At 45.8% G+C, this 144,179-nt stretch overlaps 2 protein-coding genes across 6 annotated transcripts in view; both read left to right on the top strand.

Moving 5' to 3' along the window:
* LOC140718563 (putative beta-lactamase-like 1) overlaps window positions 1-706 on the top strand; it is a 16,703-nt gene extending 15,997 nt beyond the window's left edge. For all 4 annotated transcript variants that reach the window (XM_073032529.1, XM_073032530.1, XM_073032528.1 and 1 more), the window contains one exon: window positions 1-706. This exon is cut by the window's left edge and continues 718 nt beyond it. In XM_073032529.1, the coding sequence (XP_072888630.1) occupies window positions 1-255 (255 nt within the window). In that variant the 3' untranslated portion in view covers window positions 256-706.
* A 15,612-nt stretch (window positions 707-16,318) lies between these two features.
* Window positions 16,319-95,111, top strand: c1qtnf12 (C1q and TNF related 12). Of its 2 annotated transcripts, XM_073031917.1 has the most exons (10): window positions 16,319-16,335; window positions 17,468-17,766; window positions 41,894-42,031; window positions 51,498-51,614; window positions 55,082-55,193; window positions 58,594-58,763; window positions 69,611-69,719; window positions 72,679-72,769; window positions 77,964-78,042; window positions 92,799-95,111. In XM_073031917.1, exons 2-10 carry the CDS (start codon window positions 17,626-17,628, stop codon window positions 92,895-92,897), a joined length of 1,056 nt encoding a protein of 351 aa, XP_072888018.1. In that variant the 5' UTR covers window positions 16,319-16,335; window positions 17,468-17,625; the 3' UTR covers window positions 92,898-95,111. The 2 variants fall into 2 exon arrangements, with proteins under 2 accessions (XP_072888018.1, XP_072888019.1); XM_073031918.1 differs by lacking the exons at window positions 16,319-16,335; window positions 41,894-42,031 and having other exon boundaries at window positions 17,256-17,766.
* The last annotated feature ends 49,068 nt before the right edge of the window (window positions 95,112-144,179 follow it).

A 144,179-nucleotide genomic window follows, 5' to 3' on the forward strand; every position in this document is an offset into this window, starting at 1 on the left:
ATTGAAACCTTGATACCCGAGAAGTATAGGACTATCAAGCTTTGTTACCTAGAAGAAAGGGTTTTTCAAATCGTATTTGAGAAAGCATACCCGTGCGTCCTGAAGTTCAACAAGGCCTCCGTGTCCCTCGAAGCTCAAGACGGGCAGCTCTTTAACTTTTTCCCCTTCAACAGTAGAGGCCTATCTACTGGTTTTGACGCTCCGGGCCTGAACACGTACAACATCGTCAGAATAAGTCGCAAACCAAGATTTTGAGAACGTTTGACAGGTTATAATCGTTTTTTAGGTGCTTTTTTGAAAAGTCGTCTCATTTATAGAATTAGCAGCATGGAATCTGAGTAAGAAAAGGTATGTCGAACCTTCTCTATTGATTCACGATGGCTGCCACATCTGTTGTGCCCTGATTTTTAACTGCTAGGAATTTGCTGCGAGATGCTTTCTGACGTGATCTCCAGTGACTTTTAGTGGCGAAGCAGAGGGAATCGGTGTGTTTGTTTTCTCTCAAAAGAATCGGATAGAGCCATGTAAATCTTTATAATACTCAAAAACCTTTCTCAACAGTCAGATCAATCTGGCTTCATATCCATGTCGGTACTAATTGGTCCTGAAGACTTTGTAACTTTTCCAGAGAGCCTCAGCTTTCTTTTCGTGCTTTTAGTGTCATCTTGTGATAAAATGTTATGCCATAATACACAGTAAGATTTTATTTGCTGCTGCTTGTGTTGTATCTTTGGTTAGGTAACTATCAGATCCATTCCCTTTGTATGGATAGCCTGATTCCTAATTTCTGTTTGGAATTTGCTTGTTTTTAAAACTTTCCACAGATTTTTCTTCAACCTATGAGCAACCCCCTATGCTTTCCTCTGTCTTCCCACTGCAAAATGACTTCTTCCCACCATTGTTAAATTAGTAGACTAGAAGCAGTAATTCTGGATTATTAATTGCAGAATCATAGATTCAAAGACATGAGTTCAAACCACACAGGAGCAGTTGAGGAATTTCAATAATATAAAATAAATAAAACTGGAATGGGGAAAAGAAACTAGCCTCTCTAACAGTAGCACTAGATTGTTTTTTTAAAAAACAATCCTACCTAGAGCATCAAGTCCTTTAGAGAAGGAAATCTGTCACCCTAAACTATTCTGGTCTTCATGTGACTTCAAGAAGAGTGGGTGTGGAAAGGATGTTTCCTATGGTGGGAGGGCACGGAGTCAGAATTGAGAGGTGTCCTTTTAAATGAGAATGAGAAAATTAGCCAGAGAGTGGTGAATCTGTGGAATTCATTGCCACAGGTGGCTGTGGAGGCCAAGTCTTTACACGTATTTAAGGCCAAGGTTGATAGATTCATGATTGGTTGGGGCATGAAGGAATACGGGGAGAAGGCAGGAGATTGGGGCTGAGAGGAAAAACGGACCAGCCGTGATGAAGTGGCGGAGCAGACTCGATGGGCCAATTCTGCTCCTATATATTACCGTCTTATGGTCAGACTAATGTAAATGAGTCCTACCGACCTCCATTACTCCGAAGCAAATGGGGAGCACAGTAGACGTTGGCACATTGGTGAATTGCCAAAGAAAATCGATGTTCTCTTAAATTGATGTTTTTGTAAATTATCTTGGTATGTTTAACTTAATTTGTGTTTTCCAATCCTTAAAATTTCTATCCCAAATACATTGTCTATGACTCCTAATACTTTATCTCTAAAAAGATGAAGTCCTCACCATGACTTGTTGCCTCCCTTTGCAACGAAGTACAGTGGCTGTGCAGGCAGTCTTCTAATAAACCAGTGAGTGTCACAATGACCAAATGTAATCATTGTGTTTCCTGTGGTGCGGAGATAAAATCTTCTGATTTAAATCTAGTTCTGGTGCACAGGCATCAATAACAAGGTCAATAATATTTTATTGTTCACACCCAATAATGACTTTAATAAGAAATTCCAGCCTGGCCTGGTAAGATACTGCCAGTCCATTGAAATATTTTATTTACTAAACTGCTTGTGAAGACTGAACTAGAAATGACAAATCAGTTAAATGAAAGAATTTATTTATGATGTATCTTTTGGATCCCTGGGACCTTCTAAAGTACCGCACAACACAACTCCAGCAACCGGTTCAATCTGACTTTTGGTGTTGAGTGTGTCTGCTCTCCTTGTGACCGCATGGATTTTTTCTGGGATCCTCTAGTTTCCTCCCACATCCCAAGATAAGCAAGTTGGTAGGTTCATTGGTCTCTGTAAGTGCTCCCAACTGTAAGTGGTCGGTTTAATCTGGGGGAAGGCGATGGGAATGTGGATAAGATTAGTGGGGGATTGGGATTGTTCTCTGAGTTTGCATAAACTGATGGGCTGAATGGTCTCCATGTTAAAAGTAAATAAGGAAAGTTGCACTGAGTAATTATGTCTTTTCAAAACTACTTGCATAAAATTTATAAACAACAGCAACTCCAACATGAATCCATTTGATAATCCAGTTACATAATCTGATGGTTGCCCACTCTGCTCTCCAGCTTCCTTAATCTTACCTAATACTTTACTGGTGAACGTGGGCTTGTTTGTCATCGGTTTTGTGGAGTGCTCCATAATAATTGCAGGTAAAGAAGCTAAGAAACATTGAAAGGACCAGCTAGACCAGACATGAAGAGGATGTTTTCTATGGTGAGGGAGACTAGGGCCAGAGAGCACAGCCTCAGAATAGAAGAGCAAACACGAGGAAATCTGCAGATGCTGGAAATTCAAACAACACACACACAAAAATGCTGGTGGAACGCAGCAGGCCAGGCAGCATCTATAGGGAGAAGCGATGTTGAAGTTTCGGGCCGAGACCGAAACGTCAACATCGCTTCTCCCTATAAATGCTGCCTAGCCTGCTGTGTTCTACCAGCATTTTGTGTGTGTTGTTCTCAGAATAGAAGGATGTCCCTTTAGAACAGAGATGAGGAGGAATTCCGTTAACCAGAGGGTGGTGAATCTGTGGAATTCATTGCTGCAGGCATCTGTGATGGCCAAGTCATTGAGTATATTAAAAGCGGAAGTTAATTATTGTCCTTAACCCCATTCTCCCATAATCCATTGCGGTGGTGGGGGTTCACGGCTGGCAGCTTTTCACTATACCAAGGACGCGGCCTAGATGACGAGCGCGCCTTCAGGGTTCCGAGGTTTCGTGGCCCTGTGCGTGGGTCGATTCTAAGCTGGTGCAACCGACTGAAGTGCCGCAGGAAAGAACGGAACAGCGGATCAGCTGCCGGAGGCTCTGCAGTCAGCAAGCCGTGCTCTGTCTCCGTCCCCCTCTCTCTCTCGTTGGTGGGTGAGAGGTTGTTGCCAATTCTCAGGTCACCATACTCGGGGGTTAAAAAAACAGTGCTACAGTCTTTTAGCATCGTAAATCAGCGAGTTGTTTTGTTATGCCTCCCCCTTTGCCATGAAAGAGGACACCTCTTTTTTTCCTTTACTAGGGAGGGAGAGAGCCTGTGGTATGTCGAATTGTCAGGTGAACGATTAGTTTTTGTTGTTCTGCAGATCATGGCCTTTATTGGGGGCTTTGTTAATACTTGCTGGGTGGGTGGAGGGTGCTGACACTTTTTTGCGGAAGGGTCTCGGCCCGAAACGTCGACAGTGCTTCTCCTATAGATGCTGCCTGGCCTGCTGTGTTGCACCAGCATTTTGTGTGGTGTTGTTTGAATTTCCAGCATCTGCAGATTTCCTCGTGTTTACTTTTTTGCGGAAGTGGGTTGGGGTGGGGGAGGGTCGTTGCTTTACTGCTGTCTGCGCTTGGGAGGGGCTTCAGGGCTGTAAGGTTTTAACTGTCATTCACTCTTCTGTTTTCATGGATGTCTGCGAAGAAAAAGGATGTATATTACATACATTTCTCTGACATTAAATGGAGCTATTGAAATTTTGACGCCCTTACTCATCAAGGAAGGGTGTCAAAAGTTACAGGGAGAAGGCAGGAGAATTGGGGTCGAGAGGGAAAATAAACCAGCCATGATGGAATGGCACAGTAGATGCAATGGGCTGAATGGCCTAATTCTGCACCAATATCTTATGGTCTCCAAAGTAACACCCGAGAGAATGAAATACGACTGAATCCACCTCTTCCAGCAATTCCAAATAATTAGGTGTCGTCGTTTTTCTGAGAGTTAAGTTTCTTCTGGAAATCGTCGTGTTTTCCTCGCAAGATAAAAGATTATGCTGAATAATAAGTGCTTAAAGACTAATCAGAGAAATCTGAAAAAAAAATTGAATTTCACAGTTGGCATTGCCCAGAATGGTCTATAATTATAACTGACTAGCCAAAGTGTGAAGGCCCTTGATGCAGGCCCAGAGTTGATTTCATGCAGTCTCGATGAGGACATAAATTGTTTGAGACACGGGCATTTACCGTTAATGCTTTGGTTGGTGTTTGCAGAGCTGTGCAGAGTTATCAGTGAACGAAATTGATTAAACAATGCGATCAATTGGAAGCAACTGTCAAAAGTGAGGGCTGTCTTTGTGAATCACTGCTACAGTGTAAATGTTTTGAGCAAGCGTCGGTGATAATGGCCCACAGAACATATGGCCCTCTGATCTCAGCAATTACGTTGAAAATTTGCCTGGTAATGATCTAACCGGTCAGGAGGTGTTCGTCTAATTGTTATGTTCTTGGCAAGTACTGTACTGTATCATTAAGGGCCTCTTCCTTCCCCGGAGGCATGTGCTCCCTTGTAAGGGGACTGATAGAGGAACACACTAGAACGAAGAAGAAGCCAAGCATTTGTTCTTTGAAGCTCCAGGCTGCTGGATCTCTGTGGAGCTGCTATATCTGTCCTGTGTCCATCAAGGCTCAGGCAGTAAAAGCCCAGCGCAAGACTACCCTGGCGTGAGCCAAACCCCTTCAGACAGTCTTAGCTGTGCCTAGGGTGGACACAGAGACTTGCTGAGTTAATTCTGAGATTATTATATTGGGAGCTGGTCCCAGCCCAACTGGTGACCCCTATTCTCCCAATAGGCTACAAGCCTGAAGGCTACACCCCAGAATATCAAGGGAAACGTTTTTTGGACCTACTAAACCTCCGGTCTCCAGCACATGAAAGGATAAGGTGCATTGTTGTACTGTCGCCATGTTTCCTTCCTAGACACTCAAACCTATCCTTGATTACAGGAAAATTCCAATCATCCATTCTCTGACTCTCTGGAATTCCCAATGTTTTTTGGCATATCGCCTTATTTTTCACCAGCATCAGTTCTTTTGAACTTCCCCCTCCCTATGCACTCGCCAGCCCCTAGTTCCTGTACTCCCTTCCCGCTCCCTGGGACCTTGCACTGGTCCTCCCTCTTCCCTACCTGGAGCCTTAGCTCCTGTGCTCTCTAAACCCACCTAGTTCACTGGAAAAATATTAAAATACTGTGTAATATCTTTTTAAAAAAAACAAGTGAATTAAATCTGTGTTGGGGTATAATTAAAGAAAATCCAACCATTCAACACCGCCAATGTCCCCTGTATTCCAGAATATTGGAGTTTTACTGTGTGTTGTTGTCCCTTCATCACTGTTGGGTCCAAATGCCGGAACTCACTGTGCAAACAAACTGCACCCATTCAGGATGAGAAATTGGAGATGGGCAATAAATACTGCTCTTCCTAACAATCCCATGTTTACTAATTATTTATTTAGAAGTGGGAGTGTCACTTAAGGTAATATATACTGAAGTGGAACAGCTATTTGTGAAAAGGAGTACGATGAACTCATCAAACTCCTTAGTGGTGAAGTGTTGGAGTGTATTTGGAGAGCCTTGCTGTCTGGTATGGAGGGTGGTGGTGGGGGGCGGGGGGGGGGGGAGAGGGACACCGCACAAGATCAAAATAAGCTGTGAAAGTTGTAAAATTAGCTCCATCATGGGCACTAACCACCCCCCTCCCCCGCCCCCAGTATCCAGGACATCTTCAAGGATCGGTGCCTCAAAAAGGCGGCTTCTATCATTAAGGACCCCCCCCCCCCTCTTCCTGTCACCATCCAGAACATGCCCTCTTCTGATTGCTGCCAACAAGAAGGTACAGGAGCCTAAAGACACACACTCAACCATTCAAGAACAGCTTAAGATCATAAGACATAGAAGGAGAATTGATGGAGTCTGTGCCACCATTTCATCAGGGCTGATTTTCCCCCTCAGCCACAATCTCCTATCTTCCTGTACCCTTTCATGCCCTGACCAATCAAGAATCTGTCAAAAGATGCATATAGACTTGGTCTCCACAGCTGCCTGTGACAATGAATTCCACAGATTCACCACTCTCCGGATGAAGAAATTCCTCCTCATCTCCATTCTAAAAGGACACCCCTCTATTCTGAGGCTGTGTCCTCTGGTCCTGGACCCTCTCACCATAGAGAACATCATCTCCACATCCACTCTCTCAAGGCCTTTCACTTCTTAGCTTCTTCCCCTCTGCCATCAGAATTCCGAATGGACATTGAACAGTACCTCACTACTTTTTTTCGCACTATTTATTTAATTTAACTTCTAAATATAGATATACCTACTGTAATTCACAGTTTATACTATGTATTGTAATATTTGACCCCTAACAACAAATTTCACAACGCATGCCGGTGATGTTAAACCTGATTCTGATTCTGAAACAAATTATTGATAAGCTCAGACAAATTCTAGTCAGGGTCAACTAGCACTGATTTATAAAGAGCTAGTTATGCAGACCAAACGAATCACAAGATATGCTTACAAAAAGTATCTAGTAAAAGCGTTGTGCTTGATTTTTCAAGCTATTGCACAAGGCAGCACGGAGAAAATTGCCAAACATCAAGGGCCATGAAATTCCTGGCAGAAAAAAACAATCTTCTTGCAACCAGAAAGTGTGTGGGTCACGAAAGGAGAATAAAGGGATACAGTTCACGGGCGTTGGAGGTTCCTTGAGGAATATCATTGTGAAATTCTCCATACACGGGCATTGAAGTCTGGAATAATATTCCAGGTGGAGTAGAGCAAGCACCATGTCTAGAAGCAATTAAGAAACAACTGAAAGCTGTAAATGTGGGGCTCAGAACCGGGGCAAGGTCAGGGTTTGAACTATGGAAAAGGGAGATTGGGGCCATAATAATGGAATATTTATTCAGTCTTCCTCTCGGTTTTTCATCTACAATAGAACCACATTGGTGTGCCAAATTCTCTTAGCGTTGACCCACTGCAGAGAGCCCCCCGTGCTGAGCTCCACATTTGGCCACAAGATCGGAATGCAGATACCGGTATGACTGGCTGGTTGGTTTTTCTTGAAGAATTCTCCCACCCTCACCATTTGTCAGGGAAGGGAACTGATGTTAGAGCCATTGGGCCAGACATCAGTGCTCCACGTTCGCTGGGGCCAATGGCCCAGACATCAGTGCTCCCTGACTGTATGCACCCCTGACACAAAGGGAGGGGAGCACTGATGTATGTAACTCTGGTTCCAGGGGAAGGGCTGATGTCTGTCCCCCCCAGTGCCGGGGAGAGAGTCAATGGTGTCTCCACCCCTGGTACCAGAGGAGAGGGATCTCTGATGCCTTGGCCACTGGGACCTGGGTAGGGAAGCACAGATGTCTGTAACTCTGGCACCAGGGGAGGGGTGGAGCACTGTTGCCTGGGCCTTAGGCACCAGGGGAGGGGAACACTGATGTCTGGGCGATAGGCACCAGGGGAGGGGAACACTGTTGTCTGGGCCATAGGCACAGGGGAGGGGAGCACTGTTGTCTGGGCCATAGGCACCAGGGGAGGGGGGGACACTGTTGTCTGGGCCATAGGCACCAGGGGAGGGGGGACACTGATGTCTGGGCCATAGGCACAGGGGAGGGGAGCACTGTTGTCTGGGCCATAGGCACCAGGGGAGGGGGGACACTGTTGTCTGGGCCATGGGCACCAGGGGAGGGGGGGAGCACTGATGTCTGGGCCATAGGCACCAGGGGAGGGGGGACACTGATGTCTGGGCCATAGGCACCAGGGGAGGGGGGAGCACTGTTGTCTGGGCCATTGGCACCAGGGGAGGGGGGAGCACTGATGTCTGGGCCATGGGCACCAGGGGAGGGGGGACACTGATGTCTGGGCCATAGGCACAGGGGAGGGGGGACACTGTTGTCTGGGCCATAGGCACAGGGGAGGGGAACACTGTTGTCTGGGCCATAGGCACAGGGGAGGGGAGCACTGATGTCTGGGCCATAGGCACAGGGGAGGGGAGCACTGATGTCTGGGCCATAGGCACCAGGGGAGGGGGGAGCACTGATGTCTGGGCCATAGGCACAGGGGAGGGGGGAACACTGATGTCTGGGCCATAGGCACAGGGGAGGGGGGAGCACTGATGTCTGGGCCATAGGCACGAGGGGAGGGGGGGAGCACTGTTGTCTGGGCCATAGGCACCAGGGGAGGGGGGAGCACTGATGTCTGGGCCATAGGCACCAGGGGAGGGGGGACACTGTTGTCTGGGCCATAGGCACCAGGGGAGGGGGGACACTGATGTCTGGGCCATAGGCACAGGGGAGGGGGGACACTGTTGTCTGGGCCATAGGCACAGGGGAGGGGAACACTGTTGTCTGGGCCATAGGCACAGGGGAGGGGGGGACACTGTTGTCTGGGCCATAGGCACAGGGGAGGGGGGGGACACTGTTGTCTGGGCCATAGGCACCAGGGGAGGGGTGGAGCACTGCTGTCTGGGCCATAGGCACCAGGGGAGGGGGGACATTGTTGTCTGGGCCATTGGCACCAGGGGAGGGAGGAGCACTGTTGTCTGGGCCATAGGCACAGGGGAGGGGGGGAGCACTGTTGTCTGGGCCATAGGCACAGGGGAGGGGGGAGCACTGATGTCTGGGCCATAGGCACAGGGGAGGGGAGCACTGATGTCTGGGCCATAGGCACCAGGGGAGGGGAGCACTGTTGTCTGGGCCATAGGCACAGGGGAGGGGGGAGCACTGATGTCTGGGCCATAGGCACCAGGGGAGGGGGGAGCACTGTTGTCTGGGCCATAGGCACAGGGGAGGGGGGGACACTGTTGTCTGGGCCATAGGCACCAGGGGAGGGGGGACATTGTTGTCTGGGCCATAGGCACCAGGGGAGGGGGGACATTGTTGTCTGGGCCATTGGCACCAGGGGAGGGAGGAGCACTGTTGTCTGGGCCATAGGCACCAGGGGAGGGGGGGACACTGTTGTCTGGGCCATAGGCACAGGGGAGGGGGGGGAACACTGTTGTCTGGGCCATGGGCACCAGGGGAGGGGGGAGCACTGATGTCTGGGCCATAGGCACCAGGGGAGGGGGGAGCACTGATGTCTGGGCCATGGGCACCAGGGGAGGGGGGGGGGGGACACTGATGTCTGGGCCATAGGCACCAGGGGAGGGGGGGAGCACTGATGTCTGGGCCATGGGCACCAGGGGAGGGGGGAGCACTGATGTCTGGGCCATAGGCACAGGGGAGGGGGGAGCACTGTTGTCTGGGCCATAGGCACCAGGGGAGGGGGGAGCACTGATGTCTGGGCCATAGGCACCAGGGGAGGGGGGAGCACTGATGTCTGGGCCATAGGCACAGGGGAGGGGGGGAACACTGATGTCTGGGCCATAGGCACAGGGGAGGGGGGAGCACTGATGTCTGGGCCATAGGCACGAGGGGAGGGGGGGAGCACTGTTGTCTGGGCCATAGGCACCAGGGGAGGGGGGAGCACTGATGTCTGGGCCATAGGCACCAGGGGAGGGGGGAGCACTGATGTCTGGGCCATAGGCACAGGGGAGGGGGGAGCACTGATGTCTGGGCCATAGGCACGAGGGGAGGGGGGAGCACTGTTGTCTGGGCCATAGGCACAGGGGAGGGGGGAGCACTGATGTCTGGGCCATAGGCACGAGGGGAGGGGGGAGCACTGTTGTCTGGGCCATAGGCACGAGGGGAGGGGGGAGCACTGTTGTCTGGGCCATAGGCACAGGGGAGGGGGGAGCACTGTTGTCTGGGCCATAGGCACGAGGGGAGGGGGGAGCACTGTTGTCTGGGCCATAGGCACAGGGGAGGGGGGAGCACTGTTGTCTGGGCCATAGGCACCAGGGGAGGGGGGACACTGTTGTCTGGGCCATAGGCACAGGGGAGGGGGGAGCACTGATGTCTGGGCCATAGGCACAGGGGAGGGGGGACACTGTTGTCTGGGCCATAGGCACAGGGGAGGGGGGACACTGTTGTCTGGGCCATAGGCACAGGGGAGGGGGGAGCACTGTTGTCTGGGCCATAGGCACAGGGGAGGGGGGAGCACTGATGTCTGGGCCATGGGCACCAGGGGAGGGGGGGGGGGACACTGTTGTCTGGGCCATAGGCACTAGGGGAGGGGGGGGGGACACTGTTGTCTGGGCCATAGGCACAGGGGAGGGGGGACACTGTTGTCTGGGCCATAGGCACCAGGGGAGGGGGGAGCACTGATGTCTGGGCCATAGGCACCAGGGGAGGGGGGACACTGTTGTCTGGGCCATAAGCACCAGGGGAGGGGGGGACACTGATGTCTGGGCCATAGGCACCAGGGGAGGGGGACACTGTTGTCTGGGCCATAGGCACTAGGGGAGGGGGGACACTGTTGTCTGGGCCATAGGCACAGGGGAGGGGGGAGCACTGTTGTCTGGGCCATAAGCACCAGGGGAGGGGGGACACTGATGTCTGGGCCATAGGCACCAGGGGAGGGGGACACTGATGTCTGGGCCATAGGCACCCGGGGAGGGGGGAACACTGATGTCTGGGCCATGGGCACCAGGGGAGGGGAGGGGGGACACTGTTGTCTGGGCCATAGGCACAGGGGAGGGGGGAGCACTGATGTCTGGGCCATGGGCACCAGGGGAGGGGGGAGCACTGATGTCTGGGCCATAGGCACAGGGGAGGGGGGAGCACTGTTGTCTGGGCCATAGGCACCAGGGGAGGGGGGAGCACTGTTGTCTGGGCCATAGGCACAGGGGAGGGGGGACACTGATGTCTGGGCCATAGGCACCAGGGGAGGGGGACACTGTTGTCTGGGCCATAGGCACAGGGGAGGGGGGAGCACTGTTGTCTGGGCGATAGGCACCAGGGGAGGGGGGAACACTGATGTCTGGGCCATAGGCACAGGGGAGGGGGAGCACTGTTGTCTGGGCCATTGGCACCAGGGGAGGGGGGAGCACTGATGTCTGGGCCATAGGCACAGGGGAGGGGGGAGCACTGTTGTCTGGGCCATAGGCACCAGGGGAGGGGGGAACACTGATGTCTGGGCCATAGGCACAGGGGAGGGGAGCACTGTTGTCTGGGCCATTGGCACCAGGGGAGGGGGGAGCACTGATGTCTGGGCCATAGGCACAGGGGAGGGGGGACACTGTTGTCTGGGCGATAGGCACCAGGGGAGGGGGGAACACTGATGTCTGGGCCATAGGCACAGGGGAGGGGGGAGCACTGTTGTCTGGGCCATAGGCACCAGGGGAGGGGGGGAGCACTGTTGTCTGGGCCATAGGCACAGGGGAGGGGAGCACTGTTGTCTGGGCCATTGGCACCAGGGGAGGGGGGAGCACTGATGTCTGGGCCATAGGCACAGGGGAGGGGGGAGCACTGTTGTCTGGGCCATAGGCACCAGGGGAGGGGGGAGCACTGATGTCTGGGCCATAGGCACCAGGGGAGGGGGGAGCACTGATGTCTGGGCCATAGGCACCAGGGGAGGGGGGAGCACTGATGTCTGGGCCATAGGCACCAGGGGAGGGGGGACACTGTTGTCTGGGCCATAGGCACAGGGGAGGGGGGAGCACTGTTGTCTGGGCCATAGGCACCAGGGGAGGGGGGAGCACTGTTGTCTGGGCCATAGGCACAGGGGAGGGGGGACACTGTTGTCTGGGCCATAGGCACCAGGGGAGGGGGGACACTGTTGTCTGGGCCATAGGCACCAGGGGAGGGGGACACTGATGTCTGGGCCATAGGCACCAGGGGAGGGGGGGAACACTGATGTCTGGGCCATAGGCACCAGGGGAGGGGGGAGCACTGTTGTCTGGGCCATAGGCACCAGGGGAGGGGGGACACTGATGTCTGGGCCATAGGCACCAGGGGAGGGGGGAGCACTGATGTCTGGGCCATAGGCACCAGGGGAGGGGGGGAGCACTGATGCGGCTCTCAGGGTTGCACTCTGTCTCTGCTAATGCACCAACAACGACTGACATTGCGGCACAATCAGGTACTGTTGGTGCTGGGTTAGCGTCAAGGACAGATTTTTCCACAGCAGTGGATTAATGTAGTGATTGAAAAAGGATTCCGCACAGTGATCTGCTGCACTCATAATTCCACACTACAGGAGACTGTCCCCATTTTTTAAATCCCTGAATAAAAGCAAAGTCCTTTTTAAAAAAAAATGAAGACTACACCCGCTTCCACTGCTGAGTTAGACAGCCTGTTTCAGATTATTATCGTTAAGTAGAAGACATTCTTCTATTCCCTCCCCTTGTTCTTTTGCACTTTAACCATATCTGTCCGCAGGAGATTTAGTAACCAAATTCTGAAATGTTTTTTTTCTGTTTTCCTTGAATTTCAAGGTCTGATAAATAATTAGTTTCAGTGACTTGGGTTGCAATGTGAATAATTTAGGCCTGCGTGATTAAATGTGTGCACCTTACACGTTTCAGCCAGCAGATGGCACTGTTTGTTTAAAAAAAAATCCCTTTTCCACCTCATGCCTGTCCATGGAAACTACCGTGAACAGCACAACTCAGTCACGGATTCACACAGCCAACAGTGCCTGTGTACGTGCACATTACCGGGGCAAGCTGCAAGCTGGTACAAAACCAAAACGATTATGCAAATCTGAAGCGAAAGGGCTGGAATCGCACAGCAGGTCAAGTGACAATTGTAGGGGGAAAAAAGAAATCGTCAATATTTTTGCTAAGTATTGACCCAGTTTCTCCCTCCACGGATGTCTGTGCTGCTATTTATTGTCAGTATTTTCAGCTTTTATTCCAAGTTATTAATAACTTTTTCTTGGAAGTCTACACAAGCCTGGGCATTGCCCTAAATACCCTGAAGGCAAAGGTCCTCTGTCAGCCTGTATCTACCACACCACCCTGTCTGACACTCTTATCCACCGGAATACCTTGGAAAAAGTGGATGATTTCCCCTGTCGCTTAAAGTACAGATACCCCTAGATGATCAAAAGACCCATGTTCCCTCTCAGGTTAACACAAAGTACACTGCAGATGCTGGGGTCAAAGCAACACGTACAAACAAGCTGGAGGAACTCAGCAGGTCGGGCAGCATCCGTGGAAACGAGCAGTCAACGTTTCGGGCCGAGACCCTTCGTCAGGACTGAAGAGGGAAGGGGCAGGGGCCCTATAAAGAAGGTGGGGGGAGGGTGGGAAGGAGAAGGCTTGGTAGGTGCCTGGTGAAAAACCAGTAAGGGGAAAGATGAAGGGGTGGGGGAAGGGTGGATAGGCAGGAAAGGTGAAGGAGGAATGTAAGGGTAGTAGAAGGAGGCGGAACCATGAGGGAGGTGATAGGCAGCTGGAGGAGGAGGCAGAGTGAAACTGGCATAGGGGTAGGGAATTACCGGAAGTTGGAGAATTCAATGCTCATACCAAGGGGCTGGAGGCTACCCAGATGGTAGATGAGGTGTTGCTCCTCCAACCTGAGTTTGGCCTCATCATGGCAGTAGAGGAGGCCATGTATGGACATATCCGAATGGGAATGTGAAGCAGAGTTGAAGTGGGTGGCAACTGGGAGATCCTCCAAGGTGTGCGCGTGCACGCATCTTTTGCTACGGGCGCACAAAAGGTTGTCACCCTCTATCTCGTTGACGTGCTGTTGGCATATTTCACGATCGTACACAACCAGTTGCTGATGCGGACGGTGGAGTTGGCCATGATTTGTCTGCAGAAAGTGGCTTATACTGTTTTCATTGAAGAAATTATTCAGTGCGTATGTGTTGTTGTCCCCGAGCAAACAGGAAATGGCACAGCACATTTTTGCGCACACTGGCCATTACAAGTTAGAGGGAACATTGCGGAAGCCACAGTCCCAGAGTACAAGAAGGCCCCTTTAGACCAGAGGTGGGTTGGAATTTCTTCAGGCAGAGAGTAGAGAATCTTTGGAATTCATTGCCACAGATGGCTGTGGAAGCCAAGTCATTGGGTATACTGTATTCAAAGGTTATAGTAAGAAAGCCGGAGAATGGGACTGAGAGGGAAAATAGATTGGCCACGATCAAGGCAGACTCGATGGGCCAAATGGCCTAATTCTATTCCTATGTCTTACGGTCCACCCAAAATATACCACCGCATCCTTTGGCTGTTTGAGGAAGACGATGTTCACCAGGGCCAGCGCCTAATACACTTCAGAGATTTCCACCTTCCTGTGTGAGAAACGTGCTAATAGTCATCTCAAGACACCAAAGCCAACATTTTATCCTCAAAATGGTCTCAATCCCATTGGCAGGAACAGGCTAACAACGGCAGCGTCATCTTGGAGACCAACGGTACCCGCAAAACCACCAAGCCGAACGCCCTCACACTATCCGCACAATTGACCCCAGACTCCCAAAACAAATTCTGCACGTTGTAATGCCAACGCATTTCTAGGAGGAGAGATGCTTCAAAGATCCTTTTTCAAGTCTTCTTGGAAAAATATAGTGAGCCTATAGACTTTTTGGCCATGTATTCAAAATAAAGCCAAAGCACCGAAGCAGGCAGGGGCCAGGGATAAGCAGGCACAACTCAACTCATACAAACGATCCAAATGTTTGTCAGCGGTTACCACCTCAAACTCCGTGGACGCAAATCAGCCCCGACCGGGCGAGACCCTGCGGGGTTTTGTTTCTGGGGGAGGCATGCGTGTGTTTTCCTGCGTTCCCCAGTACAATCACTTTCCTTAGCTACCACAAAGCTCAGATTTAATTCCACAAATTTACCATTACCTTCAACCGCCCAGTAATGAAAACAATCAGAATCTTTCCAAATCTAGTAATGTTTAAACGCTGAAAACATTTAAATTGTTGCTGTTTAGAACGACGCTGATTTCCCTGCTGTCCGGACGGGAAAACGCGCAATAATTCCACATCACAGAACAAGCTTTTACGATTTGCTTTATTAATACGGTGAGGCAATCTCTCGGCAATCGCCATCCATTTCAAACATACACAAATCAACCCCGTGAATTTCAGTTAATCCATCTTTTCACTGCCTATAAACCTGAGCGTTGGATTCTACTGGGATTCCTAAAACGCCTAGTAAAAATTCTTCGAGGAATGGGGTGGGGGGGGGGGGGCGGCCTGGGGGAAGCGAAGTAATATATTACAAAATTCTCTCTCTCCTGGAACCATGCACCAGTTTGCCATTACGGTAGCGAACGTGTGTCTATTCCATGAGAACAGGCCGTGCGGATTTCCTGTTAATCTGATATGAGTATTCCCAGCAAGCAGTTTGACAAATACAGGCATCTCGCTATTCCCAGGTATGTGTACCTGTGGAGTTTCTGTCCTGATAACGCCCGCGCCGACGTAACAGTATATATTGTGTTTTTATCAAGGCGCGGGTGTAGTAAACATCCTACAGGCTGTTGTCTGACTTAACGAGGATTTAGTAAAATTACTTTTGTTTTTTCCCACCCAAGGTGATGAAGTGGGAAGCAACAATCGCTCCTCCCTCCCTTTGCCAACCAAGTCTGAAAGCTTCAATTGCAGAGATGGATTCAAACCTCACCAAAAGAAATTCTGACAGGATTTTTGCCTATTAGTGTACTTATGACGGGAATCGTGGCGGCTGGGTATTTTGAAATAGAGGAATTAAAGACGAGATTAGTACGAATCCAACACAGATAGCAAATACTTCTGGATTGCTCGGCACAATGACAGTCTAGAGGGCGTCTGTAGTATATAATCCGAGCATTTAGTTTAATTGCGTAACATACCAACTTCTGTATCTTCAGATTTTCTGTACCTCGACATAATTTATCATACACTTGCTGCGAGCTCTAATTGGGATTGCATTCCCAAAAGACTGCATTTCGTGCGGCCGGCGTGTCCGGTTGCGTACATGCTGTGCACGTGGTTCATTTTCCCGGTACTGTACTCATAACGTCCTGCTGCCGTAACTCTGGGCTGGTTTGCCACGGTCCGTGGGACTGATTCCCGTCGCTTGTAGGACGGTGTCATTTCTGGTAATACTCCACATTCCCATAAATACATCAGGTTCCCTCGCATTGTTGGGACTTGGATGAAAAGCAGCGCCCAGATTCCCACAAACTGCGCTGAGGGGTTTTTTTTTCCATATTTCTATATAGAATGTAATATGAATGCACTGTTTTTAAATAGGTTCCACATTTATGAAACTCCACGAAAAATCCAAATGGATATCTGCATAACCAAAAGTAATTTGTATTTTTTAAAGTATCAAATAATTTAAAAACAGATTAATTGTCCTAATTCTGCACCTAATTATAATTGTATTGCATGTTATATTTGAACCATTTATTGACAAAAATATTAAGCAACTTGTTACATTATGCAACGTATTGAACCGAGGTTTTACATTTTAAAATATATTAATTGAGCTTGTATTCTTCACGATAAACCCACTCTCCAAGTGAGGTACTGACTTTGTAATAGTTTGCAAAACTTTTCTATTCTCTGGCGTCTTTTTGCGTGTGTTATGTTTTTTTTAAAAAAAAGTTGTAGAAACATGATAATATTTATCCGGCAAGGTAACACTACGAATGATTTGGCGCATCACTGATGGTCAAGCAAGATAACACAACCTCACGCTATAAAACAGAACAATGCCCCCGGGAAGGCGATGAAAAGTAGAGACGGTGAGGGACTGACACAAGCCCTCGGCTCGGGCTTCACAGCCTCTCATCTCTTTCCCGCGGCGTTCTGTTAAAAGAGTCACTCTCGGAGGGAGCGCGTCGCCGCCTCTGCTGCTGATAATGGATTAAACAGACTGCACACAGGCTCGGTGGGAGCTGTTTCACCGCTCTCCACCTCCTCCACAAACAAGGAGCGAGCGATCGGAGGCATGTGAGAAATTCCTAACCACCACCACCTCCCCCCCGCCCACCAGGAGCTGTGCACTCCTGTCGTGCGGATGGTCAAGTTATTGGGATCCAATCCTTGACATCTGATGGTCAATTTCCTTTGAGAGGAGGATTAATGTTCGCAGGCAGATTATTACTTTAAACAGACCCCCCCCCCACACCTTCCTCCTCTTTAACAAGGATCGGAAAGTGCACAGGATTAAAGGCACCGACCCCGGGCTCGGGAGAGGTGCGGGGGGGGGGGGTGGAATGTTTCCCGAGGGGTGTCTGCAGTCTGCCAGAGCGGGGACATCCGCACTCTGCTGGCGGCACTAACTGGCGGGAGCGGGAGCAGCCGCTCTGCAAAACGGCAGTGTAGACGATAACTGACCCGGGTTTTGCCATCCGGGATTAATCCGGCACCCCATCCCATCTACGATATATATATATATATTTGTTTTTTAAAGCTCCGACATTTCCCTCAAAGCAGCGTTTATTTTTGACGTTGGCCGCCGTGAGCCGGTGTTTTCCTGGCGGACCCATCCGATGCCTCTGATTCACCCGCGTGTGAGCACGGCACATCTCCCAACAGCTTGGCGTTGAAGTGCAGCCGCTTCTGCACCCCCGACCTGCTCGGCGCTGACAATGAGAGGCTGGAGAGCGGCGATCTTGACCACCATCGTGTGGCATCAGCTCGCCGTGTACAGGCAGGCGACTGCCAGGCGATCGCCGAGGTTAAACCAGCACACCGAGCCCTTCAACACCACACTGAGCAACAGCGAGGAGGTGAGTAAAGGACTGAACTCGTTCTGTCTCGCGGCGCTTACTCGCCCCTAAAGGGTGTCTGTCCGGCTCACGATCTGCACACTGTCAGTTAACAATGCCAGACAAAAGTCGCTTGCACGGTACCGAGCGTCTGGTGACATTCGTAGCCCTTTCCCCCGGGACAGGAGGTGTTGCAGTGTGGAGTAGAGATGCGGCGGAATGAGTTATGAAGAGCCGTGTCCCCTCTAGCTTGGGCGCTGTTGGGATGGGGAGTGGGATCAGAGCGGCCCCCTCTTGGGGTGGAAGATCTCAGTTTAAAGTATTGATCCGCGAAAGGGCGATTCGATTCTTTTGGGGACCAGCTATTGAAAAGTGAGTGGGTTCCCGCTGGTGACGATGGATGGCGAATTGGGTATTTGTGGGTATAGAAGAGCAAGCGGGCGGGACGTGGAACGCCAGCTGCCGAGAGCGGTCTAAACTCAGGGAAGGCAGGAGTGGGAGTCGGCTCCTGCGTTGTAGGTTGGAGGCGTGACCTAGGTTGCGGGGCTCCGGAGGATTTGCACTTCCGCGTCTCTGTGACAGCACGGGGAAAGCAGAGCTGCTCTTGTCTCTTTGGGCAAGTGGCCTCGGATCTCTCCCTGAGTCTGCCAGTGCTGAAAGCCGAATCCGGCCGGAGTCGGGCAAACGGCAAACGGCAGGCTGTGCTCTCTCTCTTTCACGCTTCCCGGTTAGGCGGAGGCGCCACGGGGAGGATTGATTATTCGCAGCAAAACAGACACTGCGAACAAAACCAGCTGAATGAGCGCAAGGGACAGGGCAACTTCTCCCAATGAACGTGGGACCATTTTCTCCAGAAAACGGCACTGAGTGGAGAGTAGTTGCGTGTAAATCACGGGCGTGAAGTTCAGAAGCAGCATTTTGATCCCTTTTGATTGGAGGTAGAAATTACCCACTGATTCCAGTCCGGTGTTGTCCTAAAAGCGCAGCCTTCTCAGTTTCCACAATATCTTGGGAAGCCCCTTCCAAAATCGGTTTTCTTCCAGCTCACACACTAAACGATCGCATTTTGATTTTAGAATGTTGTCCTGTGAGAAAACTGATCAATATTAAACGGCGCAGTGACTAATGATTAAATATTGCTTTTTAAATCATGCAGAACATTAGATACTTATTAAATTCTACTTTTATTGATAATCTAGGCAGTTTCTAGAGTAGGTCACATGGTCGGCACAACATTGTGGGCCGAAGGGCCTATAATGTGCTGTAGATTCCTGTGTTCTATATTCTAAACCCATTTTCAAAAGCATTAATAAAACTGACCCTTGGTACATATGGCTACATCCAAGGGGAGTTTCACATGGAAAGAAGAATGATCTTTTATTCTTCCTAACAATGCTATTTAATAGAAGATATTGATTTTAGTTCATTGAAGAGTTGGGGATTTGTGACAAGTAAATTAACTCTAATGGAAACCTGAAGGATAATCTATTCAAGCACATCATGAGCACAGTAGCATAACGGCTAGCACAATGCTTTACAGTACCAGCGACCAGGGTTCAATTCCCGCTGCTGCCCGTGAGGAGATTGTACATTCTCCCGGTGACCGTGTGGGTTTCCTCCGGGTGCTCCGGTTCCCTCCCACAGTCCAAGGATGCAGTGGTTGGTGGGTTAATTGGTCATTGTAAGTTGCCCTGTGATTAGGCAAGGGTTAAATTGGGGGTTGCGGGGGTGTGCAGCTCGAAGGTCCTTTTCAGCGCTGTGTCTCAATAAAATGTTATGATCTCCCGAAAGTGGGAACTTGAACAGATTTTTGACTGTGGGAGTGGTCATCTAAACTGTCAGAGAAGCACTGTATGTGGTTGATTCACGTGCAGGAGGACATCCAGGGGCTTGCAGACCTGTGACTGACCAATCAGTTCAGGGACAGCAAGAGCAGGAACATAGTAAAAGCAGAACAGAGTTGGTTGCATTGTCTGACAATTAAAGAGCAAAAGAAGAAGATAGTCTTTCATGGATAAGAACTGCTTTAGCTGTTACCATATTTAATAGAGAGGTTTGTCTCACTGATGAGATACAAACTAACAGATATGGAAGCAGCAAGAATTAAACAACAACACACACAAAATGCTGGTGGAATGCAGCAGGCCAGGCAGCATCTATAGGGAGAAGCACTGTCGACGTTTCGGGCCGAGACCCTTCGTCCTGACGTCTGAAACGTCGACAGTGCTTCTCCTTATAGATGCTGCCTGGCCTGCTGTGTTCCACCAGCATTTCGTGTGTGTTGTTGTTTGAATTTCCAGCATCTGCAGATTTCCTCGTGTTAGCAAGAATTAAATGCAATTTTAGGCCACATATGTTACCAAATGTAAAAAGTTTCCCTTCTGTAAAGCAGAGGAGGTCTGGGAAAGCAACACACACAAAATGCTGGAGGAACTCAGCAGGTCAGGCAGCATCTGTGGAGGGGAATGAACGGTCGACATTTCAGACCAGGACTCTTCACCAGTGCTGATGAAGGGTTTTGGCCAGAAACATCAACTGTTCATTTCCCCAGCACGGATGCTGCCTGATCTGCTGGGTTCCTCCAGCATGCTGTGTGTGTGTTGCTCAAGATTTCTGGCGTCTGCAGAATCTCCTGTGTCTCTGATCTGGCAAAGTATCTGGTTTGACAACCCCCAGGATGAGCAACTGAGTATCCGTTTCAGCTGCTCTTGAATGACCACAGTTCCAATAGCTGTCCATCTAGTAAACTCCTCATTCCTGGGATAAAGAGAATTACCTCAAACTAATGATACTGCACACCTCCCCCAAGTTTGATTGCATATTATAATAGCACCTCATGAATGTCAGAGACCAATGTAGTAAGCCAGACATCTGGGAGATGAAGCTATTTATATAACCCACTAATGTAAATACTGCAGATTTATTCCCCAAATCAGGCAAAGTCAAAGGGTCTGATTTTTCTGTTCATTGCCTGAGAGGAATGTTCATTACTTCACTTTGAGCCTCAGGATAAAGCAACACGGACAATAGTTTTCCATGAATCCAGAAGACACCGACTTCAATCTAGGTTTAATCCAAATAGGCTTCTGGCTGGCAATTTCCAAAATGGGTCGAATGGTCTCCTTCTGTGGTATGAAGCCCTATGATTTTTATAGTCGTGTAAGGCGTCAAACTCACTTCCAGTATACAATCCAGGGTCATCAGCTGTTGGGGAGCTTGGTCTCAGAGTGAATCGTCTGATTTCAATAAACTCAACAAAATTCTGCAGTGTTTTTAAAGGCTGGCTGCTCGTTTCTTGAGGCCCTCTGGTTTTGCTCGACAGGAGCTCCTGCACCTTCATAACCACTACACCTCTTGGCTTTGGTTCCCAGTGCAAGACCCTTGCAGTCAAATCCGCAGAGCGAAGAGGCCACGCAGGTCATAAGAGATGGATAAAGCAGGGCATTTACATGTTATAGTTGTTTCTGTATCCAGACAAAGAATTGCAAAGACCATAGACAATAAGATATAAGAGAATTAGCCCATTTGATCCATTAAGCCTGCTTGGGCATTCAATCATTGCTGTTTTATTTTCAAGCCTATTCTCCTTCCTTTTCCCTGTAACCCTTAACCCCTTTACCCATCAAAAACCTTTGAATCTCTGCCTTAAGTACACTCAATGACTTGACCTTTGCAGCCCACTCTGATAACAGATTCCAGATTCACCATCCCCTGCAGAAATTCCTCCTCATCTCAGTTCTAAAGGTATGCCCCTTTATTCCTAGGCTGTGCCCTCAATTCATAGACTCTCCTACCAATGGACAAGTCTCCTCACCCTCTCTGCCAGGTTGTTCAGTGTTTGGTAGATTTCAATGAAATCCTCCCTCGTCCTTCTAAATTCCAACAAGTACAGATCCAGAGCTACCGAACATTTCTCATACATTAAACCAAGGAAAATTGGCATTCTGGAATAAAGCAAATCAAATTAATATGGGTTGATAAGAAAACTGAAACTTATGCAGTTTAATCGAACTCTCACCACCCTTTCTCCACAGTTAGACTGGTCTCTTGGAATTTCAGCAATCTCTTGGCAATGGTTAGTTGGCAAGGATGATATAGAACTGCCAATTGGCACTGTGAATGTTAATAGATTCATTTTCCCACGTCCTTCAGTGACAAAATTTAGTCTCAAGCTGCATCATTAAGTAAGGAGTTTACATGAAGTAATCCCTTTTTGCTCTAATGATGCTCATTGACCAACAGAAACTGAGGGATCTTTAGTGAGCTCTTTTCTACATATGTTTGCTTTTTACGCAAGGAAGCTGACATTCCAAATGTGTGCTAATTCAAAAAAAAAGAAACTAACTAATGCTTATAGCTCGAGTATCACCCTGAGCAGCATTCATAAGTACTGACTATTTTCAATATGCTGTCACAACTGAACCTGCCCACCGCTTGAAGGGGTGGTCAAAGCGTGAATAAACACATTACCACTCTGTCCGAGTCTTATTCTGGGTCTATTGTGTCTATCTCTCATGAATTTCCCTTCCGCCATTAAGCTTATCCATCCCGTTTTGTCTTGCGAATAATTCTGTGGCCGTGTTCAGTGGAATTCTGGGCCCACTGGTTGACTAGTTTTATGGCTCGACGTGAAATGTCAATTGTGGTTTGACCTAGGTCACTCAGTGGGTGGAAGAGGCACCACAGAAACCACCCATTCCACACGAGCTTCCCACGTTTTCCTAGCTAAGGTTACTCATTCATCTCCTTATTGTTCTCTTGTCTAGTTTAGTAGTTGAATGTGGGCTAACTAGTAAACCCTTCATACTGACATATCGATCTCATCCAGACACATGGATGTTTTGCAATGTCTTTCTTCAATACTCCTGCTTCTGTCATTTTGATGGTGTACTTATGCACCATACTGATCTGGGAGCCCTTGTTCAGAATGCCCTCTTGACCTGCCCAGAGTTACAGTGCCACTGCAACATGCTCCTGAACGTCCCACCAATTACCCTATGTACAATGTCCTGTGTATGTTACTCAAAATGGCTTCTTTGGTTTGTTAAGAGTAGGAATGCTTCTTTGTCTGATAAGTGTTTCTCTCGCAGTTGTTTAGCTTTAGACTTGCTGATATGGGGATTGTATTCGTTTGTTAACCAATGGGGAATGTTATTTTGTCTTGTGAGGCTGGGAACTTGGGGGGGGGGGGGGGTTCGCGGTCTTTTGAGGAGAGTCAAGAGGAAGACGCCGAGGAAGGTGGACGTGCGCTGCAGTGCTTGGTTGACCACCGGGGGTGGTCCCAGGTGTGAAGACGTGGAGGTCAGAGGCAAGCGACGAGGGGTCGAATGGTTCGATGGTTGAGCTCCAACGATGTGCACTAAACTGACTGAACTTTGATAAGTTGGCGCCTTTTGTTTTTTTTCTTTCCTTTCATATATATTGTATTGCCTAGTACTCTTTTAGTTTTAGTAAACTCTTTAAAGTGTATTTCATAACGGTATCTGGTGTGAATTTGATACTGTGTGCGGGCGCGAGGCTTAAACTTGATTCTCACAGCACCTGCGTGTACGGGAGGTGGGGTTGGTGTGTGGCTGGATCTCCTTTTCCCCTAGACATATACCAGCCTGTTGGTTAGGTGTTACACCTACATGCTGCTGTATCTGCACTTTTGTCGATGTTCTTTAGTTCTGGAGATGAAGGACTTATTTTAGAGTTGTACAATACTGCTGCACCTACCACCCTTCAATGAATGACTCACGTTTGGAAAGGAAGAGCTTCAACAGGTAAATGAGAAAAATAACTACTTCCACCAGATGCTAAGTCTGCAAGTATTAGCTTAAGTCACAGTTCTTCCCAACCTGGGGTCTATGGACCCCTTGCCTAATGGTATTGGTCCGTGGCATATTAAAGGTTGGGAAGACGTCAGCAAAATATTTATAATTTGTCAAGTATGGAGCCACTTGATGCAAACTTCCTGAAATCTCTGTTGAAGTCACTATAAAAAAAGGACAGAACACTTAACTTTGAATGTTCTACTTACAAAGCCCATGCATATGAGAAGCCTACTTATTAATATGGCTCTGAGAATAAGACTGAGACAATCACTTTGATTGTATATCGTTGAACACGTTCTTTAAGCTTGTTTGCTATGAAAGTTGCCTTGAGCCAGAGTCAAGAGTCAAACAGCGCAGTATGAGTCTGGCCCAGTGGTTTCACATCAGCCGAAGTTCCCATCAGAGCTAGCCGCAATTGGCCCCATTTCCACTAGACCTTTCCTATCCATGTACTTGTCAGAGCGCCTTTCAATTTGGCAAGCGTACCTGCCCCAGTCACTTCCTCAGGCAGTTCAGTCTGTGCACAGACCAAGCTCGGGGTAAAAAAGTTGCCTTTCAGGTTCACCTTAAATCTCTTCCCTCTCACTTATATATACTCCCTTGTTTTTTTCGACATCCCAATCCTGGGAAATAGACTAGGTGCATTCCCTCGATCTACGTCGCTCAGAATTTTATACGCCTCCTTACAATCACTCCTCATTCTGATGCATGGTTTGAGGAACTACAGTCATTCAATTTCTTTGCTTTAAGATTGCGATTTTGATTGAATCTTCCCAACGCTCATGTTCCGATCTTTGTGTCTTTTTGCCACGGAAGCCGATACACAGAGCACATCATTAAAGATTCTGTAGCACATTTCTGGCACAACACCTACTATTCAAACTGTGGCAAGTTTCTTATCGCAGCTGAATGATCCAATCACAAGTTAGGGATGCTTTGTGACATGCGTTGTTTTTAAAATTGAATTGAGGACCAGGTGAAAGACCGACTATTCTTTTTGTGTAATCTGCCATGTCTGTTTAATTTTATCTTGATATTGGTCCTTCCTACTGATTATGTACCAGCTTGGCTGTACGCCATCATTCCTCGCTCTGCTGTTACCAGATATCTTAGGAATCTCAACCCATTCGTTTCTGTGGATGAAAATGGTGGGCGGATTGTCCTTAACGCCCAACAAAGCATTCTCTGCGACTGCCGGATCACAGAACACACCTTTGAGTTCCTTACACTGAACACAAGAAGCAAAAATTTTAAAAATAACATTTAGCTTTACTTGTCACATGTACATCAAGACACGCAGGTCAACATGTTGTTTGCACCACATCAAGTCAGCAAGGATTGGGATGGGCAGCCTACAAGCGTCACCTGGCTTCCAGCACCAACATGCAATGTCCACAACTCACTCAACCGTACACACACTTCAGCAACTGACACACCCATCTCACACTGACACTTCTGTCCCATCCTGACACACCCATCTCACACTGACACATCCATTTCATAATGACACATCTGTCTCACACTGATACACCCACACACCGACATACCCATCTCACACTGGCACGTCTGTCTCATACTGACACACCCATCTCACTCTGACACGTCTGTCTCACACTGACACACCCATCTCACACTGACACACCCATCTCACACTGGCACATCTGTCTCATACTGACACACCCATCTCACACTGACACGTCTGTCTCATACTTACACACCCATCTCACACTGACACGTCTGTCTCACACTGACACACCCATCTCATACTGACACACCCATCTCACACTGGCACATCTGTCTCATACTGACACACCCATCTCACACTGACACGTCTGTCTCACACTGACACACCCATCTCACACTGACACACCCATCTCATACTGACACACCCATCTCACACTGGCACATCTGTCTCATACTGACACACCCATCTCACACTGACACGTCTGTCTCACACTGACATATCCATCTCACACTGACACATCTGTCTCACACTGACACACCCATCTCGTACGGATACATCCTTCTTGGGTATAGAATGTGGTTTGGATGGGACCTTCAGTGTCCATTACCAAGAGAGACATGGTGGCAGCTGGCTGACTCCCGAAGGACCTTCTTCCCAGATAAGGTCTTTGGCAAATGAGGAATGAACCTGGAAGTCAGTAAGCAGAAGCTGTGGCAGAAAAGCCTGAGGTTGATGACTTCATCAGAACCTAAAGCTTCAGACATGAAGCACGAACTGTCTTCCCCTTTACGCAGAGAGTGGTGAGTGTGTGGAAACCACCGAGCTTTGATGTCAGTGACTCAAACAGAGCCAAGTGCCCTGGGGCTCAGTATTTACCAGCAACAGTAGCTGGGACAGTCCTGTTGTAGACAGGAGCAGGCCAGGGACTTGGTGTCTTGTGGTGAGTGACTCACCTCCTGAAACATCTCCACAAGTCTTGAGCACGATGGAATTATTTGCCTGATGTTAGGAGCTCAGAAGCCTCGCAAGAAGTTTGGCAGCATCCGGAATGGAGCAGGACTGGCGTGATTCCTGAGGAGTAAAGAGAAACAAAGTTCTGAGCACAGTAGGGAGCAAAAGCCAGAATGGAGCAGGAATGGGATTGGTCTGAGCCGATGGAGAGAAGTGCGTCACTTGAAAGCAATGTCATGTGGACCTCATTACATTTTTCAAAGTCAACTTCCCTGGCCCATTTAAAGTCAGCCTTTTATGAGATTTTCAACTGGGGTTCAATTATTATTCATCTTCAGTTTGTCGACACCGCCCGCGGGCAGCACAGTATCATTCCCGAAGCCCACTTCTTGGGCAGTGGGCAGCAACAGGGACGCTGGCATTTCTCGCTCTTCCCCGGTCTCTCTTGAGAAGGTTGTAGTGAGCGGTCATTGAAGTCCGTGCAACACCCTGGTGGGGAGCTCCAGTCAGGATTTAGACCCAGAGACATTGAAGAAACGCTGACATGTGACCTTTAGGGGATCTTGGGGCTGCTGATGTCCATAAACACCAGATGATGTTTCCTTCAAACGTGCAGAATTCACTCATCTCCAGTGATGGAAGAGGGAATGCACAAGGTCTCCACGCACCTCCGTCCTTCAAAGTAAATTTATTATCAAAGTACGTATATGTCACCGTATACAACCCTGAGATTCATTTTCTTGCGGGCATTCACAGTAGGAAGAGAACCAATGAAAAACTGCACAGAAACACTGACAAACAACCAGTGTGCAAAAGACAAACTGTGCAAGTGCAAAACTAATAATAATAATGATTAATAAATGAAACTGAGAATCTGAGTTGTAGGGCCCTTGAAAGTGAGTCTGTGGGCTGTGGAATCAGCTCAGAGTTGAGCTGAGTGACGTTACCCTCGCTGGTTCAGCAGCCTGATGGTTGAAAGGTAATGACTGCTCCTGAACCTGGTGGTGTGGGATCCAAGGCTTCTCTGTCTCCTTCCCAACGGCGGCAATGAGAAGAGAGCGCGGCCTGGATGGTGGGGCCCCGATGATGGATGCTGCTTTCTTGCGGCCACGCTCCATGTAGACGGGCTTTCTGATGGAGAGGGCTTTTCATGTGATGGACTGGGCTGTGTCCACTACTTCTTGTAGGCTTTTCCGTTCTTGGGCGTTGGTGTCAATATCATACATATACCATGTGTGTGTGTGTGTGTGTGTGTGTGTGTCTCATGCGTGTGCACATGCTTGTGTGCATTTATATACATGTATGCATGTGCACACACGTGTGTGCTCGTATGTTGGAATTGCACATTTGCACACGCATGTGTTTAGGGTAGGGCTAAAAATCGAAATTAGCCGCAAGAGAGTTGTAAAATTGGTCAGCTCCATCCACAGTATCCAGATATCTTCAAGGAATGAGGCCCCGAAAAGGTGGCATCCATTATTAAGGACCCCCATCACCCAGGACATGCCCTCTTCTCATTGTTACCATCAAGAAGCAGGTATGAAGCCTGAAGGCACACACTCAGTGATTCAGAACAGCTTCTTCCCTGTGTCATCCGATTTATGAATGGACATTGAACCCCTGGGCCCTATCTCACGTGCTTTATTTCTATTTTTGCACTACTTATTTACCAATTTAATATCTATATACATACTGTAACTCACAGTTTTTGCTCTCTATATATTGCATTGTATTGCATTGTACTGCTGCCGCAAAGTCAATAAATTTCACAACATATGCTGATGATCCCGATTCAAAATCCGGTTGCGTTAATACAAAATAAGATGGCTGACTGTTTCGGAGAAGGGCTACAGTTGTCTGCAGTGGGACATGGGAGTGATGTCTGCAGATGGGGCAAACAAATACCAGATGAAATTTAACGTGAAGAAATGATAGATGACACATTTTTGAGGATGAATGAGGAGAGAGTTAATGCAACATGTGGAAACGCTTTAAGAGGAGCAGAGAGGATGGTAGGCTGTGGTGCATAGACCTTTACAACTGGTAAGAAAGAGGATTGCAACTCTGATATCTAAGCTGAGGTAAAAAAGTTAGGGCATAAGCACTAGGCGATGATTGAGGCAAAGGGACAAGGGTACTCAGAACTATTTTACTGAGGAGAAGCAGCTCCACCTGCTCCTGTGGAAGGAGGTTGTGTGTCGAACATGGCTGCATTCCAGTATCACATTAACTAAAGGCTGTTCTGCTTTTATCGAAAGCCATTTGGGAGCGAACCAGCCCTGGGTTTGATAAATTGAGTGGGTGTGATGGTTTTTCAATCGGAGAGCTTCATCTGGCCAAGGTCTGGGTTAATTCGGAGGCCACAGCATTCAGGGACATAAAATGTTGGAAAGGACCCTTCCATCCTACTGTGTGAGGGCAACGGGCTCTCAAATGACCTTCTGGCTTTTGAAGACCTGGTATAAATCCCTAAACAAAATAATAACCTGACCTCAAGTGGTATGGGTGAAGTTGCCGTGTCCAAACAGACAATGTCTTCTTGAGTGTGTTACCTGTGGTGCTGGCTTTAACCAGGCCACCACCGTGCCAGACAACATGACCATCCATTTCCAAAGAGGTCTGTGTGAACTCCCTGTTAACACTTGGATGGCAGCTTATTTACTATTCAAGATTCAAGATGCCTTATCGTCGCTCTTCAGCACAAGTGTAAAGGAGAAGGAAATGATTCTTACTTCGGATCTGACACAGCATTAAAAACACTGAGCATAAAGAACACATAAAATATAATATATATAAATATAAAAGCAATCCTATAAAGGACAATGTACACATTGGCTATTATACACATAGGCTGACTGTATGTACATAAGGTGAGGCTTGGTGATGCGTACGTAGTGGTGATGGGATGAGTTAATCGATGGAGGGGTTGATCAGCCTTACAGGTTGGGGGGGGGATTAACTGTTTCTGAGTCTGGTGGTCCTGCTGTGGACGCTAAGCAGCCTTTTCCCTGATGGGAGTGGGGCAAACAGTCCATGAGCAGGGTGGGTGGGATCCTTCATGTTGTTGGGATAACGGAGACATGGCTGCAGGGAGATCAGACCTGGGAAATGAATGTACAAGGGTATACGTGCTATCGTAGGGACAGAAATGTGGGCAGAGGGGGTGGGGTGGCCCTGTTGGTGAGGAATGAGATTCAGTCCTTTGCAAGGGGGGACATAGGGTCAGGAGAAGTAGAGTCTGTGTGGATAGAACTGAGGACCAGTAAGGGCAAAAGGACCCAAATGGGTGTTGTCTACAGGCCACCAAACAGTAGCTTGGATATTGGGTGCAAGTTGAATAGGGAGTTAACATTGGCATGTGGCAAAGGTAATGTCGCAGTAGTTATGGGGGATTTCAACATGCAGGTGAACTTGGAGAATCAGGTTGGTGCTGGACCACAGGATAGGGAGTTTGTAGAGTGCCTACGGGACGCATTCTTGGAACAGCTTGTACGAGAGCCGACCAGGGACAAGACTTTTCTGGATTTAGTGTTATGTAATGAACAGGATTTGATAAGCGATCTTGCAGTAAAGGAGCCATTAGGAGGTAGTGATCATAATATGATAAGTTTTTATCTGCAATTTGAGAAGGATAAGGGCAGCTCGGAGGTGTCAGTGTTGCAGTTGAACAGGGGAAACTATGGAGCCATGAGGGAGGAGCTGGCCAAAGTTAACTGAACGGATATCCTTGCAGAAAAGACAGTGGAACAGCAATGGCAGGTATCCTTGGGAATAATGCACAAGGTGCAAAATCAGTTCATCCCCCAGAGAAGGAAGGATTCAAAGGGGGGAAAGGGGCCACAGTGGTTGACAAAGGAAGTCAGAGATTGCATAGCATTAAAAAAAAGGAAGTATGACAGAGCTAAGGTGAGTGGGAGGACAGATGATTGGGAAGTTTTTAAGGAACAACAGAACTTAACTAAAAAGGCAATACGGGGAGAAAAAATGAGGTACGAACGCAAGCTAGCCAGGAATATAAAGGAAGATAGCAAAAGCTTTTTTAGGTATGTGAAGAGAAAGAAGATAGTTAAGAACAATGTTGGGCCCTTGAAGAATGAATTGGGTGAAATTGTTATGGGAAACAGAGAAATGGCAGAAGAATTTAATGAGTACTTTAGATCTGTTTTCACTAAGGAAGACACAAGCAATCTCCCAGATGTATGGATGGGCCAAGGACATAGGGTAACAGAGGAAATGAAACAGATTGACATTAGGAAGGAAACGGTGATGAGTAGACTGATGGGACTGAAGGCTGACAAATCCCAGGTCCAGATGGTCTGCATCCTAGGGTACTAAAGGAGGTGGCCCTGGAAATTGCGGATGCATTGGTAATCATTTTCCAATGTTCCTTAGATTCAGGATCAGTTCCTGAGGATTGGAGAATGGCTAATGTTATCCCACTTTTTAAGAAAGGAGGGAGGGAGAAAACAGAGAACTATCGACCTGTCAGCCTGACACCGGTGGTGGGGAAGATGCTAGAGTCCATTATTAAGGATGAAATAGTGGCATATCTAGATAGCAGTGATAAGATTGGGCCGAGCCAGCATGGATTTACCAAGGGTAAATCATGCTTGACTAATCTATTGGAGTTTTTCGAGGATGTAACCAGGAGGTTAGACAAGGGAGATCCAGTGGATGTAGTGTACCTCGATTTTCAGAAGGCATTTGATAAGGTCCCACATAGGAGATTGGTGGGTAAAATCAAAGCTCAGGGCATCGGGGGGAAGACATTGACATGGATAGAAAACTGGTTGGCAGATAGAAAGTAAAGAGTAGCGGTGAATGGGTGTTTCTCGGAATGGCAGGTGGTGACTAGTGGGGTGCCACAGGGTTTGGTATTGGGACCACAGCTGCTTACAATTTACATCAACAATTTAGATGAAGGCATTGAGAATAACATCAGCAAATTTGCTGATGATACTAAGCTGGGTGGCACTGTGACATGTGATGAGGATGTTAGGAGAATTCAGGGTGACTTGGATAGGCTGGGTGAGTGGGCAGATACTTGGCAGATGACGTTTAATGTGAATAAGTGTGAGGTTATCCACTTTGGGAGTAAGAACAGGAAGGCAGATTATTATCTGGACGGTGTAGAGTTAGGTAAGGGAGAAATACAAAGAGATCTAGGAGTCCTTGTTCATCAGTCACTGAAGGTGAATGAGCAAGTGCAGCAGGCAGTGAAGAAGGCTAATGGAATGTTGGCCTTTATTACAAAGGGAATTGAGTACAAGAGCAAGGAAATCCTCTTGCATTTGTACAGAGCCCTGGTGAGACCACACCTGGAGTATTGTGTACAGTTTTGGTCTCCAGGGTTAAGGAAGGACATCCTGGCTGTAGAGGAAGTGCAGCGTAGATTCACGAGGTTAATTCCTGGGATGTCTGGACTGTCTTACGCAGAGAGGTTAGAGAGACTGGGCTTGTACACGCTGGAATTAAGGAGATTGAGAGGGGATCTGATTGAAACATATAAGATTATTAAGGGATTGGACAAGATAGAGGCAGGAAATATGTTCCAGATGCTGGGAGAGTCCAGTACCAGAGGGCATGGTTTGAGAATAAGGGGTAGGTCATTTAGGACAGAGTTAAGGAAAAACTTCTTCTCCCAGAGAGTTGTGGGGGTCTGGAATGCACTGCCTCGGAAGGTAGTGGAGGCCAATTCTCTGGATGCTTTCAAGAAGGAGCTAGATAGGTATCTTATAGATAGGGGAATCAAGGGATATGGGGACAAGGCAGGAACCGGGTATTGATAGTAGATGATCAGCCATGATCTCAGAATGGCGGTGCAGGCTCGAAGGGCCAAATGGTCTACTTCTGCACCTATTGTCTATTGTCTATTGTCTATTACTGGCCTGGCCTTTTTATCGGGCCCCTTTCTGTATATACCGTACGTCCTCGATGGGGGTAGACTGGTACTGGGGATGCACGGGAGGTGAGGCAGGGAGTTTTAACTATGATATGGTACAATGTTTGGCCATTCTGCCAGTTATTCAGCGAGGCGACTGTCTAACAGCATCCCATTCATTAACGTAACTACTCTACTGAAAGTAGAAATGAGGATGCTGTAGTCGTCCTTACGCTGCCCTCTCTGTTTCTATGTTATGTGTTTACATCTTCCGTTTCTCTGCAAACTAATGCTAATTGGCACCCGCTGTCGAGAGTTTGCTCACAGACTCTTTTCCAATGTCGACATCTGCCCATGCCGCGATGAATTAGCAGCCCATTTAATTCTGGTCTCATGGAATGGCACTTTCAAATGCGGACAAACTGAACAATATTGGAATAAGTCTTTCAGCAATGAGTGGACTGCCCCAAGCACGATACTTCAGTTTCTGTGGTGACAGACTCCAAACGACAACACCAGCATAATTGGAATGCTTGTAGATCCTGCGCTGAACAGGAAGGAACTTGTATTATGAGTTTCACACCTTGCTGTTTGCCTGCTTACAGTGCAGCATCGATTGCTTACATTATCAGCTGTAATAAGGGGGATTATGGCAAAAATGTCCGCATGTGGCATGTGTTTTCCACTTAGCTGTGAAGGCTGCGAAGGCCCACGTAGCGCCTGGGCTCACAGAGAAAGCTCTGTGTGTGACCTTGTCTTGTGGACTGATTGTCCTCCTGATAGAGGAATTAGAGAGGGAGGAGTCAACACTGACAGAAAAAAAGGCAGCCATAGTTGGTGCTTTAATGAGTTTCCAGCCAGTTTATTCACACACACTGTCCTGCAGATGCCAAAGTTCTGAAATAATATTCTCAGCATTCTGATAAAAGGTCATCGGCAAGCTCCATCTCGTTGTCACTACAGTGCATTTTCTATAAGTGTTGGTGTCCTCCATCTATGTGACCACTTATAAAGCAAATTGCTCGGACTAATTTTGTATTAGCTGTATATTACTGCAAGATGAGAAATGGGATTATAAAGATTGTAGCAGAAATGAGCACTCAGGGCTATATGATCTTAAAGTTCAGGGATTCATGAACAAAGCTGGGCTTTCATTCAGAGTATACGTACCCGGACTGGCATCTGTCAGCAAGCACAGTGAGGTTATTCCGTAGCAGATTGGAAAGGTCCGGGTGTTGGGACCAGAGGCGAGGAACAGGCCAGTTCTGCTCACTGCTTCAGCTCTGCTCTGAACTGAGGCTGCGGTCTGCTCCGGCTGCCGTGCTGCCTGGCTTTGTGTCCGAGGGCTCACTTCCACTCTGCATGCTATTTGCTTACTTTTATTGTTTGCACGATTTGTTTTTCTCCCCCTCTTGCTGCACACTGGGTGTTTGGCTTTTTTTTTAAACGGGTACTTCTGGGTTTCCTGTTCTCTGGCTGCCTGTAGAAGTCAAATCTCAAGGTTATCTAATGTATACATACTCTAGTAATAAATGTACTTTGATATGTGCCACAGGTATTCTGGATTTTTCAAGGAGAGTTTTCTTTCACACTGATCCCTGTTTCGTTATGTGGAAGAACCCCACTGCGCAATTAAGTACAAACATTCTGAAGCCACCTACCTATTAGTTTGATGGAAGTAAGGCCTGGATAGAGACAGATGGGGTTGCCACTGTTAGCACCAGCTGTAGTTTCAGAGTTTACACTGCATCACCCTCTGTAAAAGAGTTTGCACGTTCTCCCTGTGACTGTGTGGGTTTCCTCCCGGTGCTCAGGTTTCCTCCCACTTTCCAGAAACGTACGGCTAGCGTTAGTGAGGTTTGGACATGCGATGTTGGCGTCGGAAGTATGGAAATTTTTGTGGTCTGCCCGGTACAATCCTCACTGATTTGTTTTGACACAAACACCACGTTTCACTGTATGTGACAAATAAAGCTAATCTTTGAGGGAGCTGCAACACAAAATGCTGGAGGAACTCAGCAGGCCAGGAAAAATGTACAGGCGGCGAGTGTGCTGATACCTTTGTGTTATGGAACCATCGGGTGGCAGGTTGTCTATCACTTCTGCTGAACTTTTAATTTCTTTCTTTTTTTTTCCGCCATCTTGAGCCACAAAACATGTTGATGCCGACTCGCCAATAGCTATACTTCGTTAGGAGCTTGAGGAGATTTGGTATGTCGCCAGCACCTAGCAAGTTTCTACAGTTATACCGTGGAGAGCATTCTGACTGGGTGAATATACCGTCTGGTCTACGGGCTCCAATGCACAGGATCAGGATAAAAACGCAGAGTCTTATAGACCCAGCCTGCTCCATGACAGGCACTAGCCACCCCGTTGTCAAAGACATCTTCAAAAAGTTGTGCCAACATTAAGGATCCTCGCCATCCAGGACGTACACTCTTCTCATCAGGGAGGAGGACCAGGAGCCTGAAGATACACACTCAAAGTTTTAGGAACAGCTTCTTTCCCTCCGCCTTCAGATTTCTGAATGGCCCCACAAACACTGCCCCCTCGCTATTTTTGCTCCCTTTTCCAACTATTTATCGGTTTTTAATGTATTTCTTATTGTGACCTAAAGTTTATGTATTTGCACTGTACTACAGCAAAACAACAGATTTAATAACTTAGGTCAGTGGTAACAAACCTGATTCTGTTTCTAATTCTGATTCGCTGTTGCAACCAGGAAAGCACTCTGAATCACAGTTCAAAGCAAAGTTTATTATCAGAGTGCATACACGTCACCACATTCAGGCCTGAGATTCCTTCTCCTGTTCACTGCTTAAGATCCTGCCTGGTCCTTCGGCCAGGAGAAAGGGAATCCCATAAGGGAAAGCCAAGGCCAGTAGGAAGATGCCGGACTGCCCGTGAGTTCAAATCCAGCAGCCCCACTTGGTTGTCCAGTGCCAGATGTGGATGGTTGTCCAGTTGACATCCTGGGCCACGGGTGGAAATAACAGTGTAACCGTAGAATGGAACAATGAGAATCAGGTTTATTATCACCGGCAAAATTTGTTAACTTAGCAGCGGCAGTACAATGCAATACATGATAATATAGAAAGAAAAAAACAATTAAATCTATTACAGTATAATATATAGTTTAGAACTAGAGCAAAAACAAAAATAATACTTATTTTTTAAGAAGTAAGGTAGTGTTCTTACTTGCAGGAACATTACCCTGATTTTGTTACTCACTAGCTGCAATTTACTGGTGCACTATGTCACTATACTTCACTATTTCTCACAACTAAAACTTTCTCGGTGCAATTTCCACACTTGCAGACCTGTGAGCTTGTGGAAGGGCTCAGGAGGACATGTTTGCATCATAGTGCAGGAGTAGATGCGTCAGTGCACCAGGGCCTGCGGGAGACACCAACCCGGCCATGAATCCCCATTTCTCTCCACATTCCCATCACCTCCCTCCAGGTCACAACACTTCCCTGCCCACAAGGAGCAACTTCCAGTGGGCAATTGACCTACGGATTTACACCTCATTTGGGTGTGGGATGAAATGGCAATGCCTGATGTGAGCATACGACAGTTTGCTGACACCACACTGACAGCATCAGAGGTCAGAATTAAAATTCTGTTTCTGGGACTGCAAGGGAGCAGCTCTACAAGCTACTCGTGAGAACTTCTTTCTCAAAGTCACCTCCACTCCTTTGGTAAGGCCTTGGGCAGTTCTGGACTTTCCAGTGGGAATTCCCTCCCAAGTACTCAGACAGCTAGTGAAGCTGTCCCCGGGCTAAACCAGCTGTCGAAGGATCTAAATGTCTCTGACATCCACAAACATTCAGAAAGTATTGAAAACAACTTTTTTTTAGAAAATAAACAAAACTATAGACAGTTATATCAACAGAAAAACAATTAAAATCAATTCAATTAAACAAAGAAATTGTAAGTGACCCGAAACTGCAATCTCTCACTTGCAGCTGCGCCTCTGCATTAAAGTGAATGGAGCTGTTGAATTCGTGCCAGATGTAAACTGGCACGGGTTCAGCGGGCAGATTACACAGTGTAGCTGCTGGGAAACGGCAGGCAGCTCGCATCCACCTCTGGGCTCCTCAATCTGACTACAGTAAACGTGAAGGCAGTGATCAGCCGTGGAACTCTGGGGCTTCTGCATGTGTACGCACATGTTTGCCGAGGCCTGCGTCAGCATGAAAATCACTGGCAATCCCGTGTGAGAACTCTCAGTTCTCTTGCAGACATTTTCACTGCATGTTGCCTTCGCAGATCTAAAAATCAGAATCAGGTTTATTATCGATCACCGGCGTATTTTAATTTACTTCAGAGACTCAGCACGGTAATGGGCCCTACTGGCCCACACTGTGAACAAATTAACCCACTGACCCATACAGGGTCTTCGAGTTGAGGGAGGAAACCGGAGCACCCAGAGGAAATCCGCACAGTCCTGGGGAGAACGTACGGACTCCTTACAGACAGCGGCGGAGTTGAACCCCGGTCGCTGCTACTGTAATAGTATAACACTAACCGCTGTGCGACCGTGTCACCCTGCATGTCATGCCATTTGTTGTTACAGGGCAAGGCATGAGAGTTACTATTAGTTACAAAAATAAATAACAGTGCAAAAGAGGAATAGTGAAATTTCTACAGATGTACGGTGGGGAGAATTCTAACTGGGTGTTTCACCCTCTGGTATAAGACCATAAGACATAGGAGCAGAATTAGGCCATTCAGCCCATTGAGTCTGCTCTACCATTCCATCATGGCTGATTCCAGATCTCACTCAACCTCATACACCATATCCTTTGATGCCCTGACCAATCAGGAAATAATCAACTTCTGCCTTAACTATACCCACGGACTTGGCCTCCACCACAGTCTGTGGCAGAGCATTCAGGCTAAAAAAAATTCCTCCTTACTTCTGTTCTAAAAGGTTGCCCCTCAACTTTGAGGCTTTGTTCTCTAGTTCTGGATACCCCCACCATAGAAAACACCCTCTCCACATCCAGCCCATCTAGTCCTTTCAACATTTGGTAGGTTTCAATGAGATCCCCATGCATTCTTCTAAATTCCAGTGACTACAGGCCCAAAGCTGCCAAACACTCATCACATGTTAACCCCTTAATTCCTGGAATCATCCTCGTGAACTTCCTCTGGACTCTCTCCAATGGCAATACATTCTTTCTGAGATATGGGGCCTGATATGAGGTGGGGGGGGCCTACTGCACGGGTTCAAAATAAGCTGCAGGGAGTAGTAAACCTAGTCAGCTCCATCATGGGCACTAGTCTCCATAGTATCCAGGACATTTTCAAGGGGCAATCCCTCAAAAAGGCGGCGTCCATCACCCAGGTCGTGCCCTGTTCTCATTGCCACCATCAGGAAGGTGGTACAGAAGCCTAAAGGCACACTCTCAACACAGGAGGTTTAACACCTCAGGTCAAGACCCAGCTGTATATCTACACCTAAAGGACAATGTGCACTTTGATAACAATGTGCACATTTTGGACAGGGAGGACAGGTGGTTTGAAAGAGGGGTTGAAGAAGCCATCTTTGTCAAAGTGGAAAACCCATCCCTGAACAGAGGGGCTGAGGTAGGACACTACTTACAATCAGCTACTTACAATACATCCTAACATCTCCACCCCGGCATCTCCACACCTCCATTCATGCAAAGGTAAAACTAATTACTCCCTCATTACCTCTACAACACTTAACCACCCTCATGTGATTGCTATACCTTTAAACAACTCAGAGTTTATAAGCCTGAAAGCTACCCACTCTGGATCAGAACTGAAGAAGCCTCTCGGATGAGTGGTGAAACATCTTGTAGACAACAGAACAAATCCAGTTGCCTTGATTTACTATTGCTTGACATAACAATGACCTGGATGACTGAGAACCTTCATGGGCAGATTCAGGAACAGCCTCTTCCCCTCTGCCACCAAACTTCTGAATGGACGTTGAACCCGTGAACACAACCTCACAACTTTTTTAATTTCTATTTTTGCAATACTTATTTAACATATGTACTTACTGTAATTTGGTTCTTTTCTATTATTTATTGCATTGAACTGCTACCACAAAGACAACACACTTCACGGCACACACAAAATGCTGGTGGAACGCAGCAGGCTAGGCAGCATCTATAGGGAGAAGCACTGTCGATGTTTCGGGCCGAGACCCTTCACAGGGTCTTCACGATGCCTGTTGGTGATATTAAACCCAGTTCTGATTCTGATTCTGAATTGGTGCTCATGAGTTCACGGGCTGCTCAGAAATCTGATAGCGGAGGGGGAAAAGTGATTGAGTTTGGGTTTTCAGGCTCCTGCACTTCCTCCCTGATGGTAATAGTGAGAAGGGGGCTTCTTCTTCTTATTGTGTCCACGGACGGTCTATACATGGCCCAGCCAGAACTGGACACATTTTTGCACCCTGTTGTTGAATTCGCCCAACGTCTGCAACAGTACAGGGTTCCTCTAGCGATGGGCATTGCAGGAGACGTTGCATAGTTTGTTGCTCAGTTCCACATTCACAAGTTGTCGTGCTGGTTGTATATCCCCATTTGCTTAGTGACACCTTTGAACGACCTACACCAGTCCTCAGTCTGTTCGGGCAATTCCAGGTCGCCCAGTTGCCATTAGCTCCTGGGGGAAGGCTTTCATCCGGTGGGATTCCCATCGTTTGGGGTTGTTTGAGACTGGTGAGCCGGTCTTTCCACAAGGCGATGAGGACTTCAGATGGGGTTGATTGTAATGGAACAACGCTGTTCACGAAGCTCTTCCTTGCTTTTAGGCGGCGGCTGGGTGTGGGTGTATGACCATGTAGAGGGTGCCTTTCATCTGATGTTTGACGGAATCGTTCTTTCTTGATGGCTACCATCGGGGGAGCGATACCCGCCAGGAAAGATAGGCTGTTGGTGTTTGTTGGTTTTAAACAACCTGCGATAAGTCGGCAGCTTGCATTCAGAACGGCATCCATCTTCTTAGCATGAGTAGATCTTTCCCATGCAGGGCAGGCGTATCCGGCAGTGGAACAGCAAAGAGCGAGTGCACTGGCTCGCAATGTTTTCCAGCTTGCTCCCCGTTTTGTGTTAGTGAGCTTATTCAGGATGTTGTTTCGTGCGCTCACTTATGCCTTTGTCTTATTGATGTGGTTCTTGAAAGTGAGGCATCTGTCAGGGGTGACTCCTAAGCAGTTAGGGTGCTCGCAAAGCGTCACTGTGGCTCCACACCGGGTTCCTTTAAGCTGTCGTTTGGCTTCACGGTTCCTGAGGTGGGATGCACAACTTGCGTCTTTGATGGGTTTGCGCGGAGGTAGGATGTTAGTCCCTCCAAGGCCTCAGAAAGCATTTTCTCCACGGTGTTAAAGTCAGTGATTTGGGCAGCGGGCCAAGGTAGAAGTGTTCACGTCGTGGCCCTGGTTCAACCAATTCTACCACCACCACGCGCAGCAAATAGAGAAGGGGGCAAGTTAATGATAAGTGCTGTTTTCCTGAGGCACTGCCCCTTGAAGACATCTTCGATGGTGGGGGGGATGGGGATTGTGGCTGTGATGGAGCCATTTGAGTCCATAACTCTCTGAAGCCATCCACATTAGGGAATGTCCTCTCTCCTCTGGGTTACCTCCAAACCATGGCCTATCTTTTATGAAAGGACAGCTTTTCACAGGTGAGGGAAGTGTCCCCTCCAACCCTGCTCCGACTGGACGGTAACAGCCATCCCGGCACTGCAGAGAGGCGGGAGGCTGCGATGCAGAGGATCAATGAGTTTGGAGTCAATAAGGAGGGTCATGGAGCTTACAGAGCAAACCCATCATGAAGGCGAGCTCCAGTTCATTCGCTTTGCTGCTGATGGGTGGCAAAGCAGGCATTTCCTTTACAGATGGCATCCGAGGGTACTTGTGTTAAAAAGCAAATGAGTTGGCTCTGTTGTCAAAGATGGGCATGTTGGCAAGCGGAGTTTAAGCATATTTATGTAGGAAGAAGAGGAACATTTAGTCTTTTGATCAGGCGAAGTCTTTCCTTTCAATTCCTTAAGCCTTCTTCTGAGTTTCGCTAGCAGTTTGAGATATAAAGAAGGAAATGCATGTATGCAAATATCTTTCTCAGCTCAGATTGTCCCAGAACGTATTATAGCCAAGAGGAAAAGATACTTTCTAATCTCACCTCACAGATCAACAAACGATATCTCCACAGTGGTTAATCAGAATACATTAATGCCTGTTCTCAACTAACAAAAAAACTAAAGTTATTGTGCTTTTGTACATTAATAGTTTAACAATAAATGTTAAACTATTCATTTAATATAATAATAACAATATTATCAGACGAAAACAAATAAAGGAATGGTTTATTTATTTTATGGATGTTTATCTTTTAAATATTTTAATACTTTACACTGAGTTCAAAAGTCAGAAATTATGCTGCAGCCTTATGTTCCAGGCTAGGCTGTGCCTGGAGTATTACATTCATTTCTGGCTGCCCCATTATAGAAAGGATGTCAAGGCTTCAGAGAAGGTTTAGAAAATGCTGCCTAGATTGGAGGGTGTCAGCTATGAGAGGTTGGGCAACACACACAAAATGCTGGAGGAACTCAGCAGCCTTTATGGAGTAGAATACAGTCCTGCCAAAGGGTTTCAGCCTGGAACATCGACCATACCCTTTTGGCATGTCCTGCTGAGTTTCTCCAGCATTTTGTGTGTGTTGCTTGGACAAACTTGGGTTGTTTTCTCCGGAGTGGCAGAGGCTGAGAGGAGATCTGATAGAGCTTTATAAGACTACGAGAGGCGTAGATAGAGTACACAGAGAGTATCTTCTTCCTCCCCCAGGGATGAAATGTCAAATACCAGTGGGCATGCATTTAAGGTGAGGGGATAATTTGAAAGGGGATGTGAGGGGTAAGATTTTTTACTCAGAGAGAGGTGGATGCCTGGAATGTGCTGCCTGGTGTGGTGGTAGAGGCAAATACGTTAGAGGCTTTTAAGAGATGTTTAGATAGGCACATGGATGTGAGGAAGATGGAAGGATATGGACATTGTGTAAGTGGGAGGGATTAGTTTAGCTGCCATTTGATTACAAATTTAACTGATTCGGCACGACATTGTATGCTCAAGGACCTATTCCTGTACAGTACTGTTCTAAGTTCTATTAATATTCCAAGCATTTAATGTCCCCCCCCCCCACGCTAACTTCAATGCAAACTCAGACTGTTAAAAAGCAAAATTAAAAGTAAACATGGATTTTAACCATCGTATTGATTAAAAATGCATAGATTGAAAACAGCCAAGGACATTCACTGCAAGTCAAATACGCTTAAAATACTATCGAGACTATTTTATTTTTGTTTGTTTCTGCGGATTATCCCCGGGGTCTGTCTCCTTCACATCGTGAGAGGTTAATAATCGAGAGATACCCCCGGGACGGCCCACAACAAGCCACTTGTTAAAAGCTACCATTCAAAGCACCTTTAATCCGCGGGAGTTTACATTGTAACTTAACACATCGCAGTGTGGGAAGTTAAGACAGTAAATCAACAGTGGGTCACTCCATGTGGTCACCTCACACATGAGCTGGCTTTAGTGATATTTTGTTTGTAAATTTATAGCTTAGCCCTTTCAAAACCCGTTTCCTTGCCCTCAAGGATGAGCTTTGAGCCTGCTTTGCAATGGAATGGGGGTAATTTGTACTAAACGGTGCAGATCCGACATTTCATGTACATCAGGGTAGCAGCAGGCCTGGCTGGCCTCTGAAACACAAGAGCAGAGACCCAGCACTGAAAGAGCCAGTCCCTTTTTTATAATCCAACACACTGTCCAATTAAAGGAATTTGTCCCTCTCTTGACCTGTGCACAGTTCCCTAAGCAAGGCTCGCATTAGGACTAAAAAGGTAGTCTTTTTAAAATTTCAAATATAAATTAAAAGAAAGCTGACTTATTCCCTATATACTGGCATTTGATTTCTTTGAAAAAAAAACTAAAAAGTCAACTTATTCCTTATTTTATTTATTATTCTCCCTTTTTCCCCCCATCTCAAGGGTTTTACCCTCCAGACCCCCTCTCCCAGGCCGGAGGGTGGAAGAACAGGGCGTGGAGAGCTTCCTGACTTCCGACGCCAGTGCCAGTCCTTGGCCAGCCAACAGGTGGCACCCTCGTTGCAGGGTGAGACGACCCATGTGAGTTTCTCCTCTTCACCGGGTGCACGATGATGACCACACAGTTTGCCTCTTAAAGTGGCAGCGAAGCAGGCAGTGTACTTGGGCTCCAAGGTCCTATACAGATCGGGCTTTGGCTTCCGTACCTCAACCGCGGCTTGAAGTTTTCTTCCCTTGCTCTAGCTGCTCTTTCCAAACTCGGAAAGGATCCAGATTCCGCAGGATTTTTTTGGCGATATCTTTAAAAATCATCGCTCGTTTCAAATGTGTTGCAGTATTTCGTGCAATTGCTTTGCGAAAGGTTTCTTCAGACCTTGGAAAGGAACTCAAGAGCTTGAAAGAAATTAGTTCCTTAAAAAAATTACAGAAAGAAACTACAAAAATAGTAGGCTAATTTTTATTTATTTAATTTGACATTCTGAAGCTGCATGTATTCCTGCCTATAACATCTTCTACTTTATTATATTTTTTCAATGATAAATCCCTATATGTCCTTGTTAAATATCTGTTTTGACCAAAGGAAAAAATGGCTGAAGTTGCTCAGCACTATAGTGCAAGGGTGTTTATTAGGTGTGTCAAAAATCAAACTTACAAAAATTAGCAAAAATAGTGAAAAGTACCAATATTTGCAAAAAGATATCTACCAGAAAACCAAGTTATAGCTCTCTATTTTTGTCCAGTGTGAACTGCTAGCAGCCTGTATTTCTGTCTCTGTCCTACTGAAGGTGAAGAGCCCTGTTTTATTAGGCACCAGGAGGTACCATATTTAATTACCCACAAAGCTAACTTAAGCCTACACGAGTCAGAATACGATGCATGTGTAATGTGGTTACAATCACTTTAAAAAAAATAAACTGAAGTATCTACATTAAGTACAGGTGTCCCCCGCTTTACAAATGTTTGCTTTATGCCATTTTGATTTTACAAAAGACCTACATTAGTAACCCGTTTTCGCATTACAAAGAGGATTTTTGCTATTACGAAAAATTTTCCCATATAAATTAATGGTTCTTCGCTTTATGCCATTTCAGCTTAAGAAATGTTTCATAAGAACGCTCTACCTTTGTAAAGGGGGGGGGGGGGAGAACACCTGTACAGTATACAAACAACATCTACACACTTACCCACCCTATTACTAATGAAATGGATTATTCACCGTGTATGGTGGGAAAGGCACCATAAAGACAATCCAAGAGCAACAGCTCGGTTTAGGACCCGTTAGGAGAATATCCCAGGGAAGACATTGATATGTGTGTACACCCAGCACAACGCCTGCAGAATGACAAGAAGAGTGTGAGTGTGAGTGAGTGAGTGAGTGAGTGAATGAGTGAGTGAGTGAGTGAGTGAGTGAGTGAGTGAGTGAGTGAGTGAGTGAGTGAGTGAGTGTGTGTGTGTGTGTGTGTGTGTGTGTGTGTGTGTGTGTGTGTGTGTGTGTGTGTGTGTGTGTGTGTGTGTGTGTGTGTGTGTGTGAGAGAGAGAGAGAAAGAGAGATTGATTCTTGGTCTTGTTATCGAACCGTTGAACTTATAGATCAGATTGTTGGAACTTTAAGCAGATGACCAAGCCCATGACTTCTCTGAGACTCAAGACTTATTTAAAGGTATCCAAGGCCACTGCACCCATCAGCATTTGGATCTGGGGCTGCTGTTCAATCTTGAGATTGAACTAATTGCTAACAAGGTGTGGTTTTAAAAGTTTTCACCCTGAGCTGCTGAACTAGAGGAATCATCCATCAGCCAGTTGCTTGTTCAACATTTGAGGACAGTCCTTCTGCCCCTGCAAAGGGAAGTTGTGGGTTTCGGCCTCAGGCGGGAGAACTGAAGATTATATATCTTGGCTGTTGCACCGTTGAGTGACCACGTCAGGAAATGCTGACAACTTATGCAGAGAGAGTCAGAGTTGACCTGAAGTGTTAACTCTGCCTCTTTCTCTTCAGAGATGCTGCCTGACCCACAGAGGTTTTCCAGCATTCCCTGTTTTTATTTCCGATCTGCGGCTTTTGTGGTAGTTTGCTTCAGCAGTGCTTAGGAAGGATGTCACTGCAATGTGTGCTTTTATAGGACCTGTCCAATGGTTCAATGGTTCGATTTCATGTCAGTGAGTGTATACAGTAAACAACCTGAAATTCTTACTCTTCACAGTTGTCCGCAAAACAGAAAAGGGCCCCAAAGAATGACTGACAGAAAATGTTAGAACCCCAAAGCATCCTCTCCTCCCCCATGCACAAGCAGCAGCAAAGGCTTCCTCCTCCCCCCCACTTGCTCCAGTAAGAGGATCAACCCCCCCCCACCCACCATGCAAGCAAAAGTGAGCAAAGAGACCGTGATCTAGAGCCCATCAAAATCACTACCGTCCATCCCAACGCTTCGACGTCTCAGCATGGTCTCTCTCTCTCACAACCTAGGGGGAGAGAGAGAGATATCACTCCTGCAATGAGAGGGGAGACCAGCAGCTCACAGTTTCGATGTTACGATATGTCCTGTTGCTGAGAGGAATAATGGATCAGCCACGATGAAATGGCAGAGCAGACTCTATGGGCCAATGGCCTAATTCTGCTCTTATGGTCTCGTCCGAGTTCCCCAGCTCGAGGACCAGAAGGCTCTCACTCACCATCGAGAGCGAGAGAGATCGCCTGAGTGCAGGGGCCTTCTTTTGAGAGGAGCATGCACCGCCTGCCGTCTCGATCTTTCCATCTCCCGGGACGCTTCCGTTGGTGGCAGTGGCAAGGAACCGGGTTGTCCACAGGAACACACCCTGAAGACGCACGTCCGCCAGGCCGTATCAGGCAATATCGAAACGCCAGGTCGCTCGGCAAGTCCAAAAGTGAGAACCCACTGCCCGTGAAGAATGGTAGTTTGAGCTGCAGCTGTAGATCACGGACTCCAACAGGACCCCGGCCACCTTGAAAAGGAAAAAGAGACACGAGAAGAGAAGAATGAGCTGTTTTGCGGACAAACTGGAAGAAGTCGCCTGGGTCTGTAAAAACCTCTGGCACCATTCTATCCAAGTGACTGTAGTAACTATGGTAAATTTGAGGAGGAGCAGGTGCTTGGTGCTCTGGCCTGTCTTTATCCATTATTAAAACCAGATTATCTGCTCCTTATCACGCCACCTTAGCTGCTGAGCTGATGAATTCATTCTTTGGCCAGCTGGTCGTTCAACGTATTAGGACGTCCCTGCCTCCACAAAGGAAGTTTGCGGGTGTCCGCCTGGGGCTTGAGAAGAGAAGTCTTGGCTGCTGCTACGGTGCAGCGATGAGTAACCAACTCTGAAAATACCGGAGGCCTGTGGGGCACGTTGACTCCTGGATGACTGACCTCACGACAGCAGCTGGCAGTTCAGAGTGCTTCAGTAGCAGCAAGAGACTCGGAATTGCCCGCAGTTCCTCCCTTCACCACGATAATTCAGCAGGGGTATGGTCTGTCCATAATAACTGAAGGACATCCCGGTCCATGTGCAGATTGCCGCAGATCGCAATGAATGCGTATTGGCTTCTGCTTCAGAAATTTGGCTCCATTCACTCCAATGTCGGGAGTGGAATCCCGTGTACAACCACAACTGTATCATTCATTCAGGATTTAACACCAGGGACTACATTTCAAGTTCGGGTCTATTGTCATTCAACCCTACACTTGTCTACAGCTAAACGAAGCGATATTCCTCTGGGGCCGAGTTGAAAACACAGCAGATATATCAGATACAGCACATAAAATAATAGCATCACAATGATATTAACAAAGGAACAAATATTCTGTAGATGGCATAAAATGCATAAGGTTTCAATAGCTACATGTAATGTCAGAGAAATCTGTACAATATACATCCTCAAATTCTTTTTCTTCACAAACATCCACAAAAAGCAGAGGAGTTCCCCAAAGAATGAGTGGCAGTTAAATGTTAGAACCCTAAAGCCCCCCCCCTCCCATGCACAAGCAGCAACAAAGCAAAGACTCCCCCCACCAGCAAAAAAAGCATCAGCACCCTCCACCGAGCACTCAAGTGTGCAACAAAGCATCAATAAAGACACAGACCCCCAAGACTACTCATTCACCCGGTAATTCGACATACCACAGGCTCCCTCTCTCGCTCTCTCTCTCTCTCTCTCTAATAAGGGAAAAAGAGGTGTCTCCGTCATGACAAATAGTGAAATATTCAACAGTATTACTGTTACTGGTGCTGTCATAACTAATGAATACCAGATGTTCAGAAGTTTCACAGGCTGTTACCCAGCCTAACAGTCCTCGTTCATATACTGTGGTACCTTCTACCTGGTGGCAGGAGGTCGGAAAGATTGTAGAACAGGTGGGAGGGGTCCTTGGCAATTTCTACTCCCCTTATATCTGTGCTCTCTACCTGCCCAGAACACCCTTTTCTTCTTATCACTTGCAGAGGTGGTGGTAGAGGCAGATACATTAGGGGCATTCAAGAAACTCTTGGATAAGCACATGGATGTTAGAAAAATGGAGGGATATAGAGGAGAGGAGGATTTATCTTGACAGAGTAGGTTATAAGGTTGGGACATCATTGTGGGCCAAAGGGACTGTAGTGTGCTGTAGTGTTCCATGTTCTATGTTCTCTATTCACAGTGACACTGCTTCACTCCACATCCTATCTCCAAGATTTGTCTCTTTGTGATCCAGTAGGGCACAAAACTACTGCAATTCCCAATCTGTCCTGTGAAATTTGGTGTCTGTGCATCGACGTTACTTCGGTTTTGTGACGGTATAATGGTAAATTGTACTGCTTTGGAAAGGGATTTAATCTGGAGGTTTTTGACTTACTATGCACTTCCAGTGCACAAGGATTTTTAGCAGCAATAGAGAGCATTACAAAAGATGTGAAACTTTCCTGAAAAAAAACCCCAGAATAATATTTCTCAATGCCGAGGCCCGTCATTACTTGCGGATTGAGATGCAGAGTTCCAAAGGCCATGGAGATCAGTCTTCGTTGGGTAGACCAAGCGTCTCTGTTGTTGGCCCCGGTCCTCGGAACTTCCTGTCCTTGCTGCCATCCCTGCTGGGGAATGCATCTGTGTGAGCATTGGGGGAGGACAGTGATGACTTTGTGGTCAGTGGCCTGCTGACCTTGGCTGTTTAGTTTTGTAAGTTAAGAATGAGCTTCTGAACGTGGAGTTGTTTCCAGTGATCTCCCTATTCAGATCATTGACAGGCACTGTGAATTGTCATGGCCTCCCCACCATTCCTTGTGGCAGCCACAGTTTGTTTCTACTATCTGTTAATCCACTTATTCCTTCTGTCCATTAGCCAAACTTCTATCTGTGCCAGCATGATTACCTCCAGTTCTGCCTGTTCTCATTTTCTTTAATAATCTCCTTTAATAAAGTCCAAATTTGTCACATCTACTGGTGCATCCTTCTCTACTCTGCTGGATGCAACTCAGCATATCCCTTCTGCAGAGAGTGGTGCGGACAGCCCAGCGCATCTGTAGATGTGAACTTCCCACTATTCAAGGCATTTACAAAGACAGGTGTGTAAAAAGGATCATTGGAGACCTGAGTCACCCCAACCACAAACTGTTCCAGCTGCTACCATCCGGGAAACAGTACCACAGCATAAAAGCCAGGACCAACAGGTTCCGGGACAGTTTCTTCTACCAGGCCATCAGACTGATTAATTCACGTTGACACAATTGTGTTTCTATGCTACATTGACTGTCCTGTTGTACATACTATTTATTAGAAATTACTATAAATTGCACATTTAGATGTAGACATAACGTAAAGATTTTTACTCATGTATATGAAAGATGTAAGTGATAAAGTCAATTCAATATCCCAACTGACTTGTAAAACAGGATTTCCTGTTAATGACATTGACACAAGCCCTTTATAATTTTCCATGTTTGCCAAAACCGCTTCCTTAGTTCCAGCTCATTCCCCACTTTAACCTGGTCTGAAGTCCTCAGTTTCCTCTTTCTTCTTTCCTAGTACTGGGGTTACATTTGCTATCTTCCAGTCTTGGGAAAAATTCTGCAATCCTGGGACGATGACAATCAGTGTACCTGCACCTTCTACAAAATCCACTGCGGGACACTTCACCTGGTTTTCTTTTGCCTGCTTAGATGTATATTACTTGTAAACATTTATTAACTGCTTAGAAGGTATTTACTGTCATACCCGATAATGTAGTTTCCTAATCCATGTCTCACGTCTCCATAGTTTGCTTCATTGGGACCTTAGTTTCCGACAGAACTCTAAACACAAGAGATTCTGCAGATGCTGGAAACCTTGAGGGATACACACAGAATTCTGGAGGAACTCAGCAGGTCAGGCAGCATCCGTAGGAATAAACAGTCGACATTCCAGGCTGAGACCCTTTATCAGTATTGGAAAGGAAAATGGTTCAACCCCACCGTCTTATTCTGGCTTCTGCCCCCCTCCTTTCCAGCCCTGATAAGGGGTCTCAGCCCGAAACATCGACCGCTTATTGCCCTCTGTGATGTTGCCTGTCTTGCTGATTTCCTGTCAGTTTCAATCTCTACCTAACATTCTCTTATATAATGATCACGCTCCCCCCCCCACTCCTTTAATCACCAGGTTATCAATTGACCTTTCTTATTACATAATGACTAATTATCTGGGATAACCTATCCTCTCAATCATTCCTCAACACAATGATCTGGAAAACTATTCCTTATATATTCCATTAATTTAACCTAATACCACTAATTTTGCTTATCTATCCCATATGTAGATTAAAATGCACATTGATTTTTGTATTAGCCTTGTTACACATTCCTGATTGACACATTACCCTTACAGCATGGGAGCTCGAAGATACAATAACTCCCACTGATGGTTTCTGCCCCTTGCTGTTTCGTGGCTCTCCACTCAAGCTGACAAATTTCTTGATGTTCCATCCTCTTGACAATCCTTACCCTGTTCTTCTCTATCCCATCTCAATTTCCATTCTTTCTCTCCCTTCCAGACATTCTGAGAGGGAATGGGAAAGGAGGTGGGCCAGCCGATGAGGGAAGTATGACCTTACGGAATTCACAAATCAGTACCAAATCATCTGAGCTGTGGAACAAAAATCCACTCTTGTAAAATTTATGTGAAGAAAGTAAATAAATAAACACATTTTTTCTAACTAACGCATATGCAGGTAATGTAGCGTTGTATTACAGAAAATCATGATCTGTAAACCAGAGGGGACTGGGGTTGCCAATATTTAGTTTCCAACGTTGGAACATCTCTGTGCATACTGTTAGATATTATCCATTTCTTTCCACGGCTGTGATTAATTCACCCACCTTTTCATTGATGCTGCATATGGAGAGATAAAGATGGTTCAGATCTGTCTTTGTGTCATTTACTCTCTTCTCATTCTACAGGAGGAATATCCTTCTGCTTGGATACCGGTTCCAATTCTTATTACTCACCCTTCTATCCTGCAGTAGTGACTTTTATACTTGTTTGAACTATATGAATTCTCCATCACCAGATCTATATCCTCGGATTTACTTTAGGTTTTACTATTTCCACACTTGGGATTTTGGTGGTGGACTATTGGATGTTATAGTTATTAATTCATCAGCCTGCTCTGGATTCATAGCGACACAGCTATTGAGTTTCATGGGAGGTTGGGAACCTGCTCTCTTTTGAATGTAAAGGAGAGCGCAGGAAGCTTGGTTCCAGTGGGTTTAAAGGGAGCAGGAGCCGCAGCACTGGGAATTTGGGAATTCTGGACCATCAGGAATTAGCAGGTTATCGCGTTTCTATCTGTGCTCAGTTTAAAGTCCCGGCTATTCAACTTGCTGGTCGCGTTCCAATTCAAGAGAAGCCAGTCGCAAAAGAAGAATTCCTTTTCCTCCAATCCAGTGCCACAGTACGTTAGTTGGCACCCGTTTCTCCAACAGTGGCCTTTGCAGCAAGCTTTCCGTTCTCTGGTCTTTTTTACTCTGCCAATTTGGTGGACTCAGGTAATAACTCAAAGACTCTGCTGTTTATTTTGGGCCTCAGTTACAATATTTCTTTAGCGAAACCTGCTCCTTTATCCTACAGAAGTCAATGGCATCCTCATGGACCTTGACCACCAGATCTCTCCCCTCCTGCTGGAAGATCCCCTCCAGCTCTGAGGTGATGTCATTAAGTGTCACCAGTCAGGCAACAAGGAGAAGTATCTGTTCTCCAACTAAACTGTCTTCTGTTGTTGCTATATTCCCTATCACTCACCCAAATTCATTGGCTCCTGTACCTCAGTGGCCAGTTTACATGCTTATTGCTCCTGTCTGCAAGGGCAGCAAGAACTCTCTACCTGTTGGACAACTGCAAGGTTTCCAATGCCAGCTTCTGGATTGCCGTACCCTCCTCACTCTTCGACCTGGCCTTTTTTACCAACCAGATCGGCGTTATCCAAACCAAGCAATACACCCAGCTCCCGGAACAAAGGGGCCTGGTGGTTTTCCCCTTCCCTGTTACATCCCTGTGAAGCTCAGACTCCAGATTATCAACTCAGAACTGTCACTTACTGTAGAGATGGTCACCGTGTTTGCCGTTGACTTCCACCAAATACTACAGCTGCAATTCCTCACCCACCTTGTGCACACCTTAAAATAGTTTCTTAATTTCATTTCATTTAGTTAATTTATTTCACCTTTAGCTGCAGATTTCTATTCTGAAGTAACATCGTGAGTCACATGATTTCAACTAACTAGTTTTAGCAGTTTCTAAATTTAACGTACTCCAGAATTGAGAAGAATGGTTGGTGGTGACCTCATTGAGATTCTGAGGGGGGCTTCATCAGGAAGACCCGGAGAAGTGGTTTCTCCTCATCTGTAATTAGCCGCGTGGTTTCAAAAATAAGACTCACTCACGTCAGGTGGATGTAAGGAGGGTTTCTCCCCTCTTGGTGTTGTGAAATGTGCTATTTAGAACTATGCAGGTGAGGAAATTTAATGGCAGTTCTAAATTAAACCAGTAAGACTTTTTAAAAACAAAAATAGAACCAGATCCCTTTTCTCCCTAATGGACCAACCTTCAATATATTCAGTGATTCATCCTTTGATATTCTCTGGAGTAGTAAATTCCAAAGATTCACAACCCTCCTTTTATCTTCTGACATGAGTGAGTCTTATTTCTGAAACCACGTGGCTAATTACAGATGAGGAGAAACCACTTCTCCGGGTCTTCCTGATGAAGCCCCCCTCAGAATCTCAATGAGGTCACCACCAACCATTCTTCCCAATTCTGGAGGGCATTGGCCCGGACTATTTCACCATTCTTTAGAAGCCTGGTGTGAAGGCAAGGAATTCCTTAGATAATTCATGACCATAAATGTACGTAAAGGCCCACAGAGATATACACCAGGTTTGTGAACATTGTCTTGCAGGGTTGAAATGGCATAGTGGGCATGTAAAGTTCAAATGTGTGTATTTTCCAGTATTGGTTCCCCTGATATGTGAAGGGGATCTGGAGATAATGTAAGAGAAGAATGCCTGGAGGAGTAATCAGTTTGTTTGTTCCTAGCTCCCAGAAAATCGAGAGCATCGTCCGGTGGACCCACATTCATCCTGGATTAAATTTGTACAACGAGATGGAGCCAAGAAAAACAAGAAATGCAGACCCAACCGGAAAAGAGTATTGGTATTCCAGTTTATTTTTTTTCCGCTCTCTTCCTCCTGTCCAGATCCTGACTCATTCCTGGGATATGGTTCATCGGGCAGCCAAGTAGCCACAAACCGTGACTGTGACCGTTGGCACAATCACAGAGCTTAACTCAGTCCTGCCCACGTCCAGACTCAAGGCCCAAAGATACAGCAGCAACGGCTGCACAACACTTGAAAGACGTTCCCTTACTGATCTTCACTACCCAGCCCAGCTGCCCCTCGGCCAGTTGTAAGCCCTTAACCAATGATAAGTGAGCAAACCCAGCACAGAACATAGAACAATACAGGCCCTTCGGCCCTTCAGCCCATGATGTTGTGCCAACCCATTCCACAATCAATCTAACCCTTTCCTCCTACACGTTCCATAACCCTCCATTTTTCTTACATCCGTTTCCTAAGAATCTCTTAAATTTTCCTATTGTATCCACCATCCCTGACAGTGCATTTCAGACACCTGCCAAGTTCTGTGTTAACTATCCTACCTCTGACATCTCTAAGCTTTCCTCCATAAATGTGTGGCCTGGGGAAAAGCCTCTGGGTGTCTACTTTATTAATGGCTCTCATAATCTTATAAACCTCTCTCAAGCTGCCTCTGATGCCCCTTCAGCCTAAAGAGAAAAGTCCTATCTTGCCTAACTTTTCATCATAAGACACATTATTCTCTCATCCAGGCAGAAACCTGATAGGTCTTCTCTGCACCCTCTCTAAAGCTTCCACATCCTTCCTATAATGAGGTGATCACACATGTAACCAGAGCTTTATAGAGTTGCAACATTACCTCGTGGCTCAGGGCCCACCTTCTTACCGACCCCCGATAAAGTTGAGTGGCAAATTTGAAGGATCTATGGACTTAGACCCCGAGTTCACCCTGTTTCTCCACGCCGCTAAAAATCCTGCCATTAACCTGTGCATCATCTTCAAGTTTGATCTTGCAAAAGTACATCACTTTTCTGGATTGAAATTCATCAAGTACTTTTCTGTGGATTTTCACATCCTGTTTATATCCCATTGTAACCTACAAAAACCTTCCACACTATTCACACCACCAACCTTGCAAACCTACTAACCCACGCTTCCAGTACCTCATCCAAGTTGCTTATAAAAATCACCAAGAGCGGAGGTCCCAGAACATCACAGGCTGCCGACCTCCAGGCAGAATGCACTCCATCTACCAACACCATCTGCCTTCTGTGCCAAACCATTTCTGAATCCATGCAGACATTTCCATGGATCCCATGCCTCGTGACTTTCTGGATGACCTTTCCAAGGCAAATCTTATCAGCAACAATCAATCTGAAGCAATGCAAAATACTCAACAGGCTGAACACCTTCGCTCCTCCTGTTGTACCAGGCGGGATCTCCTAATGGCCAGCCATTTTAGTTTCACTCAATGTCTATCCATGGCTTCCTCTTCTGCCATGTTGAGGCAAGACTCAAATTGGAGGAGCAACACCTAATTTTCCACTTTTATAGTGCCTAACCATGATGGCATGAACATTGATTTCTCTAATTTCCAATAACAACTTCCCCCTTTTATTTCTTTATCTCACCTGCCTCCTTCACCTCCACTCCCATGTCCATCTGCCCGTCACACACACATTCTTCCCTTTGGTTCCCCTGCGACTTCCTTCCATTTATTCCATGGTCCAGTCTCCATTTCTATCAGATTCTGTCGTCTTCGGCCCCTTGTCATTTACACCTATCACCTCCCAGCTTCTTACATCATTCTCACTCTCCCCCTCCCTCAAACTGCCTATCACCTCCCCTCCCCCCCCACCTTCACTCCTAACCTGGATTCACCTCTCACCCACTAGCTCTAGCTCCACTCCCCACCCCCCTCTTTTCATACCGGCTTTCTCACCTCTTTCTTTCCAGTCCTGATGCGAGGGCTCAATCCCAGACCTAGACTTGTTCGTCAGACTTGCCTGAGCTGCTGAGTTCCTCCAGCATCTCGTGTGTGGCTCCAGGTTTCCAGCATCTCCCTTGTGCTTCCTGCCACGATCAATTTGATCTCTTATACGCTGCCTCTATCAAGGGGTCACTGCTCCGTTAGCAGATACCACTCTCAGACATAGTTTCCTACGATTGTGGAGATCGGCCCAGTAAATTTGAAAATATGAAGGTGAATATTGTCAATTTAGATTGGTATAGGGACTTCTTTAAACCTAATCTGTCTGTTGGAAAACTACTGGAATTGAGTGTGATGCCAGATTTATACACTCCTGATTTAACTTAGACCATAAGACGTAGGAGCAGAATTAGGCCATTCAGCCCATCGAGTCTGCTCCACCATTCCATCATGGCTGATCCTGGATCCCACTCAACTGCATACACCTGCCTTCTCGCCATATCCTTTGATGCCCTGACCAATCAACTTCCACCTTAAATATATGCACAGACTTGGCCTCCACTGCAGTCGGCGTCAGAGCATTCCACAGATTTACTACTCTCTGGCTTAAAAAAAATTCTCCTTACCTCTGTTCTAAAGGGTCACCCCTCAATTTTGAGGTTGTGCCCTCTAGTTCTGGATACCCCTGATGCACCATCAATAATTCTCTGAGACGTGAGGCGAGATATTGGCTTTTATTGACTGGAAGAAAGAACAAGCAGCAATTGACCACTATGCTACATCCTGGAGACTGAGGGCAGGGCTCAGGCCTCAATCACCTTTATACCGGGGTCTGTGGGAGGAGCCACAGTCAGTGGGAGGAGCCACAGGAGCAGTCAGCAGGGGGGCGTGTCCAGACAGGTATATGTAGTTCACCACAACCCCCACCATAAGAAACATCCTCTCCACATCCACCCTCTCCAGTCCTTTCAACATTCGGTAGGTTTCAATGAGATCCCCCCGTGTTCTTCTAAATTCCAGTGAGTACAGGCCCAAGGCTGCCAAACGCTGCTCATATGTTAACCCCTTCATTCCCGGAATCATCCTTGTGAACCTCCTCTGGACTCTCTCCAATGACAACGCATCCTTTCTGCAATATGGTGCCCAGAACTGTTGACAATACTCCAAGTGCAGCCTGACTTGTGTCTTATAAAGGCTCTGCATTATCTCCTTGCTTTTATATTCTATTCCCCTTGAAATAAATGGCAACGTTGCATTTGCCTTCTTTACCACAGACTCAACCTGTAGATTAATCTTCTGGGAGTCTTACACGAGGACTCCTAAGTCACTCTGTACCTCTGATGTCTGAACCTTCTCTCCATTTAGATAATAGTCCGCACTATTGTTCCTTTTGCTAAGATGCATTATCATTTAACTTAACCGTGCTCTGCAGTTATTAGCCAGGGTATCAGTCCAGCCTTTCACCTGATCCCAAGGGGTCTCTTGCTCAGGGATAAAGTCAGAAGCCCTCAGACACAGATATAGCCAACATTGTTCTTGCTCCCAGAACCAGTGCCGTCCTGCAACAACATTTCTCTTTGTTCCCCCCCCCCAAGCCAAGCCTCTCCGGCCCCCCCGGACCTCCAGGACCACCGGGACCCCCCGGGCCAGCAGGGGCTGCCATCACTCAGGAGATACTGATGCGTGAATTCAAAGCAATGGTACGAGGTAAGCTGCGAATGTGGGGGAGGGGGGGGAGGCAGGGGCTTGGGGCAGAGTGACCGGTGATAGAGTGAAGGGGGAGAGGGCAGTGAATTTGGCTTGGCGATTCAGCTCTGGAACAGGAAATGCTTAGAAACACTCAGCAGGTCAGGCAGCATCTGTGGAGAGAAGAAACAGGGTTCAAGTCTACGCTGATTGTGCACAAGTATAGGTACAAAAAACCTGCTTTGGCTGTCTCATGGGCTTTTAGGTACGGACTGCACAAAGTACATAAACTGTGCGTAAATTCGACAATGGGTGGCCTGTCATTAGAACCATCGACCTGAAACCTTCTCTCCCTCCACCACCGTGACCCGACCTGCTGAATATTTATAGAACATAGAACAATACAGCACAGTACAGGCCCTTCGGCCCACAATGTTGTGCCGACCCTTAAACCCTGCCTCCCATATAACCCTCCACCTTAAATTCCTCCATATACCGGTCTAGTAGTCTCTTAAATTTTACTAGTGTATCTGCCTCCACCACTGACTCAGGCAGTGCATTCCATGCACCAACCACTCTCTGAGTAAAAAACCTTCCTCTAATATCCCCCTTGAACTTCCCACCCCTTACCTTAAAGCCATGTCCTCTTGTACTGAGCAGTGGTGCTCTGGGGAAGAGGCGCTGGCTGTCCACTCGATCTATTCCTCTTAATATCTTGTACACCTCTATCACGTCTTCTCTCATCCTCCTTCTCTTCAGAGAGTAAAGCCCTAGCTCCCTTAATCTCTGATCATAATGCATACTCTCTAAACCAGGCAGCATCCTGGTAAATCTCCTCTGTACCCTTTCCAATGCTTCCACATCCTTCCTATAGTGAGGCTATCCTGTACTTCCCATCTTTACTTCAGATTTCAGGAATCTGCGACGTTTTGCTGTTTGAACTGAATTCCAGGCTGCAGGTGGGGTGAAGGTTCAATATGTCAGTGCGTTTTCGACCCCTGCTTTGACCCACACAGGATGGGGTTAAGAACCTGTCAAAGGTTCTCGGCCCGAAATGTCGGCTGTACTTTTTTCCATAGATGTTGCCTGTGGAGGACTGTGGTCCCAGTGCAGGCCGATGGGACCAGCAGGGTAAATGGTTTCAACATTGACTAGGTGGGCCAAACTTCTCTATGACTCGAAAATAACAGGTTAACGCTGGCAGGGAAGACTGGTATTGGTTTTGGTTAATTATTGTCACACATACCAAGATGCTGTGAAAAGCTTACCTTGATTAATTCGTTCCACAATGCGTTCAGCTAGAATAAGGTAAAGCAGTAACATGCAGGGATCTCGTCCTGAAACATTTGATGGTTTACTCCCCTCCATTGATGCTGCCTGGCCAGCTGAGTACCTCCAACATTCTGTGTGGGTTGCTCAGACTTAGGAATAATTTCCTCAGACCACATGGAATGAGCTGGAGAAGTCGTTGGGTAATTATGACATCACCTGTATATTAGATAAAGAGACTTGAGTATATTTTCCATTCCAGTTATGAAAGGAATCTATATAATGACAAGTTGGAGCATATTGTGTTTTCTACTGTGTGCTGCCAATTGAAGTGACTCACTCTCCCCATCCGAAAGGAAGCCACAGGCTTCATTCTTGGCACCCTCGTAGCTGCAATCAAAACCTGGCTCACAGGCTCGCGTGGGTCTGCGCCCAGGTCCTGCTGTTCTACAACAAGGGGCAGGTTTATAAGCTGGCCACTGTAATGGACACTCAAGGGTGATCTTTGATTTTAAGCTGCCGGCTCAACCGCCTCTTCAAGTTCTTACTGAGGCATTGCAAGGATAACGAGAGGAAGAAACACATACCATCAAGAGGAAGCCATGATAGATGTGTGTCTGAATTCCTTGTCCTCACAACTGAACAAGTAGTGTACAAGAACTCAAGGGAATGGAAGCAGGAGTCCCATGACTAGTGGCATGTCTCAGTGGTTGGTGCTGGGCTCATTACTGTTTGTCATCTAGATCAACCATTTGGATAAGAACGGTTAATAAGTTTGCAGTTAACTCTAAAATAGGTGGTAGAGTGAACAGTGAAGACGGTTGTGCTAGGACTGTATTCCTTGAAGTGTAGCAGACTTAGAAGTGACATTATATCATGACGGGCATCGATAAGGAGAATGCACCCAATTCTTTTCCCAGAGTTGGGGATTGAAGAAACTGAAGGCATGGCTTTAAGGTGAGAGGGGAACGATTTAATAGGAACCTGAGAGGCAACTTTATTACACAAAGGGTAGATGGTACTGTATGTGTCATGGTGGGGAAGTGGGAACCGGGATCCCGGAGAGTTGGCAGGAATGTGGGAACTGGAATCCCGATGAGCTGACAGGAATGTGGGAACTGGGATCCCTGTGAGTTGGAGGGAATGTGGGAACTGAGATCACAGTGAGTTGGCGGGAATGTGGGAACCGGGATCCTGGTGAGTTGGCGGAAATGTGGGGACTGGGATCCCGGTGAGTTGGTGGGAATGCGGGAACCGGAATCCTGATGAGCTGCTGAGGAGGTGTTTGAGGCGGGTACAGTGGCAACTTTTCGAAGACAGTTGGACAGGTACATTGATTGGAAAGATATAGGAAGATACGGGCCAAACACAGGCAAAGAGAACTAACCAGGATTGTCAGCATGGACTAGTTGGGCTGAATGGTCTGCGTCCATGTTGTAGAACTTGATGACTACAGTAATCAGTAAATGGGTAGGACTACAGGCTACAGGCCTACTGCCATGCTGTTCAAAATAATGATAGTTGATCCATAGTGGCCTCAACTCCTCATCTGCACCTCTACTTCTCAACCTATCAATTACTTGTCACTAAACACTGATATTCCAGCTTCCACCCACCAGGACAGGAAATTCCGGAGGTTACCACCCTTTGTGAGAAGAGATTTCTTCATATCTCCGTTTTAAATGACTGGCTCCTTATCTTGTAGCTATCTTCTGAAACAAGTCAACGTTATTTTTAAAAAACACATTCTTTAAGAACATGAGGGAAGACGTAACAATGCTATCTGATTGATCTGTAAGAAATGAAGTGGGGAAGGGATGCCTCAGCATTGGTAAGATTTCTGGAATGCCCACATTGGTCACCTCCTGAATAATGCCAATCTCAATGTGCAAGTTCAGAACTTAATCCTACCATTTTATGATGTGGCCATGCTGGCCCTGTGCGTTTTCAGCTGGTTGCATTGCTAAATTTCTGTTGTGATCTTTCCACATGAGCAAAGTGTTAAACCAGCAGATGTCACAGGAATGGTCAGGAGGCATCCCATTGCTTCAAGTGGAGTATTGGATCACATCAGGAAGCTGTTTAACATGGTTTGATCCTTTTCTTTTGAAGTAATCCTATAAACTTGAGAATTTTTCCTTGCCTTTCTCAGAAGAAACAGAGAGACGGGCAGCTGTTCTGCCTGAAGTGCAGGCACCAACTTCTCTCTCGTTTCACGACGTCCATCCATACAGAAGAGTAGAGGAAGCTTTTCATTGCAAACTGAAGGGGACAGTTACCGTGGACAAAAGAACTCTGCTGGAACTTCAGAACTTCCAGGCGGTAAGAAAGCTGACATTTCTCAGATACCACAAACCTGTCCCCAGATGGCTATATAACACGAACGAGAAAGTAAAATGTTATTGAGCTGGGATTTATGTGATAATCAGGCATGCTAGAACTTTGCTGATTGTTGACCTGACAGATTTTCAGTTTTATTAGGATTAATACCCCAAAGTGCATTTAATTCAGTGAGCTGGGAAGGGCATCCCAATGAGTTAGAAGGGACAGTGCGAATTGGTGTCCCTGTGAGTTGCAAGGGAATGTGAAACCTAAAATCGTGGTCAGTTAAAAAGGAATATGGGACTGCAATCACAGTGAGTAGGCAGGAATGTGGGTACCTGAATCCCGATGAGCTGGAAGGGAATATGGGAACTGGGATCCCGGTGAGTTGGAAGGGAATGTGAGAGCTTGTATCTCAGTGGGTTGGAACGGACTGTGGGACTGGGATCCTGGTGGGTTGACAGGAAAGTGAGACTGGGATCCTGGTCGGTTGACAGGAATGTGGGAACTGGGATCCTGGTAGGTTGACAGGAATGTGGGAGGACCCTGTTCCAGGCCTATTTGATTTTCCAGTTTTGATTGCATATATGTCAAGAGGATTGGAGTTGACGACACTGATAATTTTGTATTTTTGTGAGATATTATAAACAGCCCCTTTTTTCCCCCTTTTTTCTTTTTCTTTTTTCTTTTTCTCTTTTTTTTGTTTTTTTTCTCTTCTATTAGTTATTAGATTTTTAGATTAGTTTTTTGCATAATGATTTTTTTTCTTTTTTTTCTTTTTCTTTTTTTTATTTTATATTATGATACACTTAGGTTTGCCTTGTCTATTTGTATATTGTATCATTTATGATGTGGGAATACTCATTTATACTGTAATCATTGCTCTTGTAATCATTTATAGTTAGTTGAAATATGTATGCGTGTAATCTCATTATCTATGTATCAATTTTATTTTGTTGTTATTAATAATGATAATAAAAAGATGGAAAAAGAAAAGAAAGGAATGTGGGACTGGGATCCTGGCAAGTGAGAAGGTTGAAGCAGCATCATTAGCTGAATCTTTGGGATTCCTTTAAGTTCAAGTATTGGGTTATCAGTTTTATTGGCATACTTGAGAGTTAAGAGAATTGTAAATTCAGTCAGCTGGCAGTATTTAGATTTACAATAATAATGTTAACCTGTCTGAGCAACTGAACCTAATCTATATGGGCACTTTCACGAACTCCCACAGCCCCCAGTGACCCTGTGATCTCAGTCTCTGGGGCTGACGTGAGAGCATCCTTCAGGAGGGTGAACCCACAGGAAGCATCCAGCCCAGGTGGGTACCTGGCTGAATACTAAAGACCTGTGCTGAACAACTAGCTGGAGTGGTTACTGAGATCTATAATCTCTCGCTTCGGCAGTCTGCGGTACCTACTTGTTCCAAGCAGGCTTTAATAACTGGTGCCTAACAAAAGCGCGGCAACCTGTCTCACTGACTATCGTCTGGTAGCACCTATATCAACTGTCATGAAGTGTTTAGAGAGGTTGGTGATGAAACGTATCAACTCCTGCCTGAGAAGTGACTTGGATCCACTCCAATTTACCTACCGTCACAACAGGTCCACAGCAGGTGCCATCTCATTGGCTCGTGACTCAACCCTGCAACATCTGGACAACAAGGGTGCATACATCAGGATGCTCTTCATTGACTACAGTCTGGCATTCACTACTATCCTCCCCTCAAAACTAACCAATAGGCTTCAAGACCTTGGCCTCAATACCTCCTTGTGCAACTGCATCCTCGATTTCCTCACTTGCAGACCCCAGTCAGTTCGGATTGGCAACAATATCTCCTCCACGATCTCCATCAGCACAGGTGCACCACAAAGCTGTGTGCTTAATCGCCTGTTCAACTCACTTTACACTTATGACTGTGTGGCCAAGCACAGCTCCAATGCCATGTTCAGGTTTGCCGATGACACCACTGCCACAGGCCGACTCGAAGGTGATGATGAATCAGTTTATAGGAAGGAGATTGAAAGTCTGGCTGAGTGGTGTCACAACAACAACCTTTCACTCCATGTCAGCAAGACCAAGGAGCTGATAATTGACTTCAGGAGAAGGAAACCAGAGGTCCGTGAGCCAATCCTCATCGAGGGATCAGAGCTGGAGAGGGTCAGCAATTTTAAATTCCTCTCTGTTATCATTTCAGAGGACCTCGCCAAGGCCCAGCATGTAAGTGCCATTACGAAGAAAGCACGACAGCGCCTCAACTTCCTTAGGAGTTTGCAAAGATTCCGCGTGACTTCTAAAGCTTTGACAAACCTCTATTGATGTCAAGTGGAGAGTGTATCGACCGGTTGCTTGGTGTGGAAACACCAATGTGCTTGAACAGAAAAGCCTACAAAATTAGTGGATATGGCCCAGTCCATCACGGGTAAAGCCCTCCCCACCGTTGAGCACATCAACACAGAACGCTGTCGCAGGAAAGCAGTGTCCATCATCAAGGACCTCCATCATCCAGGGCATTCGCTCTCTACTCGCCATAAAGAAAAAGGTACAGGAGCCTCAGGACTCACACCACCAGGTTCAGGAACAGTTATTACCCCTCAACCATCAGGCTCCTGAACCAAAGGGGGCAACTTCACCCATGTTTACTTGCCCCATCACTGAACAGTTCCCACTACCTATGGACTCTCCTTCAAGGCCTCTTCATCTCATGTTCTAGATATTTATTGCTTATTTGTTATGATTATTTCTTTTTTTCTTCTTGTATCTGCTTGTTGTCTTTTGCACATCGGCTGTTTGCCTGTTTGGTGCGGCCTTTCACTGATTCTGTTGTGTTTCTTGTACTTAAACTGTGCAGGAAAATGAATTTCAGGGTTTATATGGTGACATATCAGATTCAGATTCAGTTTATTGTCATTTAGAAACCACAAATGCAATGCAGTTAAAAAATGAGACAACGTTCCTCCAGAATGATATCACAAAAGCACATGACAAAACAGACTACACCAGAAAATCCACATAACGTTTGGCAATCCCCAATCCAGAGTCCGGAGAGGCTGCTGCGTATTAATATCGCGCTACCGTCTTAGTGCGTTCCCCGGAAAGGAGCTCCAATCCCACCAGACAAACAAGACCAAAAACTAAAGCTACAAGACCTGCACAAAACCACATAGCTACAACATATAGTTACAACAGTGCAAACAATAGCATAATTGATAAAAAAAAAAACAGACCATGGGTACAGTAAAAATAGTCCAAAGATGTTAAAGGACTATGAGTTCAAAAGAAATCACCACACAGTTTCCACAAGTCCCCAGGGTCCCGACAGACTCGCCATCCCACGCCGGCGGCAGAAGGGAATACCCCCGCTATGGACTTCCACGGTGCAGCCCGACTCAGCCTCGCAGACGCAGCACACAACGAAAGCTCCGTCGAACCCAGCCTCGCAGACACAGCACACACCGAAAGCGACCTGACCGCAGCGGACTCCGAGTCCGTCGAACCTCCGAGTCAACGACCATCCCCTCCGGCACAGCTTCTCTGAGCACCATCCTCTGCCGAGCATATTAAGACGCCCCTGCCAACGGCCATCGGCAACGTGACCCCGAGGACTGGGGGCCTGTTTTTCCCACCAGAGTCCTGGACCTCACAGCAGCAGCAGCAACGAAGAAGGTCTTCATGGAGATTTCCAGATGTTCCTCCGTGTTCCCACGTCCATTTTCAATCGATTATGATTGCGCACGGCACCCCACTTCACAAATAACAGATAATCAGCTCCGGAGTGGCCACTGCAAGCTGCGTCGTGCCGCCATCTTGGATTTTTACATATATGTACTTTGATAATAAATTAACTTTGAGGTACGATTGTTGTTCCCAGTTGTCAGTGAATTGTCTCGAGCCACTAGATAACTGAGGCAAAAAAACCTGCTGGTGTCATTCATGGGTACTGCTTTGCACCCAAGAGAAATTACATTGAGTCTCTGTATAACTGACTCATTGTTACGCACGTTATTTCTACAATAGTCAAGATTTTCCTCCATTCTATCACAGTTTTGGTTGCAATTTCAGCTTTTTTTTAAAGCAACGTTTCACCTTTACGTACTATGCTGTATAAAGCAACAATTCACTGGCCTCATTATCATCACTAAGCTGTAGACAGAATTGAAACAGAATTTGAAGCGGGTCCATTTACTGCAGAGATAAAACAGTGAAAGGAGAAATTTGGGGAAATGCAGAGGGGCGATGAAATTAAGGGATTAAAGCAGTCGGGTAAGTGATTCCCATGGCAATGAATGGAAGTTAATGATGTTTCGCCATGTGAAAGGATTTAGCTGTGTTTGCAAAATCAAGTTTGTTGCGTGGCAGGCATGTTGTCAATGGAGAAGTCATCGTGTCAAAGAGGAACTTCGGTGGGTATAAAGCAAGCAGCTTTCTATTTGGATATGAAGTGTATGAAATGGTTTCATGTTTTGATGTTAATGAACAGATTATGAAATGAAATGGTATGATAATAACTGCGTTTTACAAGATCATGTTGCATTTTATTGTGAAAAGAAATTCAAATTAATTACACCGCGATGGTCAAGGTAATGAGATCTGCAAAAGGTCTGGTACGAACCTGTCTGCTATTGTCCACAATTGCTGACGTGATGATCCCTAGTAGTTAGCAAGAGGTATAGCAATGTGTCAAAGCAATTACGACGTCTAGAAAATTATACTGTTGTGGTACCGTGTACATGTAATGTAATATGGTTTTTGTAAAGTAGTGTGTAATTTTCTTCCCCCACTCTAACTGGATGCTTAGGGAGAAAAGGCAGGCTTGACCAAACAAGAATAAGCACATTTATAAGCAGCTTGCTTTTACTTGTCAATATTGATTGGGGGAAACCATACTTACACCGTACACTTTTAAGCTTAAATAAATAATGCAGCTCTGAAAGGAACCCTGTCGTTCCTTCGTAACCAGGGACGGAGGTTTCAGAGGAAACCCAGCCATGCACTGCAGGCACAGAGGGCTTGCAGTCGGCCTCCTTTTGTGGTGGGCAGGTGGCAGGCGCCGGAGAGGAGAGTTACCCTGAGAGGGGGTGAGAGGAGTTGGTCCCCTTGCCACTGCGGTAGGGTTAAGGGTCAGCACCGCACTTCTGACCAACAGGAGAACAGCTTGCTGGAGAGTTGCATGAATCCTGTGGCAAATAGCCCTGCCTGTTCAGTAAACAAGCGGAATTCAATGTGCACTGTGTTACCACGGCAACATCAGACAGCGAATGTCCTGAGTGTGTCCCAGCTGACCCGGGGCACAGACTGCTTCCTGCCCACCTACAAACACTCGGGTACCTCCTGTACCTAATAAAATGGCCACTGAGTGTGTGTTTATGGTTCTCTGCTGTTGTACTTTAAGGTTTGATATGTTACGAGTTCAGAGATGCTCTCCTGCAAACCACTGTTGTAACACATGGTTATATGAGTTACTGCCACCTTCTTGTCAGCTTGAACCACTCTGGCCGTTCACCTCTGACCAAGGCGTTTTCACCCACAGAACTGATGCTCACTGGATGTTTTGTTTTGTTTTTCACAACACTCTCTGTAAACTCTAACAACTGTTGTGTGTGAAAAATCCCGAGAAATCAGCAGTTTCTGAGATACTCAAACCACCCCATCTGGCACCAACAATCATTCCACAGACAAAGTCCCTGAGACCACATTCCTTCCCCATTCTGATGTTCGGCCTGAGCAACATCTGAACCTCTTGACCTTTCTGTATGCATTGAGTTGCCGCCACATGATTGGCTGAATAGATATTTGTGTTAACGAGCAGGTGTGCAGGTGTATCTATGGAAGTGGCCACTGAGTGTATGGCCGTGCTCACTCTGGCCCCCTTCTGCTGCTTTGCAGATTGCAGAGTTTTTTGCCCCTCAGCCTCAATGACTTTCAGCCCTGAGCTGCCCTTAAGAAACTCGTAATTGGCAACCTCATCTGGAAATGATTAGAATGGCACCAATGGTGCAGTCGGTGTCGAGCTGCAGAAAGGCAGTAGTCAAAAGCTTCCCTACCCCTCGTACTCGCCTTCAGTACCTCCGCTGCTGGGTGTCTTCCCTCCCAGTGAGGCACAAGATGGACCTTCCATTGGTTACTCTCCTCCTGAGGCTGCAGGATGAGTGGCAGAGAGCGAGGGATGCAGTGTGTAGTGCAGGGAAGGAGATGGTGTGTTCTGAGCGGGGATGGAGATGAAAGCAGCGTACGGACGGGGCGAGGCAGACTGCCCCACCCTGCGTCTGCCATGGCTGAGGGTCACAGCCGGTGCTGAACGTGTCAGTGTGACTGACAGGAGACTTGCTCTTCCTGAACGGTGACGCGGCAGGGAGGACTGATGTCTCATTGTTCCATAGACCCAGGTTCGATCCTGACCTCTGACGAGAGGGGAGCTTGTAACTTCTCCCTGTAATACACACACATGCTTGAGGTGCTCTGGGTTCATCCCACATCCCAATGACTGCTGATAGGTTCATTGTTGACTGAAAGTTGCCACTTATTGCCCTCTTCTCAATACCACCATCAGGGAGGAGGTACAAGAACCTGAACACTCACACTCAACATTTTAGCAACAGCTTCTTCCCTTCCGGAATCAAATTCCTGAGCAGTGCATGAACCATGAACACTCCCTCACTAGTCTTCTTTCACACTATTTATTATTTTTTTATTGCAATGTTTAGTAATTAGTCTATGTCCTTTGCAATGTTTAGTAATTTGTCAATGTCTTGTACAAAACAAATTTCACAACATACACAACACTCTCAATAATTTTTCCTTTGGCTCCTCCCACTTCCTCCAAACCAAGGGTGTAGCCATGGGCACCTGTATGGGTCCCAGTTATGCCTGCCTTTTTGTTGGCTTTGTGGAACTGTCCGTGTTCCAAGGCTATACCGGTATCCATCCCCCTCTTTTCCTTTGCTACATCGACGACTGCATTGGTGCTGCCTCCTGCACGCATGCTGAGCTCATCGACTTCATTAACTTTGCCTCCAACTTTCACCCTGCCCTCAAATTTACCTGGTCCATTTCCGACACCTCCCTCCCCTTTCTTGATCTTTCTGTCTCCATCTCTGGAGACGGCCTATCTACTGATATCTACTATGCCTACAGACTCTCACAGCTACCTGGACTATTCCTCTTCCCACCCTGTCTCTTGCAAAAAGGCTATCCCCTTCTCACAATTCCTCCATCTCCGCCGCATCTGCTCTCAGGATGAGGCTTTTCATTCCAGGACGAAGGAGATGTCTTCCTTTTTTAAACAAAGGGGCTTCCCTTCGTCCACCATCAACTCTGCTCTCAAACTCATCTCTCCCATTTCCCGCACATCTGCCCTCACCCCATCCACCCGCCACCCCACTTGGGATAGGGTTCCCTTTGTCCTTACCTACCACCCCACCAGCCTCCAGGTCCAACATATAATTCTCCATAACTTCCGCCACCTCCAACAGGATCCCAGTACCAAGCATATCTATCCCTCCCCTCTTTCTGCTTTTCACAGGGATCGCTCCCTACGTGACTCCCTTGTCCACTCGTCCCCCCCATCCCTTCCCACCGATCTCCCTCCTGGCACTTATCCTTGTAAACGGAAGAAGTGCTACACCTGCCATTACACTTCCTCCCTCACCACCATTCAGGGCCCCAGACAGTCCTTCCAGGTGAGGTGACACTTCACCTGTGAGTCGGCTGGTGTGGTATTCTGCGTCTGGGTGCTCCCGGTGTGGCCTTTTATATATTGGTGAGACCCGACGCAGACTGGGGGACCATTTCGCTGAACACCTACGCTCGGTCCGCCAGAAAAAGCAGGATCTCCCAGTGGCCACACATTTTAATTCCACGTCCCATTGCCATTCTGATATGTCTATCCATGGCCTCCTCTACTGTCAAAATGAATCCAAACTCAGGTTGGAGGAACAACACCTTATATACGGGCTGGGTAGCCTCCAACCTGATGGCATGAACATTGGCTTCTCTAACTTCTGTTAATGCCCCTCCTCCCCTTCTTACCCCATCCCTGACATAGTTAGTTGCTTGCCTGTTCTCCAACTTCCTCTGGTGCTCCCCCCCCCCCCCCTTCTCCTGAGGCCTCCCGTCCCATGACCCTTTCCCTTCTCCAGCTCTGTATCACTTTCGCCAATCACCTTTCCAGTTCTTAGCTTCATCCCACCCCCTCCGGTCTTCTCCTATCATTTCGCATTTCCCCCTCCCCCCACTACTTTCAAATCTCTTACTATCTTTCCTTTCGGATAGTCCTGACGAAGGGTCTCGGCCCGAAACGTCGACAGCGCTTCTCCCTATAGATGCTGCCTGGCCTGCTGTGTTCCACCAGCATTTTGTGTGTGTTGTTGTTCACAACATACTGTTTGTGAGTGATAGTAATTCGGATTCTGATTCTGCTGGGAAGGGAATTGTGGAGTGAGAAGCTCTGTGTGACATTTTGACGAACCCCCAGGGAATTAGATGGGCAAATGAAAGAAAACTCTCACTTTTCTTGATGAGTCAGATTCCCTGGGATACCGGGTTTGGATGCCTTCAATGAGGGCTGCAAGGGGGGGGGGGGGTCTTTAACCCATTATTGGTCAACCATTGGGTAAACTAAGCCACACAATTTTGCCCCGAACTTTCTGCCTGGATGCTGCACAGCCCCTCGTTCCAACCGGACCCGCCGGGAGGGGCGATTGGCTGAGACGGTTTGCAGGAAATTACGGAAGCTCTCTGAAGCCTGCCTGGTGACACCTCCCTGTAGCCAGAAACAACAGCAAGACTCTGACTGCGAGTCAGTAGTTAGAAGTGCGGTGGGACTGCAGGACATCAGCCAGCTGGGAACCAGGCTGTAGGTTTTTGGACTGAGTCCAAGTTCCTACATGAAGGTAAAGAGCTTCAGATGCGGGATATCCAGGCCAAAGGAGAAACCAAATGCAGATCAGGTGGTCGGAGCTTCCAGTCACCTATTCTTGGAATTGTCCATCCCCTTGTCATACTGTCTTAGCCAAGACTAACTTTAGTTTGAGAAAGAGCACTTTTGTTTTCCCACTGGGCATACGGCAGATCCTAGGACTCTGTACTTCCAGTTAAATTTACTCGCTCTTCTTCCCTCTCTAGATCTTATTTTATCTGTTTCATTATGTTCCTTTTCTTCTTTCTCAAACTGTAGGCTTTTGAATTGTTACCTTGACAACACAGATTCATGCCCTGTCACAGACATTCCCCCTGTTCTTTCCACCCTCGCCTCTTCAAAGGTAAGGAACGCTAGCTTGTTCACTTGGCCAGTTCTGAAATGTCAGCACACAAGATGCTGGAGGAACTCTGAAGGGCAGGCAGCATCTATGGAGGACAATAGTCAACGTTTCAGCCGAGATCAGCTTTTTGTGCGTGTCTGTCTGGATTTCCGGCATCTGCAGAATCCTTTGTGTTTCTGAAACGTCAACTCTTTTTCTTGTTCCTCTGATCCTGCTTGATCTGTGGAGTGCTCGCAGCCTTTTCTGCCTCTGTTCAGTACATAGCAGAACTTTCCTTGAAGGTATTCTGACATATCGATGTAGCTACGAAGAAGGCACAACAGTGGCTATATTGCATTAGGAGTTTGAGGACGTTTGGTATGTCACCAAAGACACCCACAAATTTCTCCAGTTGTACCGTGGAAAGCTTTGTAACTGGCTGTGTCACCGTCTGGTATGGGGGCGTGTGGTGGGGGGCTACTGCACAGGATCAAAATAAGCTGCAGAGAGTGGTAAACTGAGCTTCATCATGGGTACTAGCCTCAAAAAGGCAACGTCATTAAGGACCCCCATCACCCAGGTCATGCCTTGTTCTCATTGCTGCCATCAGGGAGGAGTTTCAGGAGCTGAAGGCACATACTCAGCAATTCAGGAACAGCTTCTTCCCCTCTGCCATCTGATTTCTGAATGGACACTGAACCCATGAACACTGCCTCACTATTTTTTTTAAATTTCTATTTTGCACTACTTGTTTAATTTAGCTATTATTACTGTAATTCACAGTTTTTTCCCCTATTATTTTATATTGCATTATACTGCTCTTGTACAGTTAACTAATTTCACAACACGTGGTGATATTAAACCTGATTCTGATTCTGATAAAAGGGAGAGCTTTTTGAGGTTGTCTGGGATTTAGTGACTCTGAACACTCTCAGTCTGAGGGAGGATCATTGCATTCTTTCCACGAAAGTATATTTGCACATTTAGAAGTTATTTATCTGGTGTGTGTTCTTTCGTAAAAGTTAAGAAAATGTGTGTCGGTCACCCCCAGGTTAAGGCAGGGCTCCATTCCCATGAACTGTTTGCGACTCGAACAGATCACAAGTTGGAAATAGGCCTCGAAGCGAGTTCCCACACGGCAGGAGATGATTGCAACCTACAGCAGCCCGAAAATCGATCCCCACCAGTCTCCCAAGTGCTTGCTCGTACATGTGACGAGGACTTCTATAAGTCCAGCGCTTGTAACCTACGGAGGACTTACAAAAATGCAGATAAGAATGCAAACTAATCTTATATTTCAGTTAAAATGCTGAAAGATGCCTCTGCTTTCTCTAGTGTCAAAAGTAAAGGAAAGCTTGGAAATTGCTATTGGCAAAATAGGAAAAATATTTATAATTCCTTATGGTATATTTTTGTCTGCAATACTAGAGCCGTTAACCTTTCTTCAAATAAATCTGTTCATGCCTCATTAAAAACCGGAGGAAATTTCCAGGATGATGCCAAGCATTTGTTGCCCGTGTCAGGCTCGGTAATTTATGAGTGATGTCTTTTATTTTAGCATTGGTTTCGGTTGACATCCTTACAAACCCAGACTGGTTTGTTTTCCTGCAGCCACTTGCAAAAGGAGCATTCCTGAGGGGATCTGGGATGAATCTGTCCACTGGGCGATTTACAGCACCAGTCACTGGCATCTACCAATTTTCTGCCAATGTGCACATTGGTAAGTACCCGTGCAGAGCTCCGCCTGATAATAACTGATGTTTATTGCAGAGAGCAATTGTAAGAAATGAACCTTAAACTGTGCTTGAAAAACAGCCGCGATTCCATCAAGAGCAAGTGATTTGATTACTGACTCCTTTGGGAAAGAGAGTAGGTTGGTTATTTATTGCTTGTGTAAGTGTTATTATTGAAGAAAGATCCCAATGAAGAATTACACTAACTGACGACATTCTGCCAATTTTTCTGTGGAATATATTTTAAAAATGTAATCCTGAGGTAAGGCCAAGAACGTCTGGATTGGAACTCTCAGTCCTAATACTGTACAGGAGTGGTTGGAGCATTAAATTGATAGTCGCTGTGATTTTTTTTAAGAGATAGAAGGAAGAGGTGCAAAATATCAGTTTTCTAACCATTCCAATGACAGTGTATTATTTTAAATTTACTCACTTATCTTATGTGATCATCCAAAAGCAAGAAAACCAGAAGTGTATAATAATACTAAAATAATATGTCCTAATATTGTCTGCCATGCAGAGTATAAAAACATGTAAGTTTAAAAATCAATCCTAGCCAAGTTGGCTGGGGCTTTATATTGTGGGTTAAGGAGGAGGTAGAACATGGTGGGAAGGGGAATGAGAGCTCTGGCAGCTTAACAAGTTTTGTCACCTCCTTAAAGGGGACACTTCCAATATTACCTTCTCCTTGGAGAGCAAGGCTCTACCCCTGCCCGTGATGGGTTGTGGTCCTCCAAGGGGACCACAACCTTGCTGCAGGGCTGGAGGCTTACATGCCTCAGTGACCTGGAGAGCTGTGTTGACTGGAGTCAGGGCTTTGTGCATTGCCTTTTGGTAGGGTCACCCTTGCCAAACAGGTCAAAGGACAGAGGCCAAACTAAGAGTGGTCCACCAGTCCTCCAGGTTTGGGGGTTCAGTTCTTGGCCTACAACCCCAACTAGTAAAACAAAATTGTTATGGAAACAGCAATGAAGAATCCTTCTACATCTGAGTGTGACGGTATTCCTGAGTCTCCACCTGGGACTTGCATGACTGACAGTAGTGAAAACCGAGAGGAAGCTACCGACACGATGAGAGAAGCCCCGAACACCGCCAGAGATGGAGGACCTTCATTGCTGCCCTAAACGCCAGTGGTGCAACAGGCAGTTTACAATTCATGGACCAGTGAGTGCCATGTGCAATATACCTGGAGGACATTCCTGTCATGGTTGAATAGCTGCTGTTCTGGACAAAACATGAGATGGGAATGTGGTGCATGGAAACGTGTCAGAATCCAAATCCTGTTTATTATCACAGGCATATTTTGTGCAGTCTGTTGTTTTTGTAGCTGGAGTAGAGTGCAAGGTATAGGAAATTACTAAAAGTTACAGCAACAGATAGATAGATTAAAAAGAAGAGTAGTGTTCGTGAGTCCGTGCTTTGTTCAGAAACCAGATGGCAGAGGTGAAGAAGCTAATTGGAGCCACTCGTAGTGCAAAGTCAGAGGAAGGGCTTTTACACAGGGCATGGTGGGTGTGTGGAACGCCCTGCCAGGGATAGTGGTAGAGGCAGATACATTTAAGGACATTTAAGAGACTGTTAGATAGGCACATGAATGAAAGATGAGGGGGGCTATGAGGAAAGGAGGGTTTAAATTGATCTTAGAGTAGGTTAAAAGGTCAGCATACCAGAGGGCCAGAGGGCCTGTTTTGTGCTGTACCATTTTCTAACCTGTCCTAAAATGTTGGCTGTGGGTCTTCATGCTCCCTTATGGTAGTAATGAGAAGAGGGCAGGTCCCAGGTGGTGAGGGTCCATAATGACACATGGTACCATCCTTTGAAGATGATTTTGCTAGTGGATAGAAGTTGCTAGTTATGAGGTGTGGGAACAGGATGAGGCTGGAGACGTGCACTCAAGAATGCATTTCACTGACCATGACCAGTCGTTGAACTTCTTGCAGAACTTCCATCAAAACTTGGGAACTAGGCTCCTGGTGTTGTCTTCTGGTCCACCTTTCATCATGTGGTTGGAGAGTCCGCTAGCCATTTACAGACAGCGGGAGGCTGCCCGAGTTTCTCACCACCTCACTGAGGGAATGCATGTCATTGGGGATGGCATCATTAGTCGAGGCATTGGTTTCAAAAGTCAGGAAGTTATGTTGCAGCTTTATAAAACTCAAGTTAGGTCGCACCTGGAGTACTGCGTGCAGTTCTGGTCACCGGATTCTGTTCCTCTGGCCACTAGGCAAATCTCACATGACAAAGCTCAGAATGGAGTGTCTGTTTCGAGAGCCTGGTGTCGGGCTCACAAACACTGTAGCCAGTCTGGAGGAATGGGGCCCCGGTGCTGGGAACACTGGGCTGGGAGAGGACACTGACTCTGCTTCCCTTGCCCTTCCCGTGAACTTGAATTCTGCAGGCAGTATTGGCGATGTTTTCCCGGAGCTGAAGGTAGTCCAGTCTCTGCAGTGGGTAGGAGGCGAGAGCCTACCGCCGTCTGCACACTGTGTCTTGTGCACAGTGCAGGGGCAACTTCCTTCAGTGCTGAAACTCACTGGCTCGGGGAACAGGTACCAGGCACATTCCTCCAGGAAAGGGGTTATCATCAACAAGCCCCTCCCCATGCTATTATTCTCTAATGCTGAGGCATTCTGATAGAGATCTTGGTGCAGACTGCGCGGCTACATTACGGAGACACTGCCATATAGAATCCTTTAGACAATGTTAATGAAAAATAATTACAGCAGACTTGCAGTCTCTCACAGAAAGCTCAGATCAAGCAGGCATTTTGTTTACATCATGACTCGTGACTTCTTAAGCAAACTGAAAATATGTTGTTCTTCAAACTCTATCGCTCCCTTTTCACTAAGAGGAGCAGAAATCAAGGTATTTGCCTGAATTTTAACAATGTGGACAGCTCAATATGATTGTTGTTGCCTAACGAGTTTCTCACTCCGCTCACTCTAGATCACAGTGAAATGAAGAGCAAAGGTCCCCTCCGGCCAAGAGATAACGTGCACGTTCTCATCTGCATTGAGTCGCTCTGCCAAAGGAATACGTAAGACCACAAATTATATTTGAACTTATTCAGCAGATAACTGAGCTACTAAATTACTCCCAATTCAATGGGCAATATCTATCCAGGCAGACTTAAAGGCTATTTTTGTGGAAAATTTAGGGATCACATTGTAGGATTATAGCGACTAAAATAGGAAAATCTATTCTATATCATTAATATCTGCAGTGGTCCTAACAGCACCAAGTGTATGGGGAGAAGGCAGGGGAGTGGGGATAAATGGAAGAATTGGATCAGCCCATGATTGAATGATGGGGCAGACTCGATGGGCTGAATGGTCTACTTCTGCTCCTATATCTTATGGTATTATGACACTGAGGTTTTACTTCCATCGTCAAGCCCACTTCTTTGGCAAAAATTCCCCCCCCCCCCCACAAGGATGACCCCTTCACCCATCTTCATCCTTCCTCCCCTTCTTGGACATCCTACTCTGGGTCTTTTCATCTTGAATAGCCGACGAGACATCAATCGTCTCAAATATTTGTGTGTGTCCCTTACTACAATAATTTACTGGTTACCGTGACTACACCAGTGTCCTGTCCAGTGGTTCACCCATTCACTTAAACTTTTTAAAGGATTAACATTAACATGTTATTGCTAACTAACATAGACAAATGATTTTCATACATTGCAGAAGTTTGGGTGCTTTGCACCCTGGTGTCTTTGAAAATAGATAAAAGATTAAATTTAAGAGATACAGTGAAATACATTGTTTGTGTCATCATTTGCAAAGTCTCACTGTGCTTCCAGTGCTGACATAGCATGCCCACAACTTGCTAACCCTAACCGGTCCATCTTTTTGGAAAGTGGGTTGAAACCGAAGCACTCGGAGGAAATAATACACTAAATTATCTAAATCTTAATCTTATAGCCCTAGGTAGTTTAGTTCAAATTCTGTGCTGAGTGCATTTTCACTAGCACTGAAATACAGCATAATTGATCGTCAAATGGCCCTGATTTGGAGACTGTTGCACTAACTTCTAAAGCAGGTTCAGTCAGATAGCCTACTCCTGCTCCTATTTCTTATGGTCTTTAGTCAGCTATACATCATAACTTGCATCATTGAGCTCCTCTACCCTGGGGGAGAGACTGCCAGTTTAGTTAACAAAGTGGTGAGAACGTCTTCTTCTGAAAGGGCAGGGAGGAAATCAAGTGCTCTCTTCATGGAGTGAGCTTTGCCATAAAGAACGATCTGGTGTTCTGGTGATCCCCTTGGTGGAATTATTGCTATAGAACCAGTGAAGGCACCCCAACTCTGGATGTTCACGAATCAGTGACCCCCCCCCCAATCCCAGAGGGAGACAAGCTGATCATCCTGGGTGTGATTATGAACAATAAATGAGTCCATTTTTAAGAGGATTAATAAAGTGCTCTGTAGAATTCTTCTCTCCAGTTCCTGCCATAGTAAATCAATGAAAGTTGGCACCTTCACTGTGTCTTTGCTGTTTTTCGTAATTCTCCCAGCTCATTCTGCTTTAAGATATTCCTTCTTCCATTCCAAGTTAACTGGGAATAGGTCATCCATTAAGTATAATCCTGGGGCCACAAGTAATTTATTCATCAGCCACAAACCAATATTGTTCCCGTATTCAAGTTCCAAGATTCAAACTACCAACAAGCCTCTGAATAATTCCCAACATGTTGACTGGTATTTCGTGGTTTGTGATGGCTACTGTGCTCAGAAATGTGAAGTTTAAAAAAAACTACAGACACTAGAAACCTGAAATAAAATCAGTAAACACCAGAAATGCTCAGCAGGTCAGGCTGGAGAATAAGAGCCAACATCTCACTGACTCTTCATCAGAATCCAGGGCATAGACAGGGTTAAAAAGTAGGAGTCTTCTTCCCATAAAACGGAAGGGCAAGTTTAGGGCCAGGAGTAAACCATTTAGAGGGGATTTGAGGAAGAACCTTGCTAAATGGTTCAACTTAATAGCAGAGGATGTATACAGTATACAACCTGAACTTCTTACTCTTCACAGACATCCATGAAACAAGAAAACCCAAAGAATAAATGATAGTGAAAGCAGCACCCCAAAGCCCCCTCCCCCTCCCACATACAAGCAGCATCAGACCGTCGACCATCCCCCACCCCTTCCCCCCACTTGCTCCAGCACCACCCCCCCCTCACCACGCAAGCAATAGCAAAAGCCCCCAAAGAGATCTATAGTCAGAATCTGGAGACACTGCCTGGGTGGGTGCTTGTGGCAGGTACTCTCACAGCACTTAAGAAGCATTAAGAGAACACTTCAATCACCAAGGCAGAGAAGGCAATGAATCCAAGAATTTGTAAATGAGACTTATATAGATGGTTACCATGGTCACAGTGGGCCAAAGGCCTTTGTCGGAGCTGGATGACTCTATGAATTAATGATGAAGGGTCAGCTGCTTGAAACATTAATCTATTTCCCTCACTATAGATGCTGATTGACCTACTAAGTACTTTGGACATTTTCCGTTTTGGTTCACACCGTGTTTTGTTTAAAAGCGGCTGAGTTTCTCCATACTGTTCAAACAGCTAAAAAGAAAATCCCTGTAGCTTTGTGTTGAGTCAAGCATTTGTGTTGTGGACTGGCTGTTCACCACCTTCATGCATAATAGTTACATCGAAAGGTACATCCACCAGCAAAAACTACACCCCGAAGTTCCTATTGTTTTTATTATCGGGAGCAACTACAGCATGCATGGTAATTTTCAGTAAGTTGACTCACTTGTGGTAAGAAATGGTGGCCTGGTGATAGAAGCCAAAAATAAAGGAAACAGAAGTTCCAAGACTTTAGTTGATAATGCATCCCAGTGGGCCTGGAGCTTGAGGATGCTTTATCCTTTGTCTGAGGTGCTAGACGTAGCTGCCTTGCCAAGCAGTAAAACCACTGAGGCTGTATCTGAGGTTTCCAGCCAACATTCCTCCCCGAGTGTCGCTAGCAGAAGCTGACAGTTTCTTGTTGCAATATTGCACGGTGGCTGAGCAGCTTGCCTTCAGAGGCAGCACTTCAAAGCAATCCGTTGTCTGGGCTCTTCGGCACAACTGATTATCTCCTGATCTCCCTGCTGATCCGGTCTGCCTCACAATGATCAACCTTACCCATAGGAAAACAGCAATCTGTACAGGCAACCCCTTCCCACAAAATCTCCCATCGGTCTAGTGCTTTTAGAGAAAGAACTTCCATCCATACTTCAGTGATTTGAAGATATACTAAAAGGGTTTATAGACAATGAGCTATATGGTAGTATTGAGAAGAGATCAGAACATTCAATTGCTTTTAGCTCCTGTCCTGAACGAAGGGAATTCCATTTTCAGTCATCCCATCTCATTTTCAGTATAAACTCAAGAAAGTCTGCAGGTACTGGACATCCAAAGCAACACACACACACACACACACACACAATGCTGGAGAAACTCAGCAGGTCAGGCATCATCTATGGAAATGAATATACAGTTAATGTTTTAGGCCGAGACCCTTCTTCAGGACTGAGAAGAAAGGGGGGGAAGATGCCAGGATAAGAGGGTGGGGGGGAGGGGAAGGAGGCAAGCTGGAAGGTGAAAGGTGAAGCCAGGTGGGTGGGAAAGGTCAAGGGCTGGAGAAGAAGGAATCTGACAGGAGAGGGGAGTGGGCCATAGGAGAAAGGGAAGGAGGTAGGGATTCAAGGGGAATTATAGGCAGGTGGGAGAAGGTAAAAGGAGAGTGGGAAACAGAGGAAGGGAGGGAGTGAAATTTACTTACAAGAAAGAGAAGTTGATATTCATGCCATCAGACTGGAGGCTACCCAGCTGGAATATAAGGTGTTGTTCCTCCACCCTGAGGGTGGCCTTACCTTGGCACAAGAGGAGGACATGGACCGACATGTCAGAACAGGAATGGGAATCGGAATTAAAATGTTTGGCTACCGGGAAGTTCTGCTCATATTGAGTATGTACACTGTACTTGTCCATATGTGAACACTTATATAGAAGTATGTTCAAACTCTGAACTCCAATCATTGTCATAGAAATATAGAAAACCTACAGCACAATACAGGCCCTTCGCCCCACAAAGTTGTGCTGAACATGTCCCTACTTTAGAAATTACTAGGCTTACCCATAGCCCTCTATTTTTCTAAGCTCCATGGACCTATCCAAAAGTCTCTTAAAAGATCCTATTGTATCCGCCTCCACCACCGTTGCCGGCAGCCCATTCCACACACTCACCACTCTCTGAGTAAAAAACTTTACCCCTGACATCTCCTCTGTACCTACTCCCCAGCACCTTAAATCTGTGTCCTCTTGTGGTAACCATTTCAGCCCTGGGAAAAAGCCTCTGACTATCCACACGATCAATGCCCATCATCATCTTATACACCTCTATCAGGCCACCTCTCATCCTCCATTGCTCCAAGGAGAAAAGGCCGAGTTCACTGTCAGCTTGTTCCATGAGACAAAGAAGAGATGGGACCTTGTGCTCCAAGGTCCTCTACCAAGCTGGCCCCGTTGCACAACATCACCCCCCAACAATAAAGCTTTATTGGCCACTCCCCGTATCTCAGGAGCCTCTTGAGGGTGGCAGACACTGATAGCACACTCCTGCTTCTATTTCTTGTATCCTGATTTTACTGGTACATTTCAGCCACGTTTGTTGTGATCAACAACAAAAAAACTAAGATAGTCCATCACAGGCAAGAAAAATAAATCCCTCCGGTTTCTCCCGAAGATGTACGGGTTGGGGGAGGTTAGTTGGTCACATGAGTGTCAATGGGTGGCGCAGGCTCGTTGGGCCGGGAGGACCTGTCACCATACAGCATCTCTAAATAAAAATAAAAATAGAATATTCTGACTGACATTTATGTTGATCTTGGCTACAAATAAAAATTGAACTTCTGTTATTTTTCTGTTGAATATTAAAAGCCGAACTGAGTGTCCTTTATTGTGTCTGCAGAGGCAGTTGCTTTGGGGATGATTTCTGAAGAACGGGATTAATTCGTTTACATTGTTTCTTCCCTCATTATTTCTATTATATTTATTCCCTTTCAGATTAATCTATTCTGCAGATTTTCCCACACATGGGAAATATTATATTTTCAAACACAGCGCATTTGTTTATTTTTAGTTGGTGCTATCATTACAGGCTTTAATTACTTCAGTCTGCCTTCAGTTGATAGCATCTTGAGGTGACCTTTTACCTTTTTGTTTCACTTGCAGTTCCCTTGAAGTTATAGCTGGTCTGGAGAGCAACAGCAAAATATTCACAGTCTATGTGCATGGGTTACTTCAGTTACAGGTTAGTCTGCACCAACCTCACAGTGTAGTCTCCACGGGCTCCAGGACAATGATTCTATTCCTGGAAGCCGACATCACATTAGGTCAAAACTGTCCTTTCACCTTCCGAGACGACCACAACTTTGTCATTGGGTTTGGAGGCTTGCGTGCTTCAACGTGACCCGGAGAGCTCTGCTGCCTGGCGTCAGGGGTTTGTGCTTTGGATCTCAGTAGGGTCACCCATGCCAAGCAGGTCAAAGGGTAGAGGTCAGACTAAGAGTGGTCCACTAGTCCTCCAGGTTCGGAGATTCAGCTCAGGGCCAACAACCCTGACTGGTCAAAAAGCAATTGTAACAGAAACAGCAATGAAGAATCATTCTACATCGAAGTCTCTGCTGGGCATATGCATGACTGACTGTAGTGAAAACTGAGCTACTGACATGATGAAGGGAGACCTCAACACTGCCAGAGATGGAAGACCTTCATTGCTGCCCTAAATGGCAGCAGCGTAATAGGTAGTAAACAGAGACCTTGACGGTTGTTCTGGGAGGGAGCGATGGACCGTTGGGAATGTTCTGTTTGACAAAAGAAATCAGGTCATTGCAGAAGCAGAGCATTCTCTCCGAGTCCCCTTCACTACCTTCGTTGTTGGATCTGTAGTACGTATTGACTGGTTCAGAGTGAAGAATGAGATTTAGCTAAAGAGTACAGAGTAAAGTAATTTTTGTTCATTTACGGGATGTGGGCCTTGCCAGATGAGCCAGCATTTATTGCCCATCCCCAGTTGCCCTTGAGAAGGTGGTGATGAGCTGCCTTCTTGAACCGCTGCAGTCCCTGAGGTGTAGGTACACCCACAGTGCTGTTAGGGAGGGAATTCCATGATTTTGACCCAGCAACAATGAAGGAACGGCAATATGTTTCCAAGTCAGGATAGTGAGTGACTTGGAGGGGGATTCCCAAGTGGTGGTGTTCCCAGGTATCAACTGTTCATGAGATTAATATAGAATTCAGACATAAATTAACCATAGCAGAAAGCAAAACTATGGAAACTGGAAGATTGGAGAAATAATTAACAAGTGTTTGATTTTTCTGTTTTATTGAACACAGAAACATAGAGTCAACACTGTGTTGAACGTTACCAATGACAAGCAATTCCAGTGTTCCCATTTCAGACTTCCACCATCCGCATTCTTTTTGTCATTTCTGATAGTGATCCTACTTTTCCCATTTACGCCCTGCCCGAAAAGACCTTTAGCTTTCCTGCTTGTCCCGACACTCTCATTTTGCTTTCCTGTGGTAGTTTTACACAAAAAGCAAACCGCTGGAGGGAATCAGTGGGTGAGGCAGCATCAAGGAGGTGGTTTCCGGTGGAGCCCCTGTGGTGTGTAGAGGGAAGGTGGCTAGTGTGGAGAAATGAGGGGAGGGATGAGGCAGGGCTGCTAGATGGTAATGAAACCTGGTGAGGTGGGGGGGATCAGTAATGAAGCAGGGAGAGTCCTGAGTCAGAGGTTCAGAGGTGACAGACAGAAACAGATAAGGAGAAGTACATTTCAGGCAGGTGGAACTGGATGGGAGATGGGTGAGGGTCTCAGTGCATTCTTTCTCTCCCACACCCGGCCTCATCCACCCATCATCCCCTACCACCCCCCCCCCCATCTGTTTCTGTTAATATTTTTGATTAATGTTTCTGTCTGTGCAGCTTGTAGAGAGTAGCATCGTGGATGGTTGGGACGATAAGCCAGTTTTCATCCACAGTCAACGTGTAGGGACGTGGCTGGAGGGTGTATTCAGAGAGTTGCTCTGAGGCAGCACAGTACCCCAGCAGGACAGTGTAATGACCCAGTATCCCAGCAGGACAGTGTAATGACCCAGTACCCCAGCAGGACAGTGTAATGACCCAGTATCCCAGCAGGACAGTGTAACGACCCAGTATCCCAGCAGGACGGTGTAACGACCCAGTATCCCAGCAGGACAATGTAATGACCCAGTATCCCAGCAGGACAGTGTAATGACCCAGTACCCCAGCAGGACAGTGTAATGGCCCGGTATCCCAGCAGGACAGTGTAATGATCCAGTATCCCAGCAGGACAGTGTAATGACCCAGTATCCCAGCAGGACAGTGTAATGACCCAGTATCCCAGCAGGACAGTATAATGGCCCAGTATCCCAGCAGGACAGTGTAATGACCCGGTATCCCAGCAGGACAGTGTAATGATCCAGTATCCCAGCAGGACAGTGTAATGACCCAGTATCCCAGCAGGACAGTGTAATGACCCGGTATCCCAGCAGGACAGTGTAACGACCCAGTATCCCAGCAGGACAGTGTAACGACCCAGTATCCCAGCAAGACAGTGTAATGACCCAGTATCCCAGCAGGACAGTAAAATGACCCAGTATCCCAGCAGGAAAGTGTGATGACCAGTATCCCAGCAGGACAGTAAAATGACCCAGTATCCCAGCAGGACAATGTAATGACCCAGTATCCCAGCAGGACAGTGTAATGATCCAGTATCCCAGCAGGACTGTAATGACCCAGTATCCCAGCAGGACAGTGTAACGACCCAGTATCCCAGCAGGACTGTAATGACCCAGTATCCCAGCAGGACAGTGTAATGACCCAGTATCCCAGCAGGACTGTAATGACCCAGTATCCCAGCAGGACGGTGTAACAACCCAGTATCCCAGCAGGACAGTGTAATGACCCAGTATCCCAGCAGGACGGTGTAACGACCCAGTATCCCAGCAGGACTGTAATGACCCAGTATCCCAGCAGGACAGTGTAATGACACAGCTGGAGGAGCCACTGTCTCACAGCACCAGCTGTCTGGGACCTGAACCTGGATGCTGTCTTTGTGGAGTTTGCATGTCCTCTCTGTGAGTGTCTGGGTTTCTTCCAGGTGCTCTGGCTGCTCTCACATCCCAAAGACGTGCAAGTTAGTCAGTTCATTGGCTTCTGTAAACTGCAGACGATGGGAATGATCTGATTCATCTTCAGATTTATTAATCTGACCTACAGTACTGTGCAAAAGCCTTAGGCACATATTTATAGCTAGGGCACCTAAAACATTTGCACAGGACTGTACTTATCAACGTGGAGCGGAGAGCGAGTTTGTAAATCTGGCGGGAATAATGTGATGCAGGAGGGGTGTGGCAGAGAAGGAGTGCCGGGGTGGGGAGGGGAGGGGGCGGGTGATGTGGGTCCAGACACACCCAGCCCTGACACACCAGGCAAGTTCATTTGGTTCCAAACAATTAGCTTATTGATCATTGCAGAATGTCTCTCTGGTACTTCCCAATCTCTCCCCCCTCCCTTCTCCTTTTCCCAACCATGATTCCCCTCTCCCTGCCCCCTTCCCACTCTCAGTCCACAATAGAGACCCGTATCAGGATCAGGTTTATCATCACTCACGTATATCAAGAAATTTGTTTGTTTTCTTTTGCAGGAGCTGTACAGTGCAATAATAACAATAATATTAATTACTTTATTGATCCTGACTGGGAAATTACTTCATAACTGCAGCAACATTTAAAAACACACTTGGCAATAATAAATAAAAAAATAAATTATAATAATAAACAATAATAAAGTACAGAATAATATTCTGAAATAATAATGTACAAAATAATTAAAGAAAGACTATTGAACTGTGATGTGTGTTCGCCTGTTGCACATAAGATTAATGCATTACTGTGCAAAAGCTTTAGGCTCCCTAGCTATAGATGTGTGTCAGGTGCCTAAGTACTATTACTGTACATTGAAACATACTGTGAAATTATTTGCATTAGCAACCTACACAACCAAGGGTGTTTGCCAGGGCAGCCCACAGGTGTGGCCACACCCCCCGGCGCCAGCGATGCCCCAATGGTTGGCAGAACAACACAGATTATGACAAAACAGAACAGAACAAGCGACAAAGCAGCGACAGCAAAACGAGCCCTTCTTCCTCCCACCCACCCACCACCCAACGTGCGTACCCACTCCACTAGTCCCTTAACAGGCCGACTTTGGCTCCAGCCTCCAGCCGATGAGGATGCTGGGGGAATAGAGCAATGGGAATATGGTGGGATTAGTCAGCCAGCTCCATCATGGGCAGTAGCCTCCCCAGCATCCAGGACATATTCAAGGAGCGATGCCTCAAAATGGCGGCTGCCGTCGTTAAAGACCCCCATCACCCGTCTCATTGCTACCATCAGGGAAGAGGTACAGGAACCTGAAAACATGCATTCAATGATTCAGCAGCAGCTTCTTCCGCTCTGCCATCTGATTTCTGGGTGGACATTAAACACATAAACAACACCTCACTACTTTTTCCCCCTTTTTTTTGCACTTTTTAATTCAACATTTTAACATATACATGCTTACAGTAATTTACAGTTTTTAATAATTATGCATTGCATTGTACCGCTGCTGCCTAACAACAAATTTAACGACATAAGCCGGTGATATTAAACCTGATTCTGTTTGGTCTAAATGGATGATCGAGGGTGGGCATGGATGCAATGGGCCGAAAGGCCTGCTTCCAAGCTGTATCCCTCTATTACACTATGTCCTTGGTCTGATGCAGTTTATAACCTCTCACTATTAACAAAGTATTCTAATTTGTCTTTTGATTTTGTACGTTACACCGGTGGAATAAGGAGACATCATGAGTTTGACTCCATGCAATTCTACTCCTGCTGCTATTTATTTCAATGCAATCTGCGTGGGATAGAAATCTCTTTGTTTTAATGGCCGAAATTCCAGCAGATGCTATGCAAGACACAGCGAAGTGAGTAGCCAAAAGTTTAATGGATGAAGAGTACCGGCAACAAAAGAAATTAAGGTAGAAGCAAGCTTGTGACTGGGCATGGCAAGGGTCTGGCAGCACAGAGTTCAGGAAGCATATGAAATTAGTTAAGTCTAAGCACTGTTGTTCCAGATATGTGATGTTGAAAAATGCATATTGACGTGTGTGAATGTGTAATGCAACAAGATAGGTCTGAAGCACAGCAGAAGCTAAATACATGAGGCACCGCTGAAAAAATACACCCTCAATCTGCTCGGAGTGGACCCTTTAGCAGATACGTACCGTAGCTGTGGAGTGTTTTACATGTGCGGGGAGTCTGCCAACCAAGCATCAGCGTAATTCTACCCTGAAGCATAACGATATTGACCGAAGACTCCTGAATGGTGAGGGGCGACGAACAGCAGATTTTGATCAGTGCCCACGTGGTGATTGAGGGGAGCAACCCCGGTTACAGTTTCCATCTCCAACTCTGCAAAAGCTGATCTCATCTGTTGCCACTGTTGTATTTGCATCGTGAAGAGTCTGTCCGAAATAAATGCAACTCGGCCACACCCTCATGCTTAATACAATTCAGCAAGTGCGATAGATGTTATCTAGAATTTTTTAATACTTTTATATTCTTTTAATACTTCTCCTAGGATTTCTTCATTGATGATCCATACGTCCTAAAGATTCCTTCAAGCTGCAGCAAGCAAACAGCACTCTGCTCTAGATTCCAGCATCTGCAGTCTCTTGTGTGTCTCTGAAAATCATTTGCCCTGGAGTAAAGCAATAGTATTTATACTTCAGGTGTCTTAAACCCGTTGGCAAGTTTGACCCCTGACTTTTCCGTGGGTACTGTGGATTCCGGCATGAAGCTCTCCCAAATTATGCCAACAGTGGTGCAACACTCAACATTCATCTCAATTATTATGCTTTAACCCCACTGCCCCCACTTGCTCATGGAATAGTCGGCTTTATATACAGGTTCACATACGGGTCTGGGTTGCTTTGTCTGTATGGTTCACGGTCATAACTTCCGTTAGGAACCTTCCTTAGGAATCGTTTCTGATGTCTGCCACATGATGCAGTTTGCTGTCCATGGCTGCATTTACAGAGGTCACCTACATTTCAAACTCAAGGAGAGAACATCATGTCGACTTTTCCTTCAGCCCGTGTGGGCAAGTGGGGTGGGCGCAGGCATGTGACTGGTTTGCAGACTGGCCCAAAACCCAGGGATCCATGAAGAGCAGTCAACTCCTGCCTGTGGCACCAGAGCTCTCTGATCCAAGAATATTCTTCCACTGTTCTTCACCAACTTATTCTTAAGACCATAAGACATTGGAGCAGAATTAGGACGTGTGCCTTATCGAGTCTGCACTACCATTTCATCATGGCTAATCCATTTTTCCTCTCACATCACACATCAGATGTATTTATTCAAGTTTCTCTGTCCCCTGTCATTATAGCATCCACTCATTGAGTAGCAACACTCCCCAACAGCTGGAAGAGTGTCGTTTGCAGTGGTGGTCTGTTCCTTCAAGGACTGGCTGCAGAGATTACACGTGCTAGGCTAACTGCAGGCAGGAAGCTTACAGTAGTGGGAACTTACAACGTGACAGTGGGACACGCTGCTTTGAAAGAAGCAGTGTGCACTCTTAACTAGAATACTATTTTATGAGCTTGAAGTTTGAAGTTTATTTATTTATTGAGATACAGCACAGAGTAGGCCCAGCAATCGCCGATTTAATCCTAGCCTAGTCACAGGACAATTTACAAAGACTAACTAACCTGCCAACCTTTACACCTTTGGACTGCGGGAGGAAACTAGAGCACCCAGAGGAAACCCACACGGTCACAGGGAGAATGGTCACACTCCTTTCAGGCAGTCAGTACTCCTTCTCCTCTCCCCACCATCTTATTCTGGCTTCTTCCCCCTCCCTGTCCAGTCCCGATGAAGAGTCTCAGCCTGAAACTTTTTCCTCTCTGGAGATGTGGCCTGTGGCCTGACTTGCTGAGTTCCTCCAGCATCTTGTGTGTGCTGCTTGCTCTGGGTTTCCAGTATCTGCAGAATCTCTTGAGTTCATCAATCAGTGTAAGATTTTCATTAATAACAGTAGCATCACACACACACACACACACACACACACACACACACACACACACACACACACACACACACACACACACACACACACACACACACACACACACACACACACACACACACACACACACACACACACATTTCTTCTTCTTCAGTTGTCCATCGAAATCCGATGATGATGTCCACTCCTTTAACAGTGAGATCTTTGATGACTGTACAGTCCTATCCTGGACCCACAAGCTCGATTGCAGGTGGCACATGTATATGTGGTAGTGATGGCAACCATGGCTGCGTTTCTCCTGGCTCTCTTCTGCTGTCTTCCGGTTGTTCTTTTCATCTCCAGAATACGAACCCCATCCCTACACAGCTGTCGCCAAGTATTACGGTCGGCAGCAACATCCTCCAGGTCCTCAGGTCTGATCTTGCACTTCCTTAAAGCATTCTTCATCTGATCCTTATAGCACTTCTTCAGCCCTCCAGCTGAGTGTCGACCGTGATATAGCTGGTGACAAGTTCATTGATTGCCTCAGTTACTTGAAATGACTCTGGCCGTGTAACACTCTGTGGGGTAGCCAACATGGGGGCCTCCTTATCACGTGCCCCAGCCACTGCAGCTGATCATGGCCTCAGTACTTCTGCAGTTGGTCTTTACAAGTATTTCAGTGTGAGGCATCCGCTCACGCCAGGTAATTCCCAGGATGCGCTGAAGGCATCTTCTGTGGAAGCGTTCCAAGGATTCGATGTGACGGCTGCAGGTTCTCACACACACACACGCACGCACGCACGCACGCACGCACGCACGCACGCACAACATTTTAGGAACATCTTCTTCCCTTCTGAATGCTCCATGAACCCATGAACTCTGCCTCACTTTTATGTTCTCTTTCTGCAATATTTATTTATTTTTTATACATTCCTACTGTAGCTTACGGTAATATTTTAGGTGTTGCATTGTACAGCTGCCACAAAACAACAAATTTCCTGGCGTAAGTCAGCGATAATAAACCTGATTCTGATAACCCAGCAATGCTTTCATGTTGTCAGACATAGTAAAGCAATTCCAAGGCTCCTGCTTTACCAGTGGGACTCTGCTTTGATCTGCAGTGAACCTACCAAGAGCTCCAGGGGTCCAGTAAGCAATCACATTGGTCCTGGTCACGATGCCCAGTTACAGGGGCTTGCTACACATATTGCAGTAACTTACTAAAGAGAGGGAAATGGCTCCATATGGGATTTAAGGGAGAGTTTGAAGAGTTGGAACTGGATAGTTGGGCTTTTGCATATAAAAAGCACAGCGAGCAGCCGCTGGTGGTGCTGGTGTCTCGGCCCTTGTCTCCTGCTGCCTGACAGCAAAGGCCATGTTTCAGAAAGGTGGCACAGCCATTAGCTCACATCTCTAGCATCCCGGCGTAAGGTACCGTCTGTGTGGAGTTTGCACGCTGTCCTTGTGACCGCATGAACTTGTATGGATGCTCCAGTTGTCTCCCATGGTCCAAAACTAGTAAAATACAGAAGGTAGAAGAGTCGAGCAGAGTGCAGGCCCTTCGACCCATGATGTTGTACTGACCTTTTAATCTAACCCTTCCCTTCCACATAACCTTGCATTGTTCTGTCATCCACCACTTAAATGTTGATTTATTTACTGAGATACAGTGCACAGTGTCCTTCCAGCCCTTGAGCCGCACCACCCAACAACCCCCAATTAAACCCACGCCTAATCACAGAACAATTCACAACGACCAATGAACCTACCAACCAGTGCGTCTTTGGACTATGGGAGGAAACAAGAGCACCCGGAGGAAATCCATGTGGTCACAGGGAAAGTGTACAAACTTCTTAGAGAAAATGTTAGAAATGTATCTGCCTCTACCAACGCCCTGGGCGTGTTCCAGGCACCTACCACTCTCTGTGTGAAATACCCATTTTTGACATTTCCCCTATACTTTCATCCAGTCACCTTCAATCATGACTTCTTGTATTAGCTTCAGCTCCTCTGCCATCAGACTTCTGAACGTTACACAAACTCAGGAACATAACCTCACTACTCTTCTTTTAATTTATCTATCTACCTGTCAACGATCTAACATTTTGTTTCTGTAATAAATTTTCAAGTCAAAAGCTACCGTCAATTATTTACAGTTCCACTGCAAAAGAATTCTTGCTTAATGAATGATAGGAGAGGATGAATCCGTGTGGGGAATTGTGTCTGAAGGGGAGAATTCGCCTGCTGAGGATATATTTCCACTATCTCTCAAGGGGCGTGATTTATAAGAAACTAGATTTTGTGTTTTTTCTGGTTTTATTTTCATTTTCAAATTAGCAGCCACATTTCTTCTTTCTCCAACCTAGTAGCCATTCTGCGTCTGCCTCGTGTTCCATGTGAAAACCATGGGGGAGAGGCTGTGAGTCTTTCTACTGCAAGATGACTGCATCATAAATATCTATAAAGAGAAATGAAGAACTGACGTACTGGGCCAAGTCCATTCACCGAGATGGGAAGGGGAGGGAAGAAGCCCCAACGAAGGGTCTCGGCCCGAAACATCGGCTCTTTATTCTTCTGTATAGATGCTGCCTGACCTGTTGAGTTCCTCCAGCATTTTGTGTGTGTTACTTGGATTTCCAGCATTGGCAGAATCACTTGTGTGCATCATAAATATCGTCCGTTCGCTCATTGTGTGCTGAGTCAAATGTCACGGGCGATCATCATCTTTCAATGACCATGAATATTCTTGGCAAATTGTTCTACGGAAGTGGTTTGCCATTGTCTTCTTCTAGGCAGCACCATTACTAGATGGCTGACCCCCAAATTTCAGAGATTGTCTGCCTAGCGTCAGAGGTCACCAGCTGCTCATACAACCATCCACCACCTGCTCCAGTGGCTTCACGTGACCCTGATCGGGGGGCTAAGCAGATGCTATACCTTTCCCAAGGGTGACCTGAAGGCTAGCGGAGGGAAGGAGCGCTTTACACCTCCTTTGATAGAGACTTATCTCCACCCCGACACTCATAGTGTAAAATTCACTGCTGATGCTGTCTTCTCTGTTTTAGCGTCAATGTTGGAGGAAGTCATTCATCTCATCAGGGTTGTGCCTGCCTCTTTCTAAGTGCTGTCCAGATCACCACAGCCCTTTGGCTTCTCCACATTACTCTGTAAATTAGTGTTCTCCAAGAGCAAAGGTCTGATGGAAGGCAACTCAACTGGGTACGCCAGTTGGTTTTTTGTGTTGCCTGAAGGATCCCATCAGCTGTCTGTGGCCCAGCCAAAGAGAAGTGCAAAGGGAGCTTCGTTTTGATGGGACAACAAGGAGGAGGGACAGAATTAGAGCCATTGCTAAACGGGATTTTCCTCCCACTGCCACTCAAACCATGCCTTCATCTTTTCCATCTGTGGAGGGGTTGTCTATGGAGTCTCTGTGGGTGAAGGTTAGGAACAGGAAGGGGTCAATAATTCTACTGGGTATTTTTTATGGACCACCGAATAGTAACAAGGATATCGAGGAGCAGATAGGGAGACAGATTCTGGAAAGGTGTAATAATAACAGAGTTGTCATGATTGGAGTTTTAATTTCCCAAATATTGATTGGCATCTCCCTAGAGCAAGGAGTTCAGATGGGGTGGAGTTTGTTAGGTGTGTTCAGGAAGGTTTCTTGACACGATATGTAGGTAAGCCTACAAGGGGAGAGGCTGTACTTGATCTGGTATTGGGAAATGAACCTGGCCAGGGGTGAAGTCTCTCAGTGGGAGAGCATTTTGGAGATAGTGATCACAATTCTATCTCCTTTCCCATAGCATTGGGGAGGGATAGGAACAGACAAGTTAGGAAAATGTTTAATTGGAGTAAGGGGAAATATGAGGCTATCAGGCAGGAACATGGAAGCATAAATTGGGAACAGATGTTCTCAGGGAAATGTATGAAAGAAATATAGCAAATGTTCAGGGGATATTTGTGTGGATTTCTGCATAGATATGTTCCAACGAGAGAGGGAAAGGATGGTAGGGTACAGGAACCGTGGTGTACAAAGGCTGTAGAAAATCTAGTCAAGAAGAAAAGAAAAGCTTACAAAACGTTCAAAAAACTACATAATGATAGAGATCTAGAAGATTATAAGGCTAGCAGAAAGGAGCTTAAGAATGGAATTAGGAGAGCCAGAAGGGGCCATGAGAAGGCCTTGGTGGACAGGATTAAGGAAAACCCCTAGACATCCTACAAGTATGTGACGAGCAAGAGGATAAGATATGAGAGAATAGGACCAATCAAGTGTGACAGTGGAAAAGTGTGTATGGAACCGGAGGAGATAGCAGAGGTACTTAATGAGTACTTTGCTTCAGTATTTACTACTTAAAAGGATCTTGGCAATTGTAGGGATGACTTAAAATAGACTGAAAAGTTTGAGCATGTAGATATTAAGAAAGAGGATGTGCTGAAGCTTTTGGAAAACATCAAGTTGGATAAGTCACCGGGACCGGATGAGATGTACCCCAGGCTACTGTGGGAGGAGATTGCTGAGCCTCTGGCAATGATCTTTGCATCATCAATGGGAACGGGAGAGATTCTGGAGGATTGGAGGGTTGTGGATGTTGTTCCCTTATTTAAGAAAGGGAGTAGAGATAGCTCGGGAAATTATAGACCAGTGAATCTTACTTCTATGGTTGATAAGTTGATGGAGAAGATCCTGAGAGGCAAGATTTATGAACATTTGGAGAGGCATAATATCATTAGGAATAGTCAGCATGGCTTTGACAAAGGCAGGTTATGCCTTATGAGCCTAATTGAATTTTTTGAGGATGTGACTAAACACATTGATGAAGGTAGAGCATTGATGTAGTGTATATGGATTTCAGCAAGTTATTTGACAAGGTACCCAATGCAAGGCTTATTGAGAAAGTAAGGAGGCATGGGATGTAGGAGGGACATTGCTTTGTGGATCCAGAACTGGCTTGCCCACAAAAGTCAAAGGTGGTTGTAGATGGGTCATATTCTGCATGGAGCTCGGTGACCAGTGGTGTGCCTCAGGGATCTGTTCTGGAACCCCTGCTCTTCATGATTTTCATAAATGACCTGGATGAGGAAGTGGACGGATGGGTTAGTCAGTTTGCTGATGACAGAAAGGTTGGAGGGGTTGTGGATAGTGTCAGAGGTTACAGACGGACAATGATAGGATGCAAAACTGGGCTGAGAAGTGGCAGATGGAGTTCAACCCAGATAAGTGTAGGGTGGTTAATTTTGGTAGGTCAAATATGATGGCAGAATATAGTAGTAATGGTAAGACTCTTGGCAGTGTGGAGGATCAGAGGGTTCTTGGGGTCTGAGTCCATAGGATATTCAAAGCTGCTGCACATGTTGACTCTGGTTAAGAAAGCATACGGTGCATTGGCCTTCATCAATCGTGGGATTGAGTTTAAGAGCTGAGAGGTAATGTTGCAGCTATACAGGACCCTGGTCAGACCCCACTTGGAGTACTGTGCTCAGTTCTGGTTGCTTCACTACAGGAAGGATGTGGAAACCACAGAAAGGGTGCAGGGGAGATTTACAAGGATGTTGCTTGAATTGAGGAGCATTCCTTATGAGAATAGGTTGAGTGAAATCGGCCTTTTTTCCTTGAGGCGATGGAGGATGAGAGGTGACTTGATAGAGGTGTATAAGATGATGAGAGGCATTGATTGTGTGGATAGTCAGAGGCTTTTTCACAGTTGCCACAGGAGGACACAGGTTTAAGGTGCTGGGGAGTAGGTACAGAGGAGATGCCAGGGGTAAGTTTTTTACTCTGAGAGTGGTAAGTGCGTGGAATGGGCTGCCGGTGACGGTGGTGGAGGCGGATACGATAGGGTCTTTTAGGAGACTCCTGGATAGGTACGTGGAGCTTAGAAAAATAGAGGGCTGTGGGTAAACCTAGGTAATTTCTAAGGTAAGGACATGTTTGGCACAGCTTTGTGGGCCGAAAGGCCTGTATTGTGCTGTAGGTTTTCTATGTTTCTATGTTAACCCGATTACCTGATCCCCCAGAGGCTTGATGCTGTTGATATGCCCCAGGTGCTCTCACTTTGATCATGACTTCTGGTTTTACAGGTGGAGCAGGTCACCTGCAGCCAGCTTAATGCCTCCCCTCGTCTACCCACCTGAAAACAGCACCAATGCCTACTTCATTCCTTCACTCTCCCCACTTTTCCTTCAACCCCACCTCTTCCACCCCCCCTCCCCCCACACACACACCCACCCTGAAAGTTCATAGCTTGATCTTTCCCTAACAACTTGCTGAGACTTTTCTAAATATACACTCATGCTTTGGAGCTATGGTCACACTCTTCCCTGCCTCTCCACAGCTCTGTACATAGTCCCATGTGCAATGCATGTTGTTGGTTTATCATTAGAGCGAGGGCTCATCAAAGCGAGGGTTGGGCTGTGTTCCTTGCTGAAGGGTCTCGGCCTGAAAAAGCGACACTTTATTCCTCTCCATAGATGCCGCCTGACTTGTCGAGTTCCTCCAGCATTTTCCGCCTGTTTATCTAGATTTCCAGCACCTGCAGAATCTCTCGTGTTTGTACTTTCCTAGCTACTGTCTGAGGGCATTGTTTTGTCTGGCTGCTGCAGTCATAGTCTCTGGCCGATAATGTCGTTACCTCTGGTTGGGTTGAGTTGGTCTCCGATCTTGGCAATCTACTTGCAAACGTTTTGTCAGCACACGAGGAGACATCATCACGTGGTGTCGTCCGAACTTTCGGTCAAGTAAGTTGCCCAAGATCGGAGAACAACTCAACTCAACCATCAACCACCCGAGCTACACATTTTCTGATTATTGCCATTACCTCTTCTTGTTGGCATGTTAGCTTCTCTCAACTGATATTATTACTAATACCCCGAGGAGGTCATTTTGCTAGTCTGCTGGTGTCAGAGTTATAGACAACTGGACATAACTCTTCAGGTAAAGTCCCAAAACCATTCATTGAAGAAACAGAACAAAAGTGAGGAGTGAGGGTCTCATGCTGTAATGGGTATTAATGTGTCAGAAGGCTCATGACACAAATGTTCTACTGTGAAAACAATTGCCAGCATCCAGAGTCATTGTTGTATCAATGCGGCTGCTACAGGTTGGTGTCGGCACATTGGTGTGATGCGGACTGAGTGGATTGGTATCGAAGTATCTAAGGGAGTCAAAGGTTACAGGGCGAAGGGGAGAATGTGGTTGAGAGGGAAAATAAATCAGCCCTGATCGAATGGCGGAGTGTACTCAATGGACTGAATGGTCTAATATTTTATGGTCTTATAGGTCAGGAACCTCTGTGCCCCTGAGCGTTCTTCTGACAGGTGCTGGATATGTCTAGAATGAGAGCCAACTTTCTAGAAGAGATGGTGACTGATGTTCCACTCCACAGCTTCATCATGTCTCAAGAAAGCTTGCAAAACGTCTCCAAGGCCTCCGTCACCTTAAAGAGAAAATGTACTGAGTGCTAGGAGAAGAAGAGTAGTTGTCTCAGCACTGGCTCAGGCAGATATATGAAGGATGTTGGGACTCCATCTCCATCATCTCAGAGCCATGTCTCCGCCCGGGCCTGGCATGGCTTGGAAATGCACTCCCACTGGTTCTGCCCTGATAATCTCCTTCCCCTCCCTCAACCTTCCTATTCCAGCTTCTTCCCCCTTCCTTTCCAGTCCAGACTAACGGTCTCAGCCCGAATCCCTTCATAGATGCTACCTGATCTGCTGAGCTCTCCAGCATTTTGTATGCGCTGCTCTGGATTTCTAGCATCTGCAGATTCCCTTGTCTTTATTACTAACATCATTATGATTAGAAATCTCCCTTGACCCGGATATGAATCATCTGTAATTCAGAAAGCTACAGTTGGATATTTGTTTGGCGGAAGGTTTACAGAAGCTCACTGATTTTTTTCTCTCTTTGTGTGTTTCAGGCCGAGCAATATACATCCATATTTGTGGACAACAGTGCAGGAGCGTCAATATCTATCCAGAGTGGATCTGATTTTATGGGCATACTTGTTGGTGTATAGCAAGACGTATCCTACTAAGAAACAGACCGTAATGCCAGCATTTTGGCTATCTTAACTATTAAGATTTTAAAATGTGAGAGAGAGAATGACGTACTGTTGAGGAGAAATAAAACCGGTGGGATTTTACCATCAACAGTTCTCCCTTTGTACTCTGCCATCTAATCTTCGTCTATTTACGTCGATCGGTATTTCGTTACAAGTGTTTTACTTCAAAAATGCACACAATGCCTAACTATAAGAAGAGTCTTCATCAGCAGCATTGAACTGCAACATATAAAAGTGATTGTATCCATTGGGGCAACACAGCAGAAAGGTGTGTATTAAACATGAAGAACAGAAAGCTAATTTTTTGGATGAAATGCTGCCACGTTGGTTCCAAGTTATTGTGTGCTCAGTGCTATAGTATGTCTTCAGCTTGAACACAGAGCTCTTCCAGCGAATTTCAAGATGTTTCAGTGGACACTAGCTTCTGAGACGGTATCGTTACGATGTTTGAACTGCCTGATGTGGCCCAAGAGTTGTACAGGAACTCTGAACATAAGAAAAGTTCCTACAGGGAGCCGAGAAAGAAACACACGAGAGTCTCGAGCGCGAGGTACAATAATTCCTGGGGACAAATTGCATTTTGCGATGGAAGTAATTAGTTTACTGTAACTACAACTTCTGACATTTAGAAATAGTTATGAGGAGTGCAACCTTATATAAAGGTAATACCTGGATTTGGAAGTGGTGTTGCAAGCAAGTTCTGTTCTCGAAAGGGAAATAGAACATGTTTTTCCATCATTTAAATGCGTGATGCTCTGATGTAATTTCAGTTTTGAATGAGATCTTTGATATATAACATCTGCCTATCTTTGTATATCTTATTTTTAATCTTACGTGTTACGTATAGCCCATTGAATCTATTGTGGTGGGAATGTCAATGTTACATATGTCGGTCAAACACAAACTGACACTCAAATAAGGGATTCCACAGTTATCTGTTGCACTATAAGATAACACTGTATTATCGCTTCCCGAAAAACTATACTCAAAATGCTCTCCAAGGAAACACTCTCTTCTATTTTTGCATAAATGTTAAGTATCCATAAAAAAGTTACAAACAAAATTATTGGTTAAAAATAACTTACAACGTTGACTATAATAGTTGAGTTTTTGATGCCTTTATTTACATATAATTACCTGTAGATCTTGGCCGCCGGATAATTTTACCTCAGAAAAATTGCAACTTTGAATGGTAAGCACTGATAGAGCTGGGGGCTCACCAAACTATCCCTGTGCAGCCGATGTTTGTGCCGGAAGAGTGGTGACGCTTGCGGGCTGCCCGGCACAATCCTCACTGATTCGATTTGATGCAAATGATGCGTTTCACTGTACGTTTGCAAGAAACATGTAACAAATAGTGCTAATTATCTGTCACACGTACATTGCTGTCTGTTGTTATTTGTCATCCATATCAATGATCTGGATGATAATGTGGTAAACTGGAATTTGTGGATAACTCCAAGATTGGGGGGTGCAGTGGACAGCAAGGAAAGCTATCAGAGTTTGCAGCTGGAAAAGTGAGCTGGAAAATGGCAGATGGAATTTAATGCAGACAAGTGCTAGGTGTCACACTTTAAGAGGACAAAACCAAGGTAGGAATTATACAGTGAACAGTAAGCCACTGATGAGTGTGGTAGAGTAGAGGGATCTGGGAATACAGATCCATAATTCCTTGAAAGTGGCGTCACAGGTAGATAGGATCATAAAGCGAGCATTTGGCACATTGGCCTTCATAATTCAGAAAACCGAGGATATTATGTTGGAGTTATTTAAGACATTGGCAGGGCCTAATTTGGAGTACTGTGTACAGTTTTGTTCACCTACCTGCAGGAAAGATGTAAATAACATTGAAAAAGAGCGCAGAAAAAAATTACAAGGATATTACCAGGACTTGAGGAGCTGAGTTATAGGGAAAGATTCAATAGGCTAGGACTTCATTCCCTAGCGTATAGGAGAATGAGAGGAGATTGAAAAGAGGTATTCAAATCATGAGGGGTACGGATAAGGTAAATGCAAGCAGGCTTTTTCCACTGAGGTTGGGTGGGACTAGAACTAGAAGTCATGGGTTAAACATGAAGGTTGAAATGTTTAAGGGGAACATGAGGGGGAACTTCTTCACTCAGAGGGTGGTGAGAGTGTGGAATGAGCTGTCAGCGGAAGTGATGGATTTAAGAGAAATTTAGATAGGGAGGGAAGGGAGGGGTATAGAGGTTTGTGGTCTGGGTGCAGATCGATGGGACTAGGCAGAATAATAGTTCAGCATGGACTAGATGGGCCAAAGGGCCTGCTTCTGTGTTCTATCACTCTATAATTACTTGTTAATCTTGCAATCTTTGTGCCTATGTAACTGCCAGTTCGGGTACCTTACAGTTTCAGTGAACGCAGTCTGTCCCTCAGAATCTGCTGGAAGCTGGAAGAAGTCTGGTTTTCTCGTCATTGGAAGAGTGTCTCCACTCTCTGCAAAAAAAGTAATCTTTGAAACGAACGACTGAATTCTTAAAGCTTTTATTGCAGGCAAATGGTAACCTTTATACCAGTTCTAAAAATGGCTCTATGTGCTCCTGATAGGCTGCCTCAAAAGGAGTGCTACTGCTTCTGTCCCCCCTGATAAATTTATTTCACCGCTTCTGGCCTACAGGTTTAACCTGCTGCCCAAAAATACCATCAGCTACCACCTCATATAGTTGTAAAATAACCCGTCCCCAAACTCACTGAGAACTAACCCGGGACCATCGGTGTTAATATGTGTTGAGAGCAGTTTCCTATGTCACGCTCCCCTGATATTGCAGAAAGGTGATCAGCCAGAATGATTATCTGTTTCTCTTTCCACTGGTGCTGCCTGACCTGCTGAGTAATTCCTGTGTTCTCTGATTTTATTTCAGATTTCTAACATCTGCAGACTTTTGCTTTTCAATCACTGATTTACAAGCATTGACTCTGATGCACTTTAGACTTGCTGGGTTAAAACTTGGGCATCATTTTCAAGCCTGGTGATATTGACTGTGTAGTGCTTCTTGTATCCATTCCTTCTTCCATCTCTAATGCACGATTTACACTGACACACAGTCACCACTTTATTTGGTACCCCCGGTACCTAATAAAGTGGCCATTGAGTGTATGTTCATGGTCTTCTGCTGCTGTAGCCCATCCACTTCAAAGTTTGATGTGTTGTACGTCCAGAGATGCTCCTCTGCACACCACGGTTGTAACGCGTGGTTATTTGAGTTACTGAGAACCTCTTGACTTTGTCTGCATATTGTTGTGCATGGAGTTGCTAACACATATTTGCATTAACGAGCGGGTGTACAGGTATACCTATTAAAGTTGCCATCGAGTGTATGTCCAATATTTTGACTCTTCCTCTATCTCTCTCTCTCTCTCTAAAACTCATGCCTCTGTCTCTTTCATCGGCTGAGTTGTTCCACTGACTCAAGATGAAGATGGTTCAGTTGCTTCCTCTGCACTGAGCCGAGTCTGTGGCCTTTTATTTCAAGGATGGTGTTGTGCTCAGGATTCTGTGCATTTAACTTCAGCGCCGTTGAGGATTGTAAATCAATATTACTTGAATCTGGAGACTGTCAGCCTAAGACTCGCCCCTCCAGCAAACCTTGCTCTGTTTTGTCACCATATCGGGCACAGCCAGGATTTGGGCACGTTTGGCCCAAATTTCCCCCTCTGACTTTGTCACATACCTTCAGAGTCAGAAGACTGCCTGGCCCAAATACTGCAGCTCTATTATAAATAAAATGACTTTGTGTTGACATTGCTGTTGTAAATGGACCCAAAATTTATTTCATTGTCAGCTCTGCGCTGACCTTGTCTCCAGGCACAGTGGTTTCAATTTTATCTTCAGTCATCAGCCTGTCTGCCTTCGAATTCCCACATGGAACACGAGTTGTTTTTGTTTTACCCTCGATGTGAGTTGGCATCAAGCCCTGGTCCTAGCCACAGAGGAGAGCAATGTTTGTGAGCGGTCCCTTGTCTGAGGACCAGTCTTGCCACAAGCCTCTGGCCATAAGAGGTGCAGCCAATCAGAAAGTTGAGGGACAAATCTTCGCTTTTGCTAATTTTGTAGCCAAGAATTGCGAAATGTTTTTGAACCAGGAAATGAAAACCTTGCTTCCACATTTGTGTTTAAAGCTCTTCTATTTTTTAAGCCTGTTTCTACTAGAGTCTTTTTAAGTCCTGCTTTTGATATTTGTGTCCCGATCTCTCCCTGCTCCTCCCGTCTCTGTTTATGTTTTTACTGGTACTGATTTAGGATTCTGTCTCTCTCTATTTCCTTCTGCCCCTCTCCTTTGTTTCACATCTCTCTTGACTTATTCTCTGTTTGTTTTAGTCTCGTGATCATAGGACCGTGGAAAGTCGTGGCACAAAAAGAGACAATCAGCCTGTGCAGTGTGGTTAAAATGAAAGCCTTTGTGGTCTGTAATTTATGTCCATTCAAATTTCTAAGCCTGTCTATTTTTGAGTTCTCCTCTGCAGGCTATGTTTCTATTTTCTTTGCTTTGCTGATGTTTGTTAGACCCTGCTTATAATCCTTTCAAATCCCACTGTGCCCTGTCCACCAATGCCTCCATTTGACGGACCCTCTATCCAGCAGGATCAGGTGCTGGAGGCTGCTCCTTGCCACCCACATTCCAAAATTCCAAGATCCCATTACAGTATGAGACATCTTCCAATTCCAGTTCCAGCCTCCCACAACAGTCACATCACTACGACATCCACTCTCTTTTCAAATTGTTTTGAGAGAAAAAAGGAGAAGCCCATAGATTCTATAGGTAAAGGTCAGGATGTCCTCTAAACCCTGCACTCAGCAGCGAAACACATCTCTGTGGGGTAAAAGTATCCAGCCCGAGGTCAGCTTTGAAGTGCCACTGAACAACAGAAGGTGGAAAACCCAGTGAAAGAATTGCAATGTGCAAAATAAATTACGGCTGGTAATCCTAATTATAAATGTGTGCTTTAAGTATTATTTTTAAACCGTTAATTTGGACATTATGAATTTCAGTTACTGTGAAAGAGGTGGTGGGTGATTATACCTTGGAAATGCATTTTGGGTAATCAAAGTGGTTCACCAACAGAGTTACTATCCATTTCTTGCGCAGGGGATGTTCAACTGTAAATGTTTACATGTCAAAAGTTAGTGAGAAATATTATCAACCGAATGTTAACCTGTGGTTATGAAGTTCACATATAGTTAAAGTAATCACGCTATGATGATGGAATTTGGTTCCTGTTTTAATGTCCATGCACAGTACTGTTGAGAAGTCTTAGGCACCCTAGATTTTTTACATAGTTTCAAATGGTTTGGCGTCCACAGAGCCTTGATCTCAACATCATTCAGGCTGTCCAGGATTACCTGGAGAGACAGAAGCAAGCGAGACAGCCAAAGTCTGCAGAAGAACTGTGGCAAGTTCTCCAAGGTGCTTGGAACAACCCACCAGACGATTTTCTTATGAAACTGCACGACAGTGTACCTAAGAAAATTAGTGCAGTTTGAAAGGCAAAGGGTGGTCACAACAAATATTGATTTAATTTAGTTCTTTTTTTTTACTGTTCACTGCTCTTTATTGTCAATTTTTTTGATATTTAGAAACTTCTTATTTCAAGCATCTTCATTTTTCAGATTTTTTTTACAGGTACCTGAGACTTTGGCACAGTACTGTATAATGTTTATGTGATAGCTTTCTTTATAGGATTGTTACAGCCACCTGTAGGGGTTGCCAGGGGTGGCATCACGTTTGCTAACACTTATTTAGCCAGCTTTGTGCCAACAGCCTGCATGAGCACTAACAATAACCACCATAGGCATCAGCTGCTTGAATTTCCAAACACACATCGGCAATAGAAAGCCCTTCAACTTTGTAATACATGTAGGGGAGCCCAGAAGGTGGGTGTAAGTAATGCCAGGGCACTATTTCAAAGAGGTGCGGAGTTGGGGGATTGGGAGGGTTGGTTGTGTGGGGGGTGCTGGACACTCCTAAGTTTCTGGTTAAATATTACCCCTCAAGCAACATCACTAAGGCATGATTTTTTTAAACGTTATGTCACTGTTGTTTGAGGGATTTGTGCATTGCCCACGGTGTCCCTTGTAATTGGCCATAATGAACTTCTGAACCTGCTGGAGTGATGAGAGATACCACACAAGTGCAAATGGTTTCCATCTTCCCGGCTGGAAACCACACTTCCACGGAGATCCAGTGGGCTGGTGCCTTGTATCCCTGAAGAGTTTGGTGTCTGGCCTAGTTTTCGGGTCACTTCTGAGGAGGAATTCACAGTAAAGTGAAGCACAAATCTCCATTTCACTTTGTGGACATGAGTGGCCCTTACGAGCTGGTTTAGTGGTGACCTCATGTTGTCAGCATGGCTGACATAATAGGGACCTTGAAAAGTAAGACACCACAAATGTGAAATAAAAACAGAAGAATGCAAATACTCAGCAGGTCAGGTTGCGTCAAAGTAGAGAGGAATATGGTATAGTTTCAGATTGAGCCAGTTTCCATGAGGGGCCATTGTGCTGTTTCTCTGTCTAATTTTCTGTTTTATGACCAAGTTCTAACCCCCTGCCAGTGTGACGAAGGCTAGAACCTTTGGGGAAATTTTGAATGAATATTTGTTGTTCAGTAGCAAAACCAATAGCAAGATGAAATGCAGAGGAATTGAATTGATTAGAAAATAAGGGTTTTTTTGTGGTTCAAGCTGATGGGTTGCAAGAGGTAACATTAAGATACCATTACATAGGGATATTAGAAATCAGATCAGCAGTAAGCCACTCAAACTCAGAAGCCTGCACCACCATCCAATCGGATAGAGGCAAGTCTGACTCAGTTCTGGTTTCCTGCCAGATCCCCATAAACCTTGTCTCCATTTTAGATCGAAAATCCATCTCAGCCTTGGATTGTTTGACCTCCACAGTTGTCTGGAATAAAAACAAAATTCTAAAGATTTTAAAACTCTCAGAGAGAAAAAAAAATCTCCTCGCCTACATTTTAAAGTGTGACCTCTTACTCAGATACCATGCCTGTAGGTAAAGATCCCTCATGGGGGAAACAGGGTCAGAGCACCAACCCAGACAAACCTCCCTTAGATTCCAAAATGTTTCCGTGAGATCACATTGAGAATACTGTCCAGCCCACTCAGTGTTTCTGTATAAGGCAACCCTCTAATCCCAGATGGCAGCAATCAATGCCACACATGATTTCATGGGCAATTCCCATTATTTGTTGACTTAAAAGAATTTATAATGGGCTTGCATGGAGAAATAAGGTGACTAATGTATTATACGTAGATATATTTATTCTTCACTACATTCTCACTTGCCAAAATGTATCTGTGTTCTATACATGCACATGTATAAATTCATCTATATACCTTTATGTATTTTGAAACACTTTAAACCATTTACTTTATCCATGAACTTATTATATGAAATATTTCAAATATATAATTTTGTCTTATGTTTCACAGCCTTTGATTTCTAAATAATTTCTGCTACAGTTGAATGCTTTTCTATTTCAGTTATTCCTAGACATCTAAATTTGCAATTATAAAAAAATGTATATTTCATCACAGCATAAAATTGGAACATTGCTCACATGTGTCATTCGAAACGTTATTTAACAGTTCCTGGAGTTTTTCTCAGGATAAAATGTCCATGCTGGGCTGTGTCTGTTCTGTTCTAGCTCCATGAACATGGCCTTGTAATCGGAATTCTAATGATTGGTAGACTGTGACATATGGGAGCTTCAACACCGGTAAACACCAGGCTGGTAAAAATGGCAGGCATTCTTTTCACCTCAGTGAAAAGGAAAATTGATATTTTCTTCTTAACTAATTCCAGGGATGAGGGATTTCAGCTCCGAGGTTAAGTTGAATTGAATTGACTTTATTTTTTACATTCTTCACGCACATGAGTAAAAATCCTTACATTACGTCTCCGTCTAAATGTGCAATGTAGTAATTTGTAATAAATAGTAGTAGTAAATAGTATGTACAACAGGACAGTCAATGGAACATAGAAACACAATTGTGTCAGCATGAATTAATCAGTCTGATGGCCTGGTGGAAGAAGCAGTCCCAGAGCCTGTTGGTCCTGGCTTTTATGCTGTGGTACCGTTTCCCAGATGGTAGCAGCTGGAAATGATTGTGGTTGGGGTGACTTGAGTCCCCAATGATCCTTCGGGCCCTTTTTACACACCTGTCTATGTAAATGTCCCAAATAGTGGGAAGTTCACATCTACAGATGCGCTGGGCTGCCCGCACCACTCTCTGCAGAGTCCTGCCTGATCTAAATCTCTTCAAATCAAAGGATGTTGCGAGGAGATATTACAGAGGTTTACAAGATGTACTGGTTTAATTTTTTTTAAATTGAGAATCAATGCAAAATTGGCCCTTCTGGCCCGCGCTACCTAGCAACCCCTGAATTAACCCCAGTCTAATCACAGGCCAATTTATAATGACTATTAGAGTGATGCTGTTCCTGTTGGCTCAAGGGCCAGAGAACAAAGATATCTGGTCTAAAGATGGATGGAGGACATGAGGTGAACTTTCTTAGCACTGAGAGTAGTTATGATCCATAAAGCTAGTGGAAGCAGTCAATCAGGCCCCTCGAATGGTAAGGTTATGAGAGGCATGGACAGAGTACACAGCTGGTACCTTTATCCCCCAGGGTTGAAGTGTCTTAATATGAGAAGGCATGTTGAGTGGGGGAAGTGCAGGACAAGTTTTTTTTACACACACACAGAGTGGTTGCTGCCTTGAATGTGCTGCTGGGGAGGTGGTGGAGGCAAACCCAATAGAGGTGTTCAAGAAGCTCTTAGTTAGGCATATGAATGTGCAGAGAGAGGGGAGACGTGAACTTTGTGAGGGCAGAAGGACAAGCTTAATTAGTTCAGCACATCGTGGGCTGAAGAGAGGTTGGTCAAGACTAGATTGAACTCCTGCCTCAGCAAGGACCTGGACCCACTTCAATTTGCCTATCACCACAATAGGTCAACAACAGATGCAATCTCAATGGCTCTTCACATGGCCTTAGACCACCTGGACATCACAAACACCTATGTCAGGATGCTGCTCATCGACTATAGCTCAGTGTTTAACACCATCATTCCCACGGTCCTGATTGATAAGCTACAGAATCTGGGTCTCTGTACCTCCCTCTGCAATTGGATCTTCGACTTCCTGACCGGAAGACCACAATCTGTGCGGATTGGTGATAATATCTCCTCCTCACTAACGATCAACACTGGTGCACCTCAGGGTTGTGTGCTTACCCCACTGCTCTACTCTCTCTATACCCAGTCATGGGTATAGACAGTCATGTGTGGCTAGGCATAGCTCAAATACCATCTACAAATTTGCTGATGACACAGCCATTGTTGGTAGAATCTCAGATGGAGATGAAAAGGCGTACAGGAGCGAGATATACCAACTAGTGGAGTGGTGTCACAGCAGCAATCTTGCACTCAGCGTCAGTAAGACAAAAGAGCTGATTATGGACTTCAGGAAAGGTAAGACGAAGGAACACATACCAATCCTCATAGAGGGATCAGAAGTGGAGAGAGTGAGTAGTTTCAAGTTCCTGAGTGTCAAGATCTCTGAGGACCTAACCTGATCCCAACATATCAATGCAGCTATAAAGAAGACAAAACGGCAACTATATTTCATTAGGAGTTTAAAGAGATTTGGCATGTCAACAAAAACACTCAAAAGCTTCTATAGTTGTACTGTGGAGAGCATTCTAACAGACTAGCTCCATCTTGGGTACTAGACTACAAAGTACCCAGGACAGCTTCAAGGAGCGGTGTCTCAGAAAGGCAGCATCCATTATTAAGGATCTCCAGCACCCAGGGCATGCCCTTTTCTCACTGTTACCATCAGGTAGGAGGTACAGAATCCTGGAGGAACACACTCAGCAATTCAGGAACAGCTTCTTCCCCTCTGCCATCCAATTCCTAAATAGGTATTAAACCCGTGAACGCTACCTCACTTTTTAAATACATATTATTTCTGTTTTTGCATGATTTTAATCTATTCAATATACATATACTCTAATTGATTTAATTACTTATTTTTTTAACTTTTCTTTTTCTATATTATGTATTGCATTGAACTGCTGCTGCTAAGTTAACAAATTTCACGACACATGCCGGTGATAATAAGCCTGATTCTGACCCTGTTCCTGTGCTGGACTGGTTTTGGCTCTATGTTCTATGAATAAGAACTTGCAGAAGACTGATCTGTATGGAAAGAATCCAGAAGGGGCTTCTTGGTATTGATATAGAAGGAGATTATTCAACCCATCTGTTTCACCTGAATTCTCCTACCACTTGCCCCCACCCCTGACCATACCAGGGGGAGTTTACAGTCGCCACCTAACCAATCAACCAGCTCGTTGTTGGGTTGTGAGAGGAAATCAGAGCACCTCTGGGGAAACCCACACGGTCACTGGGAGAACACGCAAATTCCTCACCTCTGGTACTGAAAATGGAAGTCAAACCTGGGCCTCTGGAGGCGGAAGACAGCAGCACTAAGTGTGGTACCACTGCACTACCCTTGTGGTGTGGGCAATGGACAAATGACCACCTATAATGATCTGAGACTTAAATTGATTGACTTTAATGCAAGGTTGATTAGATTGTCCCAGTTGATCCTTAAAGCATGCCTAGTATTAGGTGGCAATTCTCAGCACGACACAAGGAATCCTGTGCAGGTGACTACCGTGTTACAGCCGCTTGTCGCCCTGACAGAGTTCACAACCTACTACCCCAATGCTTGAGACAAAGCTCTTGCCCGCAGATTTCGTGTGAAAGAAAAACTGGACACAAAATTAACAGCTCATGTTTCTCCGCACATGCACAGATGACATGGTTTCGTGTTACAAAAATCTGTGAAACGGACCATTTCCTAGAACAAAAAAAATCTCCCACTCCCCCATAACACAGGGTCGCCTGTGTTTTATTTCCAATGTTAATCCAATCTATCTAAAACATTGCCATCTGCAACTTTGTTCCAGTAACCAAAATTTCTAGTGTCTAAAATGAATGAAAGAATCATGATTTAACTCGGAAATACATAATTGACAATATAGAAGTTGCACTGATGTGCATTTTGTGTTCTCACTATTTCACTAAAGTTCGGCTGAATTCCCTTACAAAAGCCCCAGCTTTTGCCCAGAGCTGGACTGAGATCGCTCCATGTCAACAGCTGCATGGCACCGATTTCCCAGTATGAATCGAACCATTCAGCGGCTAAGCTGCTGGAATGTTACGACATTAATTCTGGTAATCACTGTGTGGGTGTTTCCAAACCCAAGTATGAAGATTATATTAAGTTTGGATCTAGGAAGCTAATTTGGTCTGCTGGGCTGTAGGAGAAAGAGGTACCTATTGGGCATTGCAGAGAGACACAGTCTAGTGAGGAGACAGCCACATCTGGTCTTCTAAGGTAGTTGAGATCCTGCAGGTGGACCTCACCTGAACAGCAGAACCTCTTGAGGAAATCACAGTGTATGAAGGATGAGCCTCAAACATGTTTCACGAATGGCAGGAGAGCACCTTCCAATATGAACAACATGGCTATGATGCAGGAATGAAGGAAATGCTTTTTATGGCAAGATTCCCACAGAGCTGGTTGCCAGCCAGGAGTCCACCATACACCAGTACGATGGGGAACAGAGGAAGGCTGAGGTGGCTGGGAGGGCAGGGGACTCTTGGGAAGGAACTCGATGTGCTGTCAGGAGTTGTGGAATCAAAGAGTCAGAGTCATACAGTGTAGGATCAGGCCATTTGGCCCACTGTGCCTATGCTGGCCATCAGGCCTAACAATACTCATTGCACTTGCCTGAATTAATTCCATATCCCCCTCTGCCCTCTTATATCAAGGAGCCTGTTAAGTGATGTTACTGTTCCTGCCTCCACCACCCTCCTCCAGCAGATCACAACAGATACGAACTACTCTTTGTGCCTCTACTTTTTTCTCTCTTTTTGCACTAGTTTCTTTAATTTACTTTTTAAAAATACTTATTTCTTATTGCAATTTATAGATTTTTATTATTATTCTGCCCTCACTCAAGAATATTCCCCATTTTTTTCAAGTTGGACAGATAAACAAAAGAGATGGTTTTTGACTTCAGGAGGGCACGGTGCGACCACTCTCCGCTGAACATTGACGGCTCCTCCGTTGAGATGGTTAAGAGCACCAAATTTCTAGGTGCTCACCTGGCGGAGAATCTCACCAGGTCCCTCAACACCAGCTCCATAGCCAAGAAAGCCTAGCAGTGTCTCTACTTTCTACGAAGGCTGAGGAAAGTCCATCTCTCACCCCCCATCCTCATCCACATTTTACAGGGGTTGTATTGAGAGCATCCTGAGCAGCTGCATCACTGCCTGGTTCGGAAATTGCACCATCTCGGATCGCAAGACCCTGCAGTGGATAGTGAGGTCAGCTGAGAAGATCATCGGGGTCTCTCTTCCCGCCATTATGGACATTTACACTACCCGCTGCATCCGCAAAGCAAACAGCATTATGAAGGACCCCACGCACCCCTCATACAAACTCTTCTCCCTCCTGCCATCTGGGAAAAGGCACCAAAGCATTTGGGCTCTCATGACCAGACAATGTAACAGTTTCTTCCCCCAAGCCATCAGACTCCTCAATACCCAAAGCCTGGACTGACACCTTACTGCCCTATTGTCCAATCTATTATTTATTGTAATGCCTGCACTGTTTTGTGCACTTTATGCAGTCCTGGGTAGATCTGTAGTCTAGTGTAGTTTTTTTCTGTGTTGGTTTACGTAGTCCAATGCAGTTTTTGCATTGTTTCATGTAGCACCATGGTCCTGAAAAATGTTTCGTTTTTACTGTGTACTGTACCAGCAGTTATGGTCGAAATGACAATAAAAAGTGACTTGACTTGACTTGGCTTAAATAACTCTAGTCCCGGCATAATTATTATTATTCATCAACGCATTACAATCCTCAAGGAGCCGGTGTAAAAGACTACTTCTTGGTGTTCTTACCAAAGGCAGATTGAAATATTGACTGAAATTCCGTCAACTTCTAACAAGTGCTTCCAACTACTAAATGACACGTACAAAGTGGCCGCCCTGCTGGCGAAAGCTAATTGCTTAATGGACAATCAACAACAGCAAGCAGTGAGATCTCGTGATTAGAAATAAAATAACAATCCAAATCAGGAAAGACATAATGTGTAGCTATGTACTGCTGCCACATGACAACAAATTTCATGACATATGCCAGTCACATTAAACCTGATTCTGGATTCCTCTCACCTTAAACCTATGCCCTTTAGTTTTATAAAATCCTACCATAGGAAACAAAAATCTACCCCATCTGTGCCCCTCTTAACTTTATATACCTCTATCCTGTCACCTCTCGGTCTCCTTATCTCGTTCAGACTGGGTCGTAAAGAGAGCTTTTGGCACATTGGCCTTCATAAGTCAATGTATTGAGTACTGGAGTTGGGATGTTCTGTTGAAGTTGTACAAGATGTTGGTGAGGCCTAATTTGGAGTGTTGTGTGTGTTTTGGTCACCTACCTACAGCAAAGATGTAAATAAAATTGAAAGAGTGCAGAGAAAATTTAGAACGATGTTGCCAGGATTTCAGGATCTGAGTTATAGGGAAAGGTTGAGTAGGTTAAGACTTTATTCCCCAGAGCATAGAATATCGAGGGGAGATTTGGTAGAGGAATACAAAATTATCAGGAGTATAGACACAGTAAATGCAAGCAGGCTTTTTTTCCACTGAGGTTCGGTGAGACGACATCTGGCGGTCCCAGGTTAAGTGTGAAAGGTGGAATGTTTAAGGGGGAAATTCTTCACTCAGAGGATGGTGTGTAGACGAACTGCTAGTGCAAGTGGTGGATGCAGGTTTGATTTGATAATTGAAGAGAAATCTGGATATGTACATGGATTGGAAGGGATACAGAGGGCTACGGCCCAGGTGCTGATTGATGGGACTAGGCAGATTAATGGTTTGGCACAAACTAGATGGGCTGAAGGTCCTATTTCTGTGTTCTAGTGTTCTATGACTCTATGGCCTCAAAAGAAACAGACCCAGCCTATCCAACCTGTCCTTAAAGCAGATCTTGGCAGAATACCTCTGAATCTTTTCTGCACCAGCTTTAGCTTAATCACATCCTTCCCATAGTATATCGACTAGAACAGTACACAATACTGCAAGTGTGGTCTCCCTAACATCATGTATAGCTGTAACAGGACATCCCAACGCTTCTACTCCATGCCTTTGCTAATAAAAGCAAGCATTGCCAATATATCTTCATCACTGCCCTGACTATCTGTAATCTGGGAACTATATACTTTAACCCCACCATCTTGCTGTTAAACAGCACAGCTCAGGGTCATGCTATATATGGCTTAACTTCCCAAAATGCAACACTTCATACTAGCCTGAGTTAAATCCCATTGGCCATTTCCTTGCCTATTCGCCCAGTCCTATTATAACCTTCAACAATCTTCTTCAATGTTTACATGCCTCCAGTTTTGGTGTCATCTGCACTTACCAATCGTGCCACCTGCATTCTCATCCAAATGGTTAATAGACAACAGAGGCCCCAGCACCAATCCCTGTGGCACACCACCAGACACAGGCGGCCAATCTGAAAAATAACCCTCCGCCACCCCCACCTTGCCAATTCTGTATCCAATTTGCTAACTCGTTCTGGGAGCCTAGCATGCAGAACCATCTCAAGGGCTTTGCAAATGTCCATGAAGACAACATGGACACCATGGTAGTGTAGTGGTTCACAGCTCAGAACATCGGATTCGGATTCAATCCCAGCATCCTCCATAAGACATCTCAGTACGCCCACCCCGCTTTCTCTGGGTCCTCTGGTATGCTCTTGCAGTCCAATTGCCCCATGATTAGATTAGGATGAAATCGGGGTTGACGGGGGTTGCTGGGTGGAGTGGCTCAGAGTGTCCACTCCACACCATATCGCTAAATAAATAAATAAACACACGTCTATTGGCCAGCCCTTGTCCATCCTCTTGGCCACCTCTTCAAAAGACTCAATCAAGTTCATGGGACATGACTTCTCACACATGAAGCAATGCAGACTACTCTGAATCAGTCCTTGCCTTTCTACAAGCAAATCATGTTTGTCCCTCAAAATACTGACCAATAACCTTCCCACCACTGATGTAAGGCTCACTCAGCTTCTCTGAAATAAAGGCACAACGTTAGTTATCCTGCAGCATCTGCAGTAGCTCACCTGCGACCGATGAAGATGCAAGAATCTCCACCAAAGCCCCAGCAATCTTCCCTCTTGCTGCCCATCAGGGGATCTATCCATTGTTACGTGTTTCAGGACCTCCAGTATCTACTCCTTTGTAAAACTGATTTGCTCCAGAATATCCTTCCACTGAATGCACAAACTTTCATGCCCCACCCTCCGGTAACAGCAGACAAGAAGTATTCACTTAAGAGCTCACCCATTTCCCATCACTCTGCATGCACACCGTCACACTTTTAAAACCTTGGCCCATCACCCAGCAATTTTAAAACCTTTTCTCCCCACCCTCAGCTGTGATTGGGACAAAAAGATTATCTTACCATACAGAAACATATTAAATGTCCAGCCCAAATGAGATTGAAACAATGTCTCTCTTAAATACAGAACAATAGAGGCTCAGGTCTTTTGGTCCATGATATCTGGAGTTTTTTGAGGATGTAACTATGAAAATGGACAAGGGAGAGCCAGTGGAGGTAGTGTACCTGGACTTCCAGAAAGCTTTTGATAAAGTCCCACATAGGAGATTAGTGGGCAAAATTAGGGCACATGGTATTGGGGGCAGAGTACTGACATGGATTGAAAATTGGCTGGCTGACAGGAAACAAAGAGTAGTGATTAACGGGTCCCTTTCGGAATGGCAGGCTGTGACCAGTGGGGTACCGCAAGGTTCGGTGCTGGGACCGCAGCTGTTTACAATATACATTAATGATTTAGATGAAGGGATTAAAAGTAACATTAGCAAATTTGCTGATGACACAAAGCTGGGTGGCAATGTGAAATGTCAGGAGGATGTTATGAGAATACAGGGTGACTTGGACAGGTTGGATGAGTGGGCAAATGTATGGCAGATGCAGTTTAATGTGGATAACTGTGAGGTTATCCACTTTGGTGGCAAGAACAGGAAGGCAGATTACTATCTAAATGGAGTCAAGTTAGGAAAAGGGGAAGTACAATGAGATCTAGGTGTTCTTGTACATCAGTCAATGAAAGCAAGCATGCAGGTACAGCAGGCAGTGAAGAAAGCTAATGGCATGCTGGCCTTTATAACAAGAGGAATTGAGTATAGGAGTATAGAGGTCCTTCTGCAGCTGTACAGGGCCCTGGTAAAACCCCACCTGGAGTATTGTGTGCAGTTTTGGTCTCCAAATTTGAGGAAGGACATTCTTGCTATTGAGGGAGCACAGCGTAGGTTCACAAGGTTAATTCCCAGAATGGTAGGACTGTCATATGTTGAAAGATTGGAGCGACTGGGCTTGTATACACTGGAATTTAGAAGGATGAGAGGGGATCTGATTGAAACATATATGATTATTAAGGGATTGGACACACTGGAGGCAAGAAGCATGTTCCCGCTGATGGGTGAGTCCAGAACTAGAGGCCACAGTTTAAGAATAAGGGGTAGGCCACTTAGAACAGAGATGCGGAAAAACTTTTTCACCCAGAGAGTGGTGGATATGTGGAATGCTCTGCCCCAGAAGGCAGTGGAGGCCAAGTCTCTGGATGCATTCAAGAGAGAGTTAGATAGAGCTCTTATAGATAGCGGGGTCAAGGGATATGGGGAGAGGGCAGGAACGGGCTACTGATTGTGTATGATCAGCCATGATCACAGTGAATGGTGGTGCTGGCTAGAAGGGCCGAATGGCCTACTCCTGCACCTACTGTCTATTGTCTATTATCTGCTGAGCGTAGAAGTATTAAACTAATGTTTTCTGCCTGCACCGTGATCTATATCCCCCCTTTGCCTGCATACTCATATGCCTATCCAAAAACCTCCTGAGTGCCACAATCAATCCTGCTTCCTTCCCTGGAAGATGTAAATAATTTGCCCATCCCCTTTAGACTTACCTCTGCCTCCGCACCTTAAAGCTATGTCTTCTAGTATTCAACATTTCCACTGTGGGAGGAAGTTTCTGGCTGTCCCCCCTACCTACATCTCTCATAATTTGCATCAAATCTCCCATTTGAAATAGATGTGCGCTTCAGATAATGGAAAACATATCGACTGAAAGATTAGCCTAAGGAACGGAGCCCCTGAAAATAATTCATGGCTCTTGGGCATTTACATCTCCTTCAGCCATTCGCCTGTGAAGGGTGGTTTAACATATTCCTGCTGGGATCTTCCTCATGGTCCCCACATTTCTCCATGGAGTCAGGAGCAGAGATGCCAGGTTTTCCTTCATCCTGAATCCCTCTAAATTCATCACCATTCCTCAGAGAGTTGAATGCTTACCACGCAGGGTGGGCCCTGCAATCTTCAAAGACGTGCAGGTTATTAGTACAACCGTTCTCTATTTCCTGAGAAAGAAAGTGTACAGAAGGTCGTCTGCGCAACAAAACCGGGATCTTACTTGCAGGAGTGAGCGGTGGAGGTGGTGGGAGTGAAGAAGAATCGATGCCTGCGGACTAAAGCTGCGGAATCTGCAACCAGATCACTCTCTGGCAGATTTGAAATGTTCTGCTGGAGAGTCAATGAAGAAAAGTGGTAGCCACCAATGTCCTTGAGAGAAGAGCTGCCCTGAGAGGCCCATTGCTACTTTACCCACAGTAGCACTGTATGTGCTTTCTCACACCATTTTGTTTCTCTCCTAAGAATTTTTTGTGTGGAGGTAGTTGGTGTAGAGTCGGCTGTATGGTATCAGCTTTCATGAAGTGAGACTTAATGAGGCTCTTCCTTTGGTTCTGTACGTTTATGTGACACCTGCCACCTTTACCCCAGGCAGGCCCACGCTTGATTCTGGTCAAATGCCAACTTCATCGTGCCCGAACTATTCTGACGTGGGCAAGTCGCAGGCACATCATAGAATGAGCCACCAATCGGCCTGCTCACTGCAGCAGAAGGAAGATTTGAATTTCACAATCTCTGGTCTTCCCAAGCCGCTTAACAACTTAGCAAATGCATTTGAAATTTAGCTGTTTACCGCATTCACCAATACTGCAAAGGAGGAAGTACAAATATTTGAAGATTTACTGAGGCTACAAAAGACCAAAGAAGGGAAATCAGTGCATGATATTTAAGTTAATCATTGGGAAGTCTTTAATAAATCGCACTGAAATATTACTTTTATTGTTATTGAGATAGAGTGCGGAATAGGCCATTCAGGCCCTTCAAGCTGTGCCACCCAGCTATCCCCTGATTTAACCCTAGCCTAGTCACAGGAAGATTTACAATGACCAATTAACCTACCAACCGGTACATCTTTGGACTGCGGGAGGAAACCAGAGCACCCGGAGGAAACCCATGCGGTCACGGGGAGAACGTACAAACTCCTTAAAGGCAGTGGCGGGAATTGAACCCAGGTCATCAGTACTGTAAAGTGTTGTGCTACCATGCCACCCTTATGCCTTGCTCCCTTCCTGTCCGTGAAACATCCTCTATCTCTTCCTTTAACTCTGATTTTGACTGCTGTCCTACCTCCCTTCTGGTGACCGCATTCTCAAATTCACAATCAGAATCAGATTTATTATCACTGATATGTGATGTGAATTCGGTTATTTTGCAACAGCAATACAGACATAAAGATCTGGAAATTGCAAAAATATAAATAAATAGACATTAAAAATCGATAAATTGTAAAAGCAAAGTGCAAAAAGTAATACCGAAGGGCAAAAAGGTTGTTCTTAATTCACTAAGTGTAGGTTTTCAGGCTTTATACCTCTTTACTGATGGCAGGAGTGAAAAGAGGGCACGTTCTGGATGGAAAGGGTCCTTAATGATGGAACCAACCTTCGTGAGGCACCATTTCTTGATGATGTCAATGGCTAGGTTTGCCCATGATGGAATTAGCGATGTCTGCCCTCTGCAGCCTCTGGCGATCCTGTGCATTGGAAATGGTGATGCAGCCAGCCAGGATGCTCTTCGCCCTGCAAATGGGGCGGTACGGTAGCGTTGTGGTTAGCACAACACTTTACAGCACAGGCAATCCAGGTTCAAATCCCGCCGCTGTCTACGAGAAGTTTGTACGTTCTCCCCATGACCGTGTGGGTTTTCTCCAGGAGCTCTGGTCTCCTCACACAGTCCAAAGGAGTACCGATTGGACCATAGACCATAAGACAAAGGAGCAGAATTTGGCCATTTGGCCCATCAAGTCTGCTCTGCCATTTTATCATGAGCTGATCCATTCTCCCATTTAGTCCCACTCCCCCACCTTCTCACCACAACCTTTGATGCCCTGGCTACTCAGATACCTATCAATCTCTGCCTTAAATACACCCAATGACTTGACCACTGCTCCCCTTGGCAACACATTCCACAGATTCACCACCCTCTGGCTAAAACAAATTTCTTCACATCTTTGTTCTGAATGGGCGCCCTGTAATCCGTAAGTCATGCCCTCTCGTACTAGACTCCCCCACCATGGGAAACAGCTTTGCCACATCCACTCTGTCCACGCCTTTCAATATTTGAAATGCTTCTATGAGGTCTCCCCTCATTCTTCTAAACTCCAAGAAGTACAGTCCAAGAGCGGTCAAACGTTCCTCATATGTTAACCCTAGAGGGTTAGTAGGTTAATTGGTCATTGTAGATTGCTCTGTGATTGGTTGGCATCCGTCTGTCTTGAAGGACAATGAGTGATGATAAGACCATAAGACATAGGAGCAGAACTAAGCCATCTGGCCCATCGAGTCTGCTCCGTCATTCCGTTATGTCTGATCCTTTTTTTTCTCCTCCTCAACCCCATTTCCCGGCCTTCTCCCCGTAATCTCTGATGCCATGTCCAATCAAGAACCTATCAATCTCTGCCTTAAATACACCCAATGATCGTCATCACAAGCTTGGGTGGAAGGTATGGAGATCCTGAGTTGCCCAGTCGTCAACATCCCCTTCTCGGCCTCACCAGGGTGGTCCAAGGGAAAGCTTATGAAGCAATACGTTTGGCACCAGCTTGGCTCCAGGAGCTGCCGGAAGGATGTTCAATGACGTCCAGCCGCCTTAGGGGCTCCACTCCGGATTTGCTGTCTGGATTTACTCCCGTAGCCTTCGTCTCTCCCGAGGCTACTCACAAGACAGTAGGGTTATTTTACCCATAGCTGGGAGTCTGGTTCACGAGCACCAGGGCATGTCCACACGCTGGTGGGCCTGCGTGCTACGTGTACAGGGGCCAGGCCTCCTCCCGTCCTCTGTAGTTCAGTCCGAGTCTGAAAGGAGTTCAGTTTCAGTGTGTCGCCAGCGAGGAGGCACTAATGTGAGGCTTGCTGTTGGAGAAGCTGTGTACTGGCATGGAGAGACTTACACACTCAGCTCTCCTTTTTGCGAGAGTGCTAGCCAGTGGTGGAAGCTGAAAGTGAGAGTGACAAGCACGTCCCACTGCACTACCACACTAGACACACCGCAACAACCATCTTGACGTCTATGATTAGGCTAGGGTTAAATTGGGGTGGGGGGGGGGGTTGCTGGGTGGGGTGGCACAGCTCAAAGGGCCGAAGGGCCGATTCCAAGCTCTAGCTCGATAAATTAACAAGTAAAATAAATGTGCTAGTCTTTGTTGACACACCAAATGACCGTAAACTCCTGATGAAGTATAATCATTGGCATGCCTTCTTCATGATTGCATCAGTTTGTAGGATGGTTCCCAGGACAGATCCTCTGAGGAGCTGACTCACCCTTTCCACCACTGACTTCTCAACATGGTCAGGTGTGTGCCCCCTCGACGTCCCCTTCGTGAAGCCCACACTCAATTCCCTGGTCGTGCCGATGTTTGAGCTGAGGTTGTTGTTGCGATTTCACTTGGCCAGCTGATCTACCCTGCTCCTGCGTGCCTCCTCATCGCCGTCTGTGACTCGGCCAACGACGGTGCTGCCTGTGGTGAACTTTTAGAGCTGTGCCTAGTCACATAGTCATGAGTGTAGAGACAGAGCAGTGCATCATTCCCCAAATCACTGCAATTCTGCAACTTTATCTCCTCCTTTAGAAACTTTTGTTTAAAACTTGGCTCTTAGCCAAGCTTCTGGGTAGTCATCAAATAATCATCTTCTCTCCTTCAATGCCTACTTTTATTAAGCTTCCGTGAAGCTTATTGCTATGTTTTTCATATTAAAAAACACCCACCAAGTAAATGCTTTTGGTTATGGAGCTTCAATGGTTCTGAATCATCTAAGCTGACATTTCTGTCCCAGTAGGTGAGAAGATGCACCCTCTTGTACAGATACTGGACCCTGTAACCTTGCTATTTTTATTCAGATACACAGAACAAGTTAACCAGGTGCAAATGCATCTCTTGGAAAGGATAGGACTTGGATTTCTTATTCTACTTTTGGCTGAGTTCCCAGTGAGATGAATACTTTAGCTCACACTTTATCAGTATCAGCCTGAAGGAGAGGCTAAATCCTGACTGAGATTTTGATCAGACAGGATCTGATGCCATTTGCTTTCAATTGATGTAAGTGTTTAAAGAGGCACAGCAGAGCCCGGAATATTAGATCATTGTCTTTCTCCCCATGTTCCAGTCAGCAGACCGGAGAAGGGCTGTGGTCTTCACACGGATCAGAACGTTGTTTAAATTAAGGGAGAGATTTAATGTCTGCTGAGAATGAGAATGAGAATCAGAATCAGGTTTATTATCACTGACATATGTCATGAAATTGGATGTTATGTGGTAGCCCTACAGTGCAAGACACAAAGATACTCTTAAGTTACAGTGAAAGGGTAAAATAAAATAAATAGTGGGAAAGAGGAATAGTGTGGTAGTGTTCATGGGTTCCTGGACAGTTCAGAAATCTGATTGCAGAGGGAAAGAGGTTGTTCCTGAACTGGCAGTTTATAACAAGGTGTTAAATATTCCCATTGATGTCCCCATAATTAATCTGCTGCTTGGAGCAGGCGCAAAATGTCCTTGGCTCCTTTAAAAAGGCAGCCTGGGCTCCTGTGACCGTTTGCCATTATGGACCAAGCTCTTGAGGAGGGAAGCAGATAGGGTCAGGCCAGATCTCAGCCCCTCACAGGTGAGTCCTCTTGCACTTGCTTACTGACTCACTAACCCGATTCAACACACTTCTTGAACTTCTCTTTACAGCCTAACTGAGCCTTCCCCAAGACCCCACTTCATACTTCTGAAGTTGACTTAGAACAATGGTTATTTAAAAAAAAGGACCAGAATTTCTACAAACACAAGAAAATCTACAGATGCTGGAAATCCAAGGCTAAACACACAATATTCTGGAGGTCAGGCAGGGTCTATGGAAATGAATGCACTGGCTTCTTGGATGTTCCTGCCAAATTTTGAAATCACCGGAGAAATAGATAGGTGGGTAAAAGGTGTCACTTATCAGGGGCAAAGTTCACCTCTGGATTGACAAATGCTAAATGTGTGCAAGAACATCAGTTGCTGGATTACTTTTCTCTGGAGCATTGGTTGGACACACTCTTCTCTAAACAGCTGTTTTCTGTGGTAACGATAGAGGCCATTTGGGCAACACATGGCTGTGCTAACACTGCTAAAGTTTTAGTTGCATTTACAGTAGATCCTCAGGCAAATCCTTCATGGAAGTTCCTGACCTTTGTTTATTCTCGGATTGCCATTCGTCAAATAATTGCTCTTGCTGTTCCAGTTGTTTATTGACTAATATCTGTAGCTTGTCACCACTTCAGGTTTTTGATACCGCTCCAATTCCTATTGGCCGTTTCACTGTGTCTGAGAATACTCCGCAGTTTTACCTACAGACCGAAAACAGCAATATCTGGGGTGAGCCAGAAGGAATAAATTTCCCCAGAAACCTTGAGTGAACCCAAAGACAGCAACTTCCAGGCTGTAAATAATAATTTTATAATAAGAGGTACAGAATTGTATGGAGCTTTCGCTGTCAAATAAAAACATTTTGTAACATGATCCATTCGTGGCCGTCCACACTGAGTTGATGCTAGACAGGACTAAGCCTGTTTTAGGAGGTGTAAAGCTATGCAAAGACATCAATCTTTTATTGCTAGCTCAATATTGTTGGAGGTTCAATTCCCCAGAATCAAGTTAAAACACGAAATTAAATTCAAATGTTGGAATTGCTAAGGCATTGTTATTTCAAAATATTTCATTAAATATTAAGTTATGAAACAAATACATTTTTCCACAGTGGTTTTGTGGAGGCACCTGAACTGTTTAGATGCTAACACCGTCTGCCGAGGGGTTTCAGCCCGAAACGTCGACCGTACTCTTTTCCTGCCTGACCTGCTGAGTTCCTCCAATATTTTGTGTGTGTTGCTCAGATTTCCAGCATCTGCAGATCTTCTCTTGTTTGTGGTAACACTCCTTGAATTCTTAGGTGGTACCAAAACTCATTAGGTGGTATTACATCTGGTTACATAGCATCAGAATTAGTTAGATAAAATCATTTACTATTGACTAGTTGTTGATCATAGAGTGCCTGTTCTTGCACACTTACACTGGACGTCATGAGTTAATACAAGATGTCATTAAGTTACATAATTCTAGTTAAATACTATGAGACCTTAAGTAAAAGAAATGCTAGGTGGTCCCTAAACTGATTATATAGTCAGTCTGGACTGTGTCTGGTTAAACCACACCAAAATAAATTGGATAATCTCATCAGTAAAGATAGAGAGAAAGTTAGCATCAATGAAGTGGATAGCCAGCGCCTTTTCCCAGGGGGTCAATGGCCATTTCTAGAGGACATTCATTCGAGGTGAGTAGAGGAAAGCTACGGTGAGATGTCAGAGGCAAGTTTTGTTCACACCGAGAGTGATGGGTGCCTGGAACACGCTGCCTGTGGTGATGGTAGACACTGATATCATTGGAGACTCCTAGATAGGCACATGGATGTAAGAAAAAATGGAGGGTTATGGACTGTGTGGGAGGGAAAGGTTAGATTGATCGTGGAGCTGCTTTATAACATTGTGAGCTGAAGGGACATACTGTGCGGTACTGTTCTCTGAGGTGTGCTGATATTAGGGTGCAGCCATCTTTATGCGTCGGTGCGGGCAGTGGAGCGGGAGTAAGGAGTGCTCGTGATCGACATACGACTGGAGATCGGAGGATCAGCCATTGTAGGTAGGCCGAGACCCTCGCACCTACCTGAGGAGGAAGGTAAAGCTGCGCAAGCGCGGGTGACGTCAGCGGCGAGCGCGGGCTTTAAAAAAGCGACCCACTTTCAGGAGCGGGCAGCGGAGTGCTGGGCTTTGGCTCAGCGGGCTTCGACAAGTCTAATCTAAGATCAGGTAATGGGGGAGACGGTTAGAGCAGTGGTGTGCTCCCTATGCAGTATGTGGGAGGTCAGGGTCAACACAGTTGTCCCTGATGACCACACCTGCAATAGGTGCATCCAGCTGCAGCTCCTATCAGACCGAGTTAGGGAATTGGAGCAGGAGCTGGATGAACTACGGATCATTCGGGAGGCAGAGACAGAGATAGATAAGAGTTATCGGGAGGCAGTCACACCGAAAAGACAGGAGGTAGGCAAATGGGTGACAGTCAAGAGAGGCAGGGGGAACAGATAGGGACAGAAGAGCACCCCTGTGGCCGTTCCCATCAACAATAAGTATACCATTTTGGATACTGTTGGTGGGGATGACCTACCAGGAACAAGCTGCAGTGGTCCTGTCTCTGGCACTGAGGTTGGACCCTTGACTAGGAAGGGGAGGAGGGAAGAGAAGAGAGCGGTATTGATAGGGGATTCTATAGTCGGGGGGCGGATAGGAGATTTTGTGGGGAAGATCGGGAGTCTCGGATGGTATGTTGCTTCCCTGGTGCCAGGGTCCGAGACATCTCAGTTCGGGTGCAGGATATTCTCGAGAGGGAGGGCAAGAATCCAGATGTTGTGGTCCATGTAGGGACCAATGGCGTGGGTAGGATGAGTGAGGGGGTCCTGTGTAGGGAGGTCAGGGAGTTAGGTGCGAAGCTGAAGAGCAGGACCTCCAGGGTAACAATCTCAGGATTGCTACCTGGCCACGTGCAAGTGAGGCAAGGAACAGAAGGATTATACAGATTAATACTTGGCTGAGAGGATGGTGCAGGAGGGAGGGCTTCAGGTTTGTAGATAATTGGGCTTTGTTCCAGGGAAGGTGGGATCTGTTCCGAAGGGACGGTTTACACCTGAACTGGAGCGGTACTAACATTCTTGCAGGGAAGTTTGTTAGTGCTTCTTGGGGGGGTTTAAACTAAATTCCTCAGATTCAGGATCAGTCCCTGAGGATTGGAGAATGGCTAATGTTATCCCACTTTTTAAGAAAGGAGGGAGGGAGAAAACAGAGAACTATCGACCTGTCAGCCTGCCATCGGTGGTGGGAAAGATGCTAGAGTCCATTATTAAGGATGAAATAGTGGCATATCTAGATAGCAGTGATAGGATTGGGCCGAGCCAGCATGGATTTACCAAGGGTAAATCATGCTTGACTAATCTGTTGGAGTTTTTCGAGGATGTAACCAGGAAGTTAGACGGGGGAGATCCAGTGGATGTAGTGTACCTCGATTTTCAGAAGACATTTGATAAGGTTCCACATAGGAGATTGGTGGGTAAAATCAAAGCTCAGGGCATCGGGGGGAAGGCATTGACATGGATAGAAAACTGGTTGGCAGATAGAAAGCAAAGGGTAGCGGTGAATGGGTGTTTCTCGGAATGGCAGGTGGTGACTAGTGGGGTGCCACAGGGCTCGGTATTGGGACCACAGCTGTTTACCATTTACGTTAACGATTTGGATGAAGGCATAGAAAATAACATCAGCAAATTTGTTGATGATACTAAGCTGGGTGGCAGTGTGACATGTGATGAGGATGTTAGGAGAATTCAGGGTGACTTGGATAGGCTGGGTGAGTGGGCAGATACTTGGCAGATGGCGTTTAATGTGAATAAGTGTGAGGTTATCCACTTTGGGAGTAAGAACAGGAAGGCAGATTATTATCTGAACGGTGTAGAGTTGGGTAAGGGAGAAATACAAAGAGATCTCGGAGTCCTTGTTCATCAGTCACTGAAGGTGAATGAGCAAGTGCAGCAGGCAGTGAAGAAGGCTAATGGAATGTTGGCCTTTATTACAAAGGGAATTGAGTACAAGAGCAAGGAAATCCTCTTGCATTTGTACAGAGCCCTGGTGAGACCACACCTGGAGTATTGTGTACAGTTTTGGTCTCCAGGGTTAAGGAAGGACATCCTGGCTGTAGAGGAAGTGCAGCGTAGATTCACGAGGTTAATTCCTGGGATGTCTGGACTGTCTTACACAGAGAGGTTAGAGAGACTGGGCTTGTACACGCTGGAATTAAGGAGATTGAGAGGGGATCTGATTCCAACATATAAGATTATTAAGGGATTGGACAAGATAGAGGCAGGAAATATGTTCCAGATGCTGGGAGAGTCCAGTACCAAAGGGCATGGTTTGAGAATAAGGGGTAGGTCATTTAGGACAGAGTTAAGGAAAAACTTCTCCCAGAGAGTTGTGGAGGTCTGGAATGCACTGCCTCAGAAGGTAGTGGAGGCCAATTCTCTGGATGTTTTCAAGAAGGAGCTAGATAGGTATCTTATGGATAGGGGAATCAAGGGATATGGGGACAAGGCAGGAACTGGGTATTGATAGTAATTGATCAGCCATGATCTCAAAATGGAGGTGCAGGCTCGAAGGGCCGAATGGTCTACTTCTGCACCTATTGTCTATTTGTCTCCCTCTGTTGGTTAACTGTCAGTGGCCAGTCCCTCAGAAACCCACGGTTTAACCACCTAACTGGATATATGAGAGCTGGTCCAGTCTATGTAAGAATTAAATAATATAACGTCAGCTAAATATTACCAAAGGTGGTAAGGTAGTGCAAGCTCTTATTACAGAGAACTTAGAAAAGCATCACACAAGCAGAAGCCCTTCACCCCACTGTGTCTGTGCTAGCAGTGATTCCAATCTAACTAATTCCATCAGCTTACAGATGGTCACTATCTGTCCATTTCTTATCTATTCATCTGTCTGTCCAAACGTCTCTTATATCTGGTTCTACCACCTCCCTGGCAGAGTGTTCCAGGCACCTACCACACTCTGTGTGAAAACAAACTTGCCTCACACACCTCCTTTAAACTTTACTCCTCCCGCTTTTAATCTGTTGCCTCTAGCATTCGATATTTTAACCCTGGGAAAAAGATTCTGACTATCTCTATATCTCTTCTTGTTACATGCTTCACATCAGGTCACCGCTCAACCTCCGACACTCCAGGAACACAATCTAACTTCTTACAACACTCCAGGGAACACAATCTAACTTCTTACAACACTCCAGGGAACACAATCCAACTTCCTCCGACACTCCAGGAACACAATCCAACTTCTTACAACACTCCAGGGAACACAATCCAACTTCCTCCAACACTCCAGGGAACAGAATCTAACTTCTTACAACACTCCAGGGAACACAATCCAACTTCCTCCGACACTCCAGGAACACAATCCAACTTCCTCCAACACTCCAGGAACACAATCCAACTTCTTACGACACTCCAGGAACACAATCCAACTTCCTCTGACACTCCAGGAACACAATCCAACTTCTTACAACACTCCAGGGAACACAATCCAACTTCCTCCGACACTCCAGGGAACACAATCCAACTTCCTCCGACACTCCAGGAACACAATCCAACTTCTTACAACACTCCAGGGAACACAATCCAACTTCCTCCAACACTCCAGGAACACAATCCAACTTCCTCCGACACTCCAGGGAACACAATCCAACTTCTTACAACACTCCAGGGAACACAATCCAACTTCTTACAACACTCCAGGGAACACAATCCAACTTCCTCCGACACTCCAGGGAACACAATCCAACTTCCTCCGACACTCCAGGGAACGCAATCCAACTTCCTCCGACACGCCAGGAACACAATCCAACTTCCTCCGACATGCCAGGAACACAATCCAACTTCCTCCGACACTCCTGGGAACACAATCCAACTTCCTCCAACATTCCAGGGAACACAATCCAACTTCTTCCAACATTCCAGGGAACACAATCCAACTTCTTCCAACACTCCAGGGAACACAATCTAACTTCTTCCAACACTCCAGGGAACACAATCCAACTTCCTCCGACACTCCAGGGAACACAATCCAACTTCTTCCGACTGCAGGGAACACAATCCAACTTCTTCCAACACTCCAGGGAGCACAATCCAACTTCTTCCAACACTCCAGGAACACAATCCAACTTCCTCCGACACTCCAGGGAACACAATCCAACTTCCTCCGACACTCCAGGGAACACAATCCAACTTCTTCCAACACTCCAGGAACAAAATCCAACTTCCTCCGACACTCCAGGAACACAATTCAACTTCCTCCGACACTCCAGGGAACACAATCCAACTTCTTCCGACTGCAGGGAACACAATCCAACTTCCTCCGACACTCCAGGAACACAATCCAACTTCTTCCAACACTCCAGGGACACAATCCAACTTCCTCCGACACTCCAGGGACACAATCCAACTTCCTCCGACACTCCAGGGAACACAATCCAACTTCCTCCGACACTCCAGGGAACACAATCCAACTTCCTCCCACACTCCAGGGAACACAATCCAACTTCCTCTGACACTCCAGGGAACACAATCCAACTTCTTCCGACTCTCCAGGGAACACAATCCAACTTCCTCCGACACTCCAGGGAACACAATCCAACTTCTTCCGTCTGCAGGGAACACAATCCAACTTCCTCCGACGCTCCAGGGAACACAATGCAAGTTTCTCCAAGCTCTCCTTGTAGCTAACGCATTCCAAATGCAGGTAACATCCTTGTGAACCTCTTCTTCACCCTCTCCAAAGTTGCTACAGCCTTCTTTAGAGTGGCAATCAGAACTGTACACAATACTCCAAATATGGCCAAATAACTTCCTCAATGTCAACAAGACAAAGGAGATGGTTATCGGCTTCACGGAACTTGCACAATTCACGCCCCTCTTAACATCGATGGCTCAGCAGTGGAAAGTGTGAGCTGTTTCATACCCCTGGAGTGCACAACTCCACAACCTCTCATGGCCCCTGAACACATTCTACACAATCAGGAAAACTCACCGACGCCTCGACTTTCTGTGGAGGCTGAAGATGGCTGGACTGGACATGTCTGTACTCAAGTCCTTTGACAGATCTACAGAAGAGAGGATCTGTTGTAAGTGAGGAAGCAGATTCGATAGGTCTCACAGACAAGGACTCTGGACACGCAGCCTTGGTAGTAAAGGAGTTTATTTACAGAAGGCAAACGTGGGAAAATGGCAACAGAATCAACATGCACACGCGCACAATTTACAGCAGTCAGATCAGCAATAAAACAGACAAGCAGATTTAATAAAATCACATGGGAACAGCACACACACACACACACACACACACACACACACACACACACACACACTCAATACGACACCTGCCACCCCTCGACTCTGTGCAGGCATGGCTCTTCTGCTTGGGGACAATACTCACACTCCCAACCCTATTCAATGCACAACCCATCATCAGCAGGGTGGTCCCCTCGAAGATAGCAAAAAAAAAGAGTGGGTCAAGCCCATGGGGCTTACTTTATAGTGCAGCAGGGCTGGAAGGTCCAGCCCAGGTAATTCACAGGGAAGCCAATGGCTCAGTGTCCGCAGGGTTAAGCTGATTACAGAGGCCAATCGCCCGAGGAGAAGTACAAGGCTAATTAAAAGGGCCAATGGTTAGGTGTGCATTGATGGATGGGGAGGGGTCAAACCTTGATTGGCAGGTGGCGTATCTTCCAACCAAGTAATGGGCAGTGCTGTCACGTGACAGTCACGACCCCTCCAATACGGCATCCGAACAAGCTGCGTCACTGCTTGGCATGGATACTGTGCTGTGGTGATGAGGAAGGATCTACAATGAGCAGTTAAAATTGCCCAACGCATCACTGGCAAATGCCTACCCGCCATCCAGGAGAAGAGCCAGTAACATCATGAGGATCCCACCCATCCTGCTCATGGACTGTTTGTCCCACTCCCATCGGGGAGGGGGGGTTAACATAGCATCCATGCCAGGACCCCAGACTCAAGAACAGTTACTTTCACCAAATAGTAAGGCTGATAAACACCTCCATCCCCAGCCACCAGTACTTTATCACTTCCTATAGCAACCTCACCACAGAAATCTAGTTCAAGATTGTTTAGTGTTATTGGTCACCTATATACAGACACTCCTGTGCCTAGCATCACTTTATGGACATAGAACATAGAAACCCTACAGCACAATACATACAGTCAATCTAAGTATATAAGCTATCTTATGTATTTATATTTATTGTGTTTCTTATTATTATTGTGCTTTTATCTTATCGTTTTTTTGTGCTGCATTGGATCTGGAGTAACAATTATTTCGTTCCCCTTTACACTTCTGTACTGGAAATGACATTAAACAATCTTGTCTTGACTTATGACTTCACTAAAGTTGTGTACAGCTTCTCAACTTTTATGGCCCTAACCAATGAAGACAAGTATGCCATACGCCTGCTTTACAAACCTACCAACTTCATGTTGCCACTTTCGGGGAGCTATGGACATGCAGCCCAAGATCTGTCTGCATATCAATGCTCTGAGGGGAGCTGTGTATTTTCCTCTTGCGTTTGACCTCTCAAAATGCAATACCTCACACTTGTTCGGATGAAACTCCATTACATTAGACAATCTTGAACTGGGTTTCTGTGGTGGGGGTTGCTATAGACCTAATGGGCTGAATGGCCTCCTTCAGTATAAGGCTTTGACAGAAGGCAAGTTACAAAGCCTCTGAGTGCCACAAGCAAGATACATCGGCATGAAATTTTCCTATCAAACCTGCAGCTTTCATAATCTTCTCATCTACAAAAGAATGGAGGCAAGGGAAAAGATTTCAGGCTTCAAAGACCAGATGATATCCAGTTTGGACTGGATAAAATCTAGTCTAGTAAAATCTAGTAAATAGGTAACAAAAGGCAAAGTCTTCTGGTATGGAAGAAAATAGAAGAGGCTTCGGGATTGTGTTGGTGCAGGTGGGGAGGGAGGGTAACAAGGAGGTATTCGATATAAATACAATCATTCTCATTTGATTTCGCAATTTTTTTATTTGATCACAGTACAAAAGAGATTTAAACCAGTTTTAATTACTGAAGCATTTTCCAACTCTCACCAGTTCAACTGTTTGCTGTTGACGTTGGGATGCTTGAAAAAGACCTTAACCAAGTGACTCAAGTGCAAACACTGGATGCTGATTTCCCTGTGCTCTGCAGAACAAAACTGATTATTCCTTGGATACTTTATTTTATTTTATTTAGCAATACAGTGCGGAACAGGCCTTCCGGGCCGAACAGGCCAGAACCACCCCAGTTCAGTGCCAGCCACATGTTGGCACTGTCCGTTTGCTGTGTGCACGCACAAGGTTCAATGGCCACTCTAAGTTTCCCCTGTTGTGCAGGTAGGAGGAAGAATCTGGGGGGAGGGGGGGTGGACTCCTGTAGGAAGTTGTCCATGTCTTCCAGGGTGTCATCATGAACCAGAATCAGGTTTAATATCCCCAGCGTATGTCGTGAAATTTGTTAACTTTGTGGCAGCAGTGCAACGCAATATATGATAAATACAGGAATTACACTACGTATATGTGCGTATATTAAATAGTTAAAATAAGATAAGTAGTGCAAAAACAGAAACTTTTTAAAAAAGTATTGAGGTAGTGTCCATGGGTTCAATGTCCATTTAGAGATCGATGGCAGAGGGGAAGAAGCTGTTCCTGAATCACTGAGTGTGTGCCTTCAGGCTCCTGTACCTCCTTCCTGATGGTAACAATGAGAAGAGGGCATGTCCTGGGTGATGGGGGTCCTTAATAATGGACGCCGCCTTTCTGAGGTCCCGCTCCTTGAAGATGTGCTGGACACCACAGTGGCACAGCAGGGGCTGTTTGGTAGGGATCTTTATCTTGGGGTTGATGAGAATTTGAGTTATCTGCTCACATGCTTCAGTGAAAGCATTAACAGTAGTTGGGGCTCAGCCTCCGAACTCATGCAAGCACGAACATCATCGTTTCCAAATGCACAGTGGACAACTCAGTGACTTTCTTCACCAAGAGAGGACATTAAGGATACTGGTTCAACTAGGTATGAAGAGAATATTCATACAGCCCATCGTTTCCATGTAGAATTGTTCGCAGTTTGAATTAAATACAGACTATTAGAGTGAATAATGTCCCACAGTACTTGGATACACAAAAAAAACTAAAAGTGAAGCTGGAACACTTAGGAAAGTTTGGATCTGTATCTTGTCAAAGTAATTACAGTCTGGTCATTTTAGCTGCTGACATGTTGCTTGTGAGAATGACATCATGGAAATGTATGGATATGCTGAAAGTCCTGGAGATTCTTGGTCATTAATGGTAATGGTCGTTAAGTGGAATTTCCTGGATAATATGCAATGTATTGATGGTCTGGTCTCACCCACCCAAAGGTTCATGGTTGGGTTAGAATGTTAAATTAAATTATGAAGGGTCTTTATGATTGTCTAGAAATCAGGAAACTGCTCCAGGAAATAACATTCTAAATAGTGCCATAAATAATAATGTAACACTATTGTTAAACTTATTAAGTACTGACAAAATAACTAGCACAATCACATGTTGTTGTTGGTAATTCTGCTTTTTGCTTCTTCAGTGGTATCCACTCTTGATAATTCACTCTCCACACAATTGACGCCCTGTTTCATGCCCAAGGAATATCTGCAAATTGTTTGAGGCTGCTTTCTTCCCCAACTCATTGCTCAGTGTTGTCGGATATGGTAAAAGGCTTACTCGTGTTGCATTGTCCTGGTAAATTTCTAGAGGTTGCCATATGAATTAAGGGATAGATAGTAAACTGTAAGTGTTAATACCTAAAAGTTATGTGTGTTACTGTGCAGAAACATTAAAAAAAACTTTCAGCAGTACTAGTGATCTTCCTAACCACTAACTCTTTCAGTATGATCTGACTGCAGTGCCCAGTAGTATAACTCTAATCTGTTGGCTGCAGATTGGTACTGAAGTGAACATCAAAGAAAATGAATAAAAAATAGAAAGTGAGAAAAAAAGTTAAGTTCTTGATCAAACAGGATTAAAAATTGTAAGTTCAGCATGCCAACTTATGGTTTAAGTCTCCAGACCCAGTGAAAGGGAGAACAAAAGTGTCCACAGGTGGGCTGAGCAGAAAATGATCAAGAGGTAGAAACACCCTCTGAATGGAGCTTGAAATATGGCAGCCCTGATGGACATTCACCACCGGTGAGTTGTAGGACCCCTGTCATGGAACAGCAGAGAGCCACTAGTCTAGGCCTTTCAATTTCTCAAAACAATATCTCAGGGTGAACACACACAAATGCTGCAGGAACTCAGCATCTATGGAAAAGAGTACAGTCGACGTTTCAGGCTGAGGCCCTTCAACAGGACTAGCTTGTAAGATGATCTAAGTCATGGATTAGATGAATACATGGATAGAGAAAGAATGAGACATCCAGTAATAAATAGTATCCTAAGTAAACGTTGTAGTCCAGATTCAAACAGGTCAGGCAGTGGTGAAGGCTGAGAGACAAGGAATGAGGCAAATGGAGAAGAGAAGTGTTTGTCTTTATCAGAACCAAGGGCAGTAAGTTCTCTCGTTGACATGCTTGTACATCAGCAGTGACCATTTCCCCTCAGTGGGTGGAATCTGCAGACACTGGAAATCCAAGCAACACACACAAATGCTGGAGGAACTCAGTGGGCCAGGCATCATCTAAGGAAACGAGTATAGTCAACTTTTCAGGCCGAGACCTGATGAAGAGTCTGGGCTCGAAATGTTGACTATTCACTCTTTTCCACAGATGCTGCCTGGACCGCTGAGTTCCTCCAGTGTTTTGTGTGCATTGGGTGGAATACAGGCTCGTTTTTCCAAGACTTCCTGCTGCATTGCTTCCACTAGTCGCGCAGGACACATCAGATGCAAGTGAAACCGAAGACTCTTTTCAGACCTGAGGGCTGCACCCAGTCGATATGTACGACACCAGCCAGTTCTGCTGGAGGATTTTCATCTGCAATACTTACCTAGATTCTCCACTGACACTGCTGAGCAATTTTTGCAGCTCAGACCTGCAATCTTTTTTGGTGAGGCGGGGTGGAGATACGTCCCTACCAAAGGAGGTATAAGGTGCTCCTTCCCTCCGCCAGCCTGCAGGTCACCCTTGGGCAAGGTGTAGCACCTGCTTAGCCTCCCGATCAGGGTCACGTGAAGCCGTGCGGAGCAGGTGGTGGATGGTCATATGAGCAGATGGTGCATATCACAAGTCCTGGTTATCTGACCACTGACACCAGGAAGACAAGACTGATGAAGGGTCTTGGCCTGAAACATAAACTGTTTATTCCCATCCATAGATGCTGCTTGACCGGCTGAACTCCTCCAGCACATTGTGTGTATTGCTCTAAATTTCCAGCATCTATGATGATAATCATGATGACCTACATTTTACAGCCTTTATATGTCCCTCTGTATGTTCTCGTTCTCTCTCTCCCCCCCCCCCCCCCCCAATTCCCTCATTAATCTATAAACCATATGGCTTAGACCATAAGATACAGGAGCAGAATTAGACCATTTGGCCCATCGAGTCTGCTCCGCCATTTCATCATAGCTATTCCAATTTACTTCTCAGTCCCAGTCTACTGCCTTCTCCCCATATCTCCTCATGCCCTGACCAATCAAGAATCGATCAACCTCTGCCTTAAATATACATAAAGACTTGGCGTCCACAGCTGCCTGAGGCAAAGAATTCCACAGATTCACCACCCTGTGGCTACAGAAATTCTTCAACAGCTGATCCCCATGGGAAGCCTGGTCCCACCCTAACAGAGATATTCTTTTCATCCTATCCACCCCTTTCTCACCCTCGCTGCAACTTCAAACTAATGCTTCCTCTCTTGGAAAACACAAGAGATTCTGCAGGTGCTGGAAATCCTCAGTAACACACACACACACACGTTTTTTTTTTGTTTTGCCCTCTTTAATTGAGACATAACTCTGTTTCTCTTCCCGCAGATGCTGTCTGATGCACTGAGTGGATTCTGTTTTCATGTTCGATGAGAATTTAGCAAGTCTTGTTTTTCCCACCCACATTGTTCCAGACTGATGCAATTAGGTAAGAAGCCAAACCACATTCCTTTTCAGACAGTGGACGATCTAACAGACAGTTGCGTCTTACAGTGGCAGTGGTCTGAGGCATCGCAGAAACCGGTCAAATTAAATCCTTCTTAAATTCAGAACCGACGCTGCTTGCGTTTTGTTATTCTTTTACTGGGATTTTTCACATGATCCTGATTTTTCATATCCATGGAATTCAGTCACACACACACACACACACACACACACACACACACACACACACACACACACACACACACACACACACACACACACACACACACACACACACACACACACACACCACTTGCTGCTGGAGGGAACAAGAGACTGATGTTAAATATAGTTTTCCTTGCACTATCCTAGTCATGTGAAAAACCCTTTTTGCTATTATTTACTCCCCCACCTCCCCAGCACCAGTTTTCTACATCCACTGCCAACATCAGGGTGCCAGTTTCAACCCGACCTGCCCACCTAGAATGGGACTGGCAAAAGTTAAATCATGGGGGGTCAACCGGAAGCGAAGGCTGTGAGACTGCCCCCTGCTGCTGTGCATTGTATCTGCAAACTTTGCAGTGATCTGCCCTGCTGATATGGTGAACTGAATACCCAGGCATTGGGCCCACACCAGGCAGCTCCGGGAATTTGGATCTAAGGACTCAACTTGGTTCGGAAAGCTGTCGATGTTGCTCGCTTCTGTTGTTTATACGATTTGTTTTGTGTTTCTCTTTCTCTGTGGGCACTGGAGGAGGGATTGGTCTTACTGTTTTTATTGGGTTCTTTTGGGCTCCTTGCATCACGACTGCCTGTAAGCAAAACAAATCTCAAGGTTGTATAATTTATACAGTCTTTGATAATAAATGCACTTTGAAGCTTTGAATCAGAATCAGGTTTATTATCACTGATATATGTCAGGAAACTTGTCCTGTGGCAGCAGTGTGATATGTAAAAAATTACTATTGGTTACAATAAGAAATATTTGGAAAAATAATGTGCAAAAAGAGAGAGGGTGTTTATGCGTTCCAGAAATCTGATGGCAGAGGGCAAATGCTGTTCCTGAAGTGTTGAGCCAGTGTCTTCAGGCTCCTGTACCTCCTCCCTGATGGTAGCAATGAGAAGAGGGCATGCCATGGTTGGTGAGGGTCCTTAATAATGGATGCTGCCTTCTTGAGGCATTGCCTTTTGAAGATGTCCTCAAAGGTGGGGAGGCTAGTGCCCGTGAGGGAGCGTGCTGAGTTTGCAGTCCTCTGCAGCTTTTTCTGACCCTGTGCATCAGTGTCTCCATACCAGACATCGATGCGAGCAGTCTATAGAAGTTTGCTAAAACCTTTGGTGATATACCAAATCTCCTCGAGCTCCTAATGAAATATAGCCCTCTTTATGATTGCATATGTTGGGCCCAGGACAGATCTTCAGAGGTGTTGATACCCAGGAATTGAAGCTGCGTTCTCTGGACTTCCTCTCCCTGAAGTCCACAATCAGGTCCTCAGTCTCATTGAGTGCGAGGTTGCTGATGTGACAACACTCAGCCAGCCGATCTACCTCACTCCTGTATGCTTCCTCGTCACTATCTGAGATTCTGCCAACAACAGTTGTGGTCGATGGCAAATTTATAGATGGCCACACAGTCGTGTGTAGAGAGGGTAAAGGAGTGGTCTAAGCAAGAATCCCTGAAGTGCCCCAGACCCATTATTGTCACCACCACAATGTTAACCATCTGAAGGCTCTGCAAAATATACAATGATGTCATTTGGACATTCATTTGTGCCGAATGGAAGATTGGCCTCAGAAACTGATCACTCAGAGTGGAGTTATTACTTTAAGAAGCACTCTCCAGCAACTTGAATGACATTGTGTATTTTAGCTAAGGCATTTCAGAGCGCGGAGTTTATTTATATTTCAAGTGTTGCCTTCCTTGGCTTAACTAATCATTTCAGAGCTTCTTTGTATCTTTGTTCAGTGCAAATAGAGTAAGTGAAAGGGAATGAATACAGAATGAAAAAGGTTGAAAAGTGCTTGTATTTGTACAAAGACCGTCAACTTTTCAAACTTCATAAGGTAAGGCATGCTGGGGGAGCAAGGAACTGTGGAGCACGTCCTAGCAACCAGGTCTCTGGCTCTCTGGCTCAGAGGAGGAGGAGGGAGAAAAGGAGTGCAATAGTGACGGTTAGAGGAGTGGACACGAGATCCTGTGACGCACACAGATGGCATGTTGTCTCTTAGGTGCCAGGGTCAGAAATATCTTGGATCGGGTCCAGGGCATTTTAAAGGGGGAGGGTGAACAGCTGGAAGTCATGGTACATATGGGTACTAATAACACAGGTAGGAACAGGGAGGGGGTCCTGAAGAGAGAACACAGGGAGTTAGGTAGAAGGTTGAAAAGCAGGACCTCCAGGGTAGTAATCTCTGGATTGCTGCCTGTACCACGTGCCAGTGACAGTAAGAATTGGATGATTTGGCAGATGAGTGCATGGCTGAAGAACTGGTGCAGGGGGCAGGGTTTCGGATTGCTGGATCACTGGGATCTCTTTTGGGGAAGATATGACCCGTACAGAAAAGGACGGGTTGAACCTGAACCCAAGGGGGAATCAATATTCTTACAGGAATGTTTGCTGGAGCTGTTGGAGCAAGTTTAGACTAATTTAGCATGGGGATGGGAACCGGAGTGATGGGGCAGTTGGTTTACAAGTTGACGCAGTGTGGAGTGAGACTGTGAGGAAGGACAGGTAGATGATAGGGCAAAATTACAGTCAATGGGATGAGTTAAAGTGTAACAGGGGGCCAAAATCAAAAAGGGTGATGCATACAAAACCAAAGATGTTATATTTGAATGTGTACAATATACAGAATAAGGTAGATGTCTTGTAGCGCAATTAGAGATTGGCAGGTATGACGTTGTGGACATTTCAGAGTCATGGCTGAAAGCAGATTATAGATGGGAGCTTAATATCCAAGGATACATATTGTATCAAAAGGACAGGCGGGAAGACAGAGAGGAATGGCAAGGCACTGCTGGTAAAAAATGAAATCAAATCCTTAGAAAGATGACATACAGCAGGATCAGAAGATGAAGTATTTTTGCAAGGGTAGTAAAACCCTGTTGACACACACTATACAGGCCTACGAACAGTAGCCAGAATGCAGGCTATAAATTACAAAAGGAAATAGAGAAGGCATGTAAAAATGTCAATATTGTGATAATCATGTTGGTTCTCGATTCCAAGACAGGGAATTTGTAGAATGCCTATGAGATGGCTTTTTAGAGCAACTTGTGGTTGAGCCCGCTAGGGAAACATTAATCCTGGGCTGGGTGTTATGCAATGACCCTGGTTTGATTCATAAGCCTAAGGTAAAGGAACCCTTAGGAGGCAGTGATCATAATTTGATAGGATTCACTCTGCAGTTTGAGAAGGAGAAGCTAAAATCAGATGTATCAGTATTACAGTGGAGTAATGGGAATTACAGAGGCATGAGAAAGTTGATTGGAAGGGAACACCAGCAGGGATGATGGCAGAACAGCAAAGGCTGGTATTTCTGGGGGAAATTCAGAAGTCACGGGAAAGATACATCCCAAAAATGAATACGTATTCTAAAGGGAGCATGAGGCAACAGTGGCTGACAAGTGAAGTCAAGACACCATAAAAACAGAAGAGAGGGCATATAATATAGTAAAAAATAGTGAGAAGGTAGAGTATTGGGAAACTTTTAAGAACCAACAGAAGATAACCAAAAAGTCATAAAGTGAGAAAAGATGAAATATGAAGGGAAGCTAGCCAATTATATGAAAAAGGATACAAAAAGTTTTTCAGTTATACTGTATAAGGAGTATATAAGGGAGACGAGAGTGGATATCTGACCACTGGAAAATGATGTTGGAGAGATAGTAATGGGGGCAAACAAAAAACTTACTAAGTATCTTGCATCTGTCTTCACCGTGTAAGACACTAGCAGAATGCCAGAAACGTTGGGGGCAGGAGTGAGTGCCATTGGTACTACTGAAGAGACATTGCTTGGGAGGTTTAAAAGTCTGAAGGTGGACAAGTCACCAGGGCCAGGTGGACTTCACCCAGCGTTCTGAAAGAGGTAGCTAAAGAGATGGTGGAGGTATTACTAATGATCTTTTAAGAATCACAATATTCTGGAATGGTTCCAGAGGTCTGGAAAATTGCAAATGTCACTGCACTCTTTAAGAAGGGAGGATGCAGAAAAAAAAAGAAATTTTAGGCCAGTTAGCCTGACTTAAGTGGTTGGAAAGATGTTGGAGTCTATTATTAAGGATGAGGTTTCAGGGTATTTGGAGGCACATGATAGAATAGGTCACAATCAGCATGTTTTCCTTAAGGAGAAATCTTGCCTGACAAATCTTTTGGAATTCTTTGAGGAAGTAACAGGCAGGATAGACAAAGGAGAGTCAGAGAATGTTGTTTATTTGGATTTTCAGAAGGCCTTTTGCAAAGTGTCGCACATGAGGCTGCTTAACAAAATAAGAGAGGGTGGTGTTATAGGAAAGGTACTAGAATGAATAGAAGATTGGCTGACTGGAAGGAGACAATGAGTGGGAATAAAAGGGGCCTTTTCTGGTTAGCTACCAGTGACTGAAGGTGCGAAGCAGGGGTCAGTGTTGGGGCCACTTCTTTTTTACACTGTATGCCAATGATGTGGATGAAGGAATTGATAGCTTTGTGACCAAGTTTTCAGATGATGCAAAGATAGGTGGAGGGACAGGTATGGTGAGGGGAAGCAGGTACTCTGCAGAAGTAGTTAGAGTTGGGAGAATGGGCAAAGAAGTGGCAGATTGAAGGGAAGTGCAGGGAAGTGTATGGCCATGCTCTTTGGCAGAAGGCATAAAGGCATAGACTGTTTTGTAAATGGAGTGAAAATGCAAAAATCAGAGGTGCAGAGCGGCTAGGAAGTCCTCACACAGGATTCCCTAAATGTTAACTTGCAGGTTGAGTCAGTGGTAAAGAAGGCAAATGCGATGTTAGCATTAATTTTGAGAGGACTTGAACTCAGACTCTAAGATGTAACACTGAGGCTTTATGAGGCATTGGTCAAACCACACAGAGTATTGTGAGCAGTTTTGGGCCCCTTATCTAAGAAAAGATGTACTGGCATTGGAGAGAGTCCAAATAAGGTTCAATGAGAATTATCCCAGGAATGAAAGGGTTAACAGATGAGGTGTGTTTGATGGCTCTGGGCTGGAAGTTAGAAGAATGAGGAGGGATCTCATTGAAACCTATTGAATATTGAAAGGTCTAGAGGGGATATTTCCTACAATGGGGGAGCCTAGAACCAGAGGGCACAACCTCAGAATTGAGGGATAGAACATAGAAAACCTACAGCACAATACAGGCCCTTCGGCCCACAAAGTTGTGCTGAACATGTCCCTACCTTAGAAATTACTAGGCTTACCTACAGCCCTCAATTTTTCTAAGCTCCATGTACCTGTCCTAAAGCCTCTTAAAAGACCCTATCGTATCCGCCTCCACCACTGTTGCCGGCAGCCCATTCAACGCACTCACCACTCTCTGAGTAAAAAACTTACCCCTGACATCTACTCCCCAGCACCTTAAACCTGTGTCCTCTTGTGGCAACCATTTCAGCCTTGGGAAAAAGCCTCTGACTATCCACACGATCAATGCCTCTCATCATTGTATACACCTCTATCAGGTCACCTCTCATCCTCCATCAATCCAAGGAGAAAAGGCCGAGTTCACTCAACCTGTTCTCATAAGGCATGCTCCCCAATCCAGGTAATATCCTTGTAAATCTCCTCTACACGCTTTCTATGGCTTCCACATCCTTCCTGTAGTGAGGCGACCAGAACTGAGCACAGTACTCCAAGTGGGGTCTGACCGGGGTCCATTTAGAATGGAGATAATGGAAAAAGTTCTTCAGCCAAAGTGAATCTGTGGAATTGTTTGCAGGCCAAGTCACTGGGTATATTTAAGATGGAGGTTGATAGGTTCTTAATTAATCAGGGCACCAAAGGTTACAGGGAAAAGACATGAGAATAGGGTTGAAAGGGACAATAAATCAGCCATGATGGAATGGCAGAGCAGACTCAATGGGCTGAATGGCCTAATTATGCTCTTTGGTCTTATGCTGATGAAGCTCGTATGATTCCCTATGGATCGAGACAGAGAAAGTAAGTAAAGAATATTGCTTACCTTGACTGTTCTAGACAGGTAATTGAAGCATTTCCTGCAATATGCCCAAAAAAAGAATCCAGCTTACACAAGGAAACCTGCTACTGACATTATAAATGCAAAGGAATTTTAAAAACCCTGAGAGTTTCTGACTGTGTCGGTGAATTTTAATCTGAAACTAAAACTCACTAAAACGTGACAGAGAATTAACATCGTGTGGATGAAATCACAGATACAAAATTTTCACTTAATTGAAGATCTGAACAAAATTCTGTTCTTTCTCTGCCAGCTCTTTTAAAATAATCAATATTGGTCCCAGTACTCACTCTATAACCCTTTACTCCAATACAGTACTTGACCAATTTCCTCAGCGCCAGAACAGAACAATGCTTGTGCCTTTAACTTTTTTATTTGTATGTTTGTTTATTGACTTATTTACAGACACCACACGGTATTGATCCTTCCGGTCAAACGAACCCACTCCGCCCAATTATATCCATGTGACCCCTACTAACCGGAACGTCTTGGAATGTGGGAGAACACTGGAATGCCCAGGGGAAACTCGTGCAGTCACAGGGAGAACGTACCGACAGCAGCGGGAATTGAACCCGGATTGCTGGCACTGTAATTACGTTACACTAACCGCTAGGTTACCCTTTTAATTGAAGGTCATCCGACACTCAGCAGTCGCGCTGTGAAAGTCTATGGTGGAAGGTGAGAATTATTGCTCAGTGATAATCTCTGCAAACGTTTGTGAGTCTAATGTATTTTCCTTCAAGTCTTCCTGGTGATAGACAGGTTGATGCCTCCTGAGAACGTTACAGGATCTGTTTTTTTTATATTCTTTTGCGGAGCTCAAAAGACGAGGAATTGGGGCCTTTTAACAAAACGCGCCTGTCTTTTCTTTTGTGACATGATTACAGTTAATCCCCCTCCATCTAACTGAATAAACCAGTGCCTGCATCATTCCAGTAAGATGTTCTACTGTTTCTGAGGTTAGGCTGACAAAGTGTACTAACGAAAGTTTTTGGGGGGTGGGGGGTGGGAACACACTAACAATTAATGGTAACGACACACCTAACTGAAAAGAAAGAAAATAAAGGATTTATTAAGTACCTTTTCAATGGGGGAGCATTTCAGGGCTGAGATTTCTCACTCTTATTTGAACACATAATGGACAGGCACTGAGAGGTGAAGACTACTGTCCCAGATCTAGGGAAGATGTGGCCAAAGCTGGTGGGTCATTGTTCCAATGAGTGGCTGGGAACATAGAGCAAGGGGCCCTATGTTATGTAGCTGCTCTGGGTGAAGCGTGACAGAAAGATTGCATCCCTACCGGGAAAGTGCTAGTTTCAGAGGTGGACGAGGTTCTCACACCTAGCACAGCCACCACGAGGGTATTGCACAGTCCTAATGGCATTCTTGCTGTGCATGAGTGATCTGAGAGGAAAGACCCTTCTCTCCGTCTGCCAGACAAGGCCTTAATGCTTCAATGAGGCATTTTGCCAAATGACTGATATTCTGCCTGCTGGTAGCCCCGGTGAAGCCTTTGGGAAGGGTTTTTAAATCTTTTTTTTTAAAGCCAATCATCCACAGGTTTCTGTCCATTACATACTGATCAGCGGGACCAATGGATTTGAATTCATTTGACCAGGTCTGTACGTATGAATAAATTTAAAACGGCATGGTGGTGGCTAAACTGGAGAAGAATGCAAGGTTATGAGTTTGAATCCTAAAGATTTAGATTAAATAAACTGGGATGGAAAGGAAACACTGATCATGAAACTATTGGATAGTCACTAATAAGTATTTGGTTTTCTGCAACTTACTTACTGCCCCTTACGCCACTAGCGTTTAGCACAGCAATGAAGGTTCTCCATCTCTGGTGGTGTTCAGGGCTTCCTTCATCGTGTCGGTAGCTTCCTCTCGGTTTTCACTCCTGTCAGTCATGGAAGTCCCGGGTGGAGACTCAGGAATACCATCACACTCAGATGTAGAAGGGTTCTTCATTGCTCTTTCCGTAACAATTTTGTTTTACCGGCCAGCACTGTTATCCCTGATCCTGGAAGACTGGTGGACCTCTCCTAGTCTGACCTCTACCCTTTGACCTGTTTGGTATGGGTGACCCTACCAAGAGCCAAAGTAACAAAGCCCTGACTCACATCGCTCTCTGGGCCATTGAGGCCTACAAGCCTCCAAATCCAACAACAAGGTCGTGCTCCTCTTGGATGGGTTTTCTGAAAATCTATGGACAATTCCCTGCCTCACATCTGGACCCAGGATTGTAGTTAGCTATTCTCATGTCTGTAACATTAGTGATACGCAGCAAGGTAGGTACATCAGGTGGAAGATCTGAAAGGCCAGAAGGAGAAGTGGGAAAGGTCAGGAAAATAGATCCCACACATTGCCAAATCATAAAAAGCAGCTGCACAGGAAATGCCACCAACTTTGGCCACACCTTATAGAGGCAGGAAAGTTGTTTCCACTCAGAGCTGAGAGTGGAACTAGGGAATATAGCCTCAAGATTCGAGGGAGTAGATTTAGGACAGAGATGAGGAAGAACTGCTTTTCCTAGAGAGTGGTGAATCTGGAATTCTCTGCCCAATGAAGCAGTGGAGGCCACCACAGAAAATATAATTAAGGCAAGGTTGGATATATTTTTGCATAGTAGGGGAATTAAGGATTATGGGGAAAAGGCAGGTAGGTAGAGATGAGTCCATGGCCAGATCAGCCATGATCTTATTGAATGGCGGAGCAGGCTCAATGGGCCGGATAGCCTACTCCTGCTCCTATTTCTTATGTTATTTAAAGATACCGTTCTTCTTAAATCAATAGCCCAAGCTGCGAAGTCAGCCTGGAACTTGACCCATCTGAAGTAGGTCACTCACCCAAAGGCCGACTGATCTTTCCAATACTCTCACTGCGCCCTGGGCCAACTGTCTGGGCACATGTGACATGCCAGCCTAGCACAGGGCAACCATACCTGAACATTCCAGCCACGCACACACAGCTGTTCATGATAACCACAGATGGACACGCACAAGTAACAGAGAATTATTCACGCCCTCGGTGTAAAGGTAAGCACACGGACGTTTTCCCGTTGTCAGATGGATGTCACTGCCAATGTTAGCAATAAAAGTTATAAAGTTGTTATTGTGGATGGCAGAGCTGGATCCACACAAAGCCTCTCCTGCCCTGCCGGAGTCACCACAACTTCCCCATTCGGGCTGCAGCCAGTTACCTGGGAGGATGAAACCTCAATGGCCCTCGATCGGCGCAAAAGCAGGCAGCGTTCCGCCGACATCGCGGGAGAAACTGCTCTCACTGCGTTAGCATCAATCTGCCGTGGGAATCGCGGGTGAGGGAGGCCATTCCGAAAGCAGCCCGGAAACTCGGAGGAATGGACCCTCACACGAGGTGCTGAAGCAGGGATCCCGTTTTGTCTGGCAAATAGCCTTTAAAGTTGGAAACGTTTTCGGCCGGTTGGCGGTTCGTCGGCGATTCTCTGCCCAGCGTGAAGCGCCAGGCCGAGGAATGGTCATCTGCTTTCTGCTGGCTTTCACCTCAGCGTGCCGGTGAGCGAGGTGCTTTGACGAGGAGATAATGAGCAAGATCTGTTGGTGTTTATTTGTGTGCGTGTTGTTTTTTTATATATATGTGTGTGTGTGTGTGTGTAACAGGGCTGCTCCTTGTGTTGCCGGCCTGCCGTCTGTGGCTGGGGATCGGAGCCCCTGTCCAGGCGCCAGCGCTGACAGCCCCGCGAAGCCTGAGAGGGGAAGACGGCGAGATCTGTCTGAGACTGACTGACAGGTCTGGCGCTCTGCCAGGGACTCGGCTCACCCTCAGACTGAGGAATGCAGCGCCCGGGAGAGGGGGGACACCGGAAGAAAGTCCCATTCTGGCTCCATGCCTAGACTCTGGGCTTGTGTACAGCCAACCTCCCTCCCCCAACCCTGCACCGATTCGTTCCACTGACTCTCAACATACACTCACTCACAATCAGCTCCACGATTTATTTTCCCCTCCACATGCCCCCCCCCCCCCCACTGCAGCCTACATTTCTTTGGAGTGTGGGATTACCCCGGAGGAACCCGCCTCTCACCTGGGAGAACATGCAGTCTCCTCACAGGCAGCCCCATCAGCTGAACCACCAGGCAGCCCAAATATACACAGTAAACATTACTGGTACTTGTCATCACCGGCATTCATTGTGCCAGCAACTCAGCACGTTTCCTTGTGTGGCTCATGTTTCTTCCTTAAGCACTGCAGCAGTGAAATGCTTGTCACACAGGGCCCAGCCTTCAGTGGCTCTTTCCCCCAGAGCTTCAGCATGAGTCCCTCTCCAGGTACTCCTGCATCCTGGAAAGTGCCAGTTTACAGCATTGACTTGTGCACACCCCCTTGTTCTGGAAGACCAGCAGGCTTGGCACAGACCAGAAAATGTCCTTCACTCAGTATCTGTGGTTGTTTGGCTGGTGCCCACCCTGAAAGTACCAATGGGTGGTGTCTACCTTGGTACTGTCCATGGGTGCTGTCCACCCTAGTAGTGCCCATGGGTGGTGTCTATCCTGGTGGTGCCCATGGGTGGTGTCTACCCTGTTGGTGCCCTGGGTGGTGTCTACACTAGTGGTGCCCATGGATGGTGTCTACCCTGGTAGTGCCCATGGGTGATGTCTACCCTGGTGGTGCCCATGGGTGATGTCTACCCTGGTGGTGCCCATGGGTGGCATCTACCCTGTTGGTGCCCATGGGCGGTGTCTACCATTGCAGTGCCCACCCTGGTGATGTCCTTTATGGTGTCAACCCTATTGGTGCCCAAACTTGCTGCCATTAACAATGCTCAATCTAAATAGTTGCCAGGCAGTGGGAAACACCATGAGACCTTGGGTAAAAAGAGGCAAAATGCCCACTTTCCAATGATTAACCTTAATTCTCTCCTTTTTCTTACCCTTTCGGTTCTGCTGAGGATTTCATCATGATGCTACTTCCTCTCTTACTCCTGTCCAGCCTGCAGTTGGAAGGCCGGAAGAGATCAGGGAGAGGAGCAGCTTCACCATTTCCAGTGTGTCATGGTGGAGCAGCACCTTCCTCACACCACCCATGTTGGACACACCAGGCTATCCAACAACTAGAACAACTTATCTTTAATGATAGTATTCCTACCGCTTTTCCCATCCCTGGTGGGAGTAAGTATCTGCTCCCGCTGTTGTGGGGCTGAGAGGTGTAGTTGGAGAAGCCCAGGTGAATAACGACAGTACATCCTATAACTTTGTGATTTTGTAATTTACAGAGTCTTTCCAACTCATGTCCTTACTAATATTTTTATGCATAGTTTGTCTTCCCTTGCATGTTGTTGTTTTTCTGTCTTTAGAAATGAATCTTACAGTACTATATGGTAGCACTTACATACTTTGATCATCAATTTACTTTGAACTTGAGATGGTATGCCATGCAGCCATGATGTGTCAGCAGTTGAACAGGGAGAGGGGTTAAGGTGATAGGCTGGTGGTTAATCAAGCCTGCTTTCTTCTGGATGACATTGAGAGATTTTTTTTTGAGTGTTACTGTAGCTGCTCCCTACGCAACTGGAGAATATTCCATCACAGTCTGACCTTGTGCCTTGTAGACGGTGGAAAGGGTTTAGGAGTCACTTGCCACAGGATACACAGCCTCTCAGAGCCACAGTATTTATGTAACTGGTCCACTGAGTTTCTTATCAATGGTGACAAACAGGATATCAGCAGTGGGGCATTAGGCAGTGATAATGCCATTGAACATCAAGTATAGATGTTTAGATCTACTTTTGTTGGAAATAATTGTGCTTTGTTTTTTCTTTGTGTGGTGAATCCATTACATGGCACATATCAAATCATTCTCATCTGTTCCTTCTGCAAACTGGCAATGGACTTCTTCATACACAAAGTGCTGGAGGAACCCCGCAGGCCAGGCAGCATCGATGGAAAAGAGTAAACAGTCGACATATCGGGCCGAGACTTGATATGTCCCTTAGATGCTGCCTGGCCTGCTGAGTTCCTCCAGCACTGTGTCTGTGTTGCTTGGATTTCCAGCATCTGTAGATCTTCCTGTGTTTGTGGATGAATGGCTTCACTTACTGAGCAGCTGTGCAATCATCTGCAAACTCCAGGCCTGTTGCTGAAAAAAGGGTCATTGATGAAGCGGCTGAAGATGGTTGGAGATAGGACACTGTCCCGAGGAACTTCTATCCTGGTGGTGGGTTGATTGACATCTAACAACCACAACCATCTCCCTTTATCAATGTACGTCTCTAACCATCGGTGAGTGTTCCTCTTTATTCCCAATGCCTTCGGTTTCACCAGGGCTCCTTGACCCAGAAGCAGTAAAATGCTGAGTCGATGTTAAGGGCATTCTACAGTATCTTACCTCTGAAACGAAGTTCCATGTTTGGCCTTAAACTTGAAGAAGGGTCCTGATGAAAAATTTCAGCCTGAAATATCAACTCTTTATCCTTCTCCATGGATGCTGCCTGACATGCTGAGTTCCTCCAGCATCTTGTGTGTGTTACCAGCAATGCCTGGCTGGGTTAGAACTTTTTTCTCTCATTATTGCCTCAGTCACCTCCACCCTATTAACACCCTCCTCAAGAGGTGCAATGATATATTGAGTATCCACTCAGTTTACCTCCAGATGGAGGATTCTGCAGAACTGGAGGAGGCCTTTCAACTCATTTTGCCTGAATGCCCAATTAGTTAGCCTTTTCCACGCAAATTTATTATCTATTTCCCTCTTTGAACATTTGTATTGAATCAGCTTTCTTTTCCATTTCCGGGAGAGCATTCTGGATATGAGCAACATGCAGAGTTCAAAGGAAATCCCTTCATCTCTCCTCTGCTTCTGATGTGGAACCCTTGTTGACAGGCCAAATCTCAGTCACTTTTATGAACCCTTGTCCAGCCAGCCCCAACATCTGCCTTTCATGTTATTTCCAACTCGATCCAGAACTTATTCACATTGGAAAGAAAAGAGAAGCGGCTTTGTCATCTACTTATGACATTTGCCAAACAGACTCGAGGTCTCCTGGAAGATAGTGTGGCATCCAGCACAACACTTTACAGCAGCAGCAATCATCGAACGGGGTTGAATTCCTGACACTGTGTACTGGGGACTGCACATTCTCCCCGTGACCGTCTGGGTATCCTTCAGGAGTTCTGGTTTCCTCTCACATTCCATAGATGTAAGGGTCAGTGAGTCGTGGGCATGCTCTGTGGGCTCCGGAAGCATTTCAACACTTCCAGGCTGCCTGAGCACAATCCTCACTGATTTGATTTGACTCAAATAGTCATTTCACTGTATAAACATAATAAATGCAGCAGATGCTGGAAATCCAAAGCAACACACACAAAATGCTGGAGGAACTCAGCAGGTCAGGCAACCTCCATGGAAATGAACAAACAGTTGTTGTTTTAGGCCGAGAACCTTTTTTCAATATATTTACATATATATATATATATGAGCAAATCTTAATCTTTTTTAATGCTGTATACTCCAGCACAGAAATGATACACCCTCAGAACTCATGACACAAAAAAATTTAGTTTCCTGTCAATGAGAAGAGTAAGTACTGGAAATCTTCAGCATCTCACACCACATCTGTGAGATTAAGGCTTCAGCTCGGCAGAACCATCATATGGTACAGGTGACAGATAGGCAAGACCAAAGCAAGGGGCAGTTTTCCTTGACTGAAAGAAATGAGTGAATCGGGGATGTCCAACAACTATTTTGAAGGTTCCTGGCTACCACTCGGGCACATTATCACATTCACATGAGAAAGTCTGCAGATGCTGGAAATCCAAAGCAACACACACACAAAATGCTGGAAGAACTCAGCAGGTCAGGCGACAGCTATGGAAATGAATAAACAGTCAACGTATCAGTCCAAAACCTTTCATCAGGATTATCACATTTATTGACACAATAGAGACTGCAGATGAACCTGAAGTGAAAAATCCAACAAATTGCTGGAGGAATCAGTGTGTCAGGCAGCATACTTGGAGGGAAATGGACAGGCATTTTTTTAGGCACTGGATTTATTGAATTCATTTTCACAGGATGACTAACACTAAAATCCCTTCCCAACCAAAATGCCATATTGAAAAAATAATTTGTACACTTTCCAGTTACTTACTGGCTTCATTCTATGAAAATACCTCTCTCCTTAGTCTCTGGTGAACAATCAGCCTTCCATTCCATCAGCTTCCAGCTGCCTTGACACTTTGCTCTTCACTCATTCCAATCTAAGGGGCTCAGCCCTGAATGGATTGTGGAAGCTGATTTAATGATTCATTGCCAGATCTGACTATACAACATTCTTGCCCTTTGCTTCAAGTGCTCAATCACTCGAGTACCATGCCGGAGAACAAAAATAATCCTTGTTGTTGTGAAGGCATCGGGAGACACAGAAGCTGGTGGATATAGACGTCTTTAATCAGCAAAAACAAGCATCAGGCATCATACCTGAGACGCTCTTGGAAAAGGAGGCCTGCCTGACCCAATGTTACGTGACATTTTTATACGCTAAAGATCAAGGGTAACAGCAGGACAATTCTATACAGGTAGTTAAAATCTACCTACAATGCTTCCTTTGAATTTCAAACCTCTCTACCTTCACTCCGACTCCACAGACACGCAAAATGAATGTTAATCCCCACGGACTCGTGTCTATACAGGCAGCCGAGGTCGAATGGTGTGTTTCTTTGTTTACGATCGATCCCAGTCTGCAGCTCCAGGAAGACCATTGTTCAGAGCTGCATTTTAAACTCAATCTACAATCCACATTCGAATGTGAAGAATGGCTGCAGTTGAAATTACTATTTGCTAAGCTCCATAACTCCAGTGTACGCTCTAGCAGTTCCCATTGATTTAACCCCTCCTCCTGTTGTAAAAAGGCTCTCCAAATTGTTGTTATCCACTGGGGCCAGTGGCTTAGACTTCCTGCATTTAACAAAAGAGCCGCTATCCCTCTCCTTTGTATCATCTTTTCCACAAATAAACATAAATATGTTGTATAATGTTTTAAAATTATTACCTCGCATTGATGAACCTAATAGAACCAAAAAAGAAATAATAATAATCAAGTATTTTCATTGAAACTTACAAGTAGTGACCAGTTTTAACATCACAAGGAGGAGCTGTGTAAGTTAAAAAAAACACACTGTGGGAACAGAGCGCAATGGGGAGTCACAAGCGGTTTGAAAACTGATTGCTGTATTTATACAATGATTGAGTCCTCACATGCGTATGTATATAGGCTTATTTGTTAGGCAAGATGGGGGGCTTAAAGCCAACGTCGCAAGTACAGGTGATATTACATCAGTAGATAACAAGGACTGAGCCTGTCGAAGTATACTATTACATTTCTGTCTGAATGACTCTGTTTTTAAAAAGCATACTGATCTAGCTCTCCAAGTGAATCCTTCACAGCAACAAGTAGTTAGCTTAAATGTAGAATCACAAGCCACAGATGATCATTTTAGCCACTAAGCCTGTTTAGAATCCCACTGCGTGGCTCTTAGAATCAGCTTTACTCTTGAAGTACAATCTAGACCTCTTTAGAAAATGACAAATGAGTCTGCTTCCATCACCCTACAGCAGCCTGGAAATGCATGATAGCTAATCCTATTAATACAGTTATTTTCATATTTTTTTGATTATTTTGGCTGTTTTCTGTTCTATCGCCAGTTGCAGTTTGT

Source organism: Hemitrygon akajei, chromosome 29 (assembly GCF_048418815.1).
Source record: "Hemitrygon akajei chromosome 29, sHemAka1.3, whole genome shotgun sequence".
NCBI classification, from domain to species: Eukaryota; Metazoa; Chordata; class Chondrichthyes; order Myliobatiformes; family Dasyatidae; genus Hemitrygon; species Hemitrygon akajei.

Excerpts from the sequence above, each read along its gene's own strand:
- c1qtnf12 (XM_073031917.1), top strand. The coding sequence starts at position 17,626 with ATGAGAGGCTGGAGAGCGGCGATCTTGACCACCATCGTGTGGCATCAG. Across the intron at positions 17,767-41,893 it reads CACTGAGCAACAGCGAGGAG|GGTTTTACCCTCCAGACCCC; the intron begins GTGAGTAAAGGA and ends CCCCATCTCAAG. Across the intron at positions 55,194-58,593 it reads ATTCAAAGCAATGGTACGAG|AAGAAACAGAGAGACGGGCA; the intron begins GTAAGCTGCGAA and ends TGCCTTTCTCAG.